At 38.1% G+C, this 108,654-nt stretch overlaps 4 protein-coding genes across 6 annotated transcripts; all 4 read left to right on the top strand.

Moving 5' to 3' along the window:
• The first annotated feature begins 231 nt into the window (after window positions 1-231).
• On the top strand, window positions 232-45,633 carry rapgef2a (Rap guanine nucleotide exchange factor 2a). 3 transcript variants are annotated; one of them, XM_079616808.1, is made up of 29 exons: window positions 232-953; window positions 18,428-18,498; window positions 18,589-18,645; window positions 20,682-20,765; window positions 20,857-20,932; window positions 21,018-21,185; window positions 21,618-21,635; window positions 26,321-26,443; window positions 26,917-27,094; window positions 27,196-27,332; window positions 27,416-27,574; window positions 27,798-27,950; window positions 29,210-29,374; window positions 29,470-29,577; window positions 29,675-29,878; window positions 29,956-30,064; window positions 30,165-30,408; window positions 30,613-30,773; window positions 32,781-33,021; window positions 33,114-33,497; window positions 34,400-34,611; window positions 34,716-34,839; window positions 36,107-36,130; window positions 37,413-37,630; window positions 38,006-38,134; window positions 38,254-38,403; window positions 39,449-39,608; window positions 39,702-40,225; window positions 44,560-45,633. In XM_079616808.1, the coding sequence occupies exons 1-29, from the start codon at window positions 870-872 to the stop codon at window positions 44,583-44,585; spliced, it is 4,491 nt and encodes a 1,496-aa protein (XP_079472934.1). In that variant the 5' UTR covers window positions 232-869; the 3' UTR covers window positions 44,586-45,633. The 3 variants fall into 3 exon arrangements, with proteins under 3 accessions (XP_079472934.1, XP_079472935.1, XP_079472936.1); XM_079616809.1 differs by lacking the exon at window positions 21,618-21,635; XM_079616810.1 differs by lacking the exon at window positions 36,107-36,130.
• A 1,242-nt stretch (window positions 45,634-46,875) lies between these two features.
• On the top strand, window positions 46,876-76,194 carry klhl2 (kelch-like family member 2). Its single transcript, XM_079616821.1, has 15 exons — window positions 46,876-47,288; window positions 47,819-47,944; window positions 49,044-49,150; window positions 51,322-51,443; window positions 52,196-52,358; window positions 52,459-52,568; window positions 56,045-56,161; window positions 56,263-56,412; window positions 63,937-64,054; window positions 65,740-65,937; window positions 71,070-71,171; window positions 72,086-72,214; window positions 72,305-72,445; window positions 72,533-72,676; window positions 74,836-76,194. The coding sequence occupies exons 1-15, from the start codon at window positions 47,272-47,274 to the stop codon at window positions 74,862-74,864; spliced, it is 1,773 nt and encodes a 590-aa protein (XP_079472947.1). The 5' UTR covers window positions 46,876-47,271; the 3' UTR covers window positions 74,865-76,194.
• Window positions 76,195-77,056: 862 nt separating this feature from the next.
• msmo1 (methylsterol monooxygenase 1) lies at window positions 77,057-81,336 on the top strand. The gene is made up of 6 exons (XM_079616830.1): window positions 77,057-77,183; window positions 78,050-78,338; window positions 78,439-78,587; window positions 78,759-78,885; window positions 79,663-79,817; window positions 80,568-81,336. The coding sequence occupies exons 2-6, from the start codon at window positions 78,084-78,086 to the stop codon at window positions 80,755-80,757; spliced, it is 876 nt and encodes a 291-aa protein (XP_079472956.1). The 5' UTR covers window positions 77,057-77,183; window positions 78,050-78,083; the 3' UTR covers window positions 80,758-81,336.
• A 2,173-nt stretch (window positions 81,337-83,509) lies between these two features.
• Window positions 83,510-103,284, top strand: cpe (carboxypeptidase E). Its single transcript, XM_079616827.1, has 9 exons — window positions 83,510-83,990; window positions 94,243-94,439; window positions 96,210-96,377; window positions 96,509-96,626; window positions 98,649-98,831; window positions 99,937-100,076; window positions 100,219-100,318; window positions 101,544-101,662; window positions 101,746-103,284. Exons 1-9 carry the CDS (start codon window positions 83,750-83,752, stop codon window positions 101,842-101,844), a joined length of 1,365 nt encoding a protein of 454 aa, XP_079472953.1. The 5' UTR covers window positions 83,510-83,749; the 3' UTR covers window positions 101,845-103,284.
• Window positions 103,285-108,654: the final 5,370 nt, after the last annotated feature.

The raw sequence follows: 108,654 nt of genomic DNA, 5'->3' as shown, positions 1-108,654 counted from the left end.
CACATATTTCATTGTGCTCCCATGTTTTTAGGTAAATGTAATGTACATCTGATTGTTATTATTGCTCCAAATAGTTTTAGTATTGGATCAGTTGTGTTTTTCTCTAAGTCAGAAAAATGAGACGGTTTCGGGTTTTGTAACGCTTGTTGTTTTCCACTGGTCGCCGCAGTGCACCATTACCACAGATCTACCTCAAAGTTTGTCTGAACTTGTTTGTCCACTGGGTGCGCTAGAGGTCGGCCATTAATGTCTTGCTTCAACTCTAGTGAATCACTGCGTTGTCACCGGTCCAGTTTCACCCCGCCTGCCAGTCCGTCCGGTGTCCGTCACACAGTCGTTATGGACGCACGTCAATTTGTTAAACTTCTCCAACTTGGATTATCGGACGTTTAGTATCGGCTTCCACTTTAACACGACTGAGACTTGCCAGACGCGGAGTGATGAACAGCAACCCCGAAACATCAGAGTTTACGCCTGCATATCTGTGAACCTCTATCCGGACACAAGACAATGCTCAGACATTTGTGGACGTATTTAGTTGCTGTATAGTTGTTTCAAGTTACTCGGCAAAAACGGGATTCTGTTACCCTATCGTCTTTACGCTCTCCGTGGAAAGAGATTATTGAACGCCGTAAACTTTTAAAGGTGTAAACATTTGCCCCCCTGTACGCCGCCGCTGCGAGGACTTACTGTTACCCCTGGTTTGAATACAACTCCAGCCCGGGGCTCGGAAACTGGCCCACCTCGAGATATTTTTGTCTTTTAGAGAACGTATGGGGTTTTATAAATGACGGCTCTGCTTAAAATGAGTTGGAAGCGTTAGGGGAAATGTACGAGGTTTGACGAAGGAGATCTTTTGTTACATGTGAATGCACGCGGACAGAATGGCGTCATATGTGGACAATAGTTTTCGGCACGCGATCATGAAGAATCCTGCCGACAGGACGCAACAGGTAAGAGACACCAACTGTACCAATGCTGCCTACACATAGCCTGTATTTGATTATTTACTTAGTTTGCTGCTACACAACAGACATAATGTCCATCATTGTTTTGGGAAACTCTTGAATTTCTAAATAAAGCATTGTATACAACTCAAACTGACTTAGGTCTCAAGACAAGGGGATAATACCCTTAACTCAAGCTGGCTTACAACGTTTAAAGGGTTATACTGCTTAAACTGAATTAAAAGTATCCGTAAATTGGTTTATACAACTTGAGAAAGATAGCTTGTGTTGTATAAACCGATATATTAATTGGGACATTTAAAGTCAGCTTGAGTTGTAAACCGTTTTTCTAGGATAGAGTTTACACAACTCAAGCTGACTTTAAACGTAACGTTACGGTTTATACAACTGGAAAAAAGTTTTTACAACTCAAGCTGAATTACAGCATTTTAATAGTCTGTTTCGTGCAGCAAAAAAATTAAAATCCCAGCTGATTTAAGAAAGAGTTTCCCCTGATTTTACAGACAAGGCTTAAGTCTAGTCCCAGAGTAAAATGCATGTTTAAGCTATCTTAACTGAAAGCAACTTGCATGGATACATTTCAAAATATGTCAGTGCCATTGTTTTGACTCAAGATGCACACCAGTAATGTTTTTTTTTTCTTCTAAGACACTAAAATCTACTTATATGCCCCAATTGAACCAATGCCTAATCCTGACTTAGTCTAAGGACTGTCTGTGAAACCAGGCTCAAGCTGACTTAATGGCCTGGTTTCACAGACAAGGTTTAGATTAAGCCAGGATTAGTCATCAGTTTAATTAGGACTTCTAAGTAGTGTTTATAAACGTGCCTTTGAAAAAGCATTACTGGTGTGCTGCGTACAGTGTACAACTTGAGACAAAATAATGGCACTGACATTTTAAGATATGTCAGTGCAACTTGCTTAAAACGGCTCAAACATGCATTTTAGTCTTGGACTAGCTTAAGCCTTGTTTGTGAAACCGGGGGGAAATGTCTCAAGACAACTATTCATACATCTCAAGCTGAATTACAATGTCTCAAGAAAACGGGTTAAACCACTGACTTAAAATGTCTTATTCAGTTTAAACAGCTTGGAAATAATTTATGTAAAGATTTATACAACAAAAGCTGACTTTAATCGCTTAAACGTCGAGGAAACGGTTTATACAACTCAAGAGTCAAGGTGACTTAATTGTTGCATTTATACATGATTGTAAATCAGCTTGAGTTGTATAAGCAGTTGTAGACATTTTTATACACAGTTGACTTAAAATGTCTAAAATAAAACAGTGTCTCCATCACATAGTGGACTCAGACATTGGATACATTGTTTAATTTAGACCTGCTAGTTTAAAGGCGCCAAGAGCTCCAGTTCTACCTATTTTTTGGGGGAATTGCAGTGGCCCTTTAGTATGTAACCAAAACAAGGTCAAGCGGCTAACTGTTTTGTTCCACGTCTATGCTCAGTTTTGTCGTAATCAGAGCCCACAGTTTTTTTTAAAAGCATTACTTAATATAGTCACACTCAGGCTTGTTGCTGTGGTATTTTAGAAGCGTATTACTCATCTGTCGGAAGGAAGTATTTCCTCACCATGCTCTGAAGTCCAGACTAGATCATCATCATCCTCATTTAAACCAGCTGCAATAAACAACGTCACAGCACCATTTAGCCCTGAACCACAAGCTCATTAGACTTTCAGCTCTGTAAACTACCAGCATTGTTTGAATGTCTGAGCACACTGAACCTCCTATCTGTGGCCACGTAAAACTACATTTGTGTTCTGTGTGTGGGACGTTTGGCTTGTGAGTTTTGAGCCCAGGAATTGAATGAATCAAAAGAATGTGAGGAATGTAGTTTATAGTGTTGGCTCTTCAGTTCCCGGCCCCTGTGTGCTGCTTTAAGACATGGACATGAAGCAGTTCCTTAAGGATTTCATATTTTGCTTATAATTGGATTGATATGTTTTTAAGCTCCATTATGAATCCTCTGTAACCAAGGAAGGATTACGGATCAGCCCCTGGGACCCCTGACTCCCAGAGGTCTCAAGCTGAGAGAAACCCAAAAGCCACTGTTTGAATGTGTGCCAGTGACAGTTGGCCCAGTGTGAAATAAATTAAGAGATAAGCAGTAACACCTTCTTAACACATTATTGCAGCTTTGATGTTGTATACTAACTTTTGCATAATTAAATAATTACATTGTGCCTCTGACTGCAACCTATTAGGCTAGTTAAAAATGTGGACAAGCAACCAAAAAGTTGTTTGAATATGGCAGGAATTGATCCATGAGCCATTACCACTGTGTGCTTTAGCAAGTAACTCCCAGTATCCAGTGGGCTTTTTCATTAAATAGTGTTTTGTAAGTCACCTTGGATTAGTGTCAGCTCAATGATAAATTAGGCTGGTCCACAAGCTGGTAGGTTTTTCAGATGGTTATTAATGTTAATCTGATTACCACGTTAAAGTAGTGTTTTGGTCAAGGACCAGAATGGGTTAGTGTAGCTATGCCTATAACTAGGGGTGTAACTTTAGACATCGTTATGATATCGCAATATAAAATTGCACAGATAAAGTAATGTTTGGATAAATGATAAGATTTGCGATATAGTTAGTTTGATCCGAATCCACTGTGAGACACCAATGTGTCCCTGAGCAAGACACTTAACCCCTACTTGCTCCAGAGGCGTGCGACCTCTGATATATAGCAATTGTAAGTCGCTTTGGATAAAAGCGTCAGCTAAATGAATAAATGTAAATGTAAATGTAGTTTGATCCATGGCTCAGCTTACTGTATTTATAGGTATAATTTAACCAAAAATTTAAATTCTGTCATCATGTACTCACCGTCGTGTTGTTTCAAACCTATACAATTTTACTTCCAAACACATGAAGATATTTTTTATGAAACCTGAGAGTTTTCGGTCCCCTCATTTAAAGTCTATTCCTCTAAAACTTAAAAGATCCAAAAACGTCATAAAAGCATCATGTAAATAATCAATCGAGTTGTCTAATCCAAGTCTTCTGGAAAAAAACCATGGCTTTTTTTGATGAACAGATTTTCAACGACGTACTGTAGTAAACGCGGACGTTCAAATGTTTGCGTGTTGTGCAAAAACAATATGACTTTTTTCTGTTGTCTACATGAACATATCAGTTTCTCGTGTCACTAGCTGTATGCTACTTTGCTGCATAACGACGAATGCATAAAAGCAACAATAAACTTATGCAAATGGATGGCAACAATCAGGACATTAAACATTTGGGTCAGACTTGAATTATTTATTTATTTTTCAAAACACTCTCAAATTCTTCCGTGCACTGTAAACAAATATTTTCATGATTTGTTATCACAACTTTTTATCTTTTGTCAAATCAACTTTGATAATTAACTAATGTGTGAAGATAACATACTAGTTTGAGTTTCAGTTTATTAAACCATTCTTCTTCATTGTTTTAACTCAAATTTTTATTTACAACGAACTCAAATTTTTATGGCAACAAGGACAAGGTAACTTGCTTTTTTAAGTTAAACCCAAAATTTTTTTTACAGTGTGTGCTCAAACGCTGGGTCCTGATAATAATAGAATAATTATAATACTATTATTTTAATGATAATAAAGTAATAATAATAAAAAACTATTCTTTATTTTGGCAGTTCAATTAATAAAATTAAGTGTTTTGGCTTATAATTTTACTTCAAAGGATGATGGTTTCCCAACAGCTCATTTCTGAGGCCCTGTTTAAACCTGGTATTAAGATGCGTTTTGGTCGATCGGATCGCAAGTGGACTGTGCTAAGTGTAAACAGGGTCTAAAATATTTTGAGCTTGTCGACTTTCGACCATTTCCCGAGAAGTAGTCGGAAACGCATTCGACCGGATTGCTTTCTTAGTGTAACGCTCATGTGGTCGAATGTGTTCAAACAGCCACAAAAGACTCTCTGCCTACTGATCTAATGTGTGAACATCATGGGAAGTGCACTAAGCAGACAGGATTTAAACTTTGTTGGCTGGAGGCCACATTTGGCTCACATTCCTGATTTCTAAAATGCACTCACAGCGATTGGCATGGTCTTGTGGCTATCAGAGCAGAAACGAAAGCTGCTGCTTTCTGTATGTTTTTATCTGTCATCTCCAGCCGCTTTCATATAAATTGTGCAAGATTATTTTGTCCATTAGATCGACAGATCAGAAAAAGCCCATATATTTTACCCACACATAGACCCTCCCCTCAAGACACGACAAAAGTGTTTGAAAGTGGATTAAAGTGACAGATTAAAACACCAGGTGTAAACAAGTATGTGTCTCTCTCATCTACTTGTGATCTGATTGAAAAAAACGCATCTTGATACCATGTGTGAACGGCCTAATTGGTCAAACAACACTCGCTGGTCTCTCTACATGTAACTCTCAAATGACTCATTTGTGATCTTATCACTTTTCATACAGTTAAAGTTATGATGAAATGGAAGTAGCAACAAATCTTGTGATGTACATTCGGGTGTAATCTATCAAATACATCAAATATGAGGTAGTATTGTTCTTATAAAGTTTTAGTATACCCTCAGAGTAGTAGTGTAGTGTAGCACAACAGTAGTGGGAAGAAGGACAGCAACTTAGATTATACAATTATTACATAAGCTGGCAAAAGTTTTTTATGTAGCCTAGTAGTTCTCCATTGAGAACAAGCTTGCCACATTGGCTTATTTTATTATTTTTTAGCAATTTCCCGGTTTCATTTTGTTTGTTTGTTTACTATAAGCATTTACACAGATGCCATGTTGTAGTTGGTGTATGATCATGTCCTCAAGTGTGGCACAGATGAAAGTTTTAGTCAATACTTAATACTAATTCATAATACATGAAAGTATTAAATACAGCTTTGTATTATTTTGTACAAGTTTAAAAAATAACTGACTATAACAAGATCCTAGTTCGCATTATAATCAATTGTCTTGCTTTTACATCTTCTCAATCTCGTTTTTTTTTTCCTCTTCTTGCACTCTTTTTCACATGCTCATATATTCAGTCACAAATATGGTTGCAGTTGCCCACAATGAGACCGGAAACCCACACCGAACCGTACTTCTGTTTCTGCTCAACATTCTCATGTCTGTGGTGTGTGTGTGTGTGGGGGCACATGTGTAAAGTGTGTTTGTGTGCCGTTTGCTCTTATCCATTTGTAAACATTTCAGGATATTGAAGCTTTGGTCTCACCAGAGACCATTTTCGCCTCTGTTGTGCAACTAATTGTCTGTGTTCCCTGGCCAGTTATTAATTTTATAAGCTTGTTACGTCCATGAGCACACACATACTAGAGAAAGTGTACACACAACAGGTTCTTTAGAGGTTTAAGGTGTTACTTCCCCCTGTATTGACCCTTGCCTTTGTATGCTTGCTGCTGAGAGAGCAACAGGAAAAGAACAGAAGAATGAGATGTACTGAGATAGGAGAGGAGTAGAAGAATGAGAGGAAGAGGGAACGAGAGAGCAACTGAAAAGAGAAAACAACTTATTTGAGGTTGACGTTCTAGACGTGCTAGACACTAAACTAACTTTAAAGACACTAAGTCTTTAAAGGGTTCCTATTATGCCCTTTTATGAATTCTTGATTTTGTTTTTGGGGGGTATACCATAATATGTTTTCATGCTTGATTGTTCAAAAATGTATTATTTTTCATATATTTTACATTACATCCCCAGTCCCATTATTACTCCCCAGTCTGGGTCAAACACATCGTTTGAAATACAAAACTTCTGAATTACAAAATGTGCTGGGATTGGTTAGCTGGCCCAGTGTGTTGTGATTGGCATCACAAAATCATGGATAATTTTCCTAAGAACAAAGCTAGTGCTTACAAAAGCTGAAGTAAACGCTACATCAATCCTGTAATGTTTGTTAACAGGCTAGCTGAGACAAAGCTTTGCCCTTCGTGTACATCCTAGCAACTACATAAAACTACCTACATAACACAACTACAAATAATAAGACATACAGTTGATTAAAGGGCCACAATGGCAAGAAGCCTTTGGCTTTTTTGTGTATCATATCCTCGACAGTTTTTGAAATTATGTAGCTTATGATCCCTCTTTGTACTAATTTTCTGTTTCAATATTGTCTAATAAATCAATTAATCAATCAAGTTGTGATCCATAAACAACAGATAGTCCCAACAAAATTGGAACAGCTAGCCTACGTCTTTCAGGAGAAGTCTGCAGTTATCCGTAAAATATGCACCGCACAGACAAACATTGAGGTTATAATGTTCAGGGACATTTTTTTAAATAAATTGAAACACCTCTTAAGTTCGTCAGCCTTAGGATAAACTTTTCCATGGTGGAAAAACAGCGATAACACACTTCATCTTCTCTAGCACAGCTCAACCAGGCCTCGCCAACCTTTTTCTGTATTCCGTGGGTGGAGATTATTTAAATGTATTCAAATACATTTATTAAATATGTGTCTGTGGAGGAAGAATAAAAAATAAATAAATGTATTTAAAAAATATTTCACATTCATCAACTGTCACAGTGCAACCCAGTTCACTTACAATTTAAAATATTAAGTGTAAAATAAACTCTATTGTTTTTAAACATCCACTGAATTATTTATTTATATAATAAATATTATTATATTTAATTATTTGATGCTCTAGTAGTTGATTCGGTTCATATGTTCGAGAAAATCTTGTTGTACATGACAAACGTCAATGTTGAACAAATAAGAGCCTTCCAAGGTACCATTGTGCCATAATTATGACTACCGGTACATTTCTTACATTTTCCGAAAATTGTGTCACGCACAAATGCTACCCACACAGATCTCAATATGATTTTCCTCTGAACCATAAAAGTGCCATGTTTCATCTGCATGATGATTAAATGTGAGACATCTGTTTGTCTTGGTTTGCTAAATCGTTTGAGCTTGCTGATGTTTTGGAAACACATCAAATCTAAAAAAAGAAAAAAAAAATCTGTCTGCACGGATCACTTTTGTTCCATTATGGTAATTTTAGGCTTTGTCATGAGGCTCGTGAATGTTGAGAACAGACAACAAGGTTTTGAAGAATTTGAGCTCTCCAAAGATCCAATGTCTGCTCTGAATACTATACTGAATTTTGTTTCACCTACAGTTGTTAAAACGCTGATTAGTTTGTATCACAAAATGTACAATTTTGTAGTGAAAATGTTTGATGTTGTGAGCTGAATGGGGAAAGAACAATGTTTACAGTCGAATTTTACTTTGGCATTGTGTGAAAAAAATGGACTTTGGAACGGATTTGCATACTTCCGAAATGCATTAGCCTTGCAGTATCATAACAATGGTTTCATTTCCTCCCTCCTGCCTGTTTTTGTGTTGTAGCGAATCAGCCATTAGTGAGTGAGACCTTCTGAAATGCCTTTTTGAGAAACGCAGAATCACATATTGCTTGAGTTTTAAATAGAAAAATAAAAACACTTCTTTTATCTTTTGCACACATCACAAGACTGAATTAAAACCTCTTGATTGTCCACTAAATATAAATGATGTAAATGGCTATTGTTATTGCTACTGAAAATAATGCCTATCTAACTAGTAGTTTTACTTAAGCCATAATCATCAAAATTATAACAAATAAAGGCTTTATATATCACTTTACATGTAATGAGTCTATATAATATATTAGTTTCACCTTTTAAGTTGAATTACTGAAATAAATGAACTTTTGCACGATATTCAAATTTTTCGAGTTTCACCTAGGGTACATTTATGACGACTAGTACAAGTCATGACGACTTTAAAGGAACAGCAGGACAGCAAAGGGACAGCATTATAAACCGTTGCTGTCTGTTTCCTTAATGTTAATTTAAAAAAATCACTCACTGCTTTTGACTGATTCATATTAAAAATACAAAAGTGATTCAGTCTATATTTAATTCACACTTGATTATTCCATATTTGTGTATTATTTCTTACTACATGTTAAATAAACCTTGGCTACTGAAAAACCTTATATCAGGGATTGGGAATGACGATTTTCTTCTCTTTGACTTGCTGGATGAAAAAAACGCTTTTTTTTGTCCGCAAATGTTTAATACGATATTAGAATTTTGCGTGCAAGTTAAATTCGCAGCTTTGGATGGAAACATATTAGCAAATGTTGCGTACTGAGCAATATGCCCTGTATTGGCTCAGAGCCTATGAATATCCAGTTCTGAAGGACACCTCACAGAAACTTAATAGAAAAAAAGCATTGCTAGATGGGTTGGAAGTTGAACTGTTTGTATTTGAGACTGGGGCCAAATTCTCAGCTGTGATCCATTTATTATTTTTCCAGAACTTTGGTGACATCATTAAGGTCAGAGGTGAAGCTGAATTGGATTATTTTTAGTCAAGGATGTTTCCGTTTTTACCCAAGTTAGGCCCATTGAGCATGTGAGGGGGAGTGAGAGTCATTTCTCTGATCCTCCTAACATGTTTTTCTGTTCCTCTCTCCCTTTTATTGAAGTGATGTGTCAGTGCTGATAAGTGCTTTAGTACACATTACTGTATTAATAATAATGTCTTATCAGCTTTTCCTCTCCTCCTTGCACGTTATTCTCAATCCTTTGCATTAATCAGCACTGATAAACCAACTCCTTACTTGTCAAAATGTGGGCACAGACACATTACACGTTTGAGCAGAATCATGACTGCTTAGTCTACTGTAGTCTTTTTAATAATGCATGTTTAGTCAAATTAAAAAGTGGGCTGATAGCAGGAATGTGAAGGCGGTTGTTTTTATTACTTGAGTATGACAGGCCCTCACTTTAAGTGTGGGATCTAGATGTTTCAGAGAAATGGCTACTCAAAACATTACCTACTTTGTGGTCTAATAATGTCTGCCTGATTGTTTTTTGTGGGAGTGAATCGCCTCTCTGATAGCCTTAAGGAGTTTGTGGATGTTATGGAAAGACATGCACCAGAGCAGTATTACTTCATATTTGGTATTGCCTGCTGGTGGATGTTTACACAGTCACAGAATCAAAGTTACACCAGGGTCATTAAAAGGATAGTTCACTTTATAATGAAAATTCTGTCATCATTTACTCACCCTCAAGTTGTTTCAAACCTGTGTGAATTTCTTTCTTCTGCTGAACACAAAGGAAGATATTTTGAAAAATGTCAGTAACAAACCAGTTACCAGGTCCCATTGACTTCCATAGTATTTTTTTTACCTACTATGGAAGTCAATGGGACCTGGTAACTGTTTGGTTACTGACATTTTTCAAAATATCTTTGTGTTCAGCAGAAGAAAGAAATTCATACAGGTTTGAAATAACTTGAGGGCGAGTATATGATGACAGAATTTTCATTTTAAAGTGAACTATCCCTTTAAGAGTAAATTGTTGCATTCGGGCTGGTTGGAATGCTCAACAAATCGAATGTCTGCTCTTATTGGAGAATCGATTTACGACTGACTTTGCAATTTGCTTTGCAAGTCAAGCTGATATAGGAGAGACTGTTTAACATAAAAATGTAGGCTAGGCCTACATATTTACTTTGAATAATACAAACATGCCGTAAAGAAAAGAACGAATATTGTCTGTTCTGTTTTGAATTTGAATGAACAACCATCCTTGTAACACAGATCCACATCTTAACCGATCTAGTTCCTCCATAGTGTGCTTTTCATGGGCTGACAGGAATGTGAGTAATTCAGGGTCAGAGGTCAGAATCTGAATTTATGTAGTCCTTCTAAACAGATGCTGGTCTTATTCAACATGTATGTGACGTCTACAGGATGCATATGGATATTTGATGCAATACAATGGCCTATTCACCATCTGAAATGTTGCTCAGACATTGTTTTACTCAATTTAGCAGCACTCATTTCTCGTTTGTGGCATTGCTGTTAAATCCTCCCCCCTCCTCTTGTTCACCCAGCTGGCTATAATGGTTTTTCCCACCTGCTAAGTGCTGACCCTGCCATCGAGACACCGGTGTGGAGGGAATTTCACGCTTTACACATAATGGCGTTGTGAAACTTAGAAACCGCACAAACACAGATGCTGGGCAACCGTTGGCTTTTTAGTTTTCATTTGTACATTTTCAGTTTGCATTTTCACAGTGTCTTTCTTAGGAAAACAACTTGCAAAACAGTAAATGCTGGGTCGGTTCCCTTAATAGGGAAAGCACTGAATCGTGTTCTAAACAAGTAATATACACAGACACTTTTTTTTGCTTGTGTTGTGTCATCAAAGCTCTCTCCTGGCTAAATAAATGGCCATTTGTTTTGGGCTATAAGTCATCACTTGTTTAGACTTGGTTATCTCAATGTTAAGGATCAGAGCATTTCATGCGTAGTCGATAATGTATTGCTATACATTGTTACATTGTTGTCTGATCATCATTATAAATTATTACTTGTATAGATGTTGTAAAATGGGCACTTTACAAAAAAGTGCTGTGGCTGTAATGTTACAATCATTTCAGATGGTTGGATATGCCAATCATTTGGGACCATGGTTTATAAATCATACTCCAAAGTATCTCCAGCACTTCAAAGATTCATGGTCAACCATGGGCAATGTGTAGGGATGGGCAACGATTAATCGCGATTAATCACTTCCAAAATAAAAGTTCGTGTTTAAATATTATTTAAACACAAATGTTTATTTTGGATGTGATTAATCGCGATTAATCGTTGCCCATCCCTATGTGTATAATTATTTAGTATATAAATACACACACATGCATGTATATATTTAAGAACAATTTGTTATTTATATATTAAATATTTATATTTGTATATAATATAAATTATGTATAAATATATACATGCAAATAGTTCTTAAATATATGTATGCATATGTTTGTATTTATATATACAAAATAGGGGTGTAACGGTACATGTATTCGTACCGGACCGTTTCGGTACAGGACTTTCGGTACGGTGCACATGTGTACAGAATGCAATCTTTCACGTAAATTAGGCTAGTTTAGTGTGCGGAACATACGTCAATTCCGAGTTTCCACACGAACATATTAAGTGTCGGAAGTCTCCGCGTTGTGTTGCCATAGATATCAAAGAGCTTTGTAGATAATGCGCGTTGCACTTGCGCTTGAGCCATAGACAGTATATAAACTGGACACAGTGACCCCATAGGTTTCAACGGAGAGAAATTAAGTCAATTAGAAGCACTCACTTCCTGATCGCAAGGCGAACTGCGCAGGCTCAAACTGAGCTTGATGACGTAGATGTGACGTGAGCAACCTGTAGGTCTTCTAGTAGCTGTGCCGAGAGAAATCTGAATCATTCCCTTCCGAATCTCGCAGAGACGGAGAGCGTGAGCATTAGCTGTCCATGAGCTAGCAACGGGAGCAACTTTATCACTCTCTATGGGCTTCTTCCTTGACTTTATGCCTCCACGTCCTCCCGATTGCTTGCGAGCTTCTCTGCCTGTCCATACGGTAATTTTTCGACTTGTGCGACAGAGTCGCGCGGGTATGACGCAATCGTTAGCCTATTTTTACAAAAACTGCTTCTACGGGGCCATAACGTAAGATACAAGGTAATGGAGCCTTTTATACATTTTCGTGTTTTTTTAGAAATAAACAATGGACAAACGGTGTCTTTAAACGCCTCAGATGTAAAGTTATTCGCTGTCAAAGTGACTCCAAAATGAATGGGAGTCAATGGAATGCTAACAGCAGGTGGGGGTCCGCTAGCCAATGGCGGCGCCCAGGTCGGCTTCAATGTCTTTCGGAACACTGCCCCCCTGGCTTGAGCGCGTGAATCTTTTTTCCCTCCAAACCACTTCAGCGGAAATCCTGCCCTGCAGCTGACTCTAAAGTTTTCATTGGTCATGCTCATGTCAGACAATCACCTGATCCCTAAACCTACCCGTCACTGTAACCTAAACCAATGAAATCGGCTGCAGGGCGGGATTTCCGCTGAAGTGGTTTAAAAAAAAAAGAAAAAAAAATCACGCGCTCAAGCTCAAGCGCAACGCGCATATCTACAAAGCTCTTTGAGAACTACATACAAGCTGGGATTGGTAATGCTGCACTCACTGTCTGTAATCCATAGTTATTTATATTATTCATTATATTCTATGTGATATTGGTTTGAGAGTATTTTATTTAGTGGAGAACTTTGCAGCTGTATTTTATTCCTTATTATTTTTTATTTTATATTTTATTATATATATATATATATATATATATATATATATTATATATATATATATATTAAAACGTTAGTAATAAATATATATATATTATATTTTATAAAAAAAGTGTTTAAAAAAAGTGTAAACAAATTGTAACAAAAAAAAGTTTATAGTAAACATTCAAACAACCAGCAGTTTAATGTTTGCATTTCTTTCCCTTACTGTACCGAAAATGAACCGAACCGTGACTTTAAAACCGAGGTACGTACCGAACCGTGATTTTTGCGTACCGTTACACCCCTAATACAAAATAATTATACACAGTACAGTACACATACATATACCCTATTATTTAAACACAAACTTTTAATTTGGATGCAATTAATCGTTGCCCATCCCTAGATATTATTTGTGTGTTCATCATTGTTTATTGTAATAGTGGGTACATCGGAGTTACACTTACTTAGTAATATTCCTTGCTAATTTGTGTGGTTAGTGACTCATTGTTAGTTATATAATTGGTGTTCAGTATCACACTGCTTTACTACACCTGTGCATACAAACTATGAGAGAACTGAAAGGAAAGTGGGTGTAAAGTTTCTTTCTCTGCAGCATGCGTTGGGTTTGGTTTTGAGTTGGCTGTGTGAATAACAATGTTTTACTCGTACTGGAAAGCAAGGAGGAATGAGGATAAAGAAGAACTTGTACACTGATTTATGTAGAGGAACATACTTGGCATAACGAAACAGTCGATACTGAGAACTTTAAAAAAAAAAAGGTATCGGCTGAAAAATGATAGTGATGGTGCTCAACTACAAAACAGAACAGGTTTTTTCTACAAGGAAATAGTTGTTAATATTGTGTAGTACAAGTAATTTGGCTATATTAGTTTTCAGATGGAGGAGGAGTGGTTGTGGGACTTTACAAAATTGTGGGTATGCTGAACTTTTGAATTGAAAGATAACAGATTCAAGAGCTCTAAAGAGAAAGGACGCTCTGGGTATTCATTAGAATATCAAATAAAATTGGTCAGATTAAAAAAAATGTTAGTATGAAAAGTACGTTTTAAAAAAAAACCTGTCAGTGGTGCAATCAGAAAACAGAAGCTAGTTGAGTTTCCCAGAGGAATCATTAACCAGGTTTCCACTGGCAGACCAAAAGCGAGCGTGCTAGTGCATGCTAGTGCATGCCAGTGCCAGTCGCGTTTCCACTGTCACTTCCGGGGCTTGACCGACCGCGCATCCTCGGGGCCAACGATACCACCAAATACCATGGTCCAAAGTGGGCCAACTGGGGCTTTGAGGAGTAGGGTTGGGAATCAAAAATCTATTCTAATTCTTGAATCGATAAACACTGAAGAAAAGTATTCTGGAAGAGAGAAGAGAATGTTGAGTTCTTGTTATCATTGGTGTCTGAGAACAGATTTATTTGTATATTATTTATACAGATTATAATTTTTTACAAATTTTCCACTGAATGATGCGATCTGAAGAGCTTGAAACGGCGCTCTGGAGTTGTCAATCATATTATGTGATAATAACTCATGCCTGAGTTCCGCACGGTTCCGCACATATAAACAGCTAAGAGAAACGTTTCTACAGATGAAACATGAAGCCAAATATATATACCTGTATAATTACGATGATATATGTTCTGTATGTGTTTTTCATGCGGCTCTCTGTCTTTTTTATTACAGTTTAGAATAAGAAATGCTAAGCAAGTGTAGCGTTTTATAAAACCACAAATAATGCAGTCTGCCCATTATTTAATCAAAATCCACTTTAGATCGCACACGGTGATGGTTTCGTGTAGTACCAAACTTTATGTATCTTAATTTACTGTTGTATGTTGTGCAGCAGACGAGGTTGAAGCCAAATGAGATGCATACATGAGGAAAAATTGATCGGTCAGCGCCGCTTATCGTGCAGGTGTGAATTGGCTGAAAGCAATCATTCATTTTGCGGTCAGCGTTCTGTCAATTTGGCACACTCTCTGTTTTTAGTATTTACAATGAATCAATCGTCGATTAATCGCTAGCATCCCTAGTGTAATATCTAAATGTTTGAGTTAATTTGTGTACATTTTTTTTACCACATTGGAATTGAAACCGGGAATCAATACGAATTAGAATCGATAAGCAGAATTGGAATCGCTAAAATTCAAACGGTATGATAATCCAATTCGGAATGAACCGGTATACCACCCAGCACTAAAATCATATATGTTTGTGTACTTTATTCATGTCTCTTCAGGGCTAACTGCAGCTGTTTGTAATGGGTGATTTTTCAGATTTATTCAGAGAGTATCTGAGAAGCCTGTGTAGAGTTAGTTTAAGGATTTGAAACTTCTGATGCCAGACTGTGAGAGCATGGAAATAAATTGTAATTACATTGCAATAATGTTTTTTCCATGATCATTTCATTTGTAGGTTTATTCTATCGGAAAATAACTAACTTAATTACTCCACATTCAGCCTTGTTTTTTTTTCTTCTTTTTTTTCAAAAAGTTGTACTTGAAAATGAAAGTGCATGTCATATTTTTAGATGGGACATGCCAGCATGTGTGTAAGAAAGTAGTTTCTAGATTTTCTTCACTTGATTCAGTGGTCAGGACTTCTTCAACCAACTGAAATGTGACTTTGGTCTCCTGACTCAAAGGACTCAGTCCATTGCCATAATCGGAACTCTATGTACGTGTCTGTCTCTCAAAGAGGAAATGCCATTGTCCAAGAATAAACATTCCTGCCCTTCTACTCAGATCAACCAATTGCAGACCACAGCACACCACCCCTGACTGGAACCTATTGGGCAGTTTGAATGTACTTTCATTTGAATGTAGTGAGAGCAGATGATGGGTTGGAGGGAAGACGATGAGAAAGGACGTTGGAATGTCAGGGAGGAGAGGAAGAAAGGGTGACGTCTCTAATGTTCACTGTGGAGAGCTGATGGTATATGTGTGAATGTTCTGGCCTTGAATGGTCTCTGCACTTCACTTCACACATATAGTGAGACCACATTGAAAATCTGGGAATCAAAGTCAGATATAAACCTGGAAATTAGCAGTTTAGAATTGACGAATTCAAAAACAAAACATAAATTGAGGTCTAAATATAATACAATATAATATATAAACATTTAGATGAACTTCTGATACTTCTTTTTAACAACTTTACATCATAATGTTACATTTAATTTGACAATTGACAAATTAAATTGACAAATTAAATGTAACATTATGATGTAAAATTGTTAAAAAGAACTATCAGAAGTTAATCTACCGGTAATGTTTATATATTATATTATATTTGGACCTCATTTTATGATGTTGTTGTTTTTTTGTCAGAATGTATATCAAGCTTTCATAACCTCAATATGCTGCCAATATGTCCTGAAGTTTAAGTGAAGTTTTGAAATCTCGTCATCATCCCAAATCGCAGAAAATGCATAATGGGTCACCCTACACTTGTGTCGACAGGACCATGTGATCTGCCCTTTAAGAATGTGTTAAAAAACCTGAGGTGTAGGTAAATCAAGCTAAAAATCTCGACAAAAATGCACGTTTTGGCAGCTTTTTACTTTGTTACTGTTATGTAGTATTGCTTTTAAAGGTTCTTGGAATTTGCTTGAGGTTTTTGTATCTCAATGTTTTCTTGCGTTGCAGAAGTGTGATAAAGGGTTTCTGTATTAGCATTCATGTGGTTATATCTGCTGCGAAGCTCTTTCCTCTTTCATATATACTATATGCTATTGCATAGTTCACATAGCCTTATTGTAAGTCTGATGCTACATTCAGCTGTATCAACAGGACAATCTCTGAACAGGAAATTATTTCTTTCACAGATTTTCCTTATCAGTAATTTACTTACAAAAACACGTTTGAGGAAGCGGATCTATTAGATCAGAAACACTAAACAAAGATGTAAATTCTTGACCAATGTGTTGTGTTACAAATCTTAAATGTATTTGCTTGCCATTAAACCAAAAGTTGTGTTATTCAGGTAGCTAGCTTATAAATTAGAGTTAAAAGATCGCAACCTAGATTCAAACACCCACTCTGTCTTATTTCTAAATGACTGCTATTCGGCTATGTCTATTAAATCTTTGACAAGTTAAGTATGATCACAGTGAGCATTCAGACCTGCGTTGACACTGCTGACCCAGAGATAGTTGTCATGTATCAAATAGTATGAAACGTCTTTTCAACCACAGTATCATTGTTTCTGTTATAATACCGGTAATTCAAATTGTCACAGAAGTACTATAAAGGTTTATAGTTCAGCTCAATGTGGTTGTTATTTTTGTATATGTTATTTTAGTTGTCTATTCAGAATCATGGGAGAATCATGATCTCCATTTAAAAATAAAAATGTGGTTGATTCCCAATGAATCATGCATATCTACTATAAATGTTAGTAAGATTTGCTCAGCAGTTTTTTGGGGCCCAATGAATGTGCTTCCTGACATGATGGCCTTTTGGGGAATTGGGCATGTCTAACATATCAGTATGTGATTTCCAGAAAGGTAGGCACTTGCGTTTTTGGTGATGCATCCAGATTGTCTTTCATCTCATCAAAAGAGGAACAGGATAATGACAAGTATAGTGAAAAAACAGAAGTGAGGAAAAAGACCTGAAAGTATAGAAATAGAGTATCTGCAAACATTCCATTCTTGTTAAACACTGATTGTGTAACTCAGGATGGGTGGAGCTAAATAGTTCTTAAGGAAGGTTTTGTGTTCGGTGTATGGTGTGTACTTATTATTTGTGAGTATATTCCCATATACAGGGCACCTCCTACTGGTGCTTTGGTGTAAATGCAGGCAGGTTTTAAATGACTTGTTAGGGGTTTAATCAGGGTACATGAATATGTTTGTGTACATGTATGTGTTGTGTTTGTTCGTTAGTTTGTTCATTGCTGGAATGCCAAAATTTTCATTCTCAATATAACTAAACTTTTTTTTTATTTTTGTCCAAGTTTGCCATTTTTACAGCCCTGTTACTAAGTAATGAACATAGAATAAACAAATACAATTTTAAATGTTATAGGAAAAAAAATTCAAATAAATAAATAACTCATAAATCTTTGTGTATAATATATATTTTTTCTTACAATAGCTTAAGTAATGGTTGAATTATTGAGCTGGACAATGCAATCAATGATAAAAATTTGTGTAAAAAGTTGGAAAATGGGTGTCACAGTTTTAAGGAATCCAGCATGTAATAATAGGGTTGCGTGCAAAATGTGAAATAGAGCTAATGTTATATGTTATTTTAATTGAAAGGGGGGTCATGTAAAGCAGTGTGATTGTAACCTGCTATGTGTTTTGCAGGATCTACAGATCGTGTACTCGTACCTCCATGGCATGGAAGCACTGTCCAACTTGAGGGAACACCAGCTCCGGTACGAGACCACTGTTTGTGTCTCTGTGTGTGTGAGGGTACTTTCATTCCTATCACAGAGTGTACTTAACACGGTTTATTTCATTTGCAGGTTGATGTGTGAGACAGTTCGATATGAACAGCATGATGCTAATGAGGTTTTATACTAGTGAGTATACACACACACACACACACACACACTCCATACACTCTCACAAAGGCTGTCAGAAAATGTATTTCTATCTAGGTCAGTTTATCAGAGGTTTACATCAAAGTCACGAGGATGATTTTGTCCACACACACATCTGCTCACTCTCCCTCTGTCTCAGACACAAACACACACCGACATCTGTCTAGTGCTCACATCATTTAAATCTGTAACGTCCATCTACAGAGGGGATTAAGCTTCTAAAGGCTTTTTGAATATAGACACACACTCTGCCTGTTGAAATGAAACATTTCTGTTTAGGAGCCCCTGTTTGCTTGGGTTACTGCTAAAGTAATTAAAGCAATGTTCGGGTACATTACAAGTTAAGCTCATCAACACTATTAGTGACACAATATCAGTTACCACAGAATATATTTTTGAGTTAAAAAAACATTACACTACGGAATTTGTGACTGGAAGCACATAGGGCCAGGCAATAAACATTAAAATACACACCGTTTGAAAAGTAAAACCACAGGACTTAAACTGTATACATGTTGCCATTAGACTAGTGTGATAAAATAGTTTGCTGATCTTGGGTTTGTAAAGTTTATTTTATTTAAACTTTCGACTTCATTGGCATGGCGAAATATCTATTTTCATCTGTTGATGTGTCAAAAAGGGACTGTTTACAACTTTACATGCACTTGTTTGGCATTATATCAGTAACACGTAACCAGATTCAAATTGTCCACCTGACTAAGGATGATTTTGACAACTTTAGAGGTCTATAATAATCAGGGTCTTTTGAATAATTTGTGATTTTAAAGGGATACTCCACTTTTTTTGGAAATAGGCTCATTTAACAACTCCCCCAGAGTTAAACAGTTGAGTTTTACCGTTTTCGAATCCATTCAGCCGAACTCCGGGTCTGACGGTACCAGTTTTAGCATAGCTTAGCATAGCTAATTGATTCTAATGAGTCCTGTAGCATTTCTTTCAAAATGACCAACGATTTTCAATATTTTTCCTATTTAAAACTTGACTCTTCTGTAGTTAAACCGTTTACTAAGATCGACGGAAAATGAAAATGAGCCTATTTCCAAAAAAAGTGGAGTATCCCTTTAACAAAAATATAAGCTTCATGTTCACACTTAACATTTACTTTTATTGCAAATGAATTGCTGTGTTAATGAACATTACCTGCTTATATTGACTGTTCAAGTAAATATAAAGTATATAAAGTGAAGTCATGCTGGCTCAACAAAATCTGGAACATTATCCCTCCTTTTACCCCCCATTTTTCTAAATGTTATTTGCATTACATCTTCACTGTGGTGCAATGCCTGAATTAACCAAGCTGTCAAAGTCTGTGCTTTCCAAAACATACAAAATCAGTCATTTGCTGCTTTTCACATGGGAATTGTGTTGTGCAAATGTGTAGGCTCATACGGTTTCCCTCAGCATAGTTCGAAAACCACCAGTCTGGCATGCCCAAGGACCACCAACAGTCAGTGCATCAACTTAATCGACTTTAGCCCAAAGTATACTTCAGTTTCAGACACAAACACTTTGGCTGTGCGTTCAGATGTATGCATACACAATCAACATATATATGGTGAGCATAAAATAGTTGCTTCGAAAACATAAAATCTTACTGACCTCAAACTTTTGAACGTTAATATATGCGGATCATAGTCCTTACATATTTAAGCTAATGTCCTCCTATAAAAAACTGTTTTACAAACAAACACATTGTTGACTATTCACTATTGGAGAAGTTAAAAGTGGACAAGACCTCATGCGGATAGTAAAAAGTCTGCCTGTGTGAGACTTGCAAACCACTGGTGCCTCTTTGCTCGGAGAACTACTGAATTGACCAAAAAACATTCGCCCACATTTGCATGATTCATCACATTTGTTTCCTTCGCCCAACGTGGCATGTGTGTTGTTAGGTCACGGCTCCACCCGGAATATAATAGTAAGAATGGACTAAAATAGATGTTGAGTTTTTGTGCGTATGTGTGTGTAATGTCATATTTGTTTGTGTGTTATAGTCCTGATGACATTGGGACCTGCTGGTATATCCTCCTGTCTGGCTCTGTCTTTATAAAGGAGTCTATGTTTCTTCCCCGCAGCAGGTATGAGTGTTTGTTTGAGTTTGGTTTGCCCCATTTGTTCCTCACTGTGTCTTATTCAGTGTTTTGTGTGACGTGTGCGGTTTCATTTCAGTTTTGGTAAGCGTTCTGCGGGTAGTTTACGTCGTGGTTGTGAGTGTATCGTCCTTGAGGCTTCAGAAATGATTGTGGTGAGTTATACAGTATATGTATAGGTGCAAAAAGCCATGTATCAGTTAGATTGGGATACAGTTATCCTCTCTCTGTCTCTCTCAGGTGGACTACATGGACGACAGCGACGAATATTTCCAAAGACAAGTATCTCATCGGCAGTCCAGGAGAAGATTCCGCAAGATAAACCAGCGTGGAGAACGACAGACTATAATTGATACGGTTGATAATTATCCGGTCAGCAAGCCCCCTCTCCCACCAGGATACCATTCGGTTCGTTCACACATATATACACCATTTAAATCTGCCATTTTGATCAAATTATGAATATATAAATAGTTGCAACTTCTAAGGTGTGGTCACATTTGCAAAAGTCACTTTCAAACTAAGCAGCTTTCTGTTGGTCAACGAATTTGTGCGATCAGCTTGAACCTCGAGCCGAGCTAAATCCAGATCGTGTGAATTCCTATTGAAATGTCAGCAAATTACACAAATTGCTGATCAATGGTAAATGTGACTGCACCTTAACTCTTTTTCACGTTATTTGGTTTTAAGTTGGTGTGTGCATCTTAACAAGTTGGAGCTTACTTATATCACTCATCTTGTGTTATTCTTTAACATTTAAATATGTGAAGTCACTGTATTATGTATTAAATTAACATGTGGAATGTGTATTAATGTGTTTTTAATTTTGTCTTGCTGCAGGAATGCTCAAAATCACAGGTAACTTACCTTTTTAGTACTAACAAATACTAATCTTTCACATTTTTATTAAACACTTTATCCTGTGAGCTTTATATGCAGAAACAACCAAGTAAACCATTGATTGGTTGATTCCCTCAAAAGGCGCAAACACTTTGACACTGTGCCACTTTTAATGTTATTCCAACATAGTTGAATTGGTGCAAGTTCTCAACTTTGAAAACCATATTATTCTCATTATTTTGATAATAGCACAAAGTACACTGCAGCTTTCATATGCATGTAGAGCTGCAACTAACGATCATTTTGATAATCAATTAATCGGGCGATTATTTTTCGATTAATCTGATAAAAGGTTTTTTTTCAATTAAATGTTTTGTTTATTATAACTAAATAAAACCCTAAATCAGGGTTTTTATGTGTAAAAGTGTACTTTAAAAAGTGCAAAAGCCACACAATGAGTTTTACTAATATAATCTTTAATTTTGACATTTTAAACCTTAAAACACAAAGGTTTGTCCAGTTTTTAAACAGTAAAACTTCTTTAAATATCCAAAATATAAATAAACAACAAAATATTGAGTTGTGCTCATATAAGCTTCACATTCTGCTGTTGGTAGCACTCTTAATTTTTTGGAATGCCTCCTGGTACTTCCTCTCCATTAATTTTGTGAAGTGGGTCCTTGAGGGAAGAATGTATCCTGGGTTGAGTATGCTGACCATTTTTTGCATTTAAGTATGCAAGGAGAAACAATTTATGTGTAAATCAATATTTGCATTGTTTTTAATGATATTGCTGATGGCAAGTTGACAACCATGATTAATGTAAAAAAAACAAATCTAAATTATATTCAACATATTATGTTTTAACAATTTTTGTTATAACAAATTTACACAGACATGTTGTTCAGATGTGAAAATATAAACCTAAAATATATAATTAATTCAATTTTTATTTAAAATTAAGTATAAGGATATATTGATAAATTAAATATAGAAAGAGTGAAAACAAGCGTGTGAACGTAGTAGAGCCGCAGTAGATCGCGTTTGAAAAACAATTAAAACTTAATAGACAAATGCTATAAAAAGAGAGCGGAATGGAGGTATGCAGCAAATGATGCATTGGTGCACAAGCATTCGCTGAAAACTACTGACTACAGTGACTAAAAAACAATATTTTACTGCTGCTGTTATTAACTGCCTTTATATGTAGTGCTTCACTTTGTAAACACCATTTATTTTAACCTATTTTTGCGGTAGCGCTATTTTAATCCATTACTTATGTTGCGAGCGAACTGATTGCGCCAACTGATGCTCGAGACAAAATAGATCTAGTGTGACTGTCCCGAAGTTAGTAAACAAAGCTGTTTACACAGTAGCATTGAATTAAACTAGACTATACCATTTTCACATCTTCATATAATGAGGATATACAGTTTTTGCTTACTGTGCTGATGTTTCAACTTCATCCGTGACACCAACGTGCTTCCTCTTCATGTGTTTGTGCATCACTGTTGTACTTCCATGCCACACAAGCTCAGCTTTGCATAACTTGCTGGTTACAATCTTCTTTGCTGCATTTAATGTAAAATGCTCCATCCCTTTTTTTCGCACACTTTTTTTCTGCCGCCGATTAATCTGTACTCTCTGCCATTTCGCGTGTGACTGTGTTGTCATGAAAGTGACGTCATCAGTAAACGCTCCCCGTGATGTGAGCAGACCAACTAATCGATAATGACATTCATTGACAACGATTTTCATAATCGATTATTATAGATTAGTTGTTGCAGCCCTATATGCATGCATGTTCAGAGACTTGTCTAGTTAAGCTGAAAGTATACTTCCTGTGTCTGCATGCCACTTTGGCTTGCAGTATTTCCCATAATCAGCACAGTCCGCTTATATCTGCACACACTTGGTCTCATGCTATTTTTGTAATTGTTATTAGCACAGTCCGCTGATATCCAGCCATGCCTTTGGTGTGCAGACTTTTGCGTAGACTACAGGGCATGTGTAAGGACTCAAAAACAAAGATCCATTAGGTATTGCACATCCGCTAATCTGCACTCATGGTCAATGGAATATAGTTTGAAAAGCTTGCAAAAAATGCACCATTTACCCAATATTTATGTGTGCTATGCTATTAGCAGCATACAAGCAGCAAACTCTATTGGAATCAATGAGTGGTGTCTTCCACACACCTTACGTGAGGAGCACGTTTTGACCCCGTTTACACCTGTGATCGAATCTCTGAAAACGCATCTTAATACCAGGTGGAAATGGAGCCTTTGTCAGGCAGAGTTACTGCCTAACTGTATAGAGTGTTACTCTATATAGAGTGCTGCCTTAGAAGACAGCAGCCTATGTACACAACAAGACAGATCACTAGGTTTTGGAACCGAGCCAGTCTTGGCTAGATTCTTAGCAAGTTTAATCTGGTAAAAGCATCCCTATCTTCTTTTCAATCACTCACAGTTTCTCCCCTGTGGCACTTTGAGCATTTAGTCTCTCTCTGCATTTTTTTTTTTTTTACTATCCTCTGTCTTGTAAATGAACTGGTTAGGATTGACAACAGGGGGTGGGCTCTTCACATATATATGTGCCATCCTGATTGTGCAGTGAGCTGCCAGTCATTGCATGGTTGACCCTGGTGACTGGTTTAGTGGGACAGTGGGTGTCAACCATCCCCCACCCCCTCCCCTCCGCTTAAACAATACCAGCCTCTCGATAATCCCATGATCTTGTGTTGGTGTTGTGTGTGTGAATGGGACAGAGGGGCAGGGTCTGATGAAAATTGTCTGCAGAAGCATCCCTCTCTGCCAGAGTGCTGTCTGTTACTGTGGCGATGGGCAGATTTCAGTAGAGAGAGGGATGCTCTCTCTGAGAGTGCGCACTGGGGAGAAAAACATCAAGTAGGTGCAGTTAGAACAGTTAGTCAGATAATAATGTTTTCGAGGTTAGTTTAAGTGCACAGAGGATGGTTGGACATTCAGTATTGAAGGCTATGAGACAGATAGTTCTGTCTCATGGCTATGGAGTCAGGGGACAGGAGACCAGGACTGTGAGTATATCTCTCACACGCAAACACGCTCTCAAAAGCCTCACAAAAAGCCTGTGGACAATTTTTTACTCAAGCATGTATTAGTTAATTCTTTAAAGAAAAACACATATGCATGAATTCTTTGTTTAGCAATGCTAAATTGTATGTAGCATTATTTATTGATTTTGATAGATGGAAAATTTTTTGTAATTATCGGTATAGACATTAAATTTGAATAAACAAATAGTGACCAAATATATTATGAATTGAACCGAATTATGAGTATTGAATTGAATGAGTTGGTCTGGTTTAGGTCTTGACGTTTATTGTGAATTAATAATATTTAAATTGAAATCTAAAAAAAAAATTCTTCTGGTTTTGTTGTGTGATTCAATTTGGATGTGTATTTTTACATACTTTTTTTAGATATGTTTTAGCAGTTGTTTTCCTTCCATTATGTTTTAATACATTACATAATTTGATATGTTGTATACAAGTGATTTGTTTGAGAGGTCACATTATTGAGTTTTTGAGTTGCGTGTATGTATTCTACATGTGATTTTTGTTATAGGGTCACTGTATGTAGGCCATCTGATCTAGGGCATCAGTACATGAACCCATCAACTTTACTGTAGTAAGCCTCAGGGTGTTTTACAGTAGGGTGTTGGGGAGGGTGGGTGTCTGTGCATTAGCAAATATAATCATTATTTTGATTCATTAACTGATGAAAGCTTCAGTCATTACTCCATACATTAGTCCTCTACAAATGCCCTGAATTTAGAATCATTGGAGTTTTTTTGCTGTAGGTGTTTGTTTTTGTTGTGATTGAAAGGCCTGGAATAAGTCAATTAAATTATTTAAGGACCGCGCAAACACTAAAAAGTCATGAAAACACTATAGTCAATATAATTGTTTCTCTTAAATATTTATTTTCCTTAAAATTGCTATTTGTGAGCACTATCTCAATAAAATTATTTGTAAAAAATTCTGATCCAGTTATCATTAATTACTGAGGTGTTCATGATTGGTTTGTGCCTCACTGCTAGCAATAATACTTCAGTGAGTGTTTATTTTTATCAACCAATGACTAAAATGAGTCACAGTAGATCTGATGGATTATTAGATGTTTATAACGCTACCGTTCAGCTGAACTTGTTTGCGTGTGAGAACACATCATCCATTCCACTAAAGAGTAATTGTGCTGACAATCACACAGGGGTTTAAAATTAATCCTTGGGGGGGGGAAACACTATATTTGCACAAATACTCACAAGCTTTTGTCAGGAATCAAAAACAGGAAAATGTTGTCTTTATGCATATACATGGTTAACATGCAAAATATTTTAAACAATATGTATATATTTTTTCTTTTCTAAGTAGTATACATGCAGTTTTAATCATATTATTTGAGAACTACATGGTATATTTGTACTTTTAAAAATGTATTTGTCACTGCACGACCAGTTACACAAACTTAAAAAGCTAAAAGGTGTTAAAAGAAATGCTGACCAGTCACAGGACCTGAAATATGAAATGTCACTTATATACATTTTAAGCTAAAATCTGACTTAATTTATTTTATATAATAGTGTTTTAAATGTTTTTTTTAAATCAGTTTTTATCATATTCGTTTTTTATTTTTTAACTGTATATGTTTCTCTTTTAGCTTCCTGCCGACTTCTCAAAGCTTCACCCCTCTGACAGTTGCCACTCCCATATGACTTCCAGCCAATCACGTTCCAGCATCGCTAGTGATTCGGGAAGTAGCAGCCTATCAGATATTTACCAGGTGATAAAAGACTCAGTTTATATCCCTCTAGAAAGCAATCTCCTTGCACACTCTACAACCGAAGCACATCCTGACAGATTTATTGTGAACATCTGGGACACACACTCACACGCATTTAAATCCTGTTCTGTAGACTAACCCCCCCCCCCCCTCCTCTTTGGTCCATCTGTCACCTCTCCGTGACCTATTCATGTTAGTCCTCACACGCACTCACCTTTTGATCCACAGATCAGCATTACACATGCACACACAAACATCCACGGCATGCGCAAACAGTCACCTCAAAGTGTCAACAGAATTCTACCTGTACACGCATGCACAAGTAAATCATATTAACACAATTTGTTTTGTTTATTTGGAAATGTGTATCACAAAGGGCAGAAAGCTGTTAAACCACAAATCAAATGTTTGTGAACTGTTAGCTGAACATTTCTGAAGAAACAAACAATTTGAGCTCACTGTTTCTTTTACAGGCCACTGAGAGTGAGTGTGGGGACATGGATCTGAGTGGGCTTCCTGAAACAGCGGTGGACTCAGACGAAGATGATGATGATGAAGACGTAGGGAGGGGAACGGACCCTCTTATGAGTCGAGATATTGTGAGAGACTGTCTGGAGAAAGATCCGATGGACCGTACAGATGATGACATTGGTAAACCTTTGTTGTTTATTCAGTGATGGAAATCCACTATGCTACATATTCACTTTCATTTTCACTTTTGATTTCATTTTCTTCTTCTTTTCTGTATACAGAGCAGTTGCTGGAGTTTGTGCAGCAGCTCCCTGCATTTGCCAGTCTGAGTGTTTCAGTGCGGAGGGAACTCTGTGCTGTCATGGTGTTTGCGGTCGTGGAACGTGCTGGAACCATCGTGCTCAACCACGGTGAAGAGGTGAGACTGGAGTGGACATATTGCAGCATTTCATCTCCTCATTTGTGTCCAGTTGATAACAGGCAAGTGTGTGTGTGTTTTAGCTGGACTCATGGTCGGTCATTCTGAATGGAGCAGTAGAGGTGATCAATCCAGATGGCCGCTCTGAGAGTGTGTGTATGGGTGGAAGTTTTGGCGTCTCCCCTTCTTTGGAGAAACAACTGATGACTGGAGTCATGAGGACCAAAGTGGATGACTGTCAGGTTAGAGTGTCTACTAAAGTTGAATATCCAGCAGCTCATTAATGTCAATAAATTTAGTGTAGAAATGCATTTTTTTTTTAACTTGAATATTTCCTATTCCAGATGATTATCGTCTATTAAGTAAAAGTTCCTATTCAAGCTTTATTTTTAATGCGAATTTTCACAATAAAATGGTGACGCACAAAACTCACCAGTTAACATTATTATTTGTCTGTGTGTGTAGTTTGTGTGTATTGCCCAACAGGACTACTGCTGCATTCTGAATCAGGTTGAGCAGAACACACAGCGAGTCGAGGAGGAAGGAGAAATTGTCATGGTGAAAGAACACAGAGAACTCGACCGGACGGGCACCCGCAAGGGACACATTGTTGTCAAGGTAAGCGTTTTTTGGAAAAATCTGAATGACTTAAAAAAAGTGCTCTACTTAGAAATCAGATTTCAGCTTTACAGTATGGTCTAATTTAAAGCTGCAGTATGTAACTTTTTCTGTGTTCAAAATTCAAAATGTAATAAGCAAGTACATCATGAATCCATTTTCTGGTTTTTGTCTAATCCTGAATCACTGCGGTACACCTGTAATAATAAGTGTTTATATTCTGACTATTTTAGACTGGTTTGTGTCCTACCACTGTGGAGTAGCCCAGTAACTTTGTGACTCTTCATAGATCTTCAATGATCAATGTTTTTCCACACGACGCATGAAGTTCTGTTTATTAACCACTAGAGTGCCAAAGTTACCGACTGCAGTTTTAATCTGAGCTTTTATATGTTATGTGAATGGAAATAGTGCAACATAGCTTTGAGAATTTAAAGATGTTTAAAATGTAGTTTTATTATAGCAAGGATGCATTAAATTGATTAAAAAAAGTAACAGGAAAGACTTTTATATTTAAAATTATAACTTTCTATTTATCAAATAATCCTTAAAAAAAATATACCGGTATCCAAGAAAATTAAACAGCACAACCATTATCAACCGTGATGATAAGAAGACAGCACCAAATTTTGAGCTTGAAATCAGCAGAATCATGTGAGACTGAAGAGTAATGACTGCTGTAAATTCAACTTTGAAAATCACAGAAATACATTTTGGTCACTCTTTAGATTAGGGTCCAATTCTCACCTTTAACTGGCTTTTAACTACAACGTTTGCCTCAAACTCCAAATTACTGCTTATTAATAGTTAGTAAGGTAGTTGTTAAGTTTAGGTATTGGGTAGGATTAAATAATGTAGAATATGGTCATGCGGAATAAGGTATTAATATGTGCTTTATAAGTACTAATAAACAGCCAATATCCTAGTAATTAGTAGTAGTAAACTAAAGTGTTGCCTACATTTTAAAATATATTCCATTATAAAACAGTGAGTTCATTTGTAATAATATTGAATAATATTAGTTTTAATTATAGTTTTTATCAAATAAATGCAGCCTTGGTGAGCATCAGAGACTTTCAAAAACTGACCCCAGACATTTGATCAGTAGTGTATAGGGTTTATTTATTTTGTCAGACCATTTAACCAATTAATATCAGATTTAAAATGTGTTGTGTTTGTACTTAGTTTTACCAGAAAATATAAAAATGTGTTTTAAATGTGGTAATTTAAAAGAAAAAAATGTAATGTACGCTTTTTAGGGTACTGCTGAGAGGCTAATGCAGCACTTAGTGGAGGATCATTCAGTCGTGGACCCCACATATATTGAAGACTTCCTGTTGACCTATCGTACCTTCTTGCCCAGTCCTCTGATTTTGGGACAGAGACTTCTGGACTGGTTTAATGACCCCAGTTTACGGGACAAGGTAGCGTGATTAAATCAACCTTTTCTAAAGAAACGCGCACACATTAAGCTTCAGTGGGACTGAACTCACGGTTCTTCACTCTCTCTTCTACTCAGGTAACCCGAGTTGTATTGTTATGGGTTAACAATCACTTTAGTGACTTTGAAGGAGACCCTGATATGTCCAGTTTTTTGGAGGAGTTCCAGAGCAATCTGGATAAAGAGGTGTGTACAGCATGCAAGCACTGCTCCTAAGTATCTCAATAGTCTATTTTTTAATTATACATTATCACATTATTATTAACTGTATTTATCTGTGCAGAAAATGACAGGACAGTTGCGGCTGCTCAACATAGCTTGTGCTGCTAAAGCCAAACCCAGAGTGATTACTATAACAAGAACCGCTCGAGAGATGCCCCTCCCCTTCACACTTATTGGAGGAGCTGAACGTGGGACACGCCTCTTTATCAGTAGCGTAGAAGTCGGCAGCAAAGCAGAGGAGGCGGGGCTTAAACGTGGAGACCAGGTAACACCTTTTAAACCTCAGCGTAATGCAACAAGAATTTTTTCTTTAACACTTTTTTTTTTCATACCCATGTGCAGATATTGGAGGTGAACGGGCAGACGTTTGAGAATGTGCAGTTGTCCAAAGCAATTGAAATTCTCAAGAACAACATACAGCTCTGTATGAGTATCAAAACCAACCTCCTGGGTAAGATTCCTTCCAGGATACATCCTCAGCACACACAGACTGCTGAATTCAATATCTGAGTGTTTTTCTTTTTATCTTTACTCATTTTCACTCTTCTCAGTCTTCAAGGAGTTGGTGGCCAGGGTGGCAGAGGAAAGGAAAAACGGCGTTCCTCATCTTCCAAAGATTGGTGACGGAAAGAAAAATAGCCGTTATTCTGTACCTGACCTTGGGGCTGGATCTGATGTAATGGGTCAAGAAAAGGTCAGCAAGAAGGTCAAAGCACATACAGTGGGCGGTCGAAACAAACTGATGAAGATTCTAGACAAGACGCGCATGAGCATCCTACCTCAGAAACCTTACAGGTATACAAGCGCACACTCTTCTCACACCATTGCTGACTTTAAAGTCCTCGAAGAGTACAAATCTTGCCATCTTAGTCATATTTCATGAATGGGATTTTAAGCAATATTTCACATCAACCCCTTGTGGTTTATGTGGTACTTTCTGATAGATGAATGTTCATTTTTTACTAAGTCATGCTGAGTCATTATGCCTTTGTTGTGTAGTGACCTCGGGTTAGGGCAGACCCAGGATGACAGCATTGTGGGATTACGGCAGAACAAACAGACTCCGACCACTATGCCAGTCAGCGGAAATCTCTCATCCAGTAACCCTGACTTGGCCCAAGGCCAACAACGCATCATCGACTACAGTACACAGCCACCAGGTAAATGGATACAGAATACTCGGATGTATAATTAAAAATTAGTGTGCACAATATGATAATGTAATAAAATTATAAAATGCAATTGTAGTAAATATAATTATAATTGGTAATTATAATTATATTATTATTGCATCATAAATAAATAAATTAAATGTATATAATTAATTTGGTCTGTCAAAAATAATGCATTAAGGATACGATGATGATCCACATGTAGGCCTATCCTATCAGCCCGCTCACCTCCGCGGGCTTCTCTTTGTGGAGACACGTTTCAAGCTCCGCTGCCTGTTTTTTTATCCTGTTTACATGGACACTTTTTATTTCAATTTCAAAAATTCTTTTTGTGTTCCTGCTTTACTTCTGTTATATCTGTGCGATTTACTAATGATCCCGCTACCTTCTTCTTGCTCACAGCATCTGGATTCACTCGTGAGTATTTGTGCACTACTGCGGTTCTGCTCGTCCTTTTAGACACCTGACGTGTATGGTTCCACTCGTCTCCTCTAGATAACTGTTCTTCTTCATAGAAACCTGTCTCATGTAATTGCCTGTCTATCTCTCTCTCAAAATCTGTTGTACAGTTTTCTCTAGTTGACTGTCTTTTCTTCTCTCTGCTATGCTGATCTTTTTAGCCCTTTATAGTAATCGTTCTTTTACAGATATGATTCTATTTTGCAGACTTGAGTCAGTGGCAAGTTTTTCACGCTGATGGCATCACCATGGGTAATCTGTCACTTGTGGATAAAAAAACAGACTTTATTGGAAGTTCTTGTTCTCTTGAAAATAAAAAAGGCGTGTAGCAGCACTGTTGCCATGTTTTTGCAAATATACTTTGTTTTGCCGGTTATCTGGCAAGTCTGACTCACGCTCTAGGTTAAATTAAATGTGCCTTAAGGCTGTGGAACTATATCCACACTTTATTACATTGTCTCTGGTTTATTTCAGTGTACTGTCTGTGTAGAAACGTACACTTTGTGCCATCTAAAAAACTTGCCACTGGGCCAAGTCCAGTAGTTAAGTTACCATTTATTTTCTTTTTTAAAACTTTAATTGATATACCACTCTTACCGATTTTTTTTTTCTGTAGTCTGTTTCTGTAGCTGCTGTAGTAGCTGTTTAGCATTCTCTTTAAGTATTTCTGAATAAAGTAAGCATAACTTACATTTTCAATTAAGCAAAATTTAATTAAACAAAACTGTAAAAAAACACAATACAATGAAACAAATGATTTTTTTTTTAATGAGTAGATTTAATTAGCTGCATTTAGATCTATTTTTACACATCCTTTTCTTTTTACTTACATTTTAACAACTTACATTAACAAAGGTACACTACATCTCTATGTGGTTGAGTCTAGTGGTTTGAGGTATACCAATGGTTGTCTGTGATCACCACACCACATCTTACTAGATCACCACTGATTGTAAGAGTAAAGTCCTACAAGAAGTATCTCAGAAAAAAGTTGCATAACCATGCATGTAGCATTTCTGACACCTTGTTTATAGACATGCGTGCTTGTAAATGACATAAACCTAAAATATCCTGCAAAAACGAATGCGCTAAGGGACTGGTATTACCGTTTCTATTTTAAAATTGACGTTACTGAAGAACATGTACTTTTGACAGCTCTACTTTAGAATAAAGCTCTGCCTGTTTCTGCAGAAATTGTTTTGTCTCAATGTCGCCTCTACTTTGCTCTACAAGATGCTGTACAGCTGATAAGTTTGTACATCTTATATTTTCATTAGTGCCAAGATGCCTCATCTGACTTCTGCTTGATCTGGATCTCCAGTTAACCTTTTTTGTCTTTGTTGTTAGGGTTCCTATCATCTCCTTTCACTTGAATGTTATATCTACCTCGTCCATTTAGCTAATATAGTTCTAGAAGTTGCATGTAATCTGTGCTATGCAGGAATGTTTGGACCTTCGTGCTGGTTGAGGTTTACATTCACTTTATAAACCTATATACATCTATTTTATGCTTTTGTTCAACTTTTTCATTCGCAGAATTGCAAGACCAGGTGCTGCGTGTTTTCAAGGCAGACCAACAAAGTCGTTTCTTGCTGATCAATAGGGACACCACAGCGAGAGAAGCAGCCAATCAGGCAATGCGAGAGTTTGGCTTGACCACAAGTCCTGAGGCCTATTCACTTTGTGAGGTGTCAGTCACACAGGAGGGCGTTATCAAACAGAGGCGGCTTCCTGATCAACTCTCTAAACTGGCTGACAGGATACAGCTGAGCGCTAGGTTTGGTCTTAAGCTGAATTTAAGAATTCAAATGGACTATTTAGTGATTTATTTTAATATGTGATGGCTGTTGTTTGCTGCTTCTTTGTCAGGTACTATCTGAAGAACAACACTGAGACGGAGACACTGTGTTCAGATGTGGAAGCACAAGAGATGCAGCGAGAATCTGTGGTCCCTCTGCTGTCCTTAAGCTCCATGGAGATAGCCAATCAGCTGTCAGCACGCAACTATCTGCTCTTCTCCAGCATTGAACCGACGGATTACATATGTGACCTCTTCAAGCTCCACCCACAAGATCCTCCCACCAACCTGCGCAACTTTGAGCATCTTGTAAACCAGGAGACTTTCTGGGTCGCCACAGAGATTGTACAGGAAACCAACCAAGCCAAAAGGGTGAAGATCATCAAGCACTTTATAAAGATTGCTCTTCACTGCCGTGACTGCAAGAACTTCAACTCCATGTTTGCCGTTATCAGGTACCGGTAGACTTAATTTCTAGGAAATTATCATTATCAAATGAGCACTTTAGTTTGTGTCTATTAGTGTTGTCATGATACAGTGATTGTTTCATGGTATGATACCAAGTAGTATATTCATGATGCTATCATGTTTGGATGCATCATATTTCTGGGGCTGTAGTTTACATTCACAGGTTAGTTTACATGGTAACACTTTACAACAAGGTCTCAGTCATTTGTTAACATTAGTTAATGTAACATAACTAACAATGAGCATTTTTACAATATTTATTAATTTATTAACATCAGTTAAAAAAACTGTTCATGTTAGTTCACAGTGCATTAACTAATGTTAACAAATACAACTCATGATTTTAATAATGTATTTGTAAATGTTGAAATTAACATTAATAAATGCTGTAGAAGTATTTTTCATTCTAGATCATTTTAACTTATGTTAACTAATGAAATCTTATTGTAAAGTGTTACCGTTTACATAATAATAATATTATTAATAATATATATTTGTTTTATTGTTGTAAAATATTATGATTATTATATAAAGTTATATAAATATAAATTATTATTGTAAATAATATTATTTATTATACTAAATTATTATTATTATATACTATTATTACTTAATATTATAATCTGTCATTTTCACAGAAAATTCAAGGAAAAACAGCACTGCCAAAACTATTAATTTAATCCATAAAATTTTCTGCAGTAAAATATAACTGATTCAACATAGAACGCCATATTTTTTAATTTGTTGTTCCATGCGTTTGCCATATAAACATGTCAATGTGCTTGTGTTTCTTGCAAAAATGTGTCAAGTTTGTTCATGTTAATGCTGGAAATAGTCTGTCTCCTCCCCATTATACAATCTCTAAAGTGTATCTGTGTGTATTTTGCAGTGGGTTCAATCTAGCACCTGTCTCTCGGTTGCGATCTACATGGGAACGATTGCCTGGAAAATACGAGAAGCTTTTGGCAGAATTACAGGATGTTTTCGACCCTTCTCGCAACATGGCCAAATACCGCAACCTCCTCAACAAACACAACCTGCAGCCTCCAGTCATCCCTCTGTTTCCTGTCATTAAGAAAGACCTCACCTTCCTCCATGAGGGTAACTTGCGTTTTTCTCTTTTTCTGTTGCCTAAAAGTTGAGTTTGGTTTAAAAAAAAATTTTAATTAAAAATATTTGAACATGTGTCAAACATGTGCTTATAGGCAACAACTCTAAGGTGGATGGTCTGGTGAATTTTGAGAAGTTGAGGATGATTGCACGAGAGATCCGACACGTTGTTCGAATGGCTTCCATCACTATGGACCCTGCATTGCTTTTTAAGACTAGGTACACTCACTCACAAAGTGTACAATTATTTCATATGGTATTTTTGCAGTGATATTTCATACACACAAACACATGACATCAATTAAACCTTAGGATAAAAGCATTATTTCACAGACACACTAGCTCTTTTTCAAAACTTACTGAGCTGCATCGCTACCTGCACAGGAAATGGAACCTCATCGATGTCCAATTTAAAAATAATCAGTTTTTTTATTTAACTGAAATATTATTGTTTAGTATTTGAATATGAGTTCCTGTTAGCATTGTGTGTTTGCTGTCTAGATGAAACATTTATGTGTAGGGCAGTGTAATTAAGATACCGACTTATGATGCCTCAAAATTATGGATCGATCGGTAATCACTAAATTTGGCCGTTATAACGAACCGAACGCAATTTGAAAAAGTTGCCGCCATCGTGCATGTAAACAGGATACAGATGAGGCTTTTTCGTCATGTTCTGCTTTGTAACTTTGGGAAACATAAGTAAATCATAGTAAATTGTACATCTTTATTTGGACCAGGTTGTCTCGATTTAAGCGAGCCCACACAACATAACAAGATGTGTAGAAAATACTCACAGAGTTACGTTACATGGTGCTTGGCTAAAGCTATAGGACTTCCGGGATACGATCATATCGCGTTCATGGCGGAGGGTTTTCCAACTTCATTTGAAAATTCAACCAATGAATAAATGATCTTGGGTATGGTAGTTAGGGACAATCTGCAGAGAGGTTTTCCCAGCAGTGTTGTAACATAAACTCCAAATGTCCAAACATGATCAAAATCTATTTGCTCAAATTCAAAAGTTTTTTTTTTTTTAGTAAATGAGACCATGTACCTGATGTTATAAGCCATTACTTTTAAATATGCCACTTACATGATGTAAGGGGTTAACAGTGACACTCAACTGAGAGCTTGTATATCACTTATGTAAAGCTTTATTGATTGGGATTGGTATCGGCCAATCATGATGACAAGAAATCGGTAGTCGTATCGGCTGCAAAAATCCTGATTGGAGCATCCCTAAATAAAATATTTCCCAAGTAGTACATAGGCAGCTCATTAGGTATTGAACACAGTGGGTCATATATCTATTGCTAATAGTTTGTGCTGGCAGTCATTTGTGTGCTTGGTGTCTTACTGGACTTCTTGTTTGTGGGCCTTTGCTCTATGGGCTTCACTGTCTAAGTACTAGTGTCTTTTTGTCTCCTTTTTCTTGATCTCTTCATTTTCTTGTTCTTCGGCTCTTCACTGGTGTGTGTTTTAGGAAGAAAAAGTGGAGGAGTCTTGGGTAAGTGGGACTGGTACCGTCTTTCTCTTTGTTTCCTTCACTTTCTCTGTTAACTGTCATTGTTTTTGCTGTGTTGTGTACTAAACCACACTAACATGTCTTTGAATAGCCTAGCTTTAGTTGCACTGCGTTTGTAAAATCTCATCTTTGACTTCCTTCTTCCATATGCTAATTTTCATTCTTTGGAAGGGCATGGATTTTTCTTATCAATGTTTTCCTACAATAATGTATATGGTTGTATAAAAGTATGTCTGCTACTTGAGTAGGAGTGGGCATTAAGTAATACTGTAGTCGAGTACTAAAATGGTTTTTGTTTTTGTTATGTTCAGTAATGTTGTACAATCAATACCAGATTAAATGCTTTACTTTTAAAACCAATATGCATTAATGAAAACATCAAGATATAAAAAAAATATTTGCACTCGCCTGCGGCTTGCATAGAAAATGCATTTGTGCTCTGTTTATATAAAAGGATTACTAAAGGAGATATTAAAAATAAATCAAAAGATAAATTTCTTAGCCTTTTAACAGCACAGAGGTTGCAGGGACAATAAAATACCATTCTAATCATAAATTTTGATTATGAATTCAAAATCACATTTGGTGGTACTTATCCGTTAGTAGAGTTGTATTCAGTAGGAAAAAAATGTCATTGGTGCCTACCAGGTTATTTTACTAGTATTTATATACTATCACAGTTTTTATTAATATTTGGAATTTTGGCTTTTTTCTTTTCTATTTAATTTTAGTTCATTTTCTTTTTATGTGCTTTTGTCTATTACAGTTTAGGTCTTTTTTTTCAGATTTAGTTTTTTATTATTTCCAGTTTATTACCAATTTTAGTGCTTCAACTTAAAATAATTTAATTTAGATGCCAATGCCAATTTTTCATCTAATATTAGATTTTATTTTATTTCAGCTTTTTCAGTTAATACATTTTTATTTTTATTTTTATCGATTATAACCCTGTTGTTTAAGGCAAGTAAGTGTGAAAGAAAATTTGTGAGTAATTTGATTGGTATTTTACTAGTTGACTGGTTAGTTGAAGTATCAGTACCTGACTAGTTGATTACTCATGCTTATCCCTACTGCCTAGACATGTAAATATTTTATTAACCTGTAGCATCTAAATTCTCTTCTTTGTGCATGTTACAAAGGGCCATATTAATTTCCCAGCATGATTCTCTGGCTGATTGATCTAGTTGTCTTTCTACCTTCCTCTGTTAGTTTGTTAGCCTGTTGCCGTTAACATACATTGTGTCTTTTGTTCCTATGTGTTTAGGTCTCTAAGCCAGGTGAGCAGCTCTTCTCTCTCTGACATCGGAACGATGGGCGGGAAGAGGAAAGGGAGGCGCAGCTCTTTTCTCAGTGCTAAGAAACTCTACGAGGTGGAGATGATGAGCAGACGTGTGCGGCAGTATCTGGACACGCAATCACATCAGAATAACGAAGACACGCTCCATGAACTCTCCTTGCAATGTGAGCCCGCCAACAGCTCGAGTGAGTTGGCACGCACCTTTTAAAGAACACGATTACTTTATAGTGCATATCTTTCATGCATGTATTTTTGCATTGAACAGCTCAGTTAAGTCATGCATGAATCATTTTATTTTATGTTCTCAAATGTCCTTGAATACCATAATGTGAGATAATAACATAGTAATGAAATGGACTGTTCTTAGAGATTTTTTAAAAAAATATGATTGACCTGGAATTAAAAAAACACATAAAGCTATTATTTTTTTGCTGAATAAATTGATATCTGAGAGTTAATTTTGTTCTGTTTCATAATTTATTTATTTTTTTACATTTGAATAAATTTAGTTTTTATATAAAGGGCCAGCTAAACTTATTTGTGTGTACTTGTGGTTTCAGTACTGAAGAACTCGGGTGAGAGGAGGCGATTGGATGCCTCTCCTGTCGGTCAGAGAAGCACCACTCCGCAGCAAACAAATGGAAATCATGGTCTCAAGAAATCACTTGACAAAGAGTTACCACCATTTGGTAAGACCTTTCTCTGTTGTACCTATACAAATAAGCGGAGTTCTGGTATTATTGGAGCGTCCTCTGCTGGTGACTTGTAAGTCTTGTTTGTATTGAGATGGCATTTTTTGTTTCTGCAGGTGCCCAGTCTCCTCAGTCTCTCCAAAAGATTTTGTCTCTGTCAGAAAAGGGGAGGGACAGACAGCGAAAACCACCTGAGGACAGCCAATCAAATGCTTCCTCTCTACTCTCCTCTCCACGTACCTCACCTCACAATACACCTAGAAAAGGTATGTAGTTATGTGTATTGATTCAGGTCAATAAAACTTGGAAGCACTGCTGGCATATTGACATGATGGCATTAGGCAGTTGCTGCAGATTTTTTTTGGCTGCACATCCATGATGTGAATCTCCCGTTTCACCACATCCCAAAGTTGCTCTTCTGCATACCTCAGTTGCAAAGGGTAGTTATTTGAGTTACTGTCAGCTTGTAGCAGTATGGCCATTCTCTTCTGGCATCAAGGCGGCATTTTCGCCCACAGAACTGCCGCTCACTGGATATTTTCTCTTTCTCGCACCGTTCTCTGTAAACCCTAGGGATGGTTGTGCATGAAAATCCCAGTAGATCAGGAGTTTTTTAAATACTCGGAACAGCCTGTCTGGCACCGGCAACCATGCCACAATCAAAGTCACTTAAATCACATTTCTAATTGGCTGATTAGATATTTGTATTAACAAGCAGTTGAACGGGTGTACCTAATAAAGTGCCCGCTGAGAGTGTGTTACTGGCCAAAAGTTTGGAAACATAGGCTAACTATTTTAAATGTTTTTGAAAGATGTCTCTTATGCCCTTGAAGCCTGCCTTTTATTTAATCAAAAACACAAGAAAAAAATAGTAGTATTGTGAAATATTATTACAATTTAAAATAATGGCTTTCTATTGTACTATACTTTAAAATATAATGTATTTCTGTGATGCAAAGCTGAATTTTCATCAGCCATTACTCCCGTCTTCAGTCACACGATCCGTCAGAAATCATTAGTAAATTGTAAATATATCATGACATTATTTAGATAAGATGAATAATTCTAATATTTTTTTTGTAAGAAGTGATGGTTACCGGTAACTTAAGAAATACATATTTTTTTTATTAATTCAAGAAATTAACCCCTGTTTATATGTTGAATAGATACAAAATAAATATCACCTTTTGGTTTGAAAATAAATAAATTATAAATCGAAACATTTCAAGATCAACCCAAAGATTCACACCTCTGAAGTGTGATTTATTTAATTGTTGTTTGCTTATGTTTATGCATGTGTTTTTCTCATAGCTCCACAGTTAGTGGTGAGTGAAGCATCAGATCAGTTGAGTCTGTTAAGCTCCTCCTCCTCTGATCTCATCATGGTTGATGACCACACACATGCTCAACCCCATACACTTGCACACCCACTCAGCTCGCGCAGAGCAGAGCCTGACCAAATAAGCCTGGGGTAAGAGGTTTACACAATAATTACCCCAAAAGTAAAAAAAAAATTCTTCTGATGTCATTTGGTCTAGTAACTTTCTATATTTCTGTCTCTCAGGTCCTACTCCTTGACTCAGGATCAGTGTGACCGTGCGTCTTTGGACGCAGCAGACAGTGGCCGTGGCAGCTGGACGTCCTGCTCCAGTGGTTCCCATGACAACATCCAGAGCATTCCACAGCGTGTGGGTTATTATGACAACCGCAGCTGGGAGACGCTGTCAGAAGGGATGGGGCGTAGTCACGTGACCACACCTACCGGTTACTGGGGTGATGAATTGGAAGGCGACACAGGAACGATAAAAAGAAGAGGTGGAAAAGATGAGACTCCAAATACAAACAAGAATACTGCGAGTCGGAGGGAGGGACGTTTTAGAGAGCCGCCGCCCACACCACCTGGTTATACTGCTCTGTCATTGGCTGAGGCAGACAGCCACAGTCATGCTCATGGGCGACGCCCACCAGACTACACAGCTGCTCTGCAGAGGTCTCGATTCCTTAAAAGGTCATGTGATCCTCCTCCAGTGCACTCATCGAGTAGATTACCAGCATACTGCCAGTCACCACGACGACCACAACCGGATGGTGAGTATTTGATTATGCAGTAATCACTACAAAAATATCAGCAAAACATCGCTCTGACTTTAAAAAAAAAATGAATGGGAAGACCAGAACTAACTTAACTGCTAGACAATAGACATTGATATTTTGACCAATATTTATTACCCATTTAATAAATTTTTTGGCAGCCAAAAAAGAAATTTGTAGCTTAACCATTAAAGACAGAGACCGCCGTCCTTGGCTAAAAATAACTATTGTTCTTAAATGTTTAACAACTTTTGAACCGCAATCCAATCTGTATGGTTTAAAAAATCTCGCAAAGATTCTCAGCTTTTCAGCGGTATCACATTTGTCTCAGTTGGACATTCTGAGGCTCCGTAGTGTGATTACAACATCAAGTTTTAAACAGCATTGATTTGTCAAAGAAACCAATGTGTTTTTTTCCTCTGAGCCAAACAGGAACTATAGTTGATGCTTAGTCCCACCCCCTTCCCCAGATTGGTTGAAACTGTCATCTACTCGACCAATAAACATAGGTTTTGGTATTATGAACCACCAGTTAGCATGTTTCTTTGGAAATTTAAAAGAACACAAAGTAAAAAGTAGTTATGTGCCTGCATGAAAACAAACACAAAATAACAGATTTGCATGTGTACTCTCTGACAAAGCATAAATTTGGCATAACACAAACCAATAATGCATATAAAACAAGCGGTACGCGTCGGATGAGGCATTAAAATGTATGTTTTCAAATGAGTTGCTAATCAGTGTCCCATTGGATTCGATTCCGACGGTGATAACTGCCTCAGCCAAGAGAACCATTTTGTTTATCCATCCATCTTCTTCCGCTTATCCGGGGCCGGGTCGCGGGGGCAGCAGTCTAAGCAGGGATGCCCAGACTTCCCTCTCCCTAGCCACTTCCTCCAGCTCTTCCGGGGGGACTCCGAGGCGTTCCCAGGCCAGCCGGGAGACATAGTCTCTCCAGCGTGTCCTAGGTCTTCCCCGGGGTCTCCTCCCGGTGGGACGCGCCCGGAACACCTTCCCGGGAAGGCGTCCAGGAGGCATCCGAAACAGATGCCCGAGCCACCTCAGCTGACCCCTCTCGATGTGGAGAAGCAGCGGCTCTACTCTGAGTTCCTCCCGAGTGACCGAGCTCCTCACCCTATCTCGAAGGGATCGCCCAGCCACCCTGCGGAGGAAGCTCATTTCGGCCGCCTGTATCCGGGATCTTGTTCTTTCGGTCATGACCCAAAGCTCATGACCATAGGTGAGAGTAGGAACGTAGATTGACCGGTAAATCGAGAGCTTCGCCTTGCGGCTCAGCTCTTTCTTCACCACGACAGACCGGTACATCGACCGCATTACTGCAGAAGCTGCACCGATCCGTCTGTCAATCTCCCGTTCCATCCTTCCCTCACTCGTGAACAAAATCCCAAGATACTTAAACTCCTCCACTTGAGGCAGGAACTCTCCACCAACCTGAAGGAGGCAAGCCACCTTTTTCCGACTGAGGACCATGGCCTCGGATTTGGAGGTGCTGATTCTCATCCCAGCCGCTTCACACTCGGCTGCAAACCGTCCCAGTGCATGCTGAAGGTCCTGGTCTGAAGGGGCCAACACGACAACATCATCTGCAAAGAGCAGAGACGAAATCGTGTTGTTCCCAAACCCGACACCCTCCGGCCCCTGGCCTGCGCCTAGAAATTCTGTCCATAAAAATTATGAACAGAACCGGCGACAAAGGGCAGCCCTGCCGGAGTCCAACATGCACTGGGAAGAAGTCTGACTTACTGCCGGCAATGCGAACCAAGCTCCTGCTTCGGTCGTACAGGGACCGGACAGCCCTTAGCAAAGGACCCCGGACCCCATACTCCCGGAGCACCCTCCACAGGCCGCCACGAGGGACACAGTCGAATGCCTTCTCCAAATCCACAAAGCACATGTGGATTGGTTGGGCAAACTCCCATGAACCCTCCAGCACCCTGTAGAGGGTATAGAGCTGGTCCAGTGTTCCACGCCCCGGACGAAAACCGCATTGTTCCTCCTGAATCCGAGGTTCTACTATCGGCCGTATTCTCCTCTCCAGTACCCTGGCATAGACTTTCCCAGGGAGGCTGAGAAGTGTGATCCCCCTGTAGTTGGAACACACCCTCCGGTCCCCCTTCTTAAAAAGAGGGACCACCACCCCGGTCTGCCATCCCAGAGGCACTGTCCCCGACCGCCACGCGATGCTGCAGAGACGTGTCAACCAAGACAGCCCCACAACATCCAGAGACTTGAGGTACTCGGGGCGGATCTCATCCACCCCCGGCGCCTTGCCACCGAGGAGTTTCTTGACTACCTCGGTGACTTCAGCTTGGGTGATGGACGAGTCCACCCCTGAGCCCCCAGCCTCTGCTTCCTCAATGGAAGACGTGACGGCGGGATTGAGGAGATCCTCGAAGTATTCCTTCCACCGTCCGACGACATCCCCAGTTGAGGTCAACAGCTGCCCACCTCCACTGTAAACAGCGGTGGTAGGGCACTGCTTTCCTCTCCTGAGGCGCCGGACGGTTTGCCAGAATCTCTTCGAGGCCAGCCGATAGTCCTTTTCCATGGCCTCACCGAACTCCTCCCAGGCCCGAGTTTTTGCCTCCACAACCACCCGGGCTGCAGTTCGCTTGGCCTGCCGGTACCCGTCAGCTGCCTCAGGAGTCCCACAAGCCAACCAGGCCCGATAGGACTCCTTCTTCAGCTTGACGGCATCCTTTACTTCCGGTGTCCACCACCGGGTTCGGGGATTGCCGCCTCGACAGGCACCGGAGACCTTACGGCCACAGCTCCGAGCGGCTGCTTCGACAATGGAGGTGGAGAACATGGTCCACTCGGACTCAATATCTCCAGCCTCCCTCGGGATCCGGTCGAAGCTCTGCCGGAGGTGGGAGTTGAAGATCTCTCTGACAGGAGACTCGGCCAAACGTTCCCAGCAGACCCTTACAGTACGCTTGGGTCTGCCGAGTCTGTCCAGCTTCCTCTTCCGCCATCGGATCCAACTCACCACCAGGTGGTGATCAGTTGACAGCTCCGCCCCTCTCTTTACCCGAGTGTCCAAAACATACGGCCGCAGGTCAGATGAAACGACCACAAAGTCGATCATCGACCTACGGCCTAGGGTGTCCTGGTGCCACGTGTACTGATGGACACCCTTATGTTTGAACATGGTGTTCGTTATGGACAAACTGTAACTAGCACAGAAGTCCAATAACTGAACACCGCTCGGGTTCAGATCAGGGGGCCGTTCCTCCCAATCACGCCCCTCCAGGTAACACTGTCATTGCCCACGTGGGCGTTGAAGTCCCCCAGTAGAACGACAGAGTCCCCAGTTGGAGCACTTTCCAGCACCCCTCCCAGAGACTCCAAGAAGGCCGGGTACTCTGCACTGCCGTTTGGCCCGTAACTTACATTTTGTTTATGTAAGTTAAATACTTACACTCTGTCCTAACTACACGCGACGCCGCGACAAAAAAATTATATTTTCCATGTTAGAGTTTTTGTCCTAACCAGCCGCGACACGCGACGATTCTATTTTAGAAACGTTTTCTATTTTTCTGTGACGTCGCGCTGGAACAACAAACACAAAGTTTGGCAATGATAATCTCAGGTACTGTTTATGTGCTTTATTTAATGTTAAAAGCGTGTAATGTGACTTTGAATATATTTTTGTAGCTGTAAAAGCAACAATGGATAATTCACCTCAGATTAAACAAATGGAAACAAGAACAAACTGTGGACAAACAAGTGTATTGTTTGACAAAGAATGTTTTAGTAACTTAGTAGCCTATGTATTTGAATAATGTTTAAATGGTGTAAAATTTGTGAATTCGATTAGCCTACTTATCCATTTTCTTGCAATTGCCGTCAAGATTACTCTCTGGTGCTATGCACTTGCCGCAAGAGCCCATCCATTCTCAGACACTAAATGAATGTAAAATTGTGACTTTAAATGAGCTAGATTGAAACGTCTTCTGTTTAAAATGATATATGGCACTTGATGCTGACTACTAGAATGGTTTGAGTCAGGTGCCCGAAAAATGTTCTAGAACTTTATTGGTTAACATTTACACAGCCCAAAATTTTAAATAGAAAATAAATTAAATGTTCTCAATCATAATATGATTTTATTGTTGTCATTTACACACGAAATAAAAAACTATTAAAAAGCAGTTCTTCATATTGGTAATTGTACTTTTAAATGTGAAAATCATGTATTGGTCATGCACAATATGTCCATTTAATAAAAATTGCATGATATTTTTTTCTATTTTTTTCTATTTGTATATTATAACTCAATCTCTCTTTTTTGACTTTTCTCTCTACAGAAAATGAGCAAATATCTGCAGTGTAATAAGGGTCCCTTATAATATCTCTACCCCCAGTGTTTCACAACCTTGGCCCTGGATTGAAATATAGCAAAGCATTTAGGACCTTAATGGAGATCACTGTGAAAGAGGAAAGGAGCAGAGAAAATGTTGGCACTTTTAACATAAGTTATGCAAAACAAAGACAAGAAGGAACAGATTGTTGTGTAATAAAATGAAGAACGTAGTCTTGTTTTAAGTACATAATGATTAGAGGTGTTGCACATAATGCAATCTCAGTGTTACAAAACCATGGAAACCAGTATTATGCCATTTAATTTGAAGTTTTAATCTGCCATGTTACTTTAGATTGTATCGTGTTACAGAAAGTGTGTGTGTGCGTGTGCGTGCGTGCGTGTGTGTGTGTGTGCGTGTGTGTGTGTGTTAAAATCAATCACAGGAAATGTAGCTCTCTTCGGACACTTGAAGACAGAAAGAAAAGACTGAGCAGCTGCCTCTCACAGACCTCAATATCAGTGTTTAATGTTACTCATGAGTATATGATCAATTTTAAACATGCCTTTTCTCAATTGATCGTGACCCTAAAAACTTTCCAAATGTGCCCACAAGATTTTGTGTGAAAAGATTTTTATGTTTTGTATTTTTATTTAATTTTATCTGTCAGTGTCATTGTTTCTGGCTGTCAAAGTATATGGCACAAATCATGAATTGTTGCACAAATTTTCAGAAGCAAGAGATAGTAGTCAAGAAAATATTAATTATAGTTGTTGCATAGATGTTAGGTGGTCATGATATGGTCAGTAAATAGTTACAATATATTTTATATAGAATGTCATGAGTTCAAATGTATCGCTTTTAGCTCCTTGTGTTTCTACCCAGCCAAATCTATAAGAATCACATGTATTTCTACGTCTTTTACAAAGACAACTGGCAAAGTCTGTAACTACTTTTGTATTTTTAATACAACTATTGTAAATATTGGTTATATTTTGTTAAAGATTTCAGAGACCTATTCTGTTTATTGGACACAATTCAGCTACAAATGACTGAAGGAAAATAAACACTGTAGCAATGAAATCTCATGTCTTGTTTCTCTTCTTTAATCATTTTAATGTTGTGTACAAAGCATCTTGGAGAAGAAGAAATGGCAAAAAGTTTGACACCATTTTGACACAAGTAGCCCTGCCCAAAACTCATGCCATTGGCAGAGAGCTCTCTGTTTTCTGATTGGCTAACACGTGTGTTCTGTGGTCAGATTCTTCTGCTGTTTACAGAGCTCAGGGTGGTCAGCGAGATGAGTGTTCTATCTCAGGTCACATATTTCATTGATATCTGTCAGATAGTGGGAGCATTTTATGCATAGTATTTTAAAATAATAGTCTATGATTTGTGAGGTTGTCACAAAAGAACAACATTAAGATTTAACTCTTATCTTGCCCCTGTGCAACAAGTGGAATGTTTAATTCTCAAGACTTTAAGGTATGTCCCTATTCTTAAATTAATGTTCAAAAATACTGAGAAATGCTTACTGGAGTAAAGTGTGCCAACTAGTTACACTAGACTTCACAAATATCATTCAAATCATTTTATGAAAGTATGGTGTTAAAGGGTGGGACACTGATATTGACAAAGACAAGTAAATGTTTTTATTATGAAAACATTTCTCTATTTTGACGTTATATATCGTATAATATATATACACACACAATACTGTTCAAAAGTTTGTGGTCAGAGAGGTTTTTATATAAGAAACTAATAATTTTATTCAGCAAGGACACTAAATCGATCAAATGTGACGGTAGTGAGATTTATAATATTACAAAAGTTTTCCATTCCAAATAAATGCTGTTTTTTTGCACTTTCTATTCGAAAGAATCCTAAAAGAATATCAGTTTCCACAAAAATATTAAGCAGCACAATGATTTTCAGCATTGCTAATAATAATAAATATTTTTAAGCACTAAATCAGCAAATTAGAATGATTTCTTAAGGATCATGTGACACTGACGACTGGATTAATGATGCTGAACATTCAGCTTTACCATCACAGGAATTGCACTTTCAAATATATTAAAATTTGAAGAATTTTTTTATAATGTCATATTTTACAGTAGTACAGTTTTACTGTATTTTGTTTTTAGTACACAGCCTTGCTGAGCATATAATGACTTCTTTCAAAACATATAAAATCTTGAATTTTGGAACATTGGTGTGTACGTATATTAATGTTATGACATTGTATATGAATTTTAAACACATTAAATAATTAGAAGCACTGTCATGTCATTTTAAGACTTACTTGGACTCAAAACAATCATGGTCTCAGAGATATTACCAAACGCACTGAGGTCTTCCAGCAGTAGGCGCCGCTGTGGGGCCGCTCGTGCTTTTTGTGTTTCGCCGAAGGAGAGTGTCATTCTTTCCTTCACTCTTGTTTTTGTATGTGAGATATACAGCGTCTCAGTCTCTGGATGTGTCCTGTCCTCACCCACACAACGGACCTGTCTGTCTCTCATTATCCGGACACGTCAGTCACACTGACACCGTTTCTGAGGCCGATTTTCATTTGCGTTTGCGGAGCTGGACCCGCACACCGGGACTCAGTCCAGCCCGGTTCGGCTCGGTTCTGTGAACGGGACACGGCGGGGGTTTAAACGACAGAGCCCGAACAGAGATGGAGAGACGCAGACTGATGTGAATAGAACCAGCGCTATGGAGATACATCCACTGTAAGTGCTGTGTGTGTGTATGTGAGAGAGAGAGAGACAGAGGGAGAGGGAGCTGCATGTGTTCACACTACTGTAATGTCAATATAGAGTAAACCAATTCAGCCATAAGATCACATGACATCTCTCTGTCTTTGTCCACACACCTAGAACACTTTTTCTCTCACATGTTTAGGAACTGACATATGCCATATTTTCGAAAATTACCATATTATGGAAGCTTACGGTAATTGTCAAGAAGACCTTGTCTAAAGAAGGTACCTTTTTTTATCTCACAATTTTGGCTTTTTTCTCACAAGTCAGACTTTTTTTCTGGGAAAAATGTCAATTGAGGGATATAATCCCGCAATTACGAGGACAAATTAAACAGAGTTGTGATATTAAAGTCCCAATTACATTTTGTATGTTTTTATTCTGTAGCTGAAGCAAGCTTCCATACCAAATGGCCACTCTAAAGATTGTGTAATGTTACTGTGGTGGTAGGTGATGAACAGCTCAGTGTGTGTGTGTGTGTGTGTGTGTGTGTCTTTCAGATGCACTAAGCTTTGCCATCATAAAGCTGTGGAGCTGAAGGATGATGTGTGTGAGAAACAGAGTGCAGTCACCATCAATCCACGTCACATGAAGAAAGCCTTCAGGATCATGAACGAGCTCCGCAGGTGTGTGTGTGTGTGATACTGTTAGAAATCATGCAGTGCCTCTTCAAAACATTGATGATTATACACAATGTTTATGTTTCTGCTCTTCATATATAATTTACCTAAAAATGAAAACTCTTTCATAATTTTCTTCTGTGGAACACAAAAGGAGATGTTGGCAGAATGACAGTCTCAGTCAAAGGTCACTTGCCCTTTTTTTTAAGATTCAGTGAAAGTGAGTGGTGACTGGTTAACTATTCTACCTAACACTTCATTTGGTGTTGAACGGAAAAAAAGAAAGTCACACAAATTTGGAATGACATGAGGTTGAGTAAACAAATACAGAATTTTGAATGAGTTTTTCAGGTATGTGTATTAAAATGTTATTGTTGTTAACATTAAAACTGTTAATGCAGTTGCATCAGATAGTCCCAAAATATCAAACCACGTGGCATTTATTTAAAATATACAGTACTCTACAAATGTTTGGGGTCAGTACGATTTTTTTAAAAGAAATTAATACTTGTATTTAGTGATGCGTTAAATTGAACAAAATATCAAATAAAAGCAAAAATGCTGTTCTTTTGAACAACAACAACAACAACAAAAAACCCCAGCACAATTGTTTTCAACATAGATTAATAAGAAATGTTTCTTGAGCAGCAAAATGATTTCTGAAGGGTCACGTGACACTGATGACTGGAATAATGTCTGCTGAAAATACAGGAATAAAAATATATACAAAATATATTTAATATAAAAATAAATTATAAATCTGAAACATTAATTGTTAAAATAACTGTTTTACAATATACTTTTTACAGTATTTGTATCATATATGCAGCCTAGCACAAGCACACATTTTAAACTAAATATAAAAAAATATAAAAAATTGATGGAACTTAATTGATATAACCATTAAAAAATCACCTTGCCACTGCTTAAAAGTCTGCTTAAAACTGAGGAACTTCCACAACTGCTACAACAACTTTGATGTTTGTAATGTCAAATGCAACATAATTCAGAAATTTTGTCCCAAAGTATCCAATTACTTTTTGGGGCCACTGTGTGAAGAACTGTAAAAATGTATCTGTGTGTATGTTATCTTTCCTCTCTGCAGTCAGAGTGTGCTGTGTGATGTCACTATTATTGCGGAGGATGTGGAGATCGCTGCTCATCGAGTCGTCTTAGCTGCTGGGAGTCCTTACTTCCATGCTATGTTTACAGGTGAGAACATACACTGTTTTTCTATTTTAATTTCAAGTTCTTTATTGGCATGATTGTGCTTAATATTGGCAAATCATCATACAAAAGTAATGACAAGAAAAATAAATGCACTATTTACAACAACAACAACTATAAAGTACCATTAAAGGTGCCATGTGTAATTGTCTGGCAAAAAAAATCAAGTCATACTCCACATTCCATACCAGATGGGGGCAGTATACCTCACATATCAAAATATGTGATGTAGGATATGGTATTTTATAAATCACACACTATAAATATGATAAAGAAGCAGAAACAGATAGTTGCAGTAAAGTAAGATATTTTAATAAGTTGAAGAAACAATAATGATTTGTGACACACACACACACACGATTTGCGCATTGCCATCATGTGTGTATTACAGGTAACGTTATTACATTGCTTCCTGATATCACGTGCGCAAACACAAATAACTATTTATATATATATATATACTACAGGGCCGTTGAATGCTTGTATCTGATAACCGTGAAGCTCTTGTAATTATTACTTTACCCAACCTCTCCATGTCGAGTGATGCAGTAAACATCAGACAGCGCACGTGAACCGATCATCTCTACTATAGTAAAAAAAACACGAACACTGTTGAAAGATACAGTGGGCTACAAATGACCTGTTCGCGCCACAAATTGTTCTCCGTCCTTAGCGACCGAGTCATTGAATGTGAAACAGCCGGCTGCTGTCGTCAGCGAGCAGCACTCTTCAGACAACGAGGGCGCGCGCGCCGCGCTGATACCTCCGTTTCAGTTTCTCCAACCCGCGCAGTGCGGCGGTCAGAACACGGAGACCATTCTGCCCCTAGATATGCGTGCGAAAGCATGGGGAGCGATCCCGGGCGTGTCAGAATGGGTGCTGAACGTTGTAAAACAGGGCTATGCGCTGCAGTTCGCTCGCCGCCCCCCGCGCTTTCGAGCCCGGACCGTGACGAGCGGTCCTTTCCTTATCTGATCTGATTTGTGCTTTAGAACGCGGTGGTTGTAGGGGTCTCTTGCCAAAGGCTTCAGCCATCCTTCCGATCTCTTCCCTGAATTGAAATGAAGTAGTGGGCTGTACTTTCCACACGATAGACATCAGGTTCAAGTATGCCCACAAGCCGTGCGAGTTATTCGTGTCGTGTATTGCAGGTTGGCTGGTGGTTATGTTGCCCGTATACCGCCTCCCATGGCCGAAACTGGTATTACGACACCTGTCGGGCCGTGGCTAGAAATGCTAATGCTAATTAAGGTTGATATCTCTGCAGCACTATAACTTGACATTTTTTTAATGACATCATTGCCCTTATTTCTTCTCATTCTTTTGATGCGTGTAGCTCATTTTTTGGATATTTTTACCTCAATTTTTACACATGGCACCTTTAAAGGTGCTATGTAATAAAAAATAAAAATAAAAATATATATTATAAAGGAGACATTTATCAAGACATTATGACACATTCACACCAGTGGAACATCACATTAGGGCGAGTAGTCCAATAGACCACCAGCTGGTCATTCAGTCAGAGCTGCTGGAATATAGTCATCATAGTCTGGAAAAAAATAAAATAAAATAAATGCCTTACATGCATATCTTATGCTGGATACATAAAAAAACAAGCAAAATAGTAAATGTTTGCTCTCATGATGGGGAATCAAAATTACTCACTCAGGTTGTGTACCAATAAATTCACAAATAAATGGTTCACTTTGCATGGTTTGTTACAATGTATATTTCACTGTTAATTCATGCAATATTTGCTCATCTAACAATAATTGCTGCTGCTAAGGATGTAAAATGTCTAGAAAATGTGTCTGAGATAAAAAAAAAGAAGTCATTTTATTAACCAATTTGATGTGCCTTAAAAATCAAACATACAAACCACTATGACAGTGACATATTTGAGGGCAGATATTTAGTTAGATTTAGAGATCACCATATGCATAAAGTACAGCAGCCACTAACACAACGACACCAGTGCAAATAATGCAGTAAACAGTCATCTGGAGTTACATGCCATGGTGCTTGCTGGGAACCGTATTCCTGCCTCCAGCACCCCAGCCTTCACTTTTACCTTTTAAGTTTAGAAGGTACTTAACTTGGTTATTATTTTATACATACATATATATGACATTTTTGAATGTTTGTGTTTGTAGGAGAGATGACTGAGAGTCGCCAGAAGAAGGTTCGAATCAAAGAGATTGACGGCTGGACTCTGGGAATGTTGATAGACTATGTTTACACCGCTGAGATCCAAGTAACGGAGGAGAATGTGCAGGTAAGCGTGTGTGGGTGACTTTTTTTTTTTGCATGCTATGAAAATATGACCTAAAAACACAGTTGACTGAATCTGTGTTCTTTTTATGCTGTGTTCTTTGGTATTACTCTGAGAGGATAGAAAATCACATCCAGGAAGTGTGCTGTGTGGGTGGGTGTCAGTAGCTTATGTGTCTGTGTCTGCACTGCACATTTGACTAGACGGAGGGTGTTAAAATGAGGCCAATTTTTTTAGGGAGGGACTCAAATGCAAACTTTGCTGCAGGGCTTAACAATGAGAATGGCTCGGGGCCAGTTGACGGTATCATAACTTGCCCAATCTGGCATTTATCCTTTCACCTATATTTAGGTGAAATGGAGTGAGGGGTATACATACAGGACACATTCTTGCATTAAAAACAGTCAGATGAATTGCAGCTTGGCCTACTTTTAATGGCGTGAGATGCTTAAAAAACTGCGAGACACAATGCAAAGATGCCCATTTCATACACCCAACATATGTTTGCAGGAGTGCATCCATACAAGCGCTGTTTCTTGACATTTGCAACCTATTTTTCTTATGTAATGTGACGTATTTATTGATTTGATATTGATTGTTGATTATTCATTCTTTTGTAAATATATTTTTTATACAAAAATAAATCAATTAAAAAATAAAAACTCTTTAAGTAAAAACACTTGTTGTACCTCAGTGCAAGTAAAGTTATTGCCAGGGAAAATAAAAAACAACAACAACGTGTGTGTGTGTTTTAGGTGCTCTTGCCTGCCGCTGGTCTGCTGCAGTTGCAGGAAGTTAAAAAGGCCTGCTGCGAGTTTCTCATAACTCAACTTCACCCAACCAACTGCCTCGGTATCCGCGCCTTTGCCGATTTGCACGCCTGCGCGGAACTGCTCAATCTCGCCAACACGTTTGCAGGTGTGTGTGTGTGTGTGTGTCCGTCCATCCATACAAGAGAAAAGTACACAATAGTGTCAGTAACTCTGTTTAACAGTCTCAATCTCTCTCCCACTCACAGAGCAGCACTTCTCAGAGGTCGTGCAGAGTGAGGAGTTTCTCAATCTGGGCATGGAGCAAGTCTGCAGCCTCATAGCAAGCGACAAACTGACCATTACATCCGAAGAAAAGGTAACGTCGCATTTGATGAGAGACCTGCTAGTGATCTTTAACTATAGCAGCACACAGGTGATTTTATCATGCAGACTTTAGGAGCTCTGTTGCCATGGTAACGTGCTGCTGGTACAATAACACTATGGGAATAGCTGTAGCTGCTGGTGTTGAGAGCTTGTTTGTCGTCATGGAAACAAGAGTTGGAAGATGTAAGGCGTGGGCACCATGCTGTTTTTTTGTTTGTTGTTTTTTACATGGCAGCACCAGCTTCTTAAGACACAGTTGTGTTTTTATTAATTATAGCCTTTTTCCACCTGGCATTAACATTCATCTCTGGTGATCCGATCACAAGTTGTCAACTATGGCAGAATGCTGTTTACAGCTGGCATTCTCTGAAATCTCTCCTGTGATTAGATTTTGAGGAGAACGTGTCTAATTTAGTGGCTACAAACTTTCAAATTTGACCAGATGCTTATTTCCGCAGAAAATAAACATATAATATGACATAATATCATGCAGAGAAGCATCTAATGCCAGTGTCAGGGTCAATAAATCTCTTAAAGTTTCCCTTTAGTCAATAATTGTATACCTTAAAACTTATCTTTTATCACCAAAATTACATTTAAAAACACATTTTTAAACTTAATGTCTTAAAATAGCTTGAATGTAACTACTCTCTTGCCTCATTTAGTATATACGCTTCTATCAAAATGCAAATTAGCCCCGCCTCCACTCACTCAGAGATCCACTCGTTGAAGATCAATGTTGACGTGATTGGTTACAAGATAGTTTGTGACGTCAGAAACACCAACGATTTCACTGTGTTTTTGAGACTGTCTTTCGTTCACTGCAGACAATACTCAGCAATGGTGTTGACTTTGCACATGGTTCTTAAAGCATATTAAACACCACATAAGCCCTATCCGGACAGGACTAGTTTAACATGGAGAGGTGGGGTAAAGTAATAATTATCAGAGCTTCTCTGTGATTTTAGTCCCGTCTGAATGTGCCATCTCAGTAATCATTACGGACAATGTCAGTAAAGATTAATTCGACTTTTACCTTCAGTAAAAAAGGTCCGTAAAAATTACCTCAGGTAATACTAATCCTTTTTCTGCTTTCTTTAAGTGGAATATCTTTTAATGGAAATAGCATTCAGTTGCGTTCTAGACGCTGGGACAAGTCTGTGGCAAAACTCAAGTGTTTTCCACATACCATTCAGATCAGAAAGAAGATTGAAAGCACTTGTTATAGGCACAAAACATCTTTTAGCATTAGGTAAGCAACTATTACCAACACAATCCAATCTGAAGTTAATTAATACATCGTTCGACCAGGCATAACAGTTTTATATATATATATATAGGTTATATGTGTTTGTGCACGTGATATCAGGAAGCAACGTAATACACACATGACGACAGGAGGTTGACGGCGATGCGCAAATCGAGTTACCCCCCACACTTTTGCTAGGTTTACTGAGATACTAGTTTTACTTATCCCGTGCAAATTGGTCATTAATATTACAGACGTCCTGTGGTAAAATTACATTACTCAATCTACCCTTGTAAAGTTAATCCCATCTGAATAGGGCTATAGACATATAAACAACATTAAAAGCTTGATTTCCACCTCAGGGGGACTTTAAAGGGCACCTGTTATGCCCCTTTTCACAAGATGTAAAATAAGTCTCTGATATCCTCAGAGTGTGTATTATACCCAACATAAATAGCCAACAGATCATTTTTTACAGCATGTTTAAATTGTCTCTTTTTGGGGCTCAGAAAAACGCACCGTTTTAGTGTGTTTCCCTTTAAATGCAAATGAGCTGCTGCACGGCACACAGGGCGGAGCCTCACGAGCTCGCACTCAGAGCCAGGACAATCTCATCTGGTAATATCAAAACAGAAACTCTCAGTAGTGTTCATTTCATCCCAGAGTCGGACAATAATACCCACAGAGCCAGAGAATATATGCTGTATAGAAATAGAACAGGTATTGTCTAGTTTAATTACGGTTATAACTTATTTTTCATCTTGCTTTTATACACTGTTTATTCAGCTCTTAGCAGGCTTGTACTAATACTGTATAAGAAGTGCACATTAAAGTCTTATCCATAAACTCTCTCTCCCTTTCATTATCATCAACATACACAGCGAATTACACAAAACACTCCTTACAACTAACGTCACAGTAAACAAATATACACACCTTTTCTCGGGGTGCTTAATAAACTGGCAAACTTTATATCCGTAAAACGGCTCGATGAGCTGTTATAAAGTGTGCGCTCTCACTTTTATTCCTGCCGTGATCAGTAACGTTAGGCCTGTCGCTCCGGAGACTGTAAGCTTGATCATGAACAGTTGTACTGACCAATCATCGAGTAACAACGAGAGTAAATGAAGACTGCTATGTTCATTCTTACATCCAACAACAAAACTCAATCGCTTAGAATACATTCTTGTCTAAAGCTGCTCCGCCGTCGAAACAATAGCGGACTGTGTCCAGCTCACTCAGGGCGGATCTACGCTCAAACAGCAGTGTCAATCAACAGCTGTGGGCGGGGCTTGTCTTAGGCAGCAGAAGTACGTCACATTGCCCCGAATCAGACAGTGCTCATGATGAGACAGTGCTCATGATTTATGGGGATTTCAGGCAGGTGTGTTGGATCTGGTTGGAGCTAAACTCTGCAGGACAGCAGCCCTCCAGGACCGAGTTTGGTGACCCTTGATTTAAATAAATATGAAATAAAATACCTAAAACAAATATTAGATGGAACAACAAAGTGAATATTAGAAATGTTGCCAAGTTAAAGCAATAAAATTACTAACTGACAATAAATACAAACTAAAACTGGACTCAAACTGAAATTAAAAGTGAAATAAAAATAAATGTAACGTAAATAGTAATATTGAAAAGCAAAAGTTATTAAAAATGACAAAAGCACATGAAAAAAGCAAATTAAAAAAGCAAAAAGGGAAAATTAACTTAAAATAAAAAAAACAATAATAGCAAATAAATAATACTAAAATAACACTGCTCCCCAAAAACGTCATAAAATGTATGAATTTGTTATGATTAAGATGGGTGCATTCACATACATTAAAGGTGTAAGGAAATGTGTTATTACTTTTTACTTCATGGTTACAGCATTTCACATTTTTAGTCATTTTATTTAAACTTTTATGAAAATGTTAATTTAAAAGTAATAAAAACACATTAAAACAAACAGGAATACAAAGAAAATGTTTCTAAGAACTTGGCACATGTTTTAAGCTAGATTTTTAAAAACATTTGAACTTTAACGTTTTGAACGATTAGTGTTCACTTTTCAAATGTGATGTGACCACATGCATATCTGCATATGTGATTGCATTGATAGGATCTCAAAATGTTTTTGACCTTGTTTATATATGTAAGTTGTCCTGACCATTTGTGATTGAATCACTTGAGACCAATATAAACTGGTATCAACGTTCCTTGTGTGTTTATAGGTGTTTGAAGCGGTTATAGCGTGGGTCACACATGATAAAGATGTGCGTCAGGAACACATGTCTCATCTGATGGAACATGTTCGCCTGCCCCTTCTTTCCAGAGAATACCTCGTACAGGTGTGTGTGTGTGTGCGTGTGCGTGTGTAGAACGCATTAGTAATTATGTGTGCTTTGATATTCTTTAGTGATGAATGTAATTTAATTGTGTGTGTGTGTAGAGGGTGGAAGAGGAAACTCTAGTAAAGAACAGCAGCACCTGTAAAGACTACCTTATTGAAGCCATGAAGTACCACCTGCTGCCTGCCGAGCAGCGCTCCATGATGAAGACCATCCGGACCAGAGTGAGAACACCCATCAGCTACCCAAAGGTTTGTTAGGACAGTCTTGATTATGGTCATTTTGTACATTTTCATTGAAAAGGGGGGAACATGATCTACACATAATGCAAGCTGTATTTAAACTCTTGTCACACATCTTAGCATCTTAGAACAGGGGTCTTCAACGTTTTTCATGGCAATGACCCTTTAGGCGACAGAGACATGAAGCAGGGACCGCCAATACAAAATGTGTCAAACAGCTACATATTAAGCATATTGCTTTCAATATAAATAGAGACCAACCACATTAAGATAGTTATATTATGTTAAGACAGTAGATGAGAACTAAGCATACTTTAATCACAATTATTATTATTTGCAGAGTCCTCATACATTCTAATTATACTGTCATGTGGACAATTAAACATGTACCTGAACTTTAGATTCAAGTTTACAATAAATTCATATTTTTATTTTACTGTCAGATGTTTTCAGCGGTTGTTATCGGGGAATAACACACTACTGGATGGCGTGATTGACCAATCAGAATCAAGTATTCTACAGAGCCGTGTAATAATCCTCGATAACAGCCGCTAAAAAAAAGTCAGCAACGATACGCTTGGAAGGAACGTTTTTTCCTCATGGAAGTTTTGTGTTTGGTGCGCTAATAAAATAATAAAACTCAGTCAAATCAATATTTTGTGTACAGTTATTTAATTATGTCATCCGGTATCGCGGACTCGCTCTCACTTGTTTCATAAAAACGCAGCTGCTGCCATTTTGCGACGATTGTTTTGTACACTGTTGAGATAACAAGCAGGTACGATTTTAAAACATCTCAGATTAATATCTCTTAGCCCCATAATGTGATGAAATGCTGTGTAATAACAAGTGGTATGACTGTACTGTATCCTTTAAATGTCCGTCTAGTTCTCTTACGTAGAGTTCTCTCGTACTGCGTCGAAGAACGCTACGGGAAAGATATTTCTTTGTCGAGATTGAAGCCTAAAATTAATCCTTAATTTTGTAATAATGTAAAACGCTTTTCTGAAGCATACAACCTAGGCGGAGCAATACAGCTCACCCATTGGCTGCTCTGCCAGAAAAGCACAGCCTATGCGAGGCCAGGACGCTGACCAATGAGGGCGCTCCGCGCCCTTCTGCGTCACCTCCCGCCCAAACAGGCGTGGCCTAGGCCTATAAATACGAGCATAGCTGTCTAACACGCCGATTTTCTTAAATTCACGAAGCTGCACGCATCGCTGGATTGGATTCGAGCCGCCACAGCCGTTTGGAACAAGCACCTCAGCAGGACGAGCCCTTACCTGAAGCCGCTGGTCATCGCCGCCTTCAGCCGCCGTTCCCTGCTGCGCTTCTCCGGCGTGGAATATCCTTTACATTATGTGTGTGTGTTTTGTGTGTGTGTTCGCCGTCGCGTCACACAGTTTTTCCACACTAAAAGAGCCGAGCGTCTTTTTCAAGATGTCTCGCACCTCCTGTGGCTCGTGTAGAGCCCCGCTCAGCGACGTGGACCACGTGCTTGTGTTTCCTGCCTGGGTGATGATCACGCAGCTTCAGCTCTCGTCGATGGCGGCTGCCATCACTGTAATTTGATGCCTACGGTGACTCTGCGGACTCGCCTGGCGTTCATTTACTGAAGCTGCATCTTTTCCGCCCGCTGTAGTGCCGCGCCGTGAAAAGCGCCGTGCTCAGCGGAGCCCGGAACCTCCCTCCACCACGAGGTGCTCGCCGCTGCTGCCGCTAGCTTCTCCGCCCGCTTCGCTGGACTCTCTGACCGACGGACAAGGGCCGCTGTGTGCCGCCGCGTCCGTCATGGACGAGGAAGATGAAGCCGTGTCTGTGGAGGACGACTGCTGTTCTCTCCTCGCTTCGGGTAGCGAGGGATGGGCGAGCTCCGAGGATCTCCCCTCCCCCGCCGCTCGTGAGCGTCGACGGAGAAAGACCAGCATCGATGCGCTTACCGGCTGGATGGCTGCTTTTCTGCAGAGGAACGTACGTTACCGTCCTCACGACCCGCGCCTTTTTCTTCCTGAATTCACGAAGAAATCGCGGAGTCCCGGAAAGCCCCGTTTTCAGCCAGGATGCGCACTTCTGCTTCGAGGAAAGCTACAGTGTTAAAATCCCGCCGCGGCCGGATTTCACTAAAATGTCTCGCTCGCACAGTCCCAACATTCGCGACCGTGCCAGTGTATTTTGCAGTCACCAAATCGGCATCAATGCCCGTTTGCCTGCACACAGACGCCGTTTTCACGACGCCCCAGGTAAATCTGAAAATGTATTTACTGGTGTCCCGGCCACGGCCGATGGTGTAATGTGTGTATCCGTAATGCCCACGACCTAGTGCCCATTCATACACACAAGCACAGCCCTACACAATACAGGGCTTGCACACATAAAATCGACTCCTGTCGGTTGTGCTTCACATGTAAGTTAGTGAACGTGCCCGCTTTTCAGTGCCCACAATCACTACACACTGCATGTCCCGTGGTTTCTGTAAAAACGAAACGAATGTACGGTCAGTCGGTTCTGATAGACAGTACTCTCTGTGCTACACGGTGTCCCGGCCATGGCCGATGATGTAATGTGTGTAACTGTATGCCCACGACCCAGTGCCCATTTGTACACACAAGCACAGCCCCGCACAATACAGGGCTTGCACACATAAATCGACTCATTTCGATTGTGCATTATATGTAGTGAGCGTGCCCGTTTTCAAGCGCCCACAATCACTACAAGCTACATGTCACACGGTTTCTATGAAACGAAACCAATGCACGGTCAGTCAGTTCTAATAGACAGTACTTCCCAGTGCTATAAATGTACCCGCGTTCACGCACCCACATTTATTCTCAAACATGCCGAGCCGTACGGGGCTCGCACCGCACGCTCTCTCGTTCAGCTGAGAGAGCTGAGAGCGCGCGCGGGCTGCCCGCTCGATTAAGCGCGCCCCCGCATCACGCTGCAATGGCGCCCATGTTACAGCACACGACTGCTCTCGTGTCGCCGCCATTTCGCGACCAGAGCCCGGTTTTTCAACCCGTGCAAGCACAGCCCTGAACAACACAGGGTCTGCACACATAAAATCGGCTCATGCCGATTGTGTTTTACATGTAGTGAGCGTGACCCACTGCCAAGTGCCCACAACCACTACACACTGCACGTTCCGCGGTTTTCTGTAAAAACGAAACTAACGAACGGTCAGTCAGTACACAAACACAGTGTCCCCGGTGTTATAAATGTGCCCGCCACCAAGCGCCCACGTTTATTCACAAGCATAACGAGCCCTACGGGACTCGTCCCGCGCGCTCTCTCTCGACACAGAGAGCCGAGCGCGCGCGGGATGCATACTGTGTTAAACATGCCCCCCGCCTCACACGCCACGGCGTCCATGTCACAGCACACGGTTGCTCTCGTGTCGCCGCCATTTCGCGACCAGGGCCCAGATTACATTCAACCCCTAGTCACACGTGCAGATGCATGGGAAAGACTTCCCGGGGTCTCAGAATGGGTGCTAGAGACTATAAAAAGAGGCTATTCGCTACAGTTTCATCGATGCCCTCCCCGTTTCACGGAGAAAGTCGAAACCACGGTGAAAACAGAAGTAGCACATCTACTTCGAGCCGAAATAGCGAAGCTATTGAGCAAAGGGGCCATAGAGCCTTTATCTCAGAGCGAAGGGGGTCTGTACAGCAGATATTTCCTGGTACCGAAAAAAGACGGGGGTCTCAGACCCATTTTAGATCTAAGGCGTCTGAACAAAACGCTAACAAAGCGGAAGTTCAGAATGCTCACGACCAGAAGTATCCTCGCGCAAATCCGCCGAGGAGACTGGTTTATGGCGATAGATCTGAAAGACGCGTATTTTCACATACAAATTGCGTCACGTCACAGGCGATTTTTGAGATTCGCCTTCGAGGGCCGGGCATATCAGTACACAGTCCTGCCATTCGGCCTGTCTCTAGCACCTCGTACATTTACAGTGTGCATGGACGCGGCGCTGGCACCCCTGAGACTCCGAGGCGTTCGAATTCTGAACTATTTGGACGATTGGCTGATTCTAGCTCAATCGCCGTCAGAACTCGCTCACCACAAGACACTAATACTCGATCACCTCGAGTGCTTAGGTCTGAGAGTCAATTGGGAGAAAAGTTCACTGTTTCCCAGTCAAAGGATCTCCTTTTTAGGACTGGATCTGAACTCACTGTCTATGACAGCACGCCTGTCATCACAGCGCAGGCGAAATACCCTGCAAATGGCGAAATCCTTCCGCAGCGGCCACATAGTGCCGCTCAGGAGATTTCAGAAAATGCTGGGCCTCATGGCCTCAGCCTCTACAGTGCTGCAGTTGGGCCTGCTGCGCATGCGCCCACTACAGTTCTGGTTGAGAACGCGCGTACCGCGCCGAGCATGGTTCACACGGTCGTTATCGCCTCAAGGTCACTCAGGAATGCATTTCAGCCCTGACACCATGGAGAGCGTCAGACTGGTACCGGTCAGGTGTAAGCCTGGGGACTTCCTCGAGCCTGAAGGTGGTGTCCACGGACGCGTCCACCTCAGGCTGGGGAGCACTGCTCGACGGCAGACCGCTCTTTGGCCAATGGGCAGAGCGAGCCAAACTACCGCACATAAACTGCCTGGAAATGATGGCGGTGGACTTTGCGCTGAGGCGCTTCTGTCCCCGGATAAAAGGACACCACGTCCTGGTCCGCTCGGACAACGTGTCGGTAGTAGCCTACATAAACCACCAGGGTGGCCTGATGTCCCGAAACCTATTCAGGTTAGCGGAACGCATACTGGTGTGGGCCCAGCACAACCTGCGCTCATTAAGAGCAATACACGTGCCAGGCCACTTGAACGTAGGCCCGGACAGACTCTCACGGAACAATGTTCCTACGGGAGAGTGGTCCCTACACACACAGACAGTGCGTCTGCTGTGGAAAAGGTTCGGCAGAGCGGAAATAGACCTGTTTGCAAACCAGGAAAACGCTCACTGCCCAGAATTCTTTTCGAAGAGCACGAACGCGCTGGCCAGAGTCTGGCCCCGCCGTCCGCTCTATGCTTTTCCTCCTGTCTCACTCCTGCCTCAAGTGCTGGAGCGTATCAAGGAGAGCGGATGCTCAGTACTACTGGTTGCTCCATACTGGACGAATCAGACCTGGTTCCCAGCTTTGATGCGACTGAAAAGTACTGCCCCGTGGCCGATTCCAGTGAGGAGAGACCTCCTCTCACAGGCCAAGGGCGCGATTCTGCATCCTCACCCCGAGCTTTGGTCCCTACACGTATGGGCCATAAACAGGTACCCGCTAACCTCCCAAGAGGAGTGTTAGACACGATCGAGCAAGCTAGGGCTCCGTCTACTAGACGGCTCTACGCTTCCAAATGGTCGGTGTTCTCTGGATGGTGTTCAGATCAAGGTCTGTCACCACTTCAGTGTGGAGAACCGGAGATTCTCTCCTTCTTGCAAGAGCTATTGGATAAGGGAAGAACCCCATCCACGCTCAAAGTCTATGTGGCTGCCATATCAGCGTTCGTTAATCCAACGCTTGGCCGTTCACTAGGCAGGAACGGTGGTCCGCTTCCTTAGAGGCGCCAGGAGGTTAAACCCTCCAAGGCCCCCCCTCAGTCCCCGTTTGGGACCTTTCTACAGTGTTGAACGCTATGAAAGGGGCCCCTTTCGAGCCTATTCACTCAGTTGACATGAAACACCTGTCTTTCAAGACCGTGTTTCTTTTGGCTCTCGCTTCAGTGAAGCGTGTGGGAGACTTGCAAGCGCTCTCAGTGAGAGCTTCTTGTATGGAGTTCGGGCCAAACGACTCTGTAGTCGTATTGAAACCGAAGCATGGGTACGTGCCTAAGTCCTCAACACACCGTTCAGGGCTCAGGTCATCTCCCTGTCGGCCCTGCCGGCCTCAGAGGACGGAAATAGCTCCCTTTGCCCGGTCAGGGCATTAAGAGCTTACGTGTCCCGCTCCGCTGTTTTTCGACAGACGGAGCAGCTCTTTGTTTCGTTCAGCGGACGCTCCAAGGGGCGAGCCGCGACGAAACAGAGTCTGTCTCGATGGGTAGTGGACGCCATTGCGCTAGCCTACGCATCTAGAGGTTTGGAATGCCCTTTGGGCATCAGAGCACATTCCACGAGAGGCATGGCCTCTTCATGGGCTTGGTATAGCGGAATCTCGTTACAAGATATCTGTATGGCGGCAGGCTGGGCCTCCCCGTCTACATTTATTAGGTTCTATAACCTAGAGGTTCCTGCGTTGCAGGCTAAACTGCTCTCGGTCTAGAAGACTATGTATAAGTGTTTCCTGCCCCGCGCTGCGGCCCAGGTCACTTCAATGTTTAAGCATCACTCACTGACAATGTGTCCCATGAGCATGCTATTACCCCTCATATATATCTATATTTACATATATATGCTATTATGCCTTAAGAGGCACTACTATAAAGGGATGATGCTAATTTAGCCGCTCTCCCTATACTTCTTGGGGTAGGCACTTGTATACCAGGGCGCGCGCGCCCTTAGGTGTCTGTGTCGGTCCAAGAGCACGCACGGCGTTTTACATGGGGTTCCCGTAGCGTTCTTCGACGCAGTACGAGAGAACTCTACGTAAGAGAACGTACTCGGTTACTAACGTAACCTCGGTTCTCTCTAGAAGAGGGAACGAGTACTGCGTCTCATGGCCGTGCGTGTCCGCGCTGCGTCGCTTCATTGACGAAAATCGGCGTGTTAGACAGCTATGCTCGTATTTATAGGCCTAGGCCACGCCTGTTTGGGCGGGAGGTGACGCAGAAGGGCGCGGAGCGCCCTCATTGGTCAGCGTCCTGGCCTCGCATAGGCTGTGCTTTTCTGGCAGAGCAGCCAATGGGTGAGCTGTATTGCTCCGCCTAGGTTGTATGCTTCAGAAAAGCGTTTTACATTATTACAAAATTAAGGATTAATTTTAGGCTTCAATCTCGACAAAGAAATATCTTTCCCGTAGCGTTCTTCGACGCAGTACTCGTTCCCTCTTCTAGAGAGAACCGAGGTTACGTTAGTAACCGAGTACGTTTGAACTTGCCGATTGCTAGCAACTGCTCTCTCCGCGGAAACTTTGAGAGTTAAGAGTTAAGAGTTAGTAAAATGTTTCATCTCTGATCAATATTTCATGTCTACTTATTTACTTATGTGGCAAGTAGCCTTGTAATAAGCGGGAAAATGTACATCCAGCCAGTTGTTATCTCAAAATAAACCCCTTCAGGCTGATGTAAGACCCCTCCGGCTTCAGGGTCCTGGTCATCCTGTCGGGGTTATTCTGCGATAACAACCGGCTGGATGTACATTATCCCTTACTTACTTGATGGTTAAAACTACATGATGTTTTTAAAGGCATTATATTTCAACTTTTATTGAAAATTGTATCATTTAAAAACCTTTTAACGATCATGAATGCAAAGAATTTGTTCTAAAATAACTTTTATATACAGATATAAGATAATTTAAACTGGATAAACAAAAAAGTTGAGAACAGAAAGTTGAGTTAAGGGATCTGATTCTTTTCTTTTCGTGTGTTAAAGGTGATGGTTGTAGTCGGGGGACAGGCCCCTAAAGCCATCCGCAGTGTGGAGTGCTATGATTTTGAGGAGGAGAGATGGTTCCAAGTGGCAGAATTACCCTCCAGACGATGTCGAGCAGGTGAGCAGCCACGCTCTTATCATTGACAATGACTGTGCAGGCACAAAAATGACTCTCCCTGGTCTCGCATTCAACAGCTGTCCTTTTTAAAACTTCACTGCATCCCTCCAGTACTGACTTGACCATTGTATTGCTTACTGTAATTGCTTCGGTTCCAAAGGTGATGAACTGTATGTACTGAAAATAATGATAGAAACTCTTGGGTGAGTAAAATGCAATTTGCTGGGGAATCTGTCATGACATGGATACTCCTAAAAATGTGGTGCTGTTGAAATGACTCTGGGTATGAAAATGATGTTTAGTTACTGTACATGTAAGGGATGGCGTTTTAGACACTTAATGTGGGTGAAAAATTATAATTAAATTTCAAGTGTAGATTTACTGACTTTGACTAAGATTTACTGACTAATGCCCCTTTTAGGTGGCATATATACCACAAAAAGTTCATTTTTATGCGGCATAAATGTATTTACAAAGAAAACATGAACTGAGAGGGTAAAAAACTACTGGGCTCAATAATATAGGCACTCAAGTCTCGATAAAAAAACTAAAACATTAGAACAAGTTTGGTGTTAACATTTTTTTTAATAGCTGCCTATTAATACAGCAAGGATGCATTCAATTTATCAAAAGTGACAGAAAAAACTTTGGTGACATTATAAATGTCTTTACAATTGCAAATAAATGCTGTTCTTCAAATTTTCTGTTCATCAAAGAACCCTGGAAAAAAAAATCAGTTTCCACAAAAATATTAAACCGCAACTGTTTTTCAACATTGATAATAACAAGAAATGTTTCTTGATCACCAAATCAGCCTATTAGAATGATTTCTGAAGTATAATGTGACAGGGAAGACTGGAGTAATCACTGCTAAAAAATCATCTTTGCCATCACAAAAATAAATTTAGTTTTTAGACATATTAACACAGAAATTCTAAATTTTAAGTTAATTTAAATTGTAATAATATTTCACAATATAGCTGTTTTAACTGTATTTTTGGTCAAATTAATGCAGCCTTCAAAAGCATTTAAAAAATATTTCCAACCAAAAACTTTTGAATGGTAGTGTAACCCAGTATTGTGAGACTTTATGGGATAAGTTGTCACAATGAAACCTGCCGTTCAACAGCCTATTATGGCTTTTCAACAAAATGTAAAATAAATTATAGAATACAAAATAATTTAAAGGACAAGTTCAGTATTTTACACTTACACAGGTTTTATCGTAGTTTTTGTCCAACTCCATTGACTTGTATTGGATGTGCAGTGAGGTACGGTATTACAAAAACTACGATAAAACCTGTTGGAAAGCATCTTTTGCAGCGATTTTTGTGTGAACATATCAGTGAACACCCCTGACCACTCGGTGAGTTTCACGTCTTTGTAAACGAAAGTTAATGCGTTTTAGGAAGGATTGTTCCAGTGCACCTATGCAGCCATTGTGGAGGTGGGAGGGTGCTACCACAGAAACCGAAAATTCTCGGGCCTGCAGCATGTGTCCAAATTTCAATCTTAACCGTTCTATTTCATCAGAAACGATCTGAAAACAGGGCTTTACGTGTAAAATACTGAACTTCTTCTTTAATGCACCAGTGTCTTACATAACAAATAAAAATCTTCACTCTCCAACTGTTAAATATATTCTCAAAAATGTATACCGGTGTATATATATTTTTTATTTATAGGTGTGGTGTACGTGGGTGGTGTTGTGTATGCTGTCGGGGGTTTCAACGGGTCATTGCGTGTGAGGACGGTGGACGCGTACGACCCAGTAAAAGATGAGTGGTGTTGTGTCAGCAGTATGCAGGACCGGAGGTCAACACTAGGGTCCGCTGTCCTCAACGGACTGCTGTATGCTGTCGGGGGCTTTGATGGCAGCACAGGTAACACATGCAGTATATTCATCTTGCGTCAAAAATGCTTTTACTATGTTGCAGTTGCATTTCTTTACGGTAGAGAAGTGCATAACTGTTATGCTAGTTATGGTAGCAATGCTTATTACTATGAAGATACTAATAATAATTGGGATCATTAGAGCAGGGTTTTAGAAATTCTGAGGTCTATTGTATATATGTGCATTTTAAGATTTCTGGAGGGCAAAAATTGGATAACAGCAGCTTTAACACCAAAACCATGTCTTTTCCAGTGGCGGCACTATAAATTTGTATAGCGCCGGCGCACGGCACATTAAAAACCTAAATTAATAAATGTTTAGTGTGCTTATATATATATAAGCAATGGTCTTGATGGGGGTAGGAGTCAATTAAGCCACGCTCAGGTACGGCGCGCATTAGCGAATAGGGATCATATTAAGCTCTTCATCAACAGCGATCATAATGGAGCGCTATTAAATATGAAGCGAAAGACCGCGGACTTCAGACACGTCTCAGAATGGCTCAGAAGATAACAACAGACGTATTGTCCTCTTGTAATCTGCTATTGGTGAGTAGCTACCTTGGTGGCTTAAGCTCCTGATTATTGTCGAAAGCCCCTGATCTTTTTGAAGATTCACTCACGTTATAAATGTCAAATAATATAGATTTTAATATAAATTATTGCACTTTGTTTGCCCTAGCCTAGTGGTGATGAACAAGAGAAAAGGTTGTTTTCGATGTAAATGCGTTAAACATTAAAGCTAGAGTAGGTAATGTTGGAGAGCTAGCCAGATTTGAAAGTGGCACCTCTTCTAAGCTCCGCCCCCTCCTGTCAGTGCTCCGTCCAAAGCTACGCCCCCCCCACAAACATGAACGCGCATCCACATTTGGAGTCAGCTGCATGTACCTACCAGTGATGCGCGGGTTGATCCAAAATGAGCGGGTGCCTGCGGTTACGAGTCATCCAAAAATATTTTTAATGATATTTGGGTCGCGGTCGATCGGGTCGTTTACCTTTGTAATTTATATAGTACTAGACACAATGTTCTATGAAATACATAGGTCTACACTTTATTGGCTGAATGCGCGAGGATGACGCACGAGCAGTCTGCAGATGAAAGTGGGAAATCCTTATTTACCTTTTGAATGTTGAGCGCGTTATTAACTTTTGAATAAAAGCTGACGCGGGACAAAATGCCCGATTTCCCAACGCGTTGAACTGAGCAATGCCATTGTGCCATTTTAATAGGCTACTTTTAAACGCATATAGCTCAGTAATGTCAGTTTTATGTAGCCTATTTGCTGAGAGGGGGCGGGATTTTTGTTGGGAAAGTCCGAGGAGAGACGCACACGTCGATTAGACTGGATAAACACATACAGCATCTTAATTGTTAAGAAAATGAAACGAAATAAATGAATAAATCAAGCCTTTATTACAAAACACTAGGCTATATCATACAGCATTCTGAAAATTGCGCACCCCTAGTTCCTCCGAGTTGCGGGCGGGTTAGTTGAAAACGTCGGTCGGGTGCGGGTTGTTTATACATTGACCCGCGCATCACTGCTGTGCACGCAGTGGTGCTCGGGCACGAGACATGAAGGCATCTGATTGGTTCTTTACATTCGCACCGAATGGCAGTGATTGGTCAGAGTTTTTACTGTCCTACAGCTGCTACAGAGGTCAGATTTGTTTCATTCCTTTTTCTGAACACATAATGTATTGACTACTATCAGAATGGAAGGACCATTTCACCCAGTATAAAAAAAAATGTTTCTGAACAGGATTACCAACCCTACCTTTAATAACGTTACGTCTTTGACCTTTGCGCAGCTCATCTGCTTTTTCAGTTTCTTGCGCAAAATGTTATTTTAAAACGTTTAAAAATATGTCTTGACACCCCACTCTTTTCCATTTTGCTCGCAAGCACAAACGTGTCTGTTCATCTTAATAGTATTCCGCTGCAGAACCACAGTGCCAGCAGTTTCAGACCAGCAGCCACAGAACAGAAGAGGGGAGGGGAGGGGTGGAGCTTATGCACATCATTTCCTTTTAATAGATAGGAGCTATTTTCACATGGATTTTAATATTTCACAACAATAATTTTAAATAAAGTCAATAAAGAGAACTGTTCTAAACATGGCCGATTAATCATGTTTAAAATTAATGGATTCAAACACAACATTTCATTGTTAGTTCAACGATAGACAACTACTTTTTTAACTTAATTTTTTTAACTTTTTATTTAAAAAAATATACTAATAATAATATAATTTATAGATGATATTGACAGACAATAATCATTTATTGTCATTGCAATGTTGCAAAGAGATTATATTTAGAGCAACAATCGACAGTGCAATTTCATGGAGTTCAAGAGATCAACAATGGCATAATTTGTAAACAGGCACAGCAACAATTAAACAAAAAGAAAAACAGTATATGAGGCGAAGAATCATTAGTAACCAGGAAAAGCAAATATAATTGTGTGTGCTGCAGTGATGCAAAGTCCAGTTCACAGTTATTGCATTGGTGGATAGTATGCATAATAGACGGATTAAGTGAGATAAAAAATAGCACAGAAAAAAAGCGCGTAATAAATGCATAATTTCCCATTTGACTATTTTTTATGATTTTTATTACAAAATTAATATGATTGATTAATGTTCCGAATTTCTCTACTTTGAAAAATGCAAAAAAAGAAAAAACTTATGAGTAGGGATGCACTATATATCGGTCACCATATCTGTATCGGACAATATATGTAATTTTTTTATTTTATTGTTATCGTCAATAAGAAAATTTGGCCTATATATTAAAGCCGATAAATTGTGGATTATTTTATAATGCAACAGCAACTAATCAGCTGTGCTATGTAGATGACAAAATGAGTTCAGGACCTATCAGCCTGCGCCATCTAGAGTTTCATGCCAGAACTAAGTAATAAGAGTAAGACACACTTCTGTCCCGAGGCTGCTGGTCTAAACCTGCTGGATCTGCAGTTCTGCAGCTGGATATATCTCCTTCATTTAGCTCACTGCAGTTTTAAAGCCCTCAATATCTTTTTCAGCCATTAGTTGGGACTGATAGCCGGAAGGTTTCAATAAACCGTTATTGATTCAAAGAGCTGATAAGGTAATAATAAAGATGTTCAGCGAAATTGATAATGTGCTTAATCTGAAGCAGTTATACTGTGCACACTTTACAATGTGACCTTGTTAATATAGTTTTGAGGTCAAATGGAAAATAAAATGCAATACATGCAGGATAATGAAGTTACATAAACCCCCGCCCCCCAAAGAAAAAAAAATCCTGGTCTTTTTCATTTTTGTTTGTCAGTGAAAATACTACAGTACACGCATGGTCATGAAAAAGTTCATGAAAAATAACATATGGGTTTGGAATGAAAAGTTTGAATGGGTAAAAGGATTACTGAATAATAACAGAATTGTAATTTTTAGGTGAACTATCCCTTTAAATATGGAAGTATCAATATACAAAGGTTGCAGGCAATTGGGGATTTCTTGTCAAAAGATAAAATTAAAGGAATAGTTAAAGAAATATATTTTTTTTAAAAGGAATGCATCTATTTTCAAATAGTATTAATCATTTGCTTGTTGTTGTTGCTAAATGACTGTCTAACCACAACCTATAAACACTCAGATTTGTCCATGTTTTAGTGTAGGCCAGAGGATGATAAGTGAAGTTACTGAAAGGTTATCCAAACCTTTTTATGGCAAGTCTAACAAAATTCACAATATGCACACATTCATTCTTAAAGGGGTCATGACATGGGTTTTATTATTATGTTCCCTTAGGTGCAATTATAGTATTACTATAGTTTTTTTTTTACAAAAAACTTTTAAAATGTAGTGATTTATGACCTTTTCCCACCCTGTTTCTCATCCTCTGATTCAAACAGTCTGTTTTGGGGGTGTTTCCCCTTTAAGAGTTCAGTGTTAACGCCCACTGTTATGATTGGCTAACGTCAGTGCCTATGCATCAATTATTAACGCCCCCAGCCAGAACCTGTGCGGATTCAGCATATTTAAAAAGTAGTTTAAAGTTTTAAACACATTACTTACAGTTTGCGTCGTCGTTGTTGAGCCCAGAATAGTCGGCAAGGACTTATCTTTGAGCAACAGTTTTCTGGCAAAGGCAGCATCATTTTGGAATTTGTTCTCAAAACAGTCATCCTTCAAATGTATAGAACAAACGCTTAAACTAACACTGCCGTGACTGAGACGTCCGCAAAAAATAAAGTGCATCCATTTTTCCCTGACGACTGGATCTTTCGCAGCGTATTCAAAGATGTTGTTTGTCCACAGCCAGGAACACACAACATCTGCGTGGCATCGTAATTTCCCTGTACACAGACCCACTCGCTGTCCATCGACTAACCACTTGTGAGGCGCGCAGCGCGCGGGCGCGACAATGATACGAAATGAGCGTAGTTGCCTTGCGCTTAAAGTGTAGGTGTCTTGTGCCTGGAGGCGGTCATATGCAAACGCTGGTACGTCACTTCGTACCGTGACGTCACTTCTTACCATGGATCCAGAACGAGCTGTATTTAGAGCTTGATTAAATAAATGATTCGTTTATAATGGGGAGAGGACGTCTTAAGCTATGAAACTTGCAGGACGTTTTAATGGTACAAAGACCTCTTATATACCAAAAGATCAAGGCAAATTTGGTTTCTCATGTCATGACCCCTTAATCTTATTGCCTAAGCTGAAAGCAGTTCTGGTTGTGTTGCTTCCATTAGTGTATATTACTGTCGGTCATTTAACATTTGTATCGTAACACAGTTAAATTCACTGTAATATTTCAAATATTTTAGCTACTTAAGGCCCACTTTTTTTTTTTTTGATCTCAGTCATTTTTACATTGAGCACTGTCACACCTCTAATCTATCAACACAGATGAGAAAGTCAGTTTAAAGTCGGTTATCTAGGTGTTGTGCAATATCTTTCATTTATCAAATTATTATTTGGTATAGTGCAGTTATCATTAGTAAATTAGTTCCACCTCAGAAAATGTACAGAGGTCTGGACCTCAAAGGTGGGTACGGACATTATTGGGATGATGAACATGAACTGTATTCCTACATGACCATTACGATGATGAAAATGTTGGTTTGCAGGTTTAGCTACTGTAGAGGCATATAACGCTAAGGCCAATGAGTGGTTCCACATCAATCCCATGAACACGCGGCGTAGCAGTGTTGGAGTCGGCGTTGTTGGAGGTTAGTGACGTTAGTTATCTGTATATTAGATGTACATTGCTGTTATGTATTGTTTGACATTTGGAGGTTAAGAAAAGGGCCTTTTGGGCCTTCAACCTTTTGAGACCAGGGACACATTACATATTATACAAAATGTATACAAAATTGCCTGACATGGAATTACAAGTATATTACCATATTAAATTAATATATTTGCACTTTTTTTTTTGATGCTGCTTAGTGCTTAAATTGTAATGCCAATGATATAATAAATGATTTAATAATAATAATTATCATTAATAATGTTCGAATCATATACACTACCAAAAGCTTTGGATCAGTAAGATTTAAAAAAAAATACTCAATCGTTAATTTTATTCAGAAAGTTAGCATTAAATTGATAAAAAGTGACAGTAAATATTTTACTTAACTGCACAAAATTATATTTCCAATAAATGCTGTTCTTTTAAACTTTATATTTATCGAAGTATCCTGAAAAAAGAAATCAAGGTTTCCACAAAAACATTAAGCATTGCAACAGAAGGATCATGTGACACTGAAGATTGGAGTAATGGCTGCTGAAAATTCAGCTTTGCCACCACAGGAATAAATGTCATTTTAAAATATATTGGAATAAAAAAGTTATTTTAAGATTTCATAATATTACTGGTTCACTGTATTTTTGATCAAATAAATGCTTTAGACATTTTCAAAAACACAATAGTGTATTACATTACTGTTTTATTTAATTACATAATACATTTTAATTTGGGATTGATAATTAAACATTCCGCTAAACTTTAGCTGCATAATTTTAGCTTGATATTGTGGTTTTGTGCAACACATATTTATGTCACACACGTCTCAAAAAATGTGTTTAATATCAAACAGCTGATTTGAACTGATGAAAATGATTTGAAACGGTCTCTTTTTAGGTTTGCTTTATGCAGTCGGGGGGTATGACGGAGCAACACGCCAGTGTCTGAGTACTGTTGAGGCCTATAACCCCAACACCAATGAATGGTCTTACAGAGCAGAGATGGGAACCCGTCGTAGTGGTGCAGGTAACAGCCAAACACGCTCCCACACATACCTTCACAAATGCTGGCAATCAACGTGTATCTGTGTAAACCAGGAATGTTTGTGTCGGACAGGTGTAGGTGTGTTAAAAGGTCTGCTGTGTGCAGTAGGAGGGCACGACGGCCCCTTGGTTAGAAAGAGCTGTGAGGTGTATGACCCCGCCACTAACACATGGAAACAGGTGGCTGATATGAACATGTGCCGCAGGAACGCAGGTGAGTTGCTCATACTACACACTTGCTGAGTATGCTAAAACAAAAACATTTCTAGCTGTGATGTTTCAATCATTTTGTGTGTTCTAGGTGTGTGTGCCGTGAATAACCTGCTGTATGTGATTGGTGGTGATGATGGTTCGTGCAACCTGGCTTCAGTGGAGTTCTACAATCCAAACACTGATAAATGGACACTACTGCCCACCTGCATGAGCACGGGACGCAGCTACGCAGGTCAGAAGAAGAAACGGTTCAAAACGCCATTCTACATTCTACTTTCGTTTTTCATTATTATACACAGCCCGGCCCCCCAAAAAGTTGTTATTTGGATTTAAATAGGCAAATGCTTAAAGCCTGGGACACTCAAGTCGACTTCAAAGAACTAGCGTAGACGAAAACCAACGTTGTTTGCGGCTCGCCACGGTTATGTCTGGACCAATAAGCTGCGCTTGAACACCCAGCACAAACTACAGCCGACTGCAAACTAGCATGTGCGATCTGCGGCTGCGTGTGAGGAATTAACCGTCTATATCAACAGGGACCAATAGTCTATATTCGTCATGTAAAAGGAGAAACCAAAACAAGGATATACAAGATATATGCAGATATACGAAATGTAAACTAAGAAGCTCTTGCTTACCTTTTGGAATATTAGTTATGTTGATAACTTATTCATTTTAAGTGGCTTATGTTGTTAATGGATATATTCGTGTTTTTTAAATGCATCAGTCTTCTGTCTGTACCATGTTGACTTGCTCTCTTTCATTACTTTCTCTTGAATGAATGAAATTTACTCGTTCACTAAACTGATCATCCAATCAGAGTTCCCACTCTCACCAACATGCTGAATCAGGCAAACTGCCGCCTACGTGTGGAACACACCGCAAAAACTAGCCCGACAGACAGCCGACCTTCGGCTTGGTGTGTCCCAGCCTTAAGAGTCTATGATTGGATCATTATTGCAGTTGAGTTATATGTTTGCAACAGTTCTAACAGTAAATTGATGGAGTGTGTAGCTTTTCATTTCTTAAACAGCAATGTAGGAAGGCACAGAGAAACCAAGAATGGTTGAGAGGAAGCATGAAGAATCGTTTTTCATCAGAATCATCAGTCCAGACCTTAAATTATAGACATACATGTTGTGATGTTGTTTCCATTACGAGGTGTATACATTTTTGGTCAAGATCTTGTATTGACAATGCAAGAGTCAAGCACTCTGTAAAGCCTCCTTCAGCATATTCCAAAGACTTTCAAAGAATTTAAGGTCTGGACTCAGAGGTGCCAATTCATGTGTGAAAATGATAATTCATGATCCCTCACAACAATTCTTTCACAATTTGAGCCTGATGATCATGGCTGTTTAAGAAACGAAAAGCTACACACTCCATCAATTAGGGTTAGAAGAACTGTTGCCAAAAATATGTAACATGAACTTTTTTATTTATTTTTGGCCAGGGAGTATATGTACACATTTATTCAAACGTTAGTCAGTAATATTTTTCTAAATAAATGAGTATTACTATATAAAATATTCAGCATGGATGCATTAATTTAATTAAAAGTGACAGTATAGACATTTATAATTTTATTAAAGATTTCGGTATTTATATTGGAACTTTCAGGAATAAATTACATTTTAAAATATATTAAAATGGAAAGCAGTTATTTTAAGTTGTAATATTTCACAATATTTCTGTTTTTACTGTAGATTTGATCAAATACGTGCAGCAGCCTTGAGAACATAAGAAACTTCTTTCAAATGTTTAAAAAAAAAACTACACTGACAAAACAGCTAAATATGGTTTAATATGGACTTTTTAGAATTTTCTAGCATACTCGGTCATGGGGAAGCCAGTGTTACAGTATAAGAACAGGATCATACTCTGTTTAATTGAAATTATTTTATGAAATCGGTCAAATGAACAGATACCTGAGGCCCCCACTAGAGACCAGAAGAGAGCACAGAATGGGAAAGGGCCCCATCTAGTGGTTAATTAGAGTATTTGTACAACGTTTGACCTGGTGTTCAAAAATCACAAATGTTTAATCGTTCTGCATGTAAATTAATAGTGATAGAACCCTCAGTCAAGCTAATATTTGGCCATTTTGTAATTATCAGTATAAGCCGAATAAAACTATTATTATATAATCTACAACAATGCATGACAAATATTTTGTATACATTTTTTTGTGAATTTTGATCATTAATAATTACATTTTATATTAATTGATATTATATTAATTTCCCACACCCAGTTTCATGTTGTGATTATTATTATGATTGCTGTATTTTTTTTTTAGAATGACTGTACTAATCCGCTGTGTGTGTGTGTGTGTGTGTGTGTGTGTGTGTGTGTGTGTGTGTGTGTGTGTGTGTGTGTGTGTGTGTGTAGGTGTGACCGTCATTGATAAGCCTCTCTGAGCAGCTGTGGAGTTGTTGAACACTGAAGCTAACGCTGACGTACAGCAGAGGATTCGCTCACACTGAAGCTCTTACGATGGCTGAAGCTTCATCCTGGAACTGCTTCACCATGGACATGGCCTGGAGAATACTGCTCTCTCTCTCTCTCTCTCTCTCTCTCTCTCTCTCTCTCTCTCTCTCTCTCTCTCTCTCTCTCTCTCGCATTCACACACTCATTCAGATACTTAACTACAAGCATTCTCACACTACCTCTTTTTGTCTCTATACACTTACACACTCTTTATCTCTCTTTTCTTTCTGTTTCTCTTGTTTGAGAGTAGTCAGTGAGGAAGTTTTTTGCACTTTGAGGAGCCCTGAAGAAGCAGGACCGAAACACAATGTTGCTAACCTCTGACAAAAGACTGGTGCAAACAAATTTGACCAGCGCGTGCGTCTGTGGCATCATCAAAACGTTCCTGCGTTTGAGCCGAGGGAATGGCCAGAGATTTTTGCTGCTTGATCTCTCGATCTGAAGGGACCCATTGATGGTTTTTGCTTATTCAAATAAAGTTCGAGGGTAAATGTGTCTAGTTAAGGACCAGCACTTTGTTGCCTCTTGGAAGGTTGTTTATGAAGTCACTGGACTTTAAACATCTTCATTATGAAGGTTGGTTGATGATGATGATGATGATGATGATGATGATGATAATGATGATTCTTGTTTTATGGTTAGAGCTGAAACTTTTGCTTGCCTATATGCAAGAAGGGTCTCTACTGAAGATGAACAAACTTTTAAATTTTGCAATTTGTTTGCCAAACAACATTTGAAGTCTTAAAGTTTGAACTGTCTGTTGTTGTTTTTTCTTTTAAACCTTTTTTTCTTGTGGTCCAGTTGTTCGAGAATTGCGATCTTTGACATATTCGAAACGTTAACCTGAACGGCATGCACGATACTGTGGACTGATGCTGGTTGCTTGGGTATTAAACCGCTTTGCATGGTTCTAAATACTGATGTTTGTGTGCCATTCTTAAACTACTGCTGTACTCACTAACCAACGTGACGTGCTCTCTGTACTAGCGGTATTGAACGCTGAAGAAGTATAAAGGTACAATTTCTTTCTTTCTTTTTCTCTTTTTGTTCTCTTTTTTTCCTTCTTTGTTTTCTGTAACTTTAATGGTTTTCTCTGTTCTGCTCTTGCTGTTTAGTATTTAACTCTTTTAACTACTGTCACCAAGCCTATTAATGAATATATATACAATTGTGTATTATTAATTATCAGTCAAAAGGAATGTTGTGTTCTTGAAGTTTCATAACTTGTTTTATATCATTAATAATAAACATGCTTCTAGTAAAAACACCTTGCATGATTGTTGTGTGTGTAAGTGTGAGAGTCTGTGTTCACATGAGGCACAAAACTATTTAATGTTAGCCTACTGAATATTTCCAATGTGAAATTAACTTATACTTGTGAACTTTCTTTTACTGTAAATGTATACAGTTAAATAATGCATGTATTTGGTACGAAAAATGCGGGGGGAAATGACAGTGAGAGAAATTAGATATTAAAATACATCAATAAAATACATCACTTAATACAGGGGTTTTCAAACTGGGGTTCGGGGACCCTCAGGTGGCCGCAAAGGGAGTTCAGAGAAAGTGAAAATAATAATAAAAAAGAGATTAAGATTTACAAAAATAATAAAATATATTATTATAAATACAATTATTATAAAAACAGTAAATACAGTAACTACATATTAAATATTGTCCAATATTTAGGCATATTTATTCATTTTTCACAGTTGATAGATACAAATAAAGATGTTTGAATAAAAATATATTAAAAATAAAAAATATATTAACCCTTAAAATAAGTAAATTAGTAAATACATACAGTAAGTTCTATAGCAGTACAGTAGGCTACTAGAAACATTTTTTAGGATGGGGTCCATCACACGAAGGTGCTAATATTCGGGGTCCGAGCTATCTACTGAAACCCCCGACTTAATAGACATTATTTTTACTTAATAAACTTCCTCATTGCCAGGAGGTGCAGTTCAGTCAGCGCGTCAGCGCAGGTTATGAAAGACAATCGCGGGTTTTCATTGGCTGCAGCTGCGGAAACTCAAGGTCTCACTATCGTCAGTTCATTCCCTCAACCAATCAGGCCGCCGCCCCTGCCCGTATACGTCAGTCTCCCTCTTGTCACAGCCAATCAGCGGCCATGCTCAGCACGCACACACCGTCTCCTCTTTTCTCGGCCAATGGTCCTATGTAAAGTTCTATTACATTAAAAGCGACCTTACTGCCAGCGCAGGTAGAAGGAGAGCTTCTCACAGGTGAGTCAACAACACGTCCGTGCTGAGATCTACACTCATATAATAAGATATTTGTTGTAATGTTCTTTAAGAAATGTTAGAAATATTTGCGCTCTTTCTGCTCTAGTTCGAGTTACAGCTGCAGAATGATGTAACACGCGTTTGACATGTAAATAATGTAAACAAGCTAAAATATTACTGTTGGACTGCATAGGTGCATTTGTTTATTAGGAAATTATTTCAAAAGATAGTTGTCTTTGAGAGAAAATAAACTGTTTAGGGGTTATGGTTGTTGTTGTGATTTAACAGACATGCACGTCCAGTAATATGAGCAAAATACCTATCGTGTCTCCTGTAATCTTTACATTTACATTTGTGTATATGATTATTTATTGTTATGCAACCAGGCCAGCTTATTATGTCTATTATGGCTACCAAAATATTATCATGCATAGGCCTATTTGATATTTGAAATATAATGTGAAATCTCACCATTAAAATTAGTTAATTTTAAAATTCTTTTTTATTTGTCACCACAAATGTGTACAATTTAGAGGTATATCAATTATTTTAATTTGAAAAGCTTGCATAACTTCAATGAATAATGGGTTCATTACACCCAAGCAACAGCTGGGTGTAACCAGTGATCAAACTCAACTCGACTTGACTTTGAATTCAAGTTGAACTCATCTTTGGATCAATAATATGAAAAAACGTGAAAGTAGAGGCTTATGAACATATAATCTAGCTGTAACATACAATAATATTTTGGTGTAACCCTGTACTGATGATGCAGTTTTTCCATATACCTGTATTTCAGGCAAGCCTCACTCTGAGATTGATAACTGAGTGTCATTGATCTTTATTCATGTCATGTGTTTATACAGTTACTCATTTGGAGAGTCCCACTGACTGGATGCCATGGAGGTGAACGGCACAGCCAACATTCTGTCTTCTGCATATCTGGCGGTGGAATATGTGGATTCATTTCTTCCAGAAAATCCACTTCAGGAACCTCTGGAGCACGCGTGGAACCACATGCTGCAGAACTACAGCAAATTCCAGATCGCCACCTGGGGCTCGCTCATCGTCCATGAACTCATCTATTTCCTGTTCTGTCTGCCTGGATTTATCTTTCAGTTCCTCCCTTTCATGCAGAAGTACAAAATACAACAGGTACGTGCAATCAAAGGATTTATTATTTTAAATTGAACATTTATATATTGTTTTCTTGTTAAAAACATTGTTTTTATTCACTTTGTTGTTGTGCTTGCAGGATAAACCAGAGACATGGGAGAAACAGTGGAAGTGCTTTAAAATGCTGCTGTTTAATCACTTCTGTATCCAGCTGCCGCTCATCTGTGGAACATTTTACTTTACTGAGTTCTTCAGCATCCCTTATGACTGGGACTCCATGCCTCGCTGGTGAGAACAGCTCTCTCACTTTATAAAGTTAATAAAATATGAAGAATTCTGTGATAATAGGTCTATAAAGTTACAGTCGAAGTCCTGAGGTTGTTCTGCCACTTTACTGAAATCTTTTTTTGAAGCAAGTGGGCCTTGTTTTCATTTTTATAATCTCTCTCACCATCTCAGGCCTTCTGTATTGGCCCAGTGTTTTGGTTGTGCAGTAATTGAGGACACATGGCATTACTTCCTCCACCGAGCCCTACATCATCGCAGAATCTACAAGTACATTCATAAAGTCCATCATGACTTCACTGTAAGTTACTCGCATTCTCACAAATACACACAATGTGCAGATGAAGATAAACTATAAAACAGCCAAGATAGGCTTGTAGAAGCAGTCTAAATGAAACTTTTTGGTGAATTCATACTTTTACATTGTATTATAATTAATATTTTCTATATATATATATATATATATATGTGTGTGTGTGTGTGTGTGTGTGTGATATATAAATATAAATTTGCTAAAGGCCTGTTTACAAGATAACTATAACAATAATGATTAAAGTCGTTCTAAATATAAAAGAGAGTCCACACCACAAATATAACAATAACGGCACAGAGAAACAATATTGTTTGAATAACTTTCACAAGGATTTAGGTAACACTTTCAACATTCTGTTGACTATAAGTAACTTTGCAACTACATGTCAGCTAAGTCTCATTCGAGTATTAGTAGACTGTCTGCCTAATATCTGCTAACTCTTTGTTGTGATGCTCCCCAAAATACGTTATAATGACTAAAAGCTAATAGACTAATAGAGTGAAACCAGGGATTTTTCCCTGATGATTAACGATAGAAGCATTGACAGCCAATAAGAATCTATCCTGCTTTAAAGAGCTCGAGCATGCATCACATGCGTATAAACACAACCTTTTTTTTATCCATCAGTGTTGATGCTAATATAGTTATCTTTATCTTTATAGCTATAGTTCTTGGTGTGAATGTGCCTTAACTCTTCATTTTTATTTCCTTTTTGTCTTAATATTGATAGTTGATCTACCATCTTTTTCATTGTGTGTATGTTAGGCTCCATTTGGCATGCAGGCAGAATATGCCCACCCTGCTGAGACTTTGATTCTGGGTGCTGGATTCTTCATTGGCATCATGGTCTTCTGCAATCACATGATTTTGCTTTGGGCCTGGGTCACTTTCCGGCTGCTTGAAACCATTGATGTTCACAGGTGAGCTCAGGACACACAATGCAATTGAATGTGGACGTGCCATGGTCTGGATCAGTACATTTGGTAATGTCAACACTGTTATGCTGATGATAATAACTTATTACAACGCTATATTACAAATCTATTCATTTGATACACTACATGACTAGAAGTATGTGGACACCGTCTTCTAATTTACAAGTTTGGCTATAACAGTATTTCTTGGATTTTTATATTAATAAACTATATTTTTTATATGTCACCCTGGACCACAAAACCAGTCATAAGTCGCACGGGTATATTTGTGTCAATAGCCAACAAAACATTGTATGGGTCAAAATTATCGATTTTTCTTTTATGCCAAAAATCATTAGGATATTAAGTAAAGATCATGATCCATGAAGATATTTTGTAAATTTCCTACCTTAAATATACGAAAAAATTATGTTTGTGAATGAATGTAGCACAATCGCCAACAGAAATTGACAACATTAAAGGTGATTTTCTCAATATTCAGATTTTTTTGCACCCTCAGATTCCAGATTTTCAAATAGTTTGGTCTCGGCCTAAATATTGTCCTATCCTAACAGACCATATATCAATAGAAAGTTTATTTATTTAGCTTTCGTGTGATGTATAAATCTCAATTTAAAAAAATGTACCCATGGTCCAGGGTCACATATGTCCTGGTAAAAAAATATATCATGTCATTTATCTTAGAGTATGTAAGTGTTTTGTTCTTTGACGTTCCTTCTTTTGCCCTCTCTTTAGTGGTTACGACATTCCTCTGAACCCCCTGCATTTGATTCCATTCTATGCTGGAGCTCGTTTCCATGACTTCCACCACATGAATTTTGTTGGCAACTATGGATCTACATTCACCTGGTGGGACAGACTTTTCAACACAGATTCCCAGTTTAACAAACATTACACGCATCATAAAGCTGTGAAGAGCGACTGATTGACAGACATTTCTCTCACATACACTGATGCTTCATCATCATCTAGAATGATCTATCTCTCATGGACTCTTGTGTGGGATTTGGTTGGTCTGATGCTTTTGCATTGCCTCCCCCTGCACACACTCACTGTAAAGTATTTAAAATTGAACTGAATGGATTCAAATCAATGTCAGCTTCTTACAGCAATGTGCCTTTGAAAAGGGAAAACACCCCCCCCACAAACATCATTAAACCAACCGATCACAATACTCCAACGGACTGGTTGTTAGGAATGAAAGGATGTCAGCCTGTGGTCTGTGCTCTCAATTATTATAAACATTCATCTGTCTTAAGTAATGAAAACATCATTCCTCAAAAGCACTTTACCTTCACCCTAACAATATTTTAAAATCTTATTTTTGTAATTTGCTTTTTTTTTTTGCTTTGTTGCCTTTCCTGATTTATAACTTTCATCAGTGACCAGCCATAGCATATAAATATGGCTTGGATGGGATTTGAAAAAAAGAAAACAAGAAGAGATAATTGAGGTGTTTGCTTGTTAATTTGAAGGCAACCTAATAAACACAATGTAACAGAAACACTGACTCTGCGGTTGTGCTCTAGTAGAAGAACAGTGAGAGCTCTCAAACACTATCCCTATATGTGTTTTCATCACAATTTTACAATCCCCACCACTGATCTTCGTACAAGTCAAATGTCATATTAGTATGATAAGTGCCAAGTGGGGTGGGTTCAGTCCAACAACAAAATATACATATTATTACAATATGTATTATGTCATATGAGGAGCTAGACAGTCCGGGATATACATACTGTAATGTGTAGTGCCATATGTGGTGGGTAGACCGTTTCAAAACAGAATATACTTCATATATGCAAAGTATTATTTGAGGTAGACAGTCACACATACATATTACAGTATGTAAGGTGTCATATAGAGTTGATAGATCTCTTTATCCTTAAAGGCCACAGAGGTAAAGTAATGAAGTACAAATACTTTGTAACTGTAATTAAGTACAATTTTGGGATATTTCTGCTTTACTTGTATAAATACTTTTGTTGAAAATTAATAGTTTTACTTTTATACATTTCTCCACGGTTTAATGACATTTGCCACTGCGCAGCAAAAAAAAAAAAAAAAAAAAAAAAATAGCATTTTGATTTTCGATTGAATCTTTCGATTAATCCGGGTCCTTTGAATCTCTTTTTGTGAAGGGTTTTGAACAAAATCTCTGTTTCATTATGTTGCTAGTTGCAGTTCGTATTTATGTTAGTTAATATTTCTTTGTTCTGCGTTTGTGTGATGCCAAAGACAAATTAATCGATTCGGTTGGTTCTTCTGAATCTGCCAACCGGGGTCGCAAGGAGTTCTGAATGATTCATTTCGCAAATAAGGGCCCCTTATAGTGTGGTCTGCTTCTCGAGATTCAGATTCGGGGGTCATTCACCACACATAATGCGTTTTTGTGTTTAAAAACACGAGAGGCATGGAAGTGACTAGTGAGACGCGTTTTTTAAAGTACAATTTTATTTAACTTAAGTCGCCATGTCATGCTCGAGACAGCAAGTGGACCTCGTGAACTGGAAATAAAGTAGGGCACCGCCTGAAAGGTTAGTTAGTGGGCAGCAGGGGGCGCGCTAGATCATCATCGTAAACAACATTTTTTTATTACTGTTTCCAAAAACTTACCACACCTACATTCTTCACACTTTACATTAAACATGCAACAAAGTAACAAAAAGTATCATAGACTTACCTCGAGTACCATGTAAATATCCAGTGTCATGCTATAGGATGTACTATGCATGTTATTACCATCTAGTATTATGCACTATGGGACTACCACAGTACCTTTTTTTGTAAGGGTATATTAAAAATGTATCTCCCCTCATTATATAATTGCAGCTTATATTTATATTAGTATATATTTCTTTTGTGTGTTTTTATGTTATGTCAGAAGATCTAGTGATGCCTCTAGACATTATCATAAAGTAGCCTAAATGATTATGAATATGGCCATGGCCGACATGAACTGATTTGTGTCAGTCTATGACCCTTAGCTAGCTGTGTATTTGGCTACTACCAGTTTCTGTAGTAGCTATGATACTTCTATTTCCTCATGTAAACAATGCATTTTAAATTTCACAAGTATGTAATCTTAACATACAAAATAATGACAGTATAAAGGCTATTGAATTAGGAGTTTATGACTTTACCACAGACACATTAGTTGTCGTTGTTGTATATTAATGAATATATTGTTATGGTAAGTTCATTTTTAAATATTTAAAAAATATTTTTTATTTATTAAACTATTATACCTAGATTAAAGCCAGGACTAATTCATGTTCTGCAGAAAAATTAATTAATACATTTTCATAATAACATGAGAATGACCAGGCTAAATTATGACAGTTTTTCATATACATACATATATATATATATAATTTTTTTCTTTTTTTCTTTTTTCTTTTTGGTGAACAATCAATCCTCTTTGTAAATATTAACACAGACTCCAGCAACTCTCCACTCAGCTACAATCAGCTGTGCCATTTTTATAGAATTTACCTGCACTTTTTGATACATGTTACTTTAATACTTATATTGTATATTTTTTAAATACGGATATACTATAGTCAATATCCAGGTATATATTTTTACTGAAATATGACGATTGGAAAAACCGTATAGACCATTCGTCATTACATAAGCCACGCCCCTGCAGGGGTAGCACCGTGCGCGTTCACCCATTTTTCGTGTGTAATCTTGAGCTTTCAGCGGCTTCGCGCTGCACGTCCGCTATCTCAGGCGCGTCCCCGCGGCTAAACAGGTAGTCAGGACACGCGCCCACGCATCAGTTCTGCGGTTCCATACGGGGCACGACACAGCAAACGAAAAAGACAGGATAGAAAAGAAAGACAGACAGCAGTGCTAAGAGAGACAGAATAGAAATACGTGAAGAGAGAGAAGTGTCGAGTGTTTCGGGAGTGATGACGGCGGCGGTGTTTTGCGGGGCTCTACTGATGCTGGCCCTGGCCTCGGGCGGGGATGCTGCAGGGGAAGGAGGTATCTCGTTTGAGTACCACCGATATGAGGAGATGCGGAAAGCCCTGGTGTCCGTGTGGCTGCAGTGCCCCTCCATCACCCGCATCTACACGGTCGGGGAGAGTTCCGAGGGCCGAGAGCTGCTCGTCCTGGAGATGAGCGACAACCCTGGCATCCATGAGCCTGGTGAGAGATGATCATTAATTATGCCAGATTATAATAAGAAGACCGTCATAGCATAACTAATGAAGCTCTTTGGAGCAGCACAAACAAGCATTTTCCTTTGTGTGCCATGTTTATCCATTCTACAAGGAATTAGATCAGGCCATTAGGTCAATAACAAATCAATAAAGGGATTCTCAGATGACAGGCACCCCTTCCAATTAAATCCCCCTTAAAATGTTTTTTTTTTTACGTTTTAACCTCTTGTAGACTACAAATTAGGTTCTTAAAATGAGAGGTTCACAAATTAGGTGAAAACAATATTTGCTCCAGCAAAGCTTCCATTGAATGGCCATTGAAATTTATGATTTTAAAATTAAAATGTATTTAAGGTTGAAATTCAACCGTGACTGCATTAGAAAATATTTTGCATTTTCACAATGGTGTGCACTGTCACATTTTAAAATTTTGCAAGTTTTTCATAAATCATCGCATTGATGTGTCTCTGCTCGCTGTGACGCGCGGGAGCGCTTTGGTGTGTGCCTGTGCGCGCGCTCCCAGAGATGTGATGACAGCAGCTCACTGTGCGCGTGGACGCCATTTTGCAAAGGTTGCTGGGTCTGTAATTGCAGATCAATTACAGACTGATTTACACACAGCTTATCGAATGGCTTCTTTACTAAATGAATACACATAGGCTATATTGATTATATATATATATAATTTATATTAGTTTATTAGCCTCTTGAAGATAGACTGACTACAACAATGAAGGAGGTTGCCCAAATGAGGGCCAGAAATATAGTTGGCTTGGACCTATTAGAAATGTCTGATTGCTGATTGTAAGAGAGCAAAGAAACCAATCAGATTCTAGAGAGCCTTGGAATAAAATCAGTATTTTTGCTGTGCATTTGCATTTGCTGTGCATTATTTAGGCCTACGCTGCCATTTTCTAAATAGTTGCACAGGTAAATAAGGTTTGAGCAATACAGGCAAGGGTGTAGATTTGGTTTGAACATTGGGGGGGTTTTCATGTGATCATGGTATAAATATTGGGGGGGGGGGGTTGTGTGTGTGTGTGTTGGGGGGGGGGGGGGTTGTAATGCATAGATTTAAATATTGGGGGGGTTATCCCCCGCCCAACCCCCCCACAAATTACGCCCCTGAATACAGGCTTAAACATGAAAGTGATATTAACACTACAATTTAGTTTGTGTTTTGTAGGCCTGTGTTGGCTACTATGGTTATAAATCCTTGATCCGAAGCTGTGTATACTACCGGTAATTAGTTCATTTAGTGTGCTCTATTTGGATTTTGGATCTTTTCCATTTAAAGTCTGGAATTAGGTTTGCGGATTAAGCTAATTACTAAACACCCCACACCGAAACCATAGAGATTCATTAATTATTTAAGAGTGTTGATTTTATGATAATGTATGTTCTGGTTAAAGTTCCAGTGCTTTTTAATGTTTATACAGACCTATTAGAGTTTATAGTAAAATTTCTCTGATGTTGACTGGTGTATCGTCAATTTCTTCTTCTTTACCCTATAATTTACTTTATTCTGATTAGATTAAAGTTGTTCATTAACACAAGTTAATGTATTGGATAGCTAACAATGAACAACGATACTGTTAAAGCATTTATTAATCTAGGTTAATGTTAATTTCTACATGTACTACATTAACATTTAAAGTTGAATAAATAAATGAAAAAATATAATCAAGGAAGATAAAAAAAAATCTTTAAAAATATTATGAATTAAAAAAACACCCCTAAACACATCCAACAAATAATATAATAGTATTAATAGTAATAACTCATCTATTATAATCTAATAACTAATTGTCAATTAATAACAATAACAGATTAATAAATGCTGGAAAATTGTTCATTGTCATGATACCCAAAGGATTAACTATTTGAACTTTATTGTAAAGTGACCAACATTTCTGTGCTTGCCAGTTTAGCTATTACAACTCATTGTAAGCTATAGTCCCTGGACATGTATTAAAAAAAGACACAGGATATTTAATTTATTTAGAAAATGCTGCAGTCACGCATTGGATTTCTATTATTGACACATTAAACTTATATGTTGATGACTAACATATAAGTCTTACTTTACAAGTATATACTTTACAATAGCTGATTCACAGTCTTGTGCAGTTTGTGCTGATGTGAAGTTCTATGTGTATGTGTGAGAGAGGGAAGAAACACATGCGTGTTCATTTGTAAGAACCTTTATCCTTAAGGTAGGGCCCCGGTTCCTTAAATAGTATGGTTGGCTCTCTGTATGTGTGCTTGCGTAGATATGACTCATTGCATTAAGTGTTTTATTGCTACCAGATGAGTTTCCAGCCCCACCCTCACCTCAGCAGCATTAGCAGCAGCAGCAGCGTGCAGATGCGAGAGAATGGGATATCAAAGAGAGGCGGCTCTGCTAGTGTTGAGTGTTACGTCTGGGCAGAAATAGCTGTTGCCCTGGAGACAGATCAGCTTAGCGCCATGAGCCATGCGCTTCCCTGTGCTCAGTCAGATGAGGAAGAGGATGAGTGGAAGAATTAGCGCGCGATGCAGTCTGCCACGGGGGCCGGGAAGTGCTGAGAAACAGGCCATCTGGTGCTCTGCTGAGTTAGCAAGTGACAACAACACCTATAGCAGATACACACACATTCATCCATTAGCTTGCCGAATACACGTTTGATAAGATCTGGCCTTTTCACTGCCTTCTTTCAAGAGGAGAGGGGTGTCTTAAGCTTTTCAAACTGATCAAGTGTGTCGTATATATTAATGTTATGCACTTTCCACAAATGCACATTGGTATTCCATGACTTTTAAAAGCATTAGAGAGACACATCCTTTGGTTTTCCCATTGGTTTTCTCATGGCCAGTCCCATTGAGATGCAGTCATTGTAGTAATTTTTATTTATTTATAATTATTAATTGCATGTTTTCCCCCTCTCCCCCTATACATATATATATATGAAACGCAAGATGTAATGTGTCTTCACAGGATGACAAATAATAATTATTTTTATTATTTTAATATTTATTATTTTGACACCTATTTTAGTGTTTAAAAAAAACAAAAATTATATATATATATTCTATCTACACCTTTTCCCCACTGGATTGTACATTGTCCAGAAAAATAAGAGCATAACTGAAGCAAGGAAAGCTCTCTCTTTTTTTTGTGTAGGTTTGTGGTGAAAGTGGTATCTTCCAGAGAGTGAAAGTTCATTAATAATCATCCTAGAGGGTTTCCACATCTGTTTTATCTCCCTCTATTTTTACGGTTAACTGTATTGGTTAAATTAGACAGAACTACAGTTTAGTCTTTGTACAATCATGGCATTCTGTTTCTAAATCAAACCTTTTCTTTAAATATTTTTTATCTCCCCCAGTCTCTGCAGTGATATTGTTGTTATGTCATACGTGGCCCTAACCGTTTGGGAAATGTGTGTGTGTTTCCACTGCTGAAGTGTGCTGAATCAGTTATCTTGTATTAATGATCCCCTTTGGTCAACATAGCATGGAAACCAGCGTGTCTCTGACGTTTCTGGTTCTGTTTGTGTATGTCTTTAAGAGGGTAATAGACTTGCGTCATGAGCACATATTTCCTGACTGATTGAATTGATGGATTCATGGATGAATGAGTTGAGTATAAAGGACATAGGAAAGAATGGAATCAAAACTAAATGTATAATACAGAATATTGAAATAATCACTTTTATATCTGAGGTTTGAGGTTATAGAGAGGAAGAGAGTCATGTTATGTAAAGTGATAATGTGAGTTTTGTTGTCGTGTGGTCAGATGAGGATCAGAAAGATTAGAATAAAATCCCTTTCTCCCTTCCTCTTTATTTTCTTCTCATGAAGATGAGGCAGCAGTTTCTGCTCTCTAAGGCACTGCATTTCTCAAATCTTTGGTCTCTCTGTTCTCACAATGTGTCTCTCAGGCCAACACAGAGCGAGAGAGAGAGAATGTGAAAGGGCAGCAGGAGTTCCAGTAAACATAATGCTGTGCTATTGTGGAATAAAAGTTATTCAAATCAAATCTGGATTCCAAGGATGAAAGAAATACACTTTAAGCACGTGGCCAGTAAGATTAGAAGACTGTAACTACCTTTTAACTGTATAAATATGAAACATCACTTGAATGAAACACAAGCTGATCTATTAATATTAAAGACAAGAGCAGCTCACTGCTGCGGCATAAAACATCTTATTAAATCTAAATGCACTTCAGCAAGGTTGATAATAATAAGAAATGTTTCTTGATCACCAAATTAGAAAATTGGAAGGATTTTTAAAAGAATTTCTAAAGTAATGGCTGCTTGGCTTTGTAAAATATATACAAATAAAAAAGTAATTTTAAATTGTAATAATATTTACTGTTTTACTGTGTTTTTGATACAATAAATGCCGCCTGAAGGGTAGTAGCCTATATAATTAAAACTTTCAAAATGTTAGATTGAGTTGAGATTACTCCATACATTTATGAGAATAGCCTAACCGCTATTTACCGTAATTTATCAACAGCCTAATGGTATATATTTATTTCCCTGTGAGACCCAATTTACATCTTACATTTGCTTCCGAAGGAATTATGATCTGTTTTATAAGTTTGTCTGTGACATTGAATTCTTTATTCAAGAAGTTTATTTGAGGCAGATAGTTGCAAGTAAGCATGATATCCTTTTAGTCATTACATTTAGACTTTTATAGATTTGTCTTAAAAACAGATGTAAGCATATACACAAATCACAAAGCTAGAAACAGAATGCTGTGTCTTTAAATGTTTGTCTTCTTGAGGAATTATCCTAAAGGAGGTTAACATATGATGTGTAACAGTTCTTTTCTTTCTATTGACATATTTTCTTTGTGAGAAAGAGAAGAAAGAGAAAGAGGGATAAAGGGAGTAGGAGACCGATACAAAGAGAGGAAAGAATATAAGATAAGTGTGGGGGGATGGTGTTGATGTTACAGAATATGTTTAGAGAGAGAGAGAGAGAGAGAGAGAGAGAGAGGGGTGATGAAGGCTGTATGACTTAGAAATGTGTTATTTTACCCTTTTTGTTTGGCTTTTTCATTGATAGATTAGCAGTTTTCGATCCCCTGCTGCCCGCACCTCACCTCATATGTACAGCAGATGATTTTCTCATCACTCCTATCAAGACAGCTTTGCTTTGTTCGGATAAGACACAAATATATAACTGTTTCATAAGAAAGGGAAAGTTTCTTCTTCACAATCTGTGTAGGATTTCACACTTTTTGTGGTTATCTTTGATGAAAACCGTTCGCCCACCTCATGGGAGTAGGGGTGTTAAAACTGTTTGGACAATGAAAATTCATGAAAAAATTAAATGTACAGTACCGGTTAAAAAGTAAAAAAGACCAGCGTTTATTCAAAATATAAATCTTTACCATCACTTTTTATCAATTTAGCACATCACTGCTGAATAAAAGTATTTATTTATTTCAAATAAAGAAAGAAAAACAATTACAGACCCCAAACTTTTGAATGGTAGTGTATGTTGTTACAGAATATTTCTTATTTTAAATAAATGCTGTTTATTTTTTTACTTTTTATTCATCAAATAATTCTGAAAAAAGTATCACTGGTTATAAAAGAAAAATGTAAGCAGCACAACTGTTTCCAACATTGAATATATATATATTCAATATATATAATTAGATGCTCATCCATGCCTTTGAATATAATTTACCGTATAAATATTTTATATCTAGGTTGTTTATTAATCGTTAACATGAATGACAAATGTCAAGTAGTAGCTCATAGATTTAGTCTAGTAGATTTTATCTTAGGTGTGGGCACTTGGAACACCATTTATTGTATTATTACATTCTTTATATCAGTTGATATAAAATATATAAAAAAACACTTAATGAAAGTTACACAGCACATCCTGTCATATATGTTAAAAGAAAAAACAAACAAAAACTCAAAACACCTTTACTTTCTCTCACACAGTCTCTCACACACTTTTTTCTCACCCACCTAGCCACACACACACACACACACACACACATAGCACATACAGACGCACATTTCCTGTGGACAGGCCTGGGAATACTTTGCTTTGACTTTAACATCTGTGAAAGAGTTTGGCAGTAATTTCATTTTGAAGTAGTTGGAGCTTCAAAGGCTGGTTGTAAATGTGACAGGGACATACATCCTTATTTAGGAGCCCGAACACACACACGCTGTGGATATTCCACACATGCTTCTCTTTAATTGCGAGATGTAGAATATTTAGATGTTCAGGGGAGGCAATGAAATAGACGGCTATAAAAAGGCCAGAGCCTGCAAGGACCCCTGCTGAATAAAACAGCGCTTCCATCTGCTTCCAATCTGTGTGCATGGCAATCAAATGTGCATTCAATACTGTATGTCTTTGTTTTCTTGCTTAACTGGTGTGTTGGCTTTTCTACACAGGTCTGTCCAATGTAAACATCTATTTCAGAGCACATGCGCTATGTAAGGTGTTTATATAATGTTTACAGCGCAATGGCAGGTAAACATCTACATGTTGTGTATTTGTAAACTCTTCATCACAACAAATAGTATCATGTTCTTATTAGGCAGAATTGTTCTCAGAAGCTCATGTTTCTGAGATTACCAAAGAAAAAATGCCAAGTGTCCTTTCCTGGCCTCTTGATGATTTGTGCTTTTGTTACCTGAGGGATAAAATGTGTTTGCCTATGTTAGTGCTCGAGTTTGAGCGCAAAATTGTTAGGGAGGGTTTAAATGGGTCAGGACATTGTGTAATAATAGAGAGGATTCTGGAAAGCTCCAAGGACATTACCTGAGCCCATGTTTGCAATGGGTTTAGTGAAATATAATATGTGTTTTGTACTAGTGAGACTGTAGAAAACTTTTAGTTAAATGTCTATCTATCTGGTGTCTTTATACATGTTACTGTACTGTAAACTACTGTTCAGAAATGTGGTGTTGGTCAGGTATTTGAATGTTTTTGAAAGAGGTTTCTTGCTAACCAGGGCTGCATTTATTTGAAATGTAAATTTTTTTAAATAACTGCTTGCTATTTGAATGTATTTTAAAATGTAATTTATTCCTTTGATGGCAAAGCTGAATTTTCAGCGGCCGTTACTCCAGTCTTCAGTAAAATTATTATAATATGCTCAAGAAACATTTCTTATTATTATCAATGTTGAAAACTTAATCATTTGAAGAATAGAAAGTTCAAAAGAATAGCATTTACTTGAAATAGAATTTATGTAATGTCATTTCACTCTCCTTTTTGATCTAGTATTTTATTATCAGCTAAAATAATATAAAATATAAGTATCGGCACCACAGTATTAATCAGAGCTTTTGGAATTTAGGGTTAAAGGAACGCGGCGACTTTTTAGGACTTTAGCTTATTCACCGTATCCTCCAGAGTTAGATAAGTCCATACATACCCTTTTCATCTCCGTGCGTGCCGTAACTCTGTTAGCTGTGTCTCGTGTGACCTTGTTATTTGTACACGCTGTGACTATACAAATCACAACATGTAAATAGGAAAATGATGTCGTTATTTTGTCACTTATTGGGAGCAGTATGCTAGCTGGAGCCGTTTACCTCCAGTCTTTGTGCTAAGCTAGGCTAGCGGTGTGTGCGTCAGACAGAGTTACGGCACGCACGGAGATGAAAATGGGTATGTATGGATTTATCTAACTCTGGGGGATACGGTGAATAAGCTAAAGTCCCAAAAAGTCGGCGTGTTCCTTTAAAGGGTTAGTTCACCGAAAAATGACAATTCTGTCACGTCAGCAATGACTCACCCTTCATGTTGTTCCAAACTCGTAAGATTTTCATTCATCTTCGGAACACAAATTAAGATATTTTTGATGAAATCTGAGAGCTGTCTCACTCCTTCATAGGCTGCAAGGTAATTTAATTTGCCGGCCCAGAAAAGTTAGTAAAGACATCGTTAAAATAGTCCAAGTGACTAAGCTCAACCTTAAGTTTATCAAGTGACGAGAATACTTTTTTATTGCGCAAAAAAAAAAAAAAAACGACTTTATTCAACTATTCATTTTCTTCCGTGTGGGCCTCTGAGTGAGTTCACGAGAGCGCCACGACGCATGCGCGAGAACTGAGAAGATGACGCAGATGGGTCTCGACGTTTAAATTGTTCTAAAGTGTGCATTTCCTGGATGTCCGAATCGTGAGAAACCAACGAGAAAACGTAAAAGTGCCTTACCAATGCCGCAAAATGAATGGCACTTCACACTTTCCCATAAAATGATCGCGAGCGTCATCTTCTCAGTTATTGCGTATACGTCGTGGCGCACTCGTGAACTCACGTTATTTGTTATTTGCTCTCTGCAAAAAAAAAAGGAAGATTGTATGTTTGTGAATATAGGTCCATAGGTTTGAAATTAATATTTGTGCTTGCTGTGAATATACCTTTATGCATATATTTTTTCAGCTGCACTTCTCTTTACAAATATTTACGACCACGTGTATCTGAAAACATGTACCGGTATGTTTTATCTAATTATTTATACATCTGTTCAGTCAATCAAGCATTATGAATGTTATGCAGATTAATGTCCTCTCTTTCTCTTTGTCTTACTGTGTGTGTGTTGATCTTAACATCTGGCTAGATGTACTTCTCTAGGAATACTTCTCAGTAAATCCACAACCTAGACAATAATCACTCTATAAACAAGGGGACCAAGGTCATGTAAACAAATAAGACTATGTCTTGAGTCTGGACTAATTAAAGGGACTGCGTTTGAAGGAGTACAGAAGAAAACATTAAATAACCAAGAGGAAGTCCAACATCTCATATAAAATGAATAGAAAATAAAACAGCTCATAAAATATTTAGTTTGACCTCCTGGGGTAGAAATGACTTAGTCTTTAAAGAATTTCAGGCTCTATTTTTTTGGAAATAGACAAGTATATTTACATATTCTTTATTATGTAGATATTTTAAATATCTGTCCTTGTTGCATTGATTTTGGGTAACTTTTAAAATGGTTGACTTTTTATTTTGTGATTTGCAGTGTATTTTTTCAGATCAGATATTGTCTGATCAGTCTGTCATGATTAGTGTTCCCTGTCTTGTCTATTAGTTTTCCCAGGTGTCTCTTATTTTTCCCACGCCCCCTTGTTATCCTGTTTAGCTCGTTTGTCTCTGATTATTTAAGACCTGTGTTTCTGTCCTGTCCTTGTGAGTTCTTGTTTAATGTTTAACGTTGATGTTGGTTGTTCTCGTTCCCGAGTCCCGTTATCCTGTTTTCTAGTGTGTTAATAAAACGTGTGCTGCATCTGGATCCTGCCTCTTCTCTGCTTCAGCCGCACCGGCGTTACACAGTCGAATCCTTGTATTCCCGCTAACAGGGAACATTCTCTGAAACTATGGCTAACGTTCTGCCATGCTTCTTTCATAGTTATGAAGAAACAGTCTTCCAGTAAGTTAACATTAATGGAACATTTGTTCAAACCTATCTGGTCTTTAAAAAAAAATGCTAGAACACAAATTTTATTTAGCCTATACATTGTTCATGGAACTTTTTTTTTCTGTTGGATGTTCGTTTAATGTAACTTCTTGTTTCAGGATGTTTTTCAGAGCATTCAAAAGTAATGTTCCCAGTAATCTTTTAAGGATGGATTGTTCTCTTAATGTTTGCATATGCAAGAAAAAACAAGGACATTTTGAACATTCAGAGAACATTCAGTTAAAAGTTTTATAACTTAATGTAATGTTAGCAAAACTTTCTTAGAACATATTTGTTTCAGTTTCAGTTTTTGAAATCAACAGTGTAATCCGATACATTTGTCCTTAGTAAAGTCTTTTTATAATTTAAAAGCTTAAAATGTAATTAGAACTCTCTTTTACATTTGTATTAATATAATATTTTATTATTCATTGAATGAATGTAATGCAATTGAATTTAGGTTAAAGTTTAAGGTCAGTGTTTATTTTTCTCTCTATGTGTGAATCTCTCTATTCGTTCTAACCTAGCACCAAAATAATAAAAACTGCTAAATTATGGACTGATCTGTGATATGATCTATTGTGGAATATACTGTTGGTGTTGTTTTCTGTTGGTGACATTTCATATAGATGACGTAGCTGTCAATAACTATTTGAGCATACAACTCAAATAGTACCAGTACACTTTAAAACAAAAACAAAAAAACACTGGCAAATCATTGTTTAGTTGTTATTAGTGTCAGTTAATGTGCATACAGACTCATGTCATTACCTGTGTATGTTTTTGTGTGACAGGTGAGCCGGAGTTTAAGTACATTGGGAACATGCACGGTAATGAGGCCGTGGGCAGAGAGCTGCTCATCTATCTGGCTCAGTATCTCTGTAATGAGTACCAGGAGGGCAACGACACCATTATCGACCTGATCCACTCCACACGCATTCACATCATGCCCTCCATGAATCCTGACGGCTTCGAGAAAGCAGCCTCACAGGTAAACACACACACACACACACAATAAAAGAAGAATCTAAAATCTAGAATGCAGTTGTAACTCTTTATAAACTGTATGTGGTGGACAGAATCATATTTAGAACTATGAAACAAGATATAGGGCTACAGTAAGGGCTACAAGATAGGGCTACAGTAAGCCCTGGTTGTACAGTATTTTGAGTTTTCAGGTATCACCGGTTGACTTGTCTGGTGTTCAACATCTTTTAGCAGATAGTTGTTTTGTCAGAGTGCACGGGTGCTGATTTCATTACACTTCTGTGGTTTACCACATCCTTCTGCAGCCTGTACTCAAACAAGTGTGGGCTTTGACATTTCAAGACACAATTGACATATTTCATACATGAGGCCCCTGGACTTTTAGTTGCACGTTTGTTGAGGGGAAACCAAGATATTATTAAACACCTCGCTGGGTTGTGGTTTACCACACTGCTTTACTGCTTCATCTGTAATAAATGTCTGTGCTGACCACAAAGCAAACATGCGTCGTCTCTGGGCTTTTGTGATCGTTTCAGAGGTGGATGGAAAGTCCTGTCCTGGCAACTAAAAGCACAACGGTTGCATATTTTATATAGTACATATTTTATGCAGATTTCTTTAGAAAATGGTTTCAGTAGGACAGAGAGGATGATAGAGGTCACAGATAAGATAAAGGCTTGTGTCATTGATATGGGTATTGTTTGTACCCAGTAACGGTTGTATTCAGACTTCCTCCCTCAGCCAAACTCACTTTACAAGACTCTGGTATTTCCTGAAGCGTCTGCAAAATGACAAGTAACCTAAGTGATTTCCTCCACACCACAGTCTGAAGCTTGGTCTTCATATCTCAGTCTGTTTAACTTTCACCTGTGTGTTATGTCAGAACTCCTGTTGGCTGGTTTTAGAGGGGTTCTGGGCACTATTTAGCTTGAATACTATCTTGGGGGAGATCAGCTAAACCAACTTAAACTTGCTAAAGTTTTTCAGCAGGGTGTAACACCAACTATACATTTGAAATATACTTATAAACTTTTAAATACTTATATTTTTTGTAATAAAAGTTATTTTCTTCTAAATTTCTTCTAAATATAAATATATATTTGTATTCAGGAAGGATGCATTACATTGATTAGAAAAAAACAGACATTTATAATGAGACAAAAGATTTTAAATAAGTGCCGTTCTTTTGAACTTTCTGTTCATCAAGGAAATCTGGGAAAAAATTAACGTTGATAATAAAAAAAAATATTGAGCACAAAATCAGCATTATAGAATGGTTTCTGAAGGATCATGCGGCACTGAAGACTGAGTAATGGCTGCTGAAAATGAAAAAAAAATAGATACATATTTCACAGTATTACTGTACTATAATTCTTTTTCAAATACAATGCAGCTTTGGTGAGGTATTATATATATTATTTTGTTAACTCACACAGATGCACACAAAAATGTTGTCATTATATTTATGCTGCTTAATTTAATTCCAAACCCACAAGTTTTTTTTTTTTTTTGTGGGGCACAAAAAGAGACATTTTGCTATGTCTTTACACAGCTTTTTTCCATACAACATTTGATTGTGACTGTGGCTCAAAAAAAAAAAAAAAAAAAAGCTGCATAAAGTTATTTATTTTTTTATTTTATTTTTTTTAAATGGTATTATTTGGGACAAATTTTACTCACTTAAAAAAAGAGAGCTTATTATTTTTTAAATCATGTTTTTAATGATTGTGATATATCTTCTAATGGCATTATTTATTATATTATATATGTGCAGTCTGGTGAGATGAAGGACTGGTTTGTGGGCCGCAGCAATGCTCAGGGGATTGATCTGAACCGCAACTTTCCAGATCTTGATCGCATCGTCTACATGAACGAAAGAGAGGGAGGATCCAACAATCACCTCCTGAAAAACCTGAAGAAAGCTGTGGATGAAAACACCAAGGTGAAAAAGCCGGGTTTGATCAACTATTTGTCAAAAATTGCAGCATGGAATTAGTAGTGTTACACATCTAGGAAGAGAATCAGTGTTTTTTGGGCTGGTAAAATGAACGATTGGACCTGTGTATGTTACAGCTCGCACCAGAAACTAAGGCTGTCGTTCACTGGATTATAGACATTCCATTTGTCCTGTCAGCCAATCTGCATGGAGGAGACGTGGTGGCCAACTACCCATACGATGAGACACGCAGTGGTGAGTAACCCACACATAGTACACTATTATACACAAAAAACATACAAACTTATATAGAATATACAGTATATATTATTATGCTTTAAGTGGGCTTATAATATAATATAAAATAATATAATAAAATAATAAAATGTATTTAATTTAATTCAAAAGTTTTGTCAGTAATATTTTAAAAAAAGGAAATTAATATTTTTATTTAGCAAGAATGCAATAAATTGATTAAAAGGGACGTTAAAGACTTTTACATTGTTACATTGTTTCTATTTCAAATAAATGCTGTTCTTTTGTACTTTCTATTAATCAAATAATGCTGAAAAAACAAACTGTATCATGATTTCCACAAAAATATTAAGCAGCACAACTGTTTTCAACATTGATAATAAAAGGAATGTTTCTTGAGCAGCAAATAATCATATTAGAATGATTTCTGAAGGATCATGTGACACTGAAATTCAGCATTGACATCAGAGGAATAAATTACGTTAAAATATATTCAAATAGACAGTGATTATTATTAATAACAAATGTTGTAACATTTGAGGATATTAGTGTTTTTACTCATTTTTTGATCAAATAAATAACATCTGTAATATAAATAAATCTGAAATATAATTACTACACAGTAATCTTAACCATTACACACACACCTTTTTTTTCATCATTTAACATAATTCAACAATTATTTAACCTTTTTACTAATTGATATTAGAAAATGTCCATGTCATGTCACGTTTTGTGGTGTTTTAATTTTCAAGGACTTTCAGTTTGTCCTATCCTTTCTGTTGTCATTATCTTAGGTTGTCATGGTTACTTATTGTTTCATTGATTTCACACACCTGTTCCTTGTTTAGATCCTTGGTTAGTTGTGTATATATAATGCCCTCAGTTTCATTCACTCATTGTCTGGTGTTGCCTGTGCCGTAGCACACTGTTGCATTGCATTTTTGTGGATTATTTGCTTTTTGTAAATAAAATTTTTGCTGCTAGGGCTGCGTTTACACTTGGCATTAACATGTGACCTGTATCCGGATGTTGTCCACATACACATTGAAAAGACAAGTGTAAACGCGTTTCTGATCGGAATGTTATCCGATCAGCGTGTCCTGGTCCAGAGGTAGTCGAGGACGCATTGTGATCTCAGTTTAAGTAAACGCAATCCAGCCATCGTGTCTGCATTCACAGGTGGACGTCATATAAATCCCAGCCCAGTCTCCCCACGCGGCTGTCCGAAAATAATGGCCAGGCGCAGTTTAGACAAGAAATTAAACTTATTTGAACAACAATAAACGTCAATATTTTAACAAACAGTTTATTTAGACTTTTAGAGTTTAGAGTTTTTCATTTTTAATTGTGCAACATTATCTGAACGAGGCGATCGCCTGTACAATCACAGCTGTGATAAGTCATGAGATCTTAATGAAGAGCGTACGCTGCTTTGCCAGAGGAATTTTTTTTATGTTTTAAATGTTGAATGTTTTTATTGTTTCAGCATGTTTATTAATCTCCCATATAGTCATTGCACGCTATAACCTTAAACCCCGATGATCGATGATGTGACTTGTTTAACATGATCAACCCAGTTATTTTTGTATGAACTCATTCATTCAAAAAATGTAAATTGATCTAAGACTGGAGATTGCATAGGAAAGTAAAGTGAGTGAGTGAAAGCAATTGGGACATTGCATAATTTGTATAATCTTTACTCTTAATTTGGTGTCGTGCTACAGACCTAATTTAAATATTATGCAGGAAACAGAAATCCCATCGGTTATCCAGATACAGGGGCTACTTAATATGAACAAATGTAAACGCACCGTGTCCTGATTGGCTAATGATCCGATCTGCTTGATCATGGTGATCAAACGCAGCCTTTATCTGCTTTGGCTCACCTCGTCTTCTTCCTCTGACCGGATGTTACACATAGAATTAAACCAGGAACATTTATCATGAAATGTGATTGGGTGTTTGTAATGTAATTGATATGGTAATGACAGAACTGTGTCCTTTCTGTTTGTCCATCAGGTTCTACTCATGAATATAGTGCTAGTCCAGATGATATGGTGTTTAAGACTTTGGCTAAGGCCTACTCCAGCTATAACCCAGTTATGTCTGACCCAAACCGGCCGCCATGTCGCAAGAATGATGATGACTCCAGTTTCACAGAGGGCATCACTAATGGAGGAGCCTGGTACAGCGTGCCTGGAGGTACAATACACAGCTTCAGAAAATCACTGCTGACATGAAAAAATCTGGTGTCTGTACTACTTGTGCTGTTCATCAGAACATCTGTATAAAGGAGTTCAGTGACCTAGAAATAGTGCAGAGTTGTACATCTTTATTGATTTCCAGGTTCAAATAATTGTATAAAACACAAATTATTAGTTATTAAAAATGTGTTAAATGCCAGATTTTCAGTTTGGATCCCACTGTACTATATGGCAGAATTTAATTGTACCAGGTACAATATGTTCCTGGATCAGCATCTTTATTGATCCTAGAACAGCATTCATATTAATCGGATTTGAGGGACAACTTTAAAGTTTATGTCAAGTTGAGGCATACAACCAGGGTTAGGTGCTTCTGCATCATAATATATTCTGTGTTACCTATCAATTCCCTCTGATTTTAGTGATAACTTATGGGTAGGGTTAGGTTTTGGGGAAGGGATATGGTTAAAATTACATTTTCAGACTGGAAAGTTGTTCCAGGAACAATAAATATGTTGACCCAGGAACACGTCTAACTCAGGACATGTATTTCATAAATGCTAAGGCAGAAGGCTTAATACCAAATTTGCATAGAAAACTAACAAATGTTTTTAAATGACTAAACTTTTTAAGAGATCAAGATGGAGGTATATGAAGGAAATGCCATGAAAAAGGCATGGGAATTAATTTGTCAAAAGCTAGCTTTCAAATGAGCAGTTTGGGGAAGGTAATGATAGCATGACTGCACATCTTTGGGATTAATTGGAACACCTACGCAAGCATCACCTAACACCAGTTCCTGACCATGCTGATATTCTTTCAAATCCCCACAGCCATGTTTCTAAATTTAGTGCAACAATTTCCTGGAAGAGTGGAAGCTTTTATAGCAGCAAGTGGGGATTAATGCAGATGGTTTTGAAATTAAATGTGCAACAAGCTTATATATAAGTGGGTGTTTGGGTGTCCGCATAGGCCTACTTTTAGCCATATTGTGCATGTTAGCTACAAATAAGAAATGCCCAAGAAAAATGGCACTAGCTGTCAGATGTCAACCCTTTTTAAAAGATTAATTAAAAGATTTTTCTTTTATTTCTCTCTGTCAGGTATGCAGGACTTCAACTATCTGAGCAGTAATTGTTTTGAGATCACCCTGGAGCTGAGCTGTGATAAGTTTCCTCCTGAGGACTCACTCAAGCAGTACTGGGACCAGAACCGCAACTCACTCGTCAGCTATATAGAGCAGGTACACCCCAATCCTTTGCTTTCACATGCCTGGTGCTGACAGGAGGAGAGAGTTGTTTTGTTTTCTGTAAAGCTCAGACGCACGAGTCAGGATTAGAAGGGGGTGTTTTTTCATCCTTTTTGATCCCTCATGTCCTTCGCAGGTTCACATAGGAGTAGCAGGATTTGTTCGTGATCTCCAAGGGAACCCCATTTCAAACGCTTCTATTTCTGTTGAAGGAATCGACCACGATATCACCACAGGTACACACACACACACAGCAATTTAATATTCATTTGAAGGCTAGGCACCACTAGAAGCATTAAACAGAATTTATAACTATATACAGTATATATTTAATTATTGTTACATAAGTGATGAACTTTGCGGCATTGACACTTTTGAACTAAATTGAATTCACATTTAAATTACTTGAGAATAATGAGACTATTAGAGCTGCTTTACAGCTAACATTGAATTTTTTTCACAATTGATTAATTCTGCAACAAAAATTTTTTTTTTTTAAATATTAACATTTTTTTTTTATATTAACACTTATTTTCATTGTTGAAACATTTAATTAGAATCTCTCTCTATATATATATATACACACATATATATATATACATATATAGTATATATATGTGTATATGCTTTAGATATATACATATATATAGTACATGTCAAAAGTTTGGAAACATTACTATTTTTAATGTTTTGAAAAAAGTCTATATAATCATCAAGCCTGCATTTATTTAATAAAAAATATAGAAAAAAATACTGACCCCAAACTTCACAAAAAAAATAAAATAATAATAATTGTTACGAAAATATTTTGTTAAAAAAGATTTCTATTTTAAATAATTGCTGTTTTTTTTTTGTTTGTTTTTACTTTTACTTTTTAATCATCAAAGAATCCTGAAAAAATTATCACAGGTTATAAACAAATATTAAGCAGCACAACTGTTTCCAACATTGATAATAAATCATCTTATTAGTATGATTTCTGAAGGATCATGTGACACTAAAGACTGGAGTAATGATGCTGTAAATTCAGCTTTGCATCACAGAAGTAAATTATATTTGAAAGTATATTAAAATAGAAAACCATTACAATATTACTGTTTTTTTCTGTATTTTTGATCAAATAAATGCAGACTTGATGAGCATAAGAGATTTTTTTCAAAATCATTACAAATATGAATGTTTCCAAACTTTTTAATAATATATACATATGCAAATGATTTATACATTGGTTTTTAACCAGTCAGTGAATTCTGCCTACAGTTTTTTTATATTTAATGTCTCTGCAAATGAAGTTTTTTTTTTAAAGAAAAAAAAACGAGAGATAAAATACACATTTCGCCTTAATGACATGAACTCTACAACCCAGCTTAGTTTCTGCTGAATTGTGTGTAGGTCTGCCCTCTTGTGGCCATTGTTTGCCACTTTATTTGGATTTATCACTCTCGTTCTTTTCTTCTTTAGCTAAGGATGGCGATTACTGGCGCTTGTTGGCTCCTGGTAACTACAAAGTATCAGCATCTGCATCCGGATACCTCACTGTGGTCAAGAAAGTAGCCGTTCCCCACAGCCCTGCTACACGGGTAAACACACACCCTCTTTTCTCTTCCTCTTCTCATAATATCTCATTTCCCCTTTCTCATGTCTCCAATTCTCTCAATCTCAGCTGGATTTTGAGCTGGAGTCGCTGGAAGAGAGGAAGGAGGAAGAGAAGGAGGAGCTCATGGATTGGTGGAAGATGATGTCAGAGACACTCAACTTCTAACTGACCTGAAGCAGAGGCCATCACATGCATTCTGGGTGTAAAATATTTATTGTTGTCATTATGTGTGTGCTCATAAACCTAAAATAACTTAATTCAGCTTTTCTTTTCTTTTATTGTTTTATGTTAGAGGCTCTACATCTGAACTTATTTACAGTACAACAGCCATATGCTCATTATACTACTCACACATGTTAACAAAGACAACCGGTGGTAGAGCTAGGCTAGGTGCCTGCATACTTTAGATGGTTGTCCTTGTAAATATGGATGAATACATATATTTCCACTAAATTAAATGCTGTGTGAAGTGCCCCTGAAGTAAAGTTGATCCTTTTGCAGGGTTTTTGCAATTTCGATCAACCTGGTTATTGCTATTTTAGGGAATTGTGTATCATCTGCCTGTGTTTCCTGCAGGCATGCAAAGGTAATAACAAGTACACACAGAAAAGAAACGCATAACATCGAGTCAATATTGTGGAGGCATTGGACCGATCTATTTCTCTTTTGTAACGTTGTGTTTTACATTGATATTGTGAGATTCTTTTGTTGCTATGGTCACCAATCACACCAACCAATCAGAGAGCACTGTGTTGTGATGAATGTACGTGTCAGCAATGAATATATTACTATTTATTCTGATTATGACTGAAGCCAATGTAGACCGCACTCATATACACCTGATCACAAGTCTGTTTCTGTTCAAACACTGTTTCAATAATATTATGCTTGATGTTTTGAACGGGAGTGCTTTTGATAAACCTGTTTCATTTGCTAATGCTTTAATAATTACAACTTTGAAAATCATATCCAGACAATTGTTCAGATGAATAAAAAAATGGAAGAGGTTATCAATCGAACTCCTATCTTATGTTATAAGAACTATATAGGAAATTAAAAAATTATGAACATATGATAGATAATAGCTATAAATCTGTGTTATCTATGTTTGTAAAGCAGAGTTTCATTTCAGACCATTTAACAGCAGATTTTAAAGGCACAAGCTAAACAAACAGACGTTTATCTAGATCTGATGGTTTTGTAATCTATACCAAAATGCACAATTGTGCCCAATGAAGTACTATCTGCAGTCTTTATTGAACATTCTGTAATATATTGTCTTTTTTGTCTGTTTCAGTATCTTTATAATTCGTGTTTTTCTGTCATATGAAATGGCACATGTTAATGCTAAATCAATGACTATTATGATCAAGTCTATAATCCTGCATTCAGAATTGGTCCTACTGATTTGGGAAATTTCATGCACATTGAAATTAAACAAATTAAAGCTTAAACTTTCAATATTAATGCCATGAAATGGCATTTCAAGCCAGCTTATATATTTCTCCTTTGAGACTTCAGTGGTATGTCTTGTATATGAATGTAATGATGGTTTAATTGAATGACGCATTTCGCAACCAAAATAAACTTCCCTTTCTGTTGTCAGACCTTTTCCTGTTTTTCCTGTATTTTTAAATCAATGTGTCTGTTTTGTCTTAATAGCTGCACATACTAACATTAGTGGTATTAAAATGAACGTAACTGTGACAGCACTGCAGTAGTACCGTAAGTAGGGGCTAGAAACATTTTAATGGTAATATTTAACAAGCATAATTATGGTATAATATATAAACACTTTAGTTTAGGGTCCAATTCTCACTATAGCTTATCGGTATGCGTATTACTAGGATATTGGCTGTTTATTACTTACCTGTATAAAGCACATATTAATGCCTTATTATGCACAACAATATTCTATTTAATCACACCCAATACTGAACAACTTACTAACTATTAATGGGCATAGTTTATTGAGGAAAAAGTCATGGTTAATAATCGTGAGAATTGGACCAGTGTGACCATACTGCATGTATGCACACACACACACACACACACACACACACACACACACACACACACACACACACACACACACACACACACACACACACACACACACACACACACACTACCATATAAATAGGAACTTTAATGTGTCACTGTTTTGTCACTGAACAAGTTGAGAACAAAGAATAACGTTTTTATTTTTAGGAAGGCTACCTTTAGTAAAAGTAAAGTTGTAACTGCTTTTCACTGCTATCCGCGAAGTTCTGCACCTATGTAAACTTGTAAGTTACTCAGCTCTATTCTCTATAGTTGCTTGCATAGCAGATCCAAGGAGTCTCTCCCATTATTCATTCCTTACCTATTAGCATAAACCTGATCAATACTATTGATCAGAGAGGACACAGGAACTGTATGGCAGTTCTCCTGTTGGCCCAGAGGGATCTCAGAATGCCTAAAACAGCAATACTATCTCTCTGAGGGACGCTTCTCTCATTATTTCCCTGAGAGAGGGTGAGAGTAGCATTGATATGTGTTTAATTAGACCTAAAAATACACATGCGCTCCAGTCTCCCAAGAGAGCTGACACCGATATCTAATTGAATGCATTAAACAACAGCACAAAGTTTTCACAAACGGCCAATTACTTTTGCACTTGACTGTTTTGGAGTCTTGGCTGTAGTCACTTTCTTTTTATATGGTTTCTCCCTCTGCCTTTTTCATAAAAGTTCCAATAGTTTCTTTCTTTCGTACTCTCTTTCTTTCTTTCTTTCTTTCTTTTAAAATTGCTATGTGAAAATATTATAGTCTGGCAAAAGAAAGTGAACATCAACAGAGGGCGCTGTTGAAACATTTTATGTTACATGTTGGCTCAATGGACAATCAATGTTCGCTTTATGAGCGGAAGACATTTCGAGGAAAAGTTCGTAGAACTTTTTAAATCAGCTCTTATGTTCAAATGCACATATCATTTAAATGTAGGCATACTCATGTTCCACACACACATTCGTATATCATTGAGACTCTAATTTTAAAAGAGGCAGAATGTGAACTGACACAGATTGTTTTACCCCAGCCAATGTACGGTCTAGCTCATAAGGTGCCTACATTATTAGGCTACTACATACAGGTATTACAGTAATCCAAAATGTTACAGTAACAAAAGCAGTCCCGTGGATCTCAGCCGTGGTAGGCTACAGATCTAGTGCCAAGTGGATAGCAGATAGACCTACAAACTCTCCCAAAAGAAGACAAAAGTTGGACGGACTCAAAAGAGAAATCAGAGATCAGGACTGAAAAAGACATAGCCAGCCCAGGAGATAAAAGTGGTGCGTGCGTGTGTGTGTGTGTGTGTGTGTGTGTGTGTGTGTGTGTGTGTGACAGAGAGAGAGAGAGAGAGAGAGAGAGAGAGAGAGAGAGAGAGAGAGAGAGAGAGAGAGAGAGAGAGAGAGAGAGAGAGAGATTGGGATACATGTGTATGTGAGGCAGAATGTGTTATTGAGGCAGCAATGCTTTGATTCGAGAGCTGTTTCAAATCCTCTGCTTCTTTCCGTTCTCTTCCCTGTTTCTCTTTTGTTCTTCTGGGTGGCCTAACCTTCTCTCCTTTCTCCAAATATCCTTCTATCACTGGGCTGTGAACACCGTCCTAATCTCTCTCTCTCTCTCTCTCTCTCTCTCTCTCTCTCTCTCTCTCTCTCTCTCTCTCTCTCTGTCTCTCTCTCTCTCTCTCTGTGTGTGTGTGTGTGTGTGTGTGTGTGTGTGTGTGTGTGTGTGTGTGTGTGTGTGTGTGTGTGTGTGTGTGTGTGTGTGTGTGTGTGTGTGCAACGAAAGAATAATGAGTGAGATTCATGTTTGTGAGCATCTGTCTGTTTGAACTAGTGTTTGTGTAATGTTTGTGTATGCAGTGTGCCTGTGGGATGTGATTGTATGTATGAGTGTGAGTGTGTGAGAGAGAAAGGGGGAGATGCTGGAAAGGTCATTGGGTCCAGAATATGTTTTGTGATGGTAATCATGGGATGTGATCGTCCCGTATTCCTCTCTTTCTGTCGTTCTCCTTTGGCATTAAATTAAATTAAATTAAATTAAATTAAATTAAATTAAATTAAATTAAATTAAATTAAATTAAATTAAATTAAATTAAATTAAATTAAATTAAATTAAATTAATAAATTAAATTAAATCTAATATAAAATAAAATTTGTAGCTGGACCTAAATAGAATGTTAAAAGTTGTATTTAAATTTTAAATAAAAAAATAAAAGTGTTTTTTTATAGCCTTTTTAGAACTCATGGTCTATTTATTTAAGCGTATCATTAAACAACAAGAAGAACAATTAACTGGAGAAAATAAGACGATTAAGATTAAAGATAATTATTACAGTAATAGACTTTTTGTCATTTATTATTTTGATGAAACAGGCAAAAAAAATCCCCATAGATATGCATTGAAGGAGATCCCTGGTTCATTTAGGGTTCAGAACTCTATAGAGACTGATGGATTGGACTCTTTCGGCTTGGGACTCTTTCGGCTTGTAAGTAATCTCCCAAAATACCCTAGCAACCATGCAGCAGCTTGCTAAAAAACACTCAGATTCACCCACAACCTGGCAACCACCAATGAATATAGTCTAAACTTTGGCATTATTTGCTATATTGTTGGAATGTGTTATAATCTTTTGTTTTTGACCTGTGCATGTGTGTGGCTATGCCTGACTCAAGCAAAGCAGCAATTACCCAAGAAACACCTCTAAACTATATCTATTAATCATGATACATGCTGGGCTACTAGGGAAATCCAGCTGTCTTTCTGTGTGTGTGTGTGTGTGTGTGTGTGTGTGTGTGTGTGTGTGTGTGTGTGTGTGATTGATTCTCTTTTTTTGATATTCTTTCTTCAGTTTGATCTGATCCGTGATCCTGCATCTCTCTTTTAATTTAAAAAGCACAGTGTAACCTCTTGTTCTTTGTCTTTGTAACAAAAGTCACATCCTGAATACAATGTTAACTCTGTGAGTGTGTAGTCCAGCACACCGAGGCTGCATTTGCCCAGTGGCTGCGGTGGAGTCTGACAAACAGATGCCCTGGAGGCGTTTTCATGCGACTGTTGGACTTTGAGTTTTATATATTAGAACAGCTGCTGCTGGGGATCAGCCAATCACAGAGATGAGCAGTCACCTCCACAGACACCTCACAGAGACCCCGGCAGAACCCTGCCACAGCCAATCAGAGGCCGCGTGTGATAGGTCACTACCCCAGGCACATACACACAAACACGTATATGTGTTTTTCACATTTTCACACTCTCTTTTTAACGTAACATTAAGTCCATAATCAGTTCTGAGCCTCATGACAAGAAAAATAGCTACATAATAAAACACAATATGTATCTCAGTGTATCACAATATGTATATGCGCCAAAGAATGGATTATAGCAATTCTAAAAAAAATTATAATAATTGCGATGCACTGTGATTTGAAGCGTACAAAGATGACGTGCACAGCAAGTTTTCTTCCTTTTTATTGATCCAGCTTTTCACACCCACAGTTGAAGGACAAGCTACCACCTTTTCTACTCATCCTCTGTCAATCCGTCCATTTCATTCTGTGGTAAGATCGAAGAATAGCTCTCCTGAGATAAGAGAGAGAATTGAAGTAGCTACAGGAAAGAAGGGAGAGTGACACAGTAAAGATACAAAAGTAAATGTAAATGTAGAGCATTATGAATTTGAGAGAATAAAAATACTTTTAGGAGCTTACCAAAAAGTGTCACAAGTAATATATCTAATTATGTTATCTCAAATATTAAACATTTGTGATTTATATGTTGCTTGTCAATTAGTACTGTAGATGGCTTTGGAATGGCCATCAGTGGAGAAACATGTTTGTTGTGTATAGCACAGCATGTGTAGCAGGAGCTAACCAGAGGTTACCTTGCTAACCAAACCTTAACCCCCTACTAGATTAGACAGTATGCCAAACTGATGTGGTTTTGTTCTGAATTACTATATGGCAACAAACAGAAAGGAAAGATTGCTCATTGAAAGCCTGGCTATTTGTATTCCTTATTATTAAGGATTGAAACGGACACTGGGCTGAAGGTCACTCAAAGGGCATCAAGTTTTTTTTCCTTTCTACTATACTGTGACACAATTAAAACTGACCAGTAATTCATTGAAATTAAATGTTTGACCGGGTGTACAGAAAATGTCAAAGAAATGTGTGCAGATTTTCTGAATGTAGAATTCTGTCTGTATGTTTTGGAGATTTTGTCAGGTTTTGGTCACTTCTGGGTACAAATTTGTCCCCAAAATATAGTTAAGTAGGTACACACACACACACACACACACACACACACACACACACACACACACACACACACACACACACACACACACACACACACACACACACACACACACACACACACACACACACACACACACACACACACACACACACACACACACACACACACACACACACACACAGAAGCTCCTTTAGTTGATGTAACAATCCTCTCGGTATCCTTTGACAAACACTCTTCACGTCCTTTTCCTGTTTCAAAGGAGGCCATTTCCTGTTGGCGCTGCCACCTCAGCTGTCCAATCTTCCCCTGTCCGCAAAGCCCGAGTGGTTTGGTCCGCATAGCTCTTATCTTATCTGGAGCAGTCCACACCTTCACAGTGAGGTGATGGGGGAGAGAGAATGCAAGGGGCTGCACATGAACCTGAGTTACACACACCTTATGAAATGAAAATTCAGCATGGGATGGTATAGTGTAATATCTGTATAATAAGCAACATATGTATTTAGTGTAATATTCTTAAAGGTATATTTTTTCTCTCAAAATTAACTACATTTACTGTAAACAATGAGTCAATCCATCATCAATCCTTCTTCCAATATTTTTTTTGTCTTAACCTGATTCACTATGGCAAGCCTATTATAAGTTTAGACCTGTCGGGATGTTTTTTGC

The sequence above is a fragment of the Phoxinus phoxinus genome, assembly GCF_949152265.1.
Source record: "Phoxinus phoxinus genome assembly, chromosome: 6".
NCBI classification, from domain to species: Eukaryota; Metazoa; Chordata; class Actinopteri; order Cypriniformes; family Leuciscidae; genus Phoxinus; species Phoxinus phoxinus.
The sequence above is the reverse complement of the archived record's forward strand: the minus strand, read 5'-3'. Positions and strand labels throughout refer to the sequence as shown.

Coding starts and splice junctions, on each gene's coding strand:
- rapgef2a (XM_079616808.1), top strand. CDS start 870: ATGCACGCGGACAGAATGGCGTCATATGTGGACAATAGTTTTCGGCAC. Junction 29,879..29,955: donor GGCTTAAACGTGGAGACCAG/GTAACACCTTTT, acceptor ACCCATGTGCAG/ATATTGGAGGTGAACGGGCA. Junction 34,840..36,106: donor GCATTGCTTTTTAAGACTAG/GTACACTCACTC, acceptor TGTGTGTTTTAG/GAAGAAAAAGTGGAGGAGTC.
- klhl2 (XM_079616821.1), top strand. Junction 51,444..52,195: donor TAACGGAGGAGAATGTGCAG/GTAAGCGTGTGT, acceptor TGTGTGTTTTAG/GTGCTCTTGCCTGCCGCTGG. Junction 65,938..71,069: donor GGGCTTTGATGGCAGCACAG/GTAACACATGCA, acceptor GTTGGTTTGCAG/GTTTAGCTACTGTAGAGGCA.
- msmo1 (XM_079616830.1), top strand. CDS start 78,084: ATGGAGGTGAACGGCACAGCCAACATTCTGTCTTCTGCATATCTGGCG. Junction 78,339..78,438: donor AGAAGTACAAAATACAACAG/GTACGTGCAATC, acceptor TTGTGCTTGCAG/GATAAACCAGAGACATGGGA. Junction 78,588..78,758: donor TGGGACTCCATGCCTCGCTG/GTGAGAACAGCT, acceptor TCACCATCTCAG/GCCTTCTGTATTGGCCCAGT.
- cpe (XM_079616827.1), top strand. CDS start 83,750: ATGACGGCGGCGGTGTTTTGCGGGGCTCTACTGATGCTGGCCCTGGCC. Junction 100,077..100,218: donor TCGTCAGCTATATAGAGCAG/GTACACCCCAAT, acceptor TGTCCTTCGCAG/GTTCACATAGGAGTAGCAGG. Junction 101,663..101,745: donor CCCACAGCCCTGCTACACGG/GTAAACACACAC, acceptor TCTCAATCTCAG/CTGGATTTTGAGCTGGAGTC.